General features: G+C 45.3%; 6 protein-coding genes and 1 long non-coding RNA gene across 8 annotated transcripts; 3 read left to right on the top strand and 4 right to left on the bottom strand.

Annotated features, from left to right (window-relative positions):
* Positions 1 to 70,763: 70,763 nt before the first annotated feature.
* On the top strand, positions 70,764 to 77,534 carry LOC125552739 (histone-lysine N-methyltransferase, H3 lysine-9 specific SUVH1-like). Its single transcript, XM_048716410.1, is given in 4 exon segments — positions 70,764 to 71,000; positions 73,794 to 76,333; positions 77,383 to 77,393; positions 77,395 to 77,534. Coding segments are annotated over 3 exon segments (2,553 nt in total). The 5' UTR covers positions 70,764 to 71,000; positions 73,794 to 73,899; the 3' UTR covers positions 77,503 to 77,534.
* Positions 77,535 to 79,890: 2,356 nt separating this feature from the next.
* On the bottom strand, positions 79,891 to 81,210 carry LOC125554178 (annexin D4-like). Its single transcript, XM_048717772.1, has 2 exons — positions 80,960 to 81,210; positions 79,891 to 80,842 (listed from the first exon to the last, which is right to left on the bottom strand). The coding sequence occupies exons 1-2, from the start codon at positions 81,147 to 81,149 to the stop codon at positions 79,929 to 79,931; spliced, it is 1,104 nt and encodes a 367-aa protein (XP_048573729.1). The 5' UTR covers positions 81,150 to 81,210; the 3' UTR covers positions 79,891 to 79,928.
* A 2,509-nt stretch (positions 81,211 to 83,719) lies between these two features.
* LOC125552737 (annexin D3-like) lies at positions 83,720 to 85,636 on the top strand. The gene is made up of 6 exons (XM_048716408.1): positions 83,720 to 83,810; positions 83,909 to 84,054; positions 84,124 to 84,354; positions 84,431 to 84,646; positions 85,055 to 85,144; positions 85,265 to 85,636. Exons 1-6 carry the CDS (start codon positions 83,735 to 83,737, stop codon positions 85,463 to 85,465), a joined length of 960 nt encoding a protein of 319 aa, XP_048572365.1. The 5' UTR covers positions 83,720 to 83,734; the 3' UTR covers positions 85,466 to 85,636.
* A 119-nt stretch (positions 85,637 to 85,755) lies between these two features.
* Positions 85,756 to 89,343, bottom strand: LOC125552738 (mitochondrial fission 1 protein A-like). Its single transcript, XM_048716409.1, has 5 exons — positions 89,102 to 89,343; positions 88,068 to 88,197; positions 87,155 to 87,276; positions 86,624 to 86,687; positions 85,756 to 86,068 (listed from the first exon to the last, which is right to left on the bottom strand). Exons 1-5 carry the CDS (start codon positions 89,192 to 89,194, stop codon positions 85,968 to 85,970), a joined length of 510 nt encoding a protein of 169 aa, XP_048572366.1. The 5' UTR covers positions 89,195 to 89,343; the 3' UTR covers positions 85,756 to 85,967.
* Positions 89,344 to 96,669: 7,326 nt separating this feature from the next.
* On the top strand, positions 96,670 to 106,299 carry LOC125552736. Of its 2 annotated transcripts, none has more exons than XR_007303766.1 (3): positions 96,670 to 97,123; positions 102,609 to 102,692; positions 106,168 to 106,299. It is a non-coding gene; the product is annotated as an uncharacterized LOC125552736 (long non-coding RNA). The 2 variants fall into 2 exon arrangements; XR_007303767.1 differs by lacking the exon at positions 106,168 to 106,299 and adding an exon at positions 103,829 to 103,960.
* LOC125552735 (DNA topoisomerase 3-alpha-like) lies at positions 98,827 to 108,080 on the bottom strand. The gene is made up of 24 exons (XM_048716407.1): positions 107,700 to 108,080; positions 106,205 to 106,383; positions 106,036 to 106,108; positions 105,589 to 105,711; positions 105,384 to 105,505; positions 105,244 to 105,316; positions 105,015 to 105,131; positions 104,808 to 104,891; positions 104,192 to 104,371; positions 103,933 to 104,061; positions 103,136 to 103,210; positions 102,596 to 102,685; positions 102,397 to 102,501; positions 101,664 to 101,698; positions 101,422 to 101,551; positions 101,257 to 101,309; positions 101,083 to 101,179; positions 100,872 to 100,989; positions 100,687 to 100,758; positions 100,494 to 100,577; positions 100,070 to 100,204; positions 99,779 to 99,967; positions 99,589 to 99,709; positions 98,827 to 99,280 (listed from the first exon to the last, which is right to left on the bottom strand). Exons 1-24 carry the CDS (start codon positions 107,991 to 107,993, stop codon positions 99,037 to 99,039), a joined length of 2,922 nt encoding a protein of 973 aa, XP_048572364.1. The 5' UTR covers positions 107,994 to 108,080; the 3' UTR covers positions 98,827 to 99,036.
* Positions 108,081 to 108,427: 347 nt separating this feature from the next.
* Positions 108,428 to 112,075, bottom strand: LOC125552734 (pentatricopeptide repeat-containing protein At5g01110-like). Its single transcript, XM_048716406.1, has 4 exons — positions 109,943 to 112,075; positions 109,462 to 109,655; positions 109,003 to 109,085; positions 108,428 to 108,914 (listed from the first exon to the last, which is right to left on the bottom strand). The coding sequence occupies exon 1, from the start codon at positions 112,019 to 112,021 to the stop codon at positions 110,072 to 110,074; it is 1,950 nt and encodes a 649-aa protein (XP_048572363.1). The 5' UTR covers positions 112,022 to 112,075; the 3' UTR covers positions 108,428 to 108,914; positions 109,003 to 109,085; positions 109,462 to 109,655; positions 109,943 to 110,071.
* Positions 112,076 to 144,179: the final 32,104 nt, after the last annotated feature.

The following is a 144,179-nucleotide window of genomic DNA, read 5'->3' as shown; positions in this document are numbered from 1 at the left end:
ATGAAAGTGACAAAACAAGAGACTCTCTATCATGAAGATTATGGTGCTACTTTGAAGCACAAGTGTGATAAAGGATAGTAACATTGTCCCTTCTCTCTTTTTCTCTCATTTTTTGGGCCTTTTCTTTTTTTATGGCCTTTCTCTTTTTTTGGGCCTTCTCTTTTTTTATGGCCTTTCTCTTTTTTTTGGGCCTTCTCTTTTTTTTATGGCCTTTCTTTATTTTTTTATTCCTCACTTGGGACAATGCTCTAATAATTATGATCATCACACTTCTATTTATTTACAACTCAATGATTACAACTCGATACTAGAACATGGATGACTCTATATGAATGCCTCCGGCAATGTACCGGGATATGCAATGAACCAAGAGTGACATGTATGAAAGAATTATGAACGGTGGCTTTGCCACAAATACTATGTCAACTACATGATCATGCTAAGAAATATGACAATGATGAATGTGTCATGATGGACGGAATGATGGAAAGTTGCATGGCAATATATCTCAGAATGGCTATGGAAATGCCATAATAGGTAGGTATGGTGGCTGTTTTGAGGAAGATATAAGGAGGTTTATGTGTGAAAGAGCGTATCATATCACGGGGTTTGGATGCACTGGCGAAGTTTGCGCCAACTCTCAATGTGAGAAAGGGCAATGCACGGTACCGAAGAGGCTAGCAAGGATGGAAGGGTGAGAGTGCGTATAATCCATGGACTCAACATTAGTCATAAAGAACTCACATACTTATTGCAAAAATCTACAAGTCATCAAAGACCTCGGTACTACGCGCATGCTCCTAGGGGGATAGATTGGTAGGAAAAGACCATCGCTCGTCCCCGACCGCCACTCATAAGGAGGGCAATCAAATAACACCTCATGTTTCAAATTTGTTACACAACGTTTACCATACGTGCATGCTATGGGACTTGCAAACTTCAACACAAGCACTTCTCAAATTCACAACTACTCAACTAGCACGACTTTGATATTATTATCTCCATATCTCAAAACAATCATCAAGCATCAAACTTCTCTTAGTATTCCATACTCTATATGAAAGTTTTATTATTAATCTTGCATACCAAGCATATTAGGATTTAAGCAAATTACCATGATATTAAGACTCTCAAAATAATCTAAGTGAAGCATGAGAGATCAATAGTTTCTATAAGACAAATCCACCACCGTGCTCTAAAAGATATAAGTGAAGCACTAGAGCAATAACACACTACTCCGAAAGATATAAGTGAAGATCAATGAGTAGTTGAATAATTATGCAACCATGTGAAGACTCTCTAACATTTAATAATTTCAGATCTTGGTATTTTATTCAAACAGCAACCAAAGCAAAATAAAATGACATTCTAAGAATGGCAAACATCATGTGAAGAAGCAAAAACTTAGGATCAACCGAAACTAACCGATAGTTGTTGAAGAAGAAAGGTGGGATGCCAACCGGGGCATCCCCAAGCTTAGATGCTTGAGACTTCTTGAAATATTATCTTGGGTTGCCTTGGGCATCCCCAAGCTTGAGATTTTGTGTCTCCTTAATTCCTCTCATATCATGGTCTCCCTAAATCTCAAAAGCTTCATCCACACAAAACTCAACAAGGACTCGTGAGGTAAGTTAGTATAAACCATTGCAAAAACCTTACCATACTCTACTATAGCAAATCACTAAAATTATTATTCAACATTGCATACTAAATGCCTCTGCATATTTAATAGTCCTATCCTCCAATAGAATTATTAAATAAGCAACCATATGCAAACAATGCAAACATAATAGCAATCTGCCTAAACAGGATAGTCTGTAAAGAATGTTGCAACATCCATACTTCCCTAGCTCCAAAAATTATGAAATAAAATTCCCACTGTAGTAAATTTATCAGATCTTAATATTCAAAAGGTTTCAACATTTTATCACATTCTGAATTTTCTAGGGAATTATTGCAACAGCGGTAAACTTTCTGTTTTCAAACAGCAACATGTATACTTGTAACATAGGCATAGTAAAGGCTATCAATGCCACTTTTATTGAAATAAAAGATGCAAAACATTTTTATAAATAACAGCAAGCAAATACTAAAAAAAATTGACGCTCCAAGCAAAACACATATCATGTGGCGAATAAAAATATAGGTCCAAGTATAGTTACCGATGAACGAAGACGAAAGAGGGGATGCCTTCCGGGGCATCCCCAAACTTAGGTTCTTGGTTGTCCTTGAATATTACCTTGGGGTGCCTTTGGAATCCCCAAGATTAGGCTCTTGCCACTCCTTATTCCATAATCCATTGAATCTTTACCCAAAACTTGAAAACTTCACAACACAAAACTTAAAGTAGAAAACTCGTGAGCTCCGTTAGCGAAAGAAAACAAAACACCACTTCAAGGTACTGTAATGAACTCATTCTTTATTTATATTGGTGTTAGCCATACTGTATTCCAACTTCTCTATGGTTTATAAACTCTTTTACTAGCCATAGATTCATCAAAATAAGCAAACAACACACGAAAAACAGAATCTGTCAAAAACAGAACAGTCTGTAGTAATCTGGATCAAATGTATACTTATGGAACCCCAAAAATTCTAAAATAAATTTCTGGACCTGAGTAATTTATCTATTAATCATCTGCAAAAATAATTAACTAAATATCACTCTCCAAATAAAAATGGCAGCAATTCTTGTGAGCGCTAAAGTTTCTGTTTTTTACAGCATGATCAACAAGACTTCTCCCAAGTCTTCCCAAAGGTTCTACTTGGCACAAACACTAATTAAAAAAACTAAAAACACATATAAACAGAGGCTAGATGAATTATTTATTACTAAACATGAGCAAAAAGCAAGGAACAAAAATAAAATTGGGTTGCCTCCCAACAAGCACTATCGTTTAACGCCCCTAGCTAGGCATGATGATTTCAATGATGCTCACATAAAAGATAAGAATTGAAACATAAAAAGAGCATCATGAAGAATATGAATAGCACATTTAAGTCTAACATACTTCCTATGCATATGGATTTTGTGAGAAAACAACTTGTGGGAACAAGGATCAACTTGCATAGGAAGGTAAAACAAGCATAACTTCAAAACTTCAAGAACATAGAGAGGAAACTTGATATTATTGCAATTCCTACAAGCATATATTCCTCCCTCATAATAATTTTCAGTAGCATCATGAATGAATTCAACAATATAACCAGCACCTAAAGCATTCTTTTCATGATCTACAAGCATTGAAATTTTATTACTCTCCACATAAGCAAGATTCTTCTCATTCAGGACAGTGGGAGTATCATAAGAGACTTGGATACTATAAATTGTTTCCACATTAAAAGAGTAATGTTCAGAAAAGGGGTAACCATAATCATGAAAAGTTTTATAAATATAATCCTCACTACTTTTTATAGCATATTTATCATCACAATAATTATCATAAGTAGGAGGCATGTTATTATCATTATAAATTTGCATATCAAAACTTGGGATACTAAAAATATCATCTTCATTAAGTGTAGCATCCCCAAGCTTGGGACAAACATTAATTGTAGAAAATATATTCTCGAAAACATCATCTTCATTAAACATAGCATCCCCAAGCTTGGGCCTTTTCATATCATAAGCATAATCACTCTCATAATTAATAGTATGGATAGCACCAATAGTATAGCAATTATCATATTTGTCCAAGCAAGTGCCAAAAAGATTTTCAAGATCATAAGAAGTATCATTATCTTCAACAATTATATTTTCATGAGGCGCAATAGTAATAGGGGCAGCATTATTTGGGAGAGATATCTTTTTACCTCTCTTCCTTTTTCTTTTCTTCTTCTTCACCACATCATGTGTGGGTTCAATCCTCTTTTTGGAGCTCCTTATTAATGAGATTGGTTGGATAGGAGGCTCCTCCTCGTTACCTGATTCATCATAAGAAATAATAGGAGGATATTGGGAAGTCTCTTCCCTTTCATTAGTATTCTCTTCATCTTCTATTTGTTTTCTTTTCTTTATGTAGTTGGCAATATAAGGATTTTCAATACAATTCACCGCACAATACATATAAATTTCCTCTAGATCAAAATGAAGAACTCTATCAAGGGCAAATTTTGGAATATCCTTAGTTATATGTTTCATTTCTTCATAACCCAAGAGCAAACTAAGTTCATTATGATGTGCAAGGGAAATCAAGTCATCACAATTTTTGGACACAATACGATCATGAAGCAATTTGCATTGGGTATTGAAATGATCATGTTCATTGCAAAGCTCACAAGTACGGCTAAGACAATATAAATTTTCAGCACATTCATCTAGCCTTTCTTGCAACAATTTAGTTCTAAGTACTTATGCCTCTTGCAATATCTATCCTCCCTATTTGGTCTGTTCGTACAAACCCAATGTACTCCACAAAAATTGACATGTTTATAGGAGACATCATCACTAGTGCAATCATCATTAGTATCATGGATATTCAAAGAATTCGTACTAACAACATTGCAATTATGCTCATCATTCAAAGATTTAGTGCCAAATATTTTATAGATTTCTTCTTCTCGCACTTGAGCACAATTATCCTTTCCATCATACTCACGAAAGATATTAAAAAGGTGAAGCGTATAAGACAAACTCAATTCCATTTTTTTGTAATTTTATTTTATAAACTAAACTAGTGATAAAACAAGAAAGTAAAAGACTCAATTGCAAGATCTAAAGATATACCTTCAAGCGCTAACCTCCCCGGCAACAGCGCCATAAAAGAGCTTGATGTCTACTACACAACCTTCTTCTTGTAGACTTTGTTGGGCCTCCAAGTGCGGAGGTTTGTAGGACAGTAGCAAATTTCCCTCAAGTGGATGACCTAAGGTTTATCAATCCGTAGGACGCGTAGGATGAAGATGGTCTCTCTCAAGCAACCCTGCAACCAAATAACAAAGAGTCTCTTGTGTCCCCAACACACCCAATACAATGGTAAATTGTATAGGTGCACTAGTTCGGCGAAGAGATGGTGATACAAGTGCAATATGGATAGTAGATAAAGGTTTTTGTAATCTGAAATTATAAAAACAGCAAGGTAACTAATGATAAAAGTGAGCGTAAACAGTATTGCAATGTGTTGAAACAAGGCCTAGGGTTCATACTTTCACTAGTGCAAGTTCCCTCAATAATAATATCATAATTGGATCACATAACTATCCCACAACATGCAACAAAGAGTCACTCCAAAGTCACTAATAGCGGAGAACAAACAAAGATATTATGGTAGGGTACGAAACCACCTCAAAGTTATTCTTTCCAATCAATCTATTGGGCTATTCCTATAAGTGTCACAAACAGCCCTAGAGTTTGTACTAGAATAACACCTTAAGACACAAATCAACCAAAACCCTAATGTCACCTAGATACTCCGATGTCACCTCAAGTATCCGTGGGTATGATTATACAATATGCATCACACAATCTCAGATTCATCTATTCAACCAACACAAAGGACCTCAAAGAGTGCCCCAAAGTTCTACCGGAGTATCACGACGAAAACGTGTGCCAACCCCTATGCATAGGTTCATGGGCGGAACCCGCAAGTTGATCACAAAAACATACATCAAGTGAATCACGTGGTATCCCATTGTCACCACAGATATGCACGGCAAGACATACATCAAGTGTTCTCAAATCTTTAAAGACTCAATCCGATAAGATTACTTCAAGGGGAAAACTCAATCCATTACAAGAGAGTAGAGGGGGAGGAGAAACATAAGATCCAACTATAATAGCAAAGCTCGCGATACATCAAGATCGTATCACCTCAAGAACACGAGAGAGAGAGAGAGAGATCAAACACATAGCTACTGGTACATACCCTCAGCCTCGAGGGAGAACTACTCCCTCATCATCATGGAGAGCACCGGGATGATTAAGATGGCCACGGAGAGGGATTGCCCCCTCCGACAGGGTGCCGGAACGGGTCTAGATTGGCTTTCGGTGGCTACGGAGGCTTCTGGCGGCGGAACTCCCGATCTATTGTGCTCACGGATGTTTTTAGGGTATATGGAGATATATAGGCGGAAGAAGTACGTCAGGGGGGGCACGAGGGGCTCACGAGGGTGGAGGGCGCGCCCAGGGGGTTAGGCGCGCCCCCCTGCCTCGTGACCTCCTCGTAGGTTCCCCGACGTGCACTCCAAGTCTTCTGGGCTTCTTTCCTTCCAAAAATGAGTTCCGTGAAGTTTCAGGTCAATTGGACTCCGTTTGATTTTCCTTTTCTTCGGAACCCTAAAACAGGGTAAAAACAGAAACTGGCACTGGGCTCTGGGTTAATGGGTTAGTCCCAAAAATGATATAAAACTGTATAATAAAGCCCATAAACATTCAAAACAGTAGATAATATAGCATTGTAACATCCCAAATTTCCAATTTGGAATGTTATACATTAGATCATCATTGCATATCATATTTTATTTTGCATTTTGGTTGATCCTAGAAATCCTAAGCAACTCAAGGACCCACGGAGAGAGTTGGGGGTTTCGTTATTTTCATATTTGAGTTTTCTCAAATTTTGAGAATAGGATCATTTGATTTTATTTATTTTATCATCAATTATTTCTATTACAAAGATATGAGAGAGGGAATAAAATGACTTTCCCAAAATAAAGAAATATTGAGGATTTAATAATAAAATCAAATAAGATTTTATTTCGGAGTTTTTCGGTGTTTTATTTGAATTTAGGAAAAATGCACGTTTTTTCAAAATTGCATTTAGGTCCCAAATAAATGTTCACCTTGTGCGGCTTGATTTTAGAAACCCGTGAAAATTTATTTCGGAATTTTTGAAGTCCGTTTAGTATTTCTTTTTATTTTTCTTCCATGCGTCATAATTTTAAAAAAACGAACCGATCTACGGGTCGTGTCCGGCTAGGACTCCGGCCCGAGGTGGCTTTATAAGCCGGCCCAGCCCCGGGGAACCCTAGCCCCAGCCGCTCGACCCCGCCCCAGCTGCCCGACCCCCCCCCCCTGCCGCCGCCGTCGCCTCGCCGCCGCGCGCCGCCCCGCCGGACGCCGCCGCCGTCGATCCCGCCGCCCGAGGTTCTCCGCGCCTCGAAATCCGTGCTGTCGGTTTTTTTAAAAAACCGATCGGTTTTCGTCGGTTTATTTTTTTATTAGATTCGTGTTTTTTTAAATAGATCAGTTTTTCCAGTTTATTTAAATAGTGAGTTTTCGTCCGTTTGTTCGTTCTAGCGAACGTTCGTCGTTTTTCTTTTTCTCGGATTAAATCCATGATTTTTCTGATCGCGATTCCTGATCCGATTTTCGTTTTAGTATAACTTTTCGCTCATTTATCGGAATCAGGCGATTCAAGCGCCTGGAGTTTCGTCTCGAAACCCTCTATCCGTTTAACCAACTTAAACCAGATTTTGCTACTGTAAAATTTGCCCTAGATCCAGATTAGTAGAACGAAGTTGTTTTCTTTCACCGTTTGACTTTCGTTGCTTCGTTCGATTTGATTCTTTTTGCCAACCAGAGTTCTTAAGTTGAACCTTCTGGTTAGATCTCTTATTTGAGTTTTACCTGTGCATTAGATGAGTACTTATTGTGTGCTTGTTTGTTTGTCTGCGATAGAATACCCGGAGTGCGCCGCTTGTTACTTCGAATCGCTAGGTTTTGCGGATCATCAGCAAGGCAAGTAACACTTTGATCATACCTTTTCTACTACCCAGTTTTATTGCATTAGATCAATCCTCACATGTTGCATGATTAGGATCTAATTAAATTGTGGGATGGGAAGTAGTTGAGGTAGTACCTATTACCTGTTTATTATCAAACCTTTGGGAGTTACTTCTACGTTTGCTTATTATGCCATGCTATGCTAGTAGACGTGGATTGGGTGAGTGATATCCATGACAGATGTGAGTTTTTTAATTAATGGTTTATTTAAGGTGGCAACTTAAACACACATCTGGGTGGATTGAGGCACTTGGGTATTCCAGGACTTGCCTGTTTTCTTTTGGACCGCCACCCAGGCTCAAAGGGATCATGAGACTATTCATACTAGAAACTTCCGTGTGCAGCCACAAGATATTATGGGCTCTAGCATAGTTGACTAAGTCGTGCGAACTCTTACAGTGGTAGACTAGCAGATGTAGGGGATGTAGGTGGTACGGTCTACCCGATCGTAAGGTGCTAGCGCTTCTGAAAGACTATGTCTCGGTCATCCGTCTTCTCAAACACCTTGTAGTGCGCGAAACCAAACGGAGGCGATTGAGTCTTGTGGGGAAAAGTGCGCAAACCTCTGCATAGTGTAATAAACTAATCATGATTAGCCGTGTCCCCGGTTATGGACATCTTGAGTATCTAGTACCTGGATTATCATGTGAATCTCAACATGTTACTCTAAAAATTAATTTTGTTGGGTTATGTTTAATGATGATGCTTAATTGGGATTGAGAATGCTGTCAACCATTCTCAATGTTTAACAATTACCATGATAGTAATAAAATTTATTCCTTTGAAGTAGGGAAAAATTGGCTTTACGCAAAACTGTAACCATAGAGCTTTCCACCAGCCAAATATGCATAAAGTATAGCTGTTTCATTCCATTACTCTCTATGTGTTACATTGCCAGCATATTCCATGTGCTGACCCGTTTTGGGCTGCAACGTTAATGTTTCAGACTTTTCAGACGATGATTAAGGAGTTTTTAGGTCGTGGTTCTATACTCAGTGATGCCGTTGGAGTTGATGGACTCACTTATCTTCCAAGCCTTCCGCTGTTATCGTTATTAGATGGCCTTAAGCCATATTTATTGTAATAAGTTCTCTTTTGAGACACTTGGTGTAATAAGTGTGTGATTGCTACTCTGCTATAAATCCTCCAAGTACTGTGTGGTGTCAGCATTACTGATCCAGGGATGACACCGGAGCACAGAGATCAGACTGTTTGAGGTCTGGTCGCTAAAGAGATGGTATCAGAGCACACACTGACTGTAGGACACGACCACTAAGCTAAAAGACCTAGATCACTTTTCACTCTATTCTCTTCTGACTTCTCATATTTTCTACTCTTTAGGATGGCGGATGCAAGGAACAAGTTCACGCAACCGGATGAAGATACACCCTTTGGACGTCACTTGAAGGAAGTCACTAGATACCTGAACATAGGAGTACCAAGCTTCACAGGAACCTACAACGCCACTTTACCTGAAGAAGAGCGCTGGATGATTCAAGTTCAAGTTCCAGGAAGGACGTTCATGCCAGTCACTGAGCCCATAGAGTTTTCTTTTGATGCACCAACTTGGAGTCTAGGAAAGAGCATGGCAGCTCACATCGCCATGGGACGCATTGGAGAAGTCTACCGCAAGGATCTCAAGGATACTATCTACCAGATTTGTCGGCGCCGAGATGAACACTGGGAGATGATCAGCACCAGGAAGGATAGATCAATTGCAGCTTTTATCCAGGAGTTAAACCAGCACATTCGACGACAGGAGAACCAGATGTGCGCCGACATGATAGATCTAAAGAAGGCTAAGACTAGAATCAAGGAACTGGAGGAAGAACTCAAGGCTACACGTGAAGATTATGAAGAGGAAATTGAAGTATTGGTGGAGAAGAATGACGACCTGATCAAGAAGATTGGAATATTTATGGGAGGCCCTACGCCAGTAGAGGAAGACGAAGAGCCCAAGGAGATTAGCCCGGAAGACTACATCATCATCGACGGCACCGATTCGGATCCAGATAGTAGCGATGATGACTATGTTGATGAAGCTGGAGCAGATATCATGGAGTCTGCAACCGAAGAATATTTCTAGTAGACCACCTCATCAGTAGTAGTAGTAGTCCACCATGTAAATATAGTAGTCCGAGCACTTTTGCGATAGATAGATCGATTGTATGCCCTTGTTTGATTGAATGAAGTGAATTGTTTGCTTTTGCCTCATGTGCATATGGGTAGTGTTTTCTCTTTAGACCCCCTCTATTCTTACATCTCATCTTTTCTAAACCCTCAGATGCCTCCGAGACGTGACCCCGGATTTGCCTTTCCACCGGAGCTCACCCAGTTGATCCAGCAGCAGAACACATTGATGCAGTTGCTAGTCCAGAATCAGAATCAGGGGAACAACAACAACAACCCACCACCACCACCACCACCTGTTGACCACTTAGCCCGTTTTCTTAGGCTGAATCCGCCGGTGTTTTCCAGTAGCACCGAGCCGATAGTAGCAGATGATTGGCTCCGCAAGACAGCTAGGGAATTGACCACAGCAGGATGCACAGATGCGGAGAAGGTGAAGTTTTCCGCACATCAGCTAGAAGGACCCGCAGCATCATGGTGGGAGAATTTCACAACCACTTTCCCTGTCGACACTGTCACATGGGACCAGTTTCAGCAGGCTTTTCGTACTGCCCATGTTTCAGCAGGAGCTATGGCCATGAAGAAGCGTGAGTTTCGCAACTTACGCCAAGGAGGACGGACAGTTGGCCAGTATGTGGAGGACTTTAGTAAGTTAGCACGTTATGCACCAGATGACGTCGCTACGGATGCAGCTAAGCAGGAGAAGTTTCTGGAAGGAATGAATGATGAGTTGAGCATGCAGTTGATGGTAGCAACCTTCAACAACTACCAGGAGTTGGTAGATCGTGCTCTTATGATTGAAGGGAAGCAGCAGCAAATTGAGAATCGCAAGAGGAAGTATGGACAAGGAAAGTACAATTCAGGAGCTCAGCAGAAGCCACATTTTACCCCTAGACCGGGAGGACATTTTCAGCATACCCATGGAGGAGGTAGCTCGCACAATCATAATGGCACCAAGAATGGTAATGGCAATGGAGGAAGCAACGGCTAGAACCACACCAACCCATCAACCCCAGCCAAGAAGGACCTGAGCCAAGTCACTTGCTTTAAGTGTCAGAAGACCGGACATTATGCTAATGAATGTCCTGAAGGCCAAAATGGCAATGGAAGTTCTAGGAAGAAGCCGAACCCTTTCAACAGGGGACAGGTGAACCACGTTAGCGTGGAGGAGGTTGAAGCTCAGCCCGATGCAGTAATAGGTAAGTTTTTGGTTAAGTCATTTACTGCACTCGTTCTTTTTGATACTGGTGCATCGCATTCATACATCTCAAGGGGATTTGTGGATAAGTATAACCTATCAACCCAAGCCCTTAGGTCACCCATGTTAGTAACCTCGCCTGGAGCAGAGTATGTGGCTAGTCTATGGTGTGATCGGTTACCATTAAGGATTGGTAACTATGTTTTTTCCTCAGACCTAATAGTATTGGAATCTCAAGTATTGGATGTGATATTAGGCATGGATTGGTTATCGAAGTATGAAGGGAATATTGAATGTGCTAGTAAGTCAATTTTGCTTACCACCCCAGAAGGGAGAAGGATCAAGTATGTATCCCGGCATGTGCCAAAGAGGACTCAAGTAAATTGCCTAACAGGAGTTGTGCAGGAGGAAGTACCGGTGGTAAGGGATTTTCCTGAAGTATTTCCAAAGGAGTTGCCAGGCATGCCACTGGATAGAGATATTGAGTTTTTGATTGAGCTATTGCCAGGCACAGGGCCAATATCAAAGAGACCATATAGGATGCCAGCAAAGGATTTGGTGGAAATTAAGAAGCAGATTAAGGAGTTACTGGATAAGGGATATATCCATCCAAGTTCTTCACCTTGGGGATCGCCAGTACTTCTAGTGGAGAAAAAGGATGGATCGTTAAGGATGGTTGTTGATTATCGAGGATTGAATGAAGTAACGATCAAGAACAAGTACCCACTACCAATGATCAATGATCTGTTTGATCGATTGCAAGGAGCTAAGGTATTTTCCAAGATCGATCTGCGATCAGGATACCACCAGTTGAAGATTCGAGAACAGGATATACCTAAGACAGGTTTTACCACCAGGTACGGGCTATAAGAGTATACCGTTATGTCATTTGGTCTGACTAACGCACCCGCATATTTTATGAACATGATGAACAAAGTGTTTATGGAGTTCTTGGATAAGTTTGTTGTAGTGTTCATTGATGATATCCTGGTTTACTCAAAGAATGAAGAGGAGCATAAGGAGCATTTGCGTTTGGTACTTGGAAAGCTCAGAGAACATCAATTATATGCCAAGTTCAGCAAATGTGAGTTTTGGTTGAAGGAAGTAGGATTCCTCAGACACGTTATATCTGGAGAAGGTATAGCAGTTGATCCCACTAAAGTTGATACCGTGACCAAGTGGGAAGCCCCAACAACAGTTGGAGAGATCCGGAGTTTTCTTGGACTCGCAGGATACTACCGGAGATTTATTGAGAATTTCTCAAAGATTGCGAAGCCTATGACTGAGTTGTTAAAGAAAGATACCAAGTTCATATGGACAGAGGAATGTGAGGCTAGTTTTCAGGAGTTGAAGAAACGTTTGGTTACCTCACCAGTGTTGATTTTGCCAGACCAGACCAAAGATTATGAGGTGTATTGCGACGCTTCACGTCGAGGACTTGGAGCAGTGCTTATGCAGGAAGGGAGAGTTATTTCATATGCCTCAAGACAACTGAAACCTCATGAGTTGAATTATGCCACGCATGATTTGGAGTTAGCAGCCGTAGTGCATGCATTGAAAACATGGAGACATTTCCTCATTGGAAATCATTATGAGGTGTACACGGATCATAAGAGTTTGAAGTACATTTTCACCCAGAAGGAGTTGAATCTCAGACAAAGGAGATGGTTGGAGCTTATCAAGGATTATGATATGAAATTGCATTATCACCCCGGAAAGGCTAATGTAGTAGCTGACGCATTAAGCCGTAAGAGTCATGTCAATATGTTAATGACGGGAGAAATACCCAAGGAGTTAGCAGAAAATCTTCGTGAACTATGTTTGGAAATAGTTCCGAGAGGCTATGTAGCAGCATTGGAGATTCAGTCAACTTTGCTGGATAGAACCAGGGAAGCTCAGAAAACTGACAAAGAGATTGCCGCTATAAAGGAGAAACTAAGCAAAGGAAAAGCTAAAGGATTTCGTGAGGATGAGCACGACACCCTATGGTTTGAAGATCGTGTTTACGTGCCCAATGACCCAGAGATTAGGAAGTTGATTTTGCAAGAGGCACATGATTCACCATATTCAATTCACCCAGGAAATACTAAGATGTATTTGGATTTGAAGGATATTTTCTGGTGGACCGGAATGAAGAAGGATATTGCGGAGTATGTAGCAATTTGTGATGTATGTCAGAGAGTAAAGGTAGAGCATCAGAAGCCAGCGGGATTGTTACAACCATTGCCGATACCCGAATGGAAGTGGGATAAGCTAGGCATGGATTTTATCACAGGATTACCCAGGACTCGTTCAGGCTATGACTCAATTTGGGTTGTAGTTGATCGATTGGCGAAAGTAGCTCATTTCATCCCAGTAAAGACCACTTACAACAGTGCTAAGTTGGCAAAGATATACATGACCAGGATCGTATGTCTGCATGGAGTTCCAAGGAGTACCGTATCAGATAGAGGAACCCACTTTACCTCAAAGTTCTGGAAGCACTTGCATGAAACTTTGGGTACCAGGCTAGAATTCAGTACAGCTTTTCATCCACAGACAGATGGACAGACCAAGAGAGTAAATCGGATTTTGGAGGATATGCTGAGAGCTTGTGCGCTAGATTATGGATCTAGTTGGGACGATAATTTGCCATATGCAGAGTTCTCTTACAACAACAGTTACCAAGCCAGTTTAAAGATGGCCCCTTTCGAAGCCTTGTATGGAAGGAGGTGCAGGACACCGTTGTCGTGGGACGAAGTTGGAGACCGCCAGTTGTTTGGTCCTGACTTGATTAAAGAGTCTGAACAGAAGGTGAAATTGATTTGTGATAGGCTCAAGGTAGCGCAATCCAGACAGAAAAGTTATGCAGATTCTAAACGCAAGGAGACAGTTTACGAAGTCGGAGATAGAGCTTATCTTCGAGTATCTCCACTTCGGGGAACAAAGCTTTTTGGAGTTAAAGGGAAGTTAGCGCCACGATTTGTAGGACCATATCGAGTTTTGGAGCGTATGGGAGAAGTGGCCTACAAGTTGGAATTGCCCGAAGGATTGTTAGGAGTTCATGATGTGTTCCACGTTTCACAGTTAAAGAAGTGCCACACGGAGATGGCTGACATACCGTTGAGAGACACAGTGCCTTTGGAAACTATTCAGTTGGATAACGATTTGACCTACGAGGAGAAACCAGTTAAGATCCTTGAGTTTGCCAGCCGAGTTACCCGCAGCAAGGTTATCAAGTTTTGCAAAGTTCAGTGGAGCCACCACACAGAGGATGAAGCCACCGGGGAACGAGAGGAAGATTTTCTCAAGGACCACCCTCACCTATTTTCTAGCCAACCCGAATCTCGAGGGCGAGATTCATCTTAAGGGGGGTAGGTTTGTAACATCCCAAATTTCCAATTTGGAATGTTATACATTAGATCATCATTGCATATCATATTTTATTTTGCATTTTGGTTGATCCTAGAAATCCTAAGCAACTCAAGGACCCACGGAGAGAGTTGGGGGTTTCGTTATTTTCATATTTGAGTTTTCTCAAATTTTGAGAATAGGATCATTTGATTTTATTTATTTTATCATCAATTATTTCTATTACAAAGATATGAGAGAGGGAATAAAATGACTTTCCCAAAATAAAGAAATATTTAGGATTTAATAATAAAATCAAATAAGATTTTATTTCGGAGTTTTTCGGTGTTTTATTTGAATTTAGGAAAAATGCGCGTTTTTCAAAATTGCATTTAGGTCCCAAATAAATGTTCACCTTGTGCGGCTTGATTTTAGAAGCCCGTGAAAATTTATTTTAGAATTGTTTAAGTCCGTTTAGTATTTCTTTTTATTTTTCTTCTGCGCGTCATAATTTAAAAAAAAACGAACCGACCTACGGGCCGTGTCCAGCTAGGACTCCGGCCCGAGGTGGCTTTATAAGTCGGCCCAGCCCCGGGGAACCCTAGCCCCAATCGTAAGGTGCTAGCGCTTCTGAAAGACTATGTCTCGGTCATCCATCTTCTGAAACACCTTGTAGTGCAAGAAACCAAACGGAGGCGATTGAGTCTTGTGGGGAAAAGTGCGCAAACCTCTGCAGAGTGTAATAATCTAATCATGATTAGCCATGTCCCCGGTTATGGACATCTTGAGTATCTAGTACCTGGATTATCATGTGAATCTCAACATGTTACTCTAAAAATTAATTTTGTTGGGTTATGTTTAATGATGATGCTTAATTGGGATTGAGAATGCTGTCAACCATTCTCAATGTTTAACAACTACCATGATAGTAATAAAATTTATTCCTTTGAAGTAGGGAAAAATTGGCTTTACGCAAAACTATAACCATAGAGCTTTCCACCAGCCAAATATGCATAAAGTATAGCTGTTTCATTCCATTACTCTCTATGTGTTACATTGCCAGCATATTCCATGTGCTGACCTGTTTCGGGCTGCAACGTTAATGTTGCAGACTTTTCAGACGACGATTAAGGAGTTTTTAGGTCGTGGTTCTATACTCAGTGATGTCGTTGGATTTGATGGACTCACTTATCTTCCAAGCCTTTCGCTGTTATCGTTATTAGATGGCCTTAAGCCATATTTATTGTAATAAGTTCTCTTTTGAGACACTCGGTGTAATAAGTGTGTGATTGCTACTCTGCTATAAATCCTCCGAGTACTGTGTGGTGTCAGCATTACTGATCCAGGGATGACACCAGAGCACAGAGATCAGACTGTTTGAGGTCTGGTCGCTACAAGCATGGAGCAATCAAAAATTATAGATACGTTGGAGACGTATCAATCCGCAAGTTGAGTGACATAACATATATCAAGTGAATCAATAAGATACCCCAATGTCACCTCAAGTATTCATGTGACGCCCCCGATTGGACCATATACTAATCATACACACAAACGTGTACGATCAAGATCAGGGACTCACGGGAAGATATCACAACACAACTCTAAAAATAAAATAAGTCATACAAGCATCATATTACAATCCAGGGGCCTCGAGGGCTCGAATACAAGTGCTCGATCATAGACGAGTCAGCGAAAGCAACAATATCTGAGTACAGACATAAGTTAAACAAGTTTGCCTGAAGAAGGCTAGCACAAACTGGGATACATATCGAAAGAGGCGCAGGCCTCCTGCCTGGGATCCTCCCAAACTACTCCTGGTCGTCGTCAACGGCCTGCACGTAGTAGTAGGCACCTCCAATGTAGTAGGAGTCGTCGTCGACGGTGGTGTCTGGCTCCTGGACTCTGTCATCTGGTCGCAACAATCGGGTATCGAAAGGGGAAAAGGGGGGAGCAAAGCAATTGTGAGTACTCATCCAAAGTACTCGCAAGCAAGGAGCTACACTACATATGCAATGTATCAAATGGAAGTGGTAATATATGTGGACTGAACTGCAGAATGCCAGAATAAGAGGGGGATAGCTAGGCCTATCGAAGACTACGCTTCTGGCAACCTCCATCTTGCAGCAGAAGAAGAGAGTAGATGGTAAGTTCACCAAGTAGCATCGCATAGCATAACCCTACCCGATGATCCTCCCCTCGTCGCCCTGTGAGAGAGCGATCACCGGTTGTGTCTGGCACTTGGAAGGGTGTGTTTTATTAAGTATCCGGTTCTAGTTGTCATAAGGTCAAGGTACAACTCTGGGTCGTCCTTTTACCGAGGGACACGGCTATTCGAATAGATAAACTTCCCTGCAGGGGTGCACCACATTTCCCAACACGCTCGATCCACTTTGGCTGACACACTTTCCTGACTGCCCCCGATCGAAACCTAGCTCTGATACCAACTTGTGACGCCCCCGATTGGACCGTACACTAATCATACACGCAAACGTGTACGATCAAGATCAAGGACTCACGGGAAGATATCACAACACAACTCCAAAAATAAAATAAGTCATACAAGCATCATATTACAATCCAGGGGCCTCGAGGGCTCGAATACAAGAGCTCGATCATAGACAAGTCAGCGAAAGCAACAATATCTGAGTACATACATAAGTTAAACAAGTTTGCCTTAAGAAGGCTAGCATAAACTGGGATACATATCGAAAGAGGCGCAAGCCTCCTGCCTGGGATCCTCCTAAACTACTCCTGGTTGTCGTCAAAGGCCTGCACGTAGTAGTAGGCACCTCCAGTGTAGTAGGAGTCGTCGTCGACGGTGGCGTCTGGCTCCTGGACTCCGTTGTCTGGTCGCAACAATCAGGTATCGAAAGGGGAAAAGGGGGGAGCAAAGCAACCGTGAGTACTCATCCAAAGTACTCGCAAGCAAGGAGCTACACTACATATGCAATGTATCAAATGAAAGTGGTAATATATGTGGACTGAACTGCAGAATGCCAGAATAAGAGGGGGATAGCTAGGCCTATCGAAGACTACGCTTCTGGCAACCTCCATCTTGCAGCAGAAGAAGAGAGTAGATGGTAAGTTCACCAAGTAACATCGCATAGCATAACCCTACCGGTGATCCTCCCCTCGTCGCCCTGTGAGAGAGCGATCACCGGTTGTATCTGGCACTTGGAAGGGTGTGCTTTATTAAGTATCATGTTCTAGTTGTCATAAGGTCAAGGTACAACTCCGGGTCATCCTTTTACCGAGGGGCACGGCTATTCAAATAGATAAACTTCCCTGAAGGGGTGCACCACATTTCCCAACATGCTCAATCCCCTTTGGTCGGACACACTTTCCTGGGTCATGCCCGGCCTCGGAAGATCAACACGTCGCAGCCCTACCTAGGCACAATAGAGAGGTCAGCACGTGGGTCTAAATCCTATGGCGCAGGGGTCTGGGCCCATCGCCCATTGCACACCTGCACCTTGCGAGGGCGGCCGGAAGCAGACCTAGCCCCCTTAATACAAGAGCAGGCTTATGGTCCAATCCGACACGCGCCGCTCAGTCCCTGACGTCACGAAGGCTTCGGCTGATACCGCGATGTCGAGCGCCCATAATTGTTCCCGCGTAGTTGGTTAGTGCATATAGGCCAGTGGCCGGACTCAGATCAAATACCCAGATCTCGTTAAGCGTGTTAATTGAATTAACCACGGACGCCGACTAGGGCCAGGCCCACCTCTCCTAGGTGGTCTCCACCTACCCTGTCACTCCGCCACAAAGGTTCACTCAGAGGGCCGTCAGGACAAACGTCCTTTCGGACCCAATCCGTGAATCACTCGCGGGTACTCTACGAGCCGACCCGACTTTAGTCACCACAGGTATCATATAATATGTATATAAGTATATACCCGTGATCACCTCTCGAGTGATCACGACCCGATAGTATAGCATGGCAGACGGACAAGAATGTAGGGCCACAAATGGAATACTAGCAACCTATACTAAGCATTTAGGATTGCAGGTAAAGGTAACAACAGTAGTAGCAAGGACATGATATGCATCGGAATAGGATTAATGGAAAGCAGTAACATGCTACACTACTCTAATGCAAGCAGTAGAGATAAGAATAGGCGACATCTGGTGATCAGGGGCGCTTGCCTGGTTGCTCTGGCAAGTAGGGGTCGTCAACAACGTAGTCGGTCGGGGCACCAGCAGTGACGTCAGCCTCGTAGTCTACCGGAGAGAAGAGGGGGAAGAAACAATGAATACAATGCAAATAGATGCATATCGATGCATGACATGACAAGTAACGGTGCTAGGTCCGCCCTAATGCAGTAGGTGGTGATACCGGTGAAGGGAAAAAACAACCGGGAAAATATCCCCGGTGTTTTGCGTTTTCGGTCAGAGGAACCGGAGGGGGAAAGTTGCGTGTTTGCTATGCTAGGGATGTGTGGCGGACGAACGGGATGCGTATCCGGATTCGTCTCATCGTTCTGAGCAACTTTCATGTACAAAGGTTTTCCATCCGAGCTATGGTTTATTTTATATTGATTTTAAAAGATTTAAATCATTTTAGCCTTTATTTAATTATTTTAATTCAACATTATCCAGAATAGTGCCTGCTGACGTCATCATGACTTCAGCATGATGTCAGTAGTCAACTGTGACCGTTGACGGGTCAAACTGACGTGTGGGTCCCACTGTCATACACTGTTAACTAATTAACCAAAGTTAGTTTAAATTATAGATTAGCCAGGTTAATTAATTAATTAGGCTAATCTAATCAGGATTAATTAAGTTAATCAATTCTTTAATTAATTAATTAATATTTATTTATTGTTATTATTATTTTTCTTCTTTTTTAAACATTCTGTGGCCGTGGGGCCCATATGTCATAGGCCTAGAGGCCTTAACGGGCGCTGGGCAGAAGCTGGCGGGCGCCACCCGCTCGGGGCCGAGCCCAACCGGGGCGACGGGGCGAGGCCACCGGAGCACGGCGGCACGGCGAGGCGGGGCCGGCGGGGATGTAGGCCACGGCGAGCATGGGGGCTCCAGGGAGGCAGCGGTGAGCGCAAGCGGAGGGGGCTGGTCAAGGCGAGGTGGGCTCGACGGCTGGCCGGAGCGAGCACGGCCAGCAGGGGAGCAGGGGTGTGCACGCGCATCGGCGTGGTCACCGGGCGGCGTGGTGGACGAGGAGCAGGGGGAGAGGCGACGGCGCGAGGCAACAGCAGCGGGTCATGGCGAGCTACAGGGAGGGAGCGGCGCCGCGGGGCTGCGGCAGTGGCTATGGGAGGCCAGCGCCGTGGGGGCGCAGACAGGGCCGTGGACGAGGTCGTGGCCACGACGAGGACAACGGCGAGTGGCGCCGGCAGTGGCCATGGCCAGCAGCCGCAGCTGTTGCAGCGAGGCAAGGCGAGGAGCGGCGCAGCAGAGGGGCGTGCAGCAGGGGAGGTCTGCGAGCGAGCGGCGCAGGAGGGAACGGAGCGCGCAGGTGTGCACGGCGGGGCGGAGGAGCAAGGCGAGGCACGCGCGAGCTCGGGTGCGGGCCGGCGCCAGCGGGCGCGGTGAGCGTGCACCGCGCCGGTGCGGGGCGGGCAAAAAGGCAAAGAGGAGAGGGCGGCGGCTCATGGCAGGTGCAGGGATGTGGCAACAGGGGTTGAGGAGGAGTCGGGGGCAACGGCACCGGCAAGGAGGAAGGCGACGGTGGCCGCGGCGTCGTGGGCGTCGGCGACGGGATCCCGATCTAGATCGGATCGGGGGGAGCGAACGAGTGGGGGAGTGGGAGTCGTGGGTTAGGGTTTTGCGGGGGAGGGGTGGACCGGGGGATATGGAGGAGTGGAGTGGGCCTCCTGGTTGGCCTAGAGGCCAGCTGGGCCGAGGCCCAACGGAGGAGGGGGGTTTCTCTTTTATTCTTGTTTGCTTTCCTTTTGTTTTTTTCTTTCCACTCTTTCTTTTTATTTATTTTATTTTCTGTTTTAACCATTTTAAAATATTTAGGCATTTTCTAAAAAAACATTTTCTCCATAATAATTACCTATGTAATATTTGACACTAACCGAACAATTTTGTTTTAACGTTTGAAAATTTTTATCGTTTGCCATATTTTTGAATATGAGTTTTGAACCAGTTTTTGAACTAAAGAAAGATTAGCGACAGTAACAGAGGTGATGTGGCATCATTAGCATGGGTTTACTGTAGCATAATTATCCGGGCATTACAATTCATACCGCAAGATATACATCATGTGTTCTCAAATCTGAACATTCAATCCGACATGACAAAACTTCAAAGGGTAAAGATTCAATTCATCACAACAAGAGTATAGAGGGGAGAAACATCATATGATCCGACTATATTAACAAAGCCCATGATATAGATCACGAGAGAGAGAGAGAGAGATTAAACACATAGCTACTGGTACAAACGCTCAGCCCTGAGGGTGGACTACTCCCTCCTCATCGTGGTGGCCGTCGGGATGATGGATGGCCACCAGAGATGATTCCCCCTCCGGCAGGGTGCCAGAACGGGTCTAGATTGTTTTCAGTGGCTACGAAGCCCTGCATCGGCGGAACTTCTGATCTAGGTTAAGCCCAAAGGTTTTCAGAATATTTGGGAATTTATAGTGCAAAGAAGGGGTACGGGAGGCCACTGAGGTGGGCACAACCCACCTGGGCGCGCCAGGGGGCCCTGGCGCGCCCAGGTGGGTTGTGCCCCCTCGGGGCACCCCCAGGTGCTGCTTTGGCCCATCGGGAGTCTTCTGGCCCATAAAAATCCACAAAAAGTTTCGCGGTGTTTCGACTCCATTTGATATTGATTTTCTGTGATGTAAAAAACAAGCAAAAAAACAGCAACTGGCACTGGGCACTGGGTCAATAGGTTAGTCCCAGAAATGATATAAAGTTGCTATAAAATGATTGTAAAACATCAAAGAATTATAATATATTGGCATGAATACTTCATAAATTATAGATGCGTTGGAGACGTATCAGCATCCCCAAGCTTAATTCCTACTCGTCCTCGAGTAGGTAAATGATAAAAGAAATAATTTATGAAGTGTGAATGCTAGCAAAGTGCACAAGTTTGATCAATGATAATTTCAATCACTTCTCCTAGCATCATGACATCAATTCTTTCTTATGAAACTTCTCATGTTATAGTGGCAACCAATTCACATGTTAAGATTCAAACAATGAATTCTCTTGAAACCGAACAACCTTGTTCTTAGTCACCAAGCAATTGCAATTCAACTTATTCAATAGAGTTTAAGTAAGAGCTCCACATACTCAACCATCATATAGTCTTCTATTATTGCTAACACCCACCGCGTACACATGAGCAAAACGTTTCAACCGGACACATAGAAAGATAGGGGCTTATTGTTTTTCCTCCCAACGTATTCGCCTCAAGGGTGATGTCAACAATAATAACTCATGCTACCCATATTCAACTGGAAATATGTGCCTAGATCTTTCCTCACCACATGATGCTTACGAAAAGAGAAAATAAAAAGGAATAGAGAGGAATACTTTGACTCTTTGCATAAAAGTAAATACTGAAAAGTAGAAGATAGGCCCTTCGCAGAGGGAAGCAGAGGTTGCCATGTGCTTATTTGTTTGTATGTTCAATCCCTTAGTGCAAAAGAATGTCGCATTATATCGCCCCTTGTGATAGCAACCTTTATTATGCAGTCTGTCGCTTTTATTGCTTTACCATCACAAGTTCGTACAATGCTCAATTTTCTCTTACACTAAATGATCTTACACTTTTAGAAGCAATTTTTATTGCCTTATTGCACCGATGACAACTTACTTGAAGGATCTTTCTCAATCCTTAGGTAGGTATGGTGGACTCTTGAAAATAAGATTTGGGTTTAAGGGTTTTTGGATGCACAAGTAGTATCTCTACTTGGTGCAGAATTTTTGGCTAGCAAAGATGGGGGGCAAGCACCACATGTTGAAGGATCTATGACAATATAACTTCTATGTGAATATGAACAAACATAAATCATTATGTTGTCTTCCTTGTCCGACGTCAACAATTTTGGCATATAATATTTTGATGGGTGCTCACAATCACAAAAGATTTCCATGATAGTGTAGTTACATGTGAAAGTTCTCTTCCTTATACTAATTATTCGTGAATTGCTTGTATGACCAATATTGTGATTGTCAAGCCTCAAAAGATTTCACTTTATAAACCCAATGTGAAGCTACCACTAGGCATGATATGATTTCAACTTCATGACATTCAATTTATTCAACAATTTACTCATAGGATATAAGTGAAGCACAAGAGTAAATGACATAGGAAAGAGCTTCTTTGACGGGATATGAATGCCGCTTACTTAGCCTCCTTGGCAACTATTTGAGGACTCTATTTTGTTTGAAAATTTTCAGATCTAAGTAATTTATTAAAACAGCAAGCAAAATAAAATAAAATGGCATTCCAAGGATAGCACACATCATGTGAAGAAGCAAAAACTTAGGATCAAGCGATACTAACCGATAATTGTTGAAGAAGAAAGGTGGGATGCCTACCGGGGCATCCCCAAGCTTAGATGCTTGAGACTTCTTGAAATATTAACTTGGGATGCCTTGGGCATCCCCAAGCTTGAGCTTTTGTGTCTCCTTAATTCCTTTTATATCACGGTTTTCCTAAATCTCAAAAGCTTCATCCACACAAAACTCAACAAGAACTCGTGAGATAAGTTAGTATAAACCAATGCAAAAACCTTATCATTATATACTGTAGCAAATCACTAAAATTATTATTCAACATTGCATACTAAATGCCTCTGCATATTTAATACTCCTATCCTCAAATAGGATCATTAAACAAGCAAACATATGCAAACAATGCAAACATTACAGCAATCTGCCAAAACAGTACAGTCTGTTAAGAATGCGAGAGTATCAATACTTCCCTAACTCCAAAAGTTATGAAAAATTACCACACTGTAGAAAATGTATCATATCTCATTTTGCAAAATGTTTCAACATTTTATCACATTCTGACTTTTCTAGGGAATTTTTGCAACAACGGTAAACTTTCTGTTTTCAAACAGCAACATGTATACTTACAAAATAAGCATGGCAAAGGCTATAATTGCCACTTTTATTGAAATAAAAGATGCAAAACATTATTCTAAATAACAGAAAGAAAATTGTAACAAAATAAATTGACGCTCCAAGCAAAACACATATCATGTGACGAATGAAAACATAGCTCCAAGTGAGGTTATCGATAATGTTGGAGACGAAAGAGGGGATGCCTTCCAGGGCATCCCCAAGCTTAGTTGCTTGTATATTCCTTGAATATTTCCTTGGGGTTCCTTGGGCATCCCCAAGCTTAGGTTCTTGTCACTCCTTATTATCCTCATATCGATATGTCACCCAAAATTTGAAAACTTCAATCACACAAAACTTAACGGAACTTTGTGAGATAGGTTAGTATGATAAAGAGCAAACCATTCTACTTTTGGTACTGTCAAAGACAAGATTCATAATTGTTCTCACACAATGCCTACTATAGCATATCATTTCTACAATTTATATTGAGCAATATAGGGCATAGAAACTAGAAAACAAGCAAACTATGCATTGAAAACAAAATCTGTCAAAAACAGAACAGTCTGTAGTAATCTGTACTCAAACCATACTTCTGCGACTCCAAAAATTCTGAAAAATTAAGAAAACGTGATAAATTTGTCTATTAATCTTCTGCGAAAAGTATCAGCATTTTATCACGCTTCTGTTAGAAATGAGAATTGTTTTCCTGAGCGCAAAAGTTTCTTTTTTCAGCAAGATCAAATCAACTATCACCGTAAGCCATCCCAAAGGTCTTACTTGGCACTTTATTGAAACAAAAGCAATAAAACATGATTACTACAGTAGCCTAATCATGTGAACACACAAAAACAGTAGGTAAATGTGTCGGGTTGTCTCCCAACAAGCGCTTTTCTTATGCCTTTTAAGCTAGGCATGATGATTTCGATGATGCTCGCATAAAAGATAAGAATTGAAACATGAAGAGAGCATCATGAAGCATATGAATAGCATATTTAGGTCTAACTCACTTCCTATGCATAGGGATTTTGTGAGCAAACAACTTATGGGAACAAGAATCAACTAGCATAGGAAGGCAAAACAAGTGTAACTTCAAAACAATCAACACATAGAGAAGAAACTTGATATTATTGAGATATGTAAGAGCATAAGTTCCTTCCTCATAATAATTTTCAAAAACTTCATGAATGGATTCAACAATATAGCTATCACATACAACACTCTTTTCATGATGCACAAGCATAGAATATTTATTACTCTTTATGGATACATGTCATCATAATAATCATCATAGATAGCAACTTCATTGTCATAGTCAATTGAAACCTCTTCCAAAATAGTGGATGTATCACTAAATAAATTCACGACCTCTCCAAATCCACTTCCATCAATATTCTAATAAGATTCAACACCCTCCAAAATAGTGGGATCACTACTACCTAAAGTTCACACTCTTCCAAACCCACTTTCATCAATGTAATCATCATAAATAGGAGGCATGCTATCATCATAATAAATTTTCTTATCGAAAGTAGAAGGAATCAAAGGATTATATTCATTAAGCAAAGCATCTCCAAGCTTAGGACAAACATTATTTCCAGCAAATAAATCTTCAAACATATCATACTCATCAAACATAGCATCCCCAAGCTTGTGGTTTTCCATCTTATCACAATCATTCTTATCAATAGCATGAATGGCACCAATAGTATAGCAAACATTATTATCCTATTCTTCCAAGCAAGTGCTAAAAAGATTTTCAAGATCATAAGGGATATCATTGTCTTCCCAATCATAATCATCACAACAAGCAATATGCATAACAAAATCATCATCAATATCATCATCCTCCATCAACATATTTGATTCACTTTCATGAGGCACGATGGTGATGGGAGCAACATTATTTGGGGGAGATACCTTTTTACCTTTATTCTTTCTTCTTTTCTTCTTCTAGACCACACCATGTGTGGGTTTAATTAATTCTTTCAAGCTTCTTATTGAAGAGATTGATTGGATAGGAAGCTCCTCCTTGTTACCTGATTCATCATAATAAACACTAGGAGGGTATTGGGAAATATTCTCCCTTTCATTAGTACTCTCTACATATTCTATTTGTTTTCTTGTCTTTAAGTAGTTGGCAATATAAGGATTCTCAATACAATTTACCTCACAAAACATGTAAATTTCCTCTAGATCAAAATCAAGAAATCTCTCAAGATTAAATTTTGGAATACTCTTAGTTATATGTTTCATTTCTTCATACCCCAAAATAAGACTAAGCTCTTTATGATGCTCAAGGGTAATCAAGTTATCATAATTTTTGGACATGATTTGATCATGAAAGAATTTGCATCGGAGATTTAAATGACCACGCTCATTGCAAAGTTCACAAGGATGGCAAAAAAATTACATCTTTCAGCACAATCATCTAGCCTCTCTTGCAACTTTTTCATTTCTAAATATTTATTATTCTTACAAAATCTATCTCCCCTTTTTGGTGTGCAAATGCATTCCCAATTCACTCCGCAAAAAATGACATGCTCATAAGAAACATTTTTTTCATGACTTGTGCAATCATCATTAGTATTTTGGATATTCAAAGAATTCATACTAACAACATTGCAATCATGCTCATCATTCAAATATTTTGTGCCAAGCATTTTATTGACTTCTTCTTCTAACAATTGAGCACAATTTTTCGAACCATCATTTTCAAGAAAGATATTATAAAGATGATCAATAATAGGATGCAACCTAAATTCCATTTTTATGTAGTTTTCTTTTATAAACCAAACTAGTGATAAAACAAGAAACTAAAAGATTTGATTGCAAGATCTAAAGATATACCTTCATGCACTCACCTCCCAGGAAACGACGCCAGAAAAGAGCTTGATGTCTACTATGCAACTTTATTCTAGTGGACGCGTGTTGGGCCTCCAAACGCAGAGTTTTGTAGGACAGTAGCAATTTTCCCTCAAGTGGATGACCTAAGGGTTATCAATCCGTGAGAGGTGCAGGATGAAGATGGTCTCTCTCAGATGACCCTGCAACCAAATCCAAGAAATCTCTTGTGTCCCCAACACACCCAATACAATGGTAAATTGTATAGGTGCACTAGTTTGGCGAAGAGATGGTGATAAATGTGTAATACGGATGGTAGAAATATATTTTTATAATCTGAATAAATAAAAACAGCAAGGTAGCAAATACATTTTTATAATTTGAATATATTTTCATAATCATTTTATCTTTCCCTTCTGTATGTTATGTCTTTTATACTTTAGGATTGCTTCAATATTCAAGATTTGCTTCCGGCCTTCTTTGGATTTAGGTGGATATTTATTCACATGCCTAAATATTTTCCATTTGGTTATGTATTTTTTCCAATCGCACATAAGAAAATAGTAACTATTCTTTTACCCAAGAAGAAACTGGATTTACCCAAATTTTTGCAAGCTTGATGCGCACTTATACAAAAATTGAATTAAAATGATGAGTAGTGTTTGCCACCCCTACTGTAGGTGGTCAACTTATATGGAAGCTCATCTATTTAGCATGCATTTGTTTTAACTGTATAAAAACTGCATGTTTATAAAGACTGTGGAACAATTCTGGTAAGTTCCTCGTGAGTCATTTAAAATCTTATGGTCTTGCATTATATAGATCGATGAACCAAAATACACCATTGTTCCATTAATGAACCAAATAAATACAGGTAGTATGTATGCTTGTACGGGCACCAAAACCGCATTGATCACTGTATCTAAGTACCTCTATGGTTTTGTCTATTCAGTTAGATGGACTTGCTATCACATGAGAATACAATTACCATGTGTATTTTGTTATTTGGGAAGTATGTTTGAGATTTCATTTTTATCCCAGCATGGGATTGAAGTTGCGGATCAGGAAGCATTTTTTATCCCAGCAGTGGATCGAGTACTTCTAAACACAGTTAAAGAGTAAGGTATGTATATATTTGCTAGTTTAATTCCTTCTTCCACATTGTATGATCTCAAGTTTCGGACATACTTATATGATTTATTGATTTATTGTTCTATGTTATAGTGTTGGCATGAAGAATCATTATAGGAATATAATGAATATCGTGCCTTACTGTCAAGATGAATAACATCCGACTCAGATAGTGTTTGATTATGTTTCTCCTAATGCTATCTGCTCCACATATGAACGACTCTGACTGCAGAGTACAAGTCCAGCTATAAGGATCTAAAACACCGTATGGAATTCCGAAAGGTCTTCTCCTATACCGCGAGACCCTGTTTGGAACATGATAATTTCTTGAATCAGCAACTACACTGTTTCCTGTGAATTTCAGCAACTACATTGTTTCCAGTGAAATTCAGCAATGACTACATTTTTTCCTATCATCCAGGCATAGAGAGGCTTTGATTTTTTTCCAGTATAGTTCAGATTTTCAGGGAGCACTTCAACCCAGACATCAACAAAGCAAAGAACTTCATTACAAGGTACAATCGTAACTACCAATGCCTAGCTATTTTTCAAACTTGACTAACACAAAGGGTGCAATATGTAGGTTCAGGTTGCTCCTATGCTTTCTCCGGCCAAAGAAATCTTTCATGCTAGATTTTCTTTCAAGATAACAATAAAGCCCGCGAGCATCCCTGTCCATGGAACAATACTCGAGTGATAGAGTGCAGCGGTCTTGCATTTCTCAATGCCCCTAGCTTTATTTTCATTGTTCTTATAATTCAGTGTGTATTTAGAAATTCAGAATCCTTGTGTGATGATATTGCACATTTTGCAACCTAGCATAATTTTCTGTTAGACTGAATGTGATCGCAATAATTCATTTTTTATCGTTGATTTATATGCTTGTGGATGTGTGGTGTGAAGAAGCAGAGCTTATTTTATGGATGCATTGGTTTATGTTATCAGCCTTATAGATTTGTTCTCGGAATATGGAGTTGATTATGATGAACGACGTGCTCCAATGGGAAAATGTGTTTCATGTTTTTTTGCCAATTTTATCAAAAATATCTTTTTGTCTATGTTGTTTCTCACATATGTTCTGTAATATTAGTCAAGACGTGCAAATTCACGTGCATGTTTACTAGTTCATTTAAGGGCATTTAAATACTTTATAAAATATGGGTTTCAACATGACAATTAACCAGGGATTATTTGCCACACTTTCAACATCTTAGTTTACATGTTTGACAAATTTGAATTTTGACTTTAAATTAGGATTTGAATTATGTATATATATGGTTGCTCGCCGTTGAGGCGGCCGCGGAGCGCTCTGCTCGTGTCCCTTCACGCGGGCTCTGCTACTGGTTGGGGCCGGTGCACGATCACGATGGGGGCCCATATGCATGCGGTTGCGCCGCGCGCGTCGCCACAATGCAGTTACATGCGACACGATGGAGTTATGCATTGAAATTAAAACTGTCATCCGGGTGTGTCGATATTCCAAGTCGTCCGACTTCCCTCATTAATTCTCGCGACCATTATAACCTTAGTCTCTTCAACCTTTCGATCATGCCACACAACACAGCAAACACGCCCACGACGACACATACAGAGAAGATATCTAGCGGCGCTCCAATGGAGTTCGGCGTGCATGAAGTGGAGACCCACGCGTGGGAGACGGATCTCTCGATGGTGTACACCATCGACCCGGCCATGGTGGACGACTATAGTAACATCATGGAGCAGTTGCTTGCTCGAGACAAGTACAAATTGGTCGACATCGACTTCCAGCACACCCGCGATCATCTCGGGATAGATCAGAAGATTGTCGTCACCCAGTTGTGCGTGCACCATAATGTCCTCATCTACCACCACTGCATGGCCACAAAGCCTTGCGACCGTTTCGCTAGGTTTGTCAACAACACCGACTACAAGTTCGCTACGGTGGAAACCTCTGACTATGTAAAAGTGCTCAAGGTTACGTGCTTGGCCTGCAAGAACCTTGTCGAAATCCATGGCCACTACAAGGTCTGGGGCAGCACGAAGAAGGACTCCCTAGTTGAACTCGCCTCGGCCATCATCGACCCCTACTATGAAAAGATGAAGCAGGATGCCAAGAGAATACATCCTGTATCCTGGCATGGGGCCTGAATGCGGCAACTGGATGAAACTCACCTAAAATTCGCGGCCAAGAACGTGTACACCTAGTACGAGATGCACAGACGGATTGTTGACATGAGGGAGTGTCTGCTTGCCGTAATCGATGAGGCCGGATCGAGCCACCAACAGAGCAGTGGTGGCGAGCGTCACAAGAAACAGTAGATGATGATCAGATGATCATTTATCCTAGTTAATTATGCATGTTATAGTTTACTTTTGTGTGTGCAAATGTCGTGTGTGTACTAGCCACCTATGTAATTGGATGATTAATTTGGTTATGCAATCATGTTCTTATAAGTATATATGTTGTTGTTCTGTATGCAATCACATCGCACACGGACAATACTAGGGAAACCGTCAGTGATGAATTCATCAATCGCTGACAATTGTATACCAGGAAGCATTTTCCCACAACACATACGGCTCATTAGCAACAATCGTCTATGTTATTATCGGTCTTCGCACACATGTCTAATTACGGACCTGTTTGCCGCGTATCACACACATCTTGTTAAGTTGAAATATTTATGTTCTCTTGGCTCAACGCAAATAGTTCATTTCGAGTGAACTGTATGCCATCTATCGCACACGCATTGATCTGGCTGACCATTTCTATTGTGTTGCCTAATCACAAACAATTCATCTGAGTGAACTATATACCGTATATTGCACACACCTTCATCTGGCTGCCCATTTCTATTAAGCTCATCGCAAACAGTTCATTCAAGTGAAATGTATGCCACGCATCGCACATGCAACTATAATCTAAATCATGTTTGATATCTCTACCATCACAAACGCTTTGTATCTTTTTTGTCAGTTTTATTACATCACCATTTGTGAACAATGCATCGCACACAGTTTCGTCGAAGGGTCTTTGATTGTACTGTTGTATTTAGACCATCCTGCAGTAGTGGGAGCCCATCGGACCAACATTCCTATGGCCCACAATTCCAATTGGGTTAACAACGATTATGGTCCGTAATCGACATGTAGCCCACAGAAAATATCTGGGCCTAAATCAGTGTAAGATTTCTTAATTTTGATAGGCCCGTGGCCATAGTGGGCCGTTAACGGGCCAAACCTAATCTGGGCCCTTAGTAACAACATGTCGTTAGCATGTGTAAATATCTCGTGGACCTAATATGTCCAATAAATAACAAGGGCCTTTAATAGGCCGAAAGTCAGATTGGGCCTTAATTGGGTGAGAATATACCCAGGGCTTTATGAGGCCGAAAGACGACTGGGCCTGAAATGTGCCAAATAACCCACTAGTCATTAGCAGGCCGAAATGTATCTCAGCTCATGGTGGCCCATTTACAATGTGGATCGTTCACAGGCCAAAATTTAGACGGGCCATATTGTGCAGACCTACTACACGGGCATTTACCATGCTGGAAGTGCGGTCGGGCTTGATTTGTATCAACGAGTATATGGGTTGTTAACAGGCCCGATGTGACATTGGACCACATATGGCCCATGGATTTTGTTTGATGTTAATAGGCTGAAAAGCATAACAGGATGGAAGTGGCCCAAATCTATAGCGAGCTGCTGATAGGCCGAATGTCAGACCTGGCCGAATATGGCCCAATTCGTTCAAAACCGGCGGATCTTGGGTAGGGGGTCCCGAACTGTGTGTCTAAGGATCAAAGGTAACAGGAGGCAGGGGTCACGGTGTTTACCCAAGTTCGGGCCTTCTTGATGGAGGTAAAACCCTACGTCCTGCTTGATTGACTTTTATGAGTATAGGGGTTACAAGAGTTGATCTACCACGAGATCGTAATGGCTAAACCCTAGATGTCTAGCCTGTACGATTATGATTGCCTCTATGGACTAAACCCTACGGTTTATATAGACACCGGAGGGGGCTAGGGTGAACATATTTGGTTTACAGAGAGAGAAATCTTCATATCCGAACACCAAGCTTGCCTTCCACACAAAGGAGAGTCCCATATGGACATGGGGGAAAGCCCTCCGTCTTGTATCTTCATGGCCCACCAGTCCGGCCCATGTCACATAGACCGGACGCCCGAGGACCCCTTAACACAGGACTCCCTTAGTAGCCCCCGAACTAGTCTTCAATGACGATGTGTCCGGCACGCAAATTGTCTTCGACATTGCAAGGCGGGTTCTTCCTCCATAGACTTCAAAGCATATGAACCAAAGGACTGTATTCGGCTTTTACATCTTCGGCCTTGGTAAGATGAGTTCTTCAAACTATTCTGCTTTACATTAAATGTTATATCCTTCGGCTTCTACGCCATCGTCACCCCGGCTCCCACGTGTCAGACGAATATGAAGGGTCCAAGTATTTTTACACATAACACCCGGGCCATGTAGGGAAAGCGTCTATTTAAGGTGATTGAATCTCAGATGCCATTCCACACCAGGCGGAAAATCCTTAGAGCTTGCCACAAGAAACCACGCAAGCATGTCCAGCGCTCCCAGTTCTTCCTCCTGCCCCCACGGTCCTCAAAAAGGTGATTGGGAGAGCTGTTATGTATCCCATGGCTAGCTGACCAAGCTCCAGGTGCAGGGATATCTCCCCCCTGCGGATCTAGTCCGCGTTCGGGCGGGATTAACCTCTTTTACTGGTGAAACCCTGGCAAAAAAATTTCCTAATCCTTCAGAAGGGGAGCGGGTGTGCTTCGTTTCCTTTCTATTAAGAGGCGTTGGATTTCCAATCCACCCCTTCCTCCGAGGCCTCCTGGAGTACTATGGCCTCCAACTGCACAATCTCACGCCGGGCTCCATTCTGCACTCGCGGGCTTCGTCGCTCTTTGCGAGCTATTCCTGGGTTGCGAGGCCCATTTTGAGTTATGGAGGAAGCTTTTCTACCTCGTCCCTCACTCCTGAAAGGGATCCATATTCAAGGTGGACGGTGCCGAAGTATGGCGCATAGCCGGGACAGGATACCTATCCGACACTCCGAAGAATGCATCCGAAGAGTGGCCCTCGGAGTGGTTTTATATTGAATGCGTCGTTCTCCCAGACCCAATCTGACGAGGCCTACCCGAATTTTCCAACACTCTATTAAAAGAGCGCCACAGCTGGCGCCCCCGAAGCCTTGAGGAGGAAGATAGTGCAGAGGTTAAGAAGGTAATAGACAAGATAAAGATACTCGCCCAATCCGGGCAGTCCATAATTGAGGTCATGGCGATTTCCATAACGCGAGGTGTTCAGCCAATCCAGAGAACTCCCCATGTGGAACTACAACGGGGAGTATGACACATCTCGCTACGGGCGCAAGGGTCCGGACAACTTCGCCGCCCTGGCTGCCATGTTGGCTGATCTTTATAAAGGGGAGAAAGAAGAGTTCACTCGCCTTAAATGCCGAGAAGGATTTTCCTTGTACAATCCTCCCATTTGGGTGAGTCTTTGCTTCGTAACTTTATTCAATCTCCTTCTCGAGACGTATTTATTTGAACTTTTAATCCGACTATCTTTAACAGGAATGGAGGAAGGCTATCGCAGGGATTTATAGCCCCGCTCCACAGCTAGAGGATCATATTCAAGACCTGGATCCCGGATTTGAGGAGGATCTGGATATATTTGTAGAGCTCAAGGAGGGGGTCTTCTATCCGGCAAGCTACGATAGCACAGAAGTGGCTATTACAGCCGATTACCCTGGCCTTATCCCTTCCTCTCACGTAAGTACCCCAAAGACGTCTCCTCTGAAAGAGTCCTCTCACTGCGCTTCACCCACTACACTATCTCGTGCTTTAAAGGGACAGCGCTCGTCTCGCCACTCCGCACGAGAGGCATCCCTTAAAAGGGCGGAGCCTGTGAGAGGTGGGTCTTCGAAGAGAAAGGTGGATGGCGACACTACCCAGCCTTCATCAAAGAGGTATGGTTTTCAATATGCCCCATGGCAATCATGCCGAATTGTAACGTTCCTTACTACACCATATTTCAGGAAGAGCGTTCGCCGGACTATAACCGGAGACCTCGCGGAACATGCATCCACCAATCCGACCCCGGACCCTGCCCTCTAGGGCTAGAGTTGATACGGGTGCAATGCCAGATTGTCCTCTCTCCGAAGATTCAGATAATGTACCCGTCACCAACTCCAAAGTGGAGAGTGCAATGAACCATCGGCGCCGGAGGGCCGCTATGCGTGACCCCAACTTTACTGAAGAGGCATTCAATGCCTTCAGCTCGGCAGATGCATACATCCGAGCTGCTCGGGATGGGCTTGTTGGAGCCACTTACCAGCTTTCAAAGGATATGCGGGTAAGATCGTACTTAGCATATTTAATAATCATGTACCAGTAGCCCCCGAGACTTGAAACAGTTGAAGCGACTGATTTTAAGGATCGTTGTATAATCACGTACTCACAGAGAAGAACAACATGCTGTCTCAGGAGCTGGAAAAGTGTCAGACCCAGCTAACTACTGTTAGCGCCGAACTGGAGAATTCCAAGGAGGCACCGACTGGTAATGTCCCCTTCTGTCCGGAAAATATAATCACATGCCAGTAATATTTATTCAAATAAACACTGTTGTATTTACGATGGTAGGATCGTCGGATCAGCTGGAAGAGAAACTGAAGGACGCGTAGGTGGCTAAATAACATGCCGAAAGGCAAGAGGCCGCTGGTCAGCGTGTACTGACACGGACCAGGGATGAGAAGAACAAACTGCAGGACGCCAACACCCAGCTAGGCGAAGAGCTGAAAGACGTGCGAGCCCAACTAGCGGACGCCTTGAAGGAGAACCGAAAACTGAGAGGCGGCATATTCAGTATGCCTTTTAACTTATTTCCATGCAGCTCGCTAATGCAAATCCTAACAGGTTTATTTCTATAGGGGTGCTGACTGGACGGCCCGAAGAAGAGGTGTCTGGATTTCAAGGCGACCAGCTACAAGATCTGTCTAAGATGCATGAGCGAGCTCGGAAGGCAATGAGAAACATCACTAAGGCTTTATGGCCAGTCGATTCTCCTCCAGGAATTATGGAGGAACTCATTAATTTATTCAAGGGAGCTCGGCGCCGTTTTGGGCTATGGAAGATATCAGCCTACCGAGAAGGTGCTCGGGGAGCCTGGGCCATGGTGAGAACATGGTACATCGGACTTGATCCAAATCATATGGCACGGGTAGGACCTCGAGGATCCGATGGACAGGAAATTCCGGTCAGCCTGGTGTATGACCAAGTGAAGATGGCTGCCAAGTTTTCACAACAGGATTGTAAACTAGACAACCTGTTAGAGGGTCTAGAGGAAGAAGTTTTTGAGTTCAAGTAGCAATGTACTTTTATCGACACACTTGTCTCTAGCCGAATTTGTAAAACGATTGTCATGGCAGACTTTCTGCTTCGACCTCCGAAAACCCTGGGTTTGGAGTGTTTCCAAATACTATACCGTAGGTAAACACCAAAGTATGTTCAGAAACCAGGCAGTCCGGTCATGTTGCTTGAACAGACAAGTTGTATTCAGGGAGTTATGTTATATTACATTTCATTGTAAGAAACATCTTCCAGAGAGAATAGTTCCGTTAAGGGTTCCTTTCCCTGGGCCAGCATGCGTTTTTTTTCTTTGCATACCGAAGCTATGATGCTAAAAATCGCAGTACACGTTATAGTCTGGGGGTTTTGTATTGCAACGAGGGCAATTCGTCTTTTGTTCGCCGACCAATTATTCCCTTAAGAACGCTAGCTTTCGTCTTCACCCGTATGAGGTACACGTCCGGATAACCCGGTTGTAACAATCGCAGAGGTGCTCCCTTTATGCCCTAGCCGAACAAGCAGGAACATAGGGCATAAGCACAGGAGCCAGGCAACCCAGCTTGGCAAAAACTTAAGTCATAAAGGTGCATATAATGGCGAAGAAAAGTCATATATGAGTAGACGACACATATATACGGTGAGCTTGATGCTTGAAAAATAATAATAATAAGCTTCTTGTGAAAAGAAGCCCCCAGGTATTGTGGGGTATATAAATTTAAGGATGTATACCCCTCAGATGCACAGTTTAGCCGAACACAAGCTAGAGGTTGTATAAAAATGATAAAAAAGAAAATAGTGGAAAGGGAGAAAAGAAGGAACGCGGAAAAAGGTATATGTGCGGACTTAAGCGTAGAATCTTTGGAGCCTTGCAGCGTTCCATGGGTTTGGCTCCAAGCAATTATCCAAAGCATTGCGAAGGCGATAGGCTCCTCCAGTGAGAACTTCATCTATAATGAAGGGACCCTCCCATTTGGGCTTGAGCTTGTCCTTTTTCTTCTCTGGTAGGCGTAGAACGAGTTCACCGGCATTGTAAGTCTTTGCCCGTACTTCTCTGCTTTGATATCGTCGAGCCTGTTGTTAGTAGAATGTGGAACGGGCCTTCGTGACATTGTGCTCCTCCTCCAGGCCGTCCAAGTCGTCCTACCGATCGAGCTCGGCTTCTCTCTCTTCGTACATGCGCACTCAAGGTGAGTCATGAATAATGTCACAAGGCAAGACCGCCTCCGCGCCGTACACCATTAAAAGGTGTATATCCGATCGTGCGATTGGGCATGGTCCGTAGCCCCCGCAGTACGGAATCGAGTTCCTCAACCCAGTGCTTGTCTGATTCTTGCAGAGATCACACTAGTCTGGGTTTGATGCCACTCATTATCATACCGTTAGCCCGTTCGACCTGACCGTTTGTCTGAGGGTGATATAAGGAGGCGTAATCGAGCTTGATGCCCAAATTGGCGCACCAAGTTTTCACCACATTGACTGTAAAGTTAGAGCCATTGTCAGTAATAATACTGTGTGGGACACCATAACGGTGTACGACACCGGATATAAAGTCTATCACCGGTCCGTCTTCAGCCATTTTAACTGGTTTGGCTTCTATCCACTTAGTGAACTTGTCGACCATAACCAATAAGTATTTATTTGTATGGCTTCCCTCTTTAAGAGGTCTGACCATGTCAAGCCCCCAGACCGCAAAGGGCCAAGTTATGGGGATTGTTCGTAGGGCAGTGGGCGGCATATGGCTTTGATTAGCAAAAAGCTGGCATCCAACGCAGCGCTGTACGAGGTCCTGTGCATCTCCTCGGGGCGTGGGCCAAAAGAAACCTGTACAGAAAGCCTTACTTACAAGGGCCCGAGTTGCGGCATGATGGCCACCAAGACCAGCATGTATTTCAGCCAAAAGTTGGCGTCCCTCTTCTTCGGAGATACATCTTTGAAGGACTCGAGTAGTACTTTTCTTGTACAGTTCTCCTTCGTGAACTTTGTAGGCCTTCGAGCGTCGAACGATGCGATGGGCCTCAGTCTGATCCTCAGGGAGCTCGTTCCTAGTCAGGTAGGCAAGGAAAGGCTCGGTCCATGGGGAAATTACAGCCATGATTTCATGGGCCAATGGTGTTATTTCGGTGCTCGAGCCCCCGATGATACCGGAATTGTGTTCGGAATCTGGGGGTATAATTGGCTCCGGACCAGTGTTGCCGCTCTCGTCCTGCCACACCACGGATGGCTTGAAGAGCCTTTCCACAAAGGTGATAGGTGGGACGGGGTCGCGTTTAACACCCATGCGAGCAAGGATGTCCGCGGCTTGATTACTCTCTCGAGCCACGTGATGAAACTCGAGCCCCTCAAACCGGGTTGATATTTTGAGTAAGGCGTTGCGGTAAGCCGCCATCTTCGGATCTTTTGCATCGAATTCTCCATTTATTTGGGATATTGCGAGGTTTGAATCCCCATGCACCTCAAGGCGTTGTATGCCCATGGAGACAGCCATCCGGAGACCATGCAATAGGGCATCGTATTCCGCTGCATTGTTAGAGTTTGTATACAGTATTTGGAGCACATAACGGACTATGTCACCTGTGGGGGATGTTAAGACGACACCAGCCCCAAGTCCGGCTAGCATTTTAGAGCCATCAAAGTGCATCACCCAGTTGGAATACGTGCCGTACTCTTTAGGGAGTTCGGCCTCTGTCCATTCGGCGACGAAGTCAGCCAACACCTGAGATTTAATGGCTCGGCGTGGTTTGTATGTTATTTCAAATGGTAAGAGCTCAATGGCCCATTTGGCAATCCGGTCGGTGGCGTCTCGGTTGTTTATAATACCATTGAGTGGTACTTCTCAAGCCACAGTGATCGAGCACTCTTGAAAGTAGTGCCGCAGCTTGCGGGATGCCACAAAGACCGCATATGCTATATTCTGATAATGCGGGTATCGAGATTTGCATGGTGTAAGGACCATCGATACATAGTATACTGGTTTTTGGAGTGGGAATTTATGCCCCTCTTCTTCTCGTTCAACGACGAGCACCGCACTCACCACCTGGTGAGTTGCAGATATGTAGAGCAACATTGTTTCGCCGATGTTTGGTGCAGCCAGGATTGGGTTGCTCGCTAGCAAAGTTTTCATTTCCTCCAGTCTGGCTGTTGCAGCGCCCGTCCATGTGAAGTGGTCGGTGCGTCGGAGCAGGCGATACAATGGCAATGCCTTCTCTCCTAATCTGGAGATAAAATGGCTCAAAGCTGCCACGCATCCGGCTAGTTTTTGGACCTGCTTGAGGTCAGTTGGTGTTGCCAATTGTGATAGGGCTCGGATTTTGGCTGGGTTCCTTCAATTCCTCTATTGGAGACAATGAACCCGAGTAGTTTGCCGGCAGGAACTCCGAAAACGCACTTTCCGGATTGAGCCGTTTATCATATGTTTGGAGGTTGTCGAATGTAAGGCGTAAATCGTCCACTAATGATTCAACATGCTTGGTTTTGATGACTACGTCATCTACATATGCCTCCACAGTCTTGCCGATTTGCTTTTCCAAGGACGTTTGAATCATGCGCTGGTAAGTGGAGCCGGTGTTCTTGAGCCCGAAAGGCATAGTGTTGAAGCAGAAAGGCCCATACGGGGTGATGAATGCCGTTGCGGCCTGGTCGGATTCCCTCATCTTAATTTGATGGTATCCGGAGTATGCGTCGAGGAAACACAGTGAATCGTGTCCTACAGTTGCATCAATAATCTGGTCGATGCGAGGTAGTGGGAAGGGGTCCTTAGGGCAGGCCTTATTGAGTTCTTTGAAATCGACACACAGGCGCCAGGATTTATCCTTCTTTGGTACCATGACCAAGTTTGCTAGCCAGTCCGGATGTTTGATCCCTCCGATGAACCCGACTTCGAGTAACTTGGCTAGATCCTCCCCCATAGCCTGTCGTTTGGGTTCAGAAAATCGCCGCAGCGTTTGCTTGACTGGCTTGTATCCCTTTAGTATGTTGAGACTATGTTCGGCTAGTCCACGTGGGATTCCTGGCATATCAGAAGGGTACCAGGCGAAGATGTCATGCGGCATCGACTGTCGGGTCCAGTTGTGCCCCAATGGAGGTTGTCTTCTTGGGGTCTGTCGGGTGAACTTGAAATTTGACTATTTCGTCTGCTGGTTTGAAGGAAGTTGACTTAGGTCTCTTATCGAGTATTACGACATCCCTATCCACTGTGGAACATAAGGTGGTTAATTCTTCGGCCGCAAGTGAGGGAGTCCTGGACTAAGGGGTCCTCGGGCGTCCGACCTATTGGATATGGGCCGGACTGATGGGCTATGAAGATACAAAGACCGAAGACTCTACATGTGTCCGGATAGGACTCTCCTTGGTGTGGAAGGCAAGCTTGGCGACAAAATATGAAGATTCCTTTCTCTGTAACCGACCTTGTGTAACCCTAGATCCCTCCTGTGTATATATAAACTGGAGGGCTAGGTTCGTAGATAGACCCTCATAATCATAGTCAGGCTAGACTTTTAGGGTTTAGCCATTACGATCTTGTGGTAGATCAACTCTTGTAATACTCATATTCATCAAGATCAATCAAGCAGGAAGTAGGGTATTACCTCCATTGAGAGGGCCTGAACCTGGGTAAACATTATGTCCCCCGTCTCTTGTTACCATCGATCCTAGATGCACAGTTTGGGACCCCCTACCCGAGATCCGCCGGTTTTGACACCGACATTGGTGCTTTCATTGAGAGTTCCACTGTGTCGTCAAAAGATAGGATCGATGGCTCGCCTTGTTCTCAAGGATAATGTCACCTATGGAGGAACACTAGCCCCAGGCCAAACCCTCCGGCTGGGCGGCTTCATTATGACCGCTCGTTCGGCCATTAAGCCGACGATCGCTTCTCGGGTCATCAAAAATCCCCTTCATGTTAACTCTAAGTACTCCAAGCAGATGGATCCGGTGGAGTTGTCATCTTTAGACGAGCTCCTAGATCGCATCGCCGCCTTGGGGTCGGCATAGACTATGATTGGATTGGGCTTAAACCCGACCAGAGAGAAATTAAAACTCCACCGATCACCCATCAAATAGCGGTGGTAGAGGAGCAAGACGACAACTCTTCCTCTATATTAAGGACGAACTACATTCGAATCTCCGAACTTGAAGAGCAGGACACCTACCTGCAAAAAGACATGTCATGTCCTCCAAACATAGAATCGGATGGCAAGCCCAAAAAATCAGCTGACATCCCGGAGCCCGAACTACTAAATCCGGAGATTCTTCAAACTCTGGATCCTAATTTGGGTCAGGGTTCGGACTTCAATCCACCCACCCAGACATAAGCGCTCTCAAGGGCATACGGCAGCTGTATAAGGAAACGGCCCACCACTTCTGGGCCAGATTCCTCCTTGTCAAAGATAAGATTGAAGATTGCGACGACGAAGACGCGATCACAGTGTTCCACAGCAATTGCACGGATGAAGGAATCCTCAATGCCATCAACCGCCATTGCATATCACACTTCGCAGACTTGGCAACCATAGTATACAAGTACTGCGCAGTGGAAAGCGCCTGGAAAACTCAGGCGGCCTGCTGGGAACCGCCGGTTTCCACCCAATACCTCGTTCAGGTGAAAAGGACGCACCCTAGTGGCATGCCCGACCCAATGACAAATAAATATAAGCCCATTACGGGACGCGGAACTATTCTGGAGGGATGGCTCGATGGACCATGCAAACTACACACAACACCAGACACTATATCAACTCACGGCCTTAGAGCATGTTGGATACTCCGGCAGGTGGCCAAGAGCGGCGAGGATATCCTCACCAAAAATAACCTAGAGTAATATCCTCCAGAAGACGACGACCTCGGAGTACTGACGGTCTTCGAGACTTTCGCTTCAAACAAAGAGCATAAAAGGGCACTCCACGACCTTGCCGAAGTCTGCCAAATCGCAGCAACAAACCCTTGGAATGACATGGCCATAACTTTCAATGCCGATGAAGAAACCAAAATTTAGGACAATCCGGGCACCAGCCGCCTTGGTCCTCAGTCCGATCGTGGATGGCTTTCAGCTCACCAAGGTTCTCATGGATGGCGGCAGCGGACTAAACCTCATTTACGAAGAAACACTCAGTAAAATGGAAATAGACAGGAGCCGCATCAAGCAAAGTAGCACGACCTTCCGGGGAATTATTCCTAGTCGGGAGGCGCGATGCGCGAAAAAATCACACTCGACGTGGTATTCGGCACACCGGAGAACTATCGGACCAAAGAACTAACCTTCCAAGTGGCCCCTTTCAACAACGGATATCACGCCCTATTGGGGAGAGATGCATTTACACGCTTCCAGGCTATACCTCACTATGGGTATATGAAGCTCAAGATGCCGGGGCCCAATGGCATAACCACTCTCGTTAGTGATCCGGACATAGCACTCCTCGTCGAAAACAAAACCGCATCGCTGGCCCTTGAGGCATTATCTGAAGCCCTCGTGGCCGAAGAATTAACCGCATTACGCTCCATGGTGGATAAGGACGACGTAATCTTGGACAAACGACCCAAATCCACCTCCTTCAAACCAGCAAAAGAAATAGTCAAATTCCAAGTCCATCCAACGGACCCTAAGAAAATAGCATCTATCAGGGCACAACTAGACCCAACGGTCGACACCGCGCTACGAGAATTTCTGCGCAAAAATTGGGATATACTTGCCTGGCACCCTTCTGATATGCCAGGAATCCCACGCAGATTGGCCGAACACAGCCTCAACATATTGAAGGGATATAAACCGGTCAAATGAACACTATGGCGTTTTTTCGAACCCAAACGTCAAGCAATGGGGGAGGAGCTAGCCAAGCTAATCGAGGCCAGATTCATTAGAGAAATAAAACACCCGGACTGGCTAGCAAACTTGGTGATGGTGCCAAAGAAGGATAAATCCTGGCGCCTGTGCGTCGATTTCAAAGACCTCAATAAGGCCTGCCCTAAGGATCCCTTCCCCCTCCCCGCATCGACCAGATTATCGATGCCACCGCAAGACACGATTTTCTATGCTTCCTCGACGCATATTCCGGATACCATCAAATCAAAATGAAGGAGTCCGATCAAGCCGCAGCGGCATTCGTTACCCCATACGGGCCATTCTGCTTCAACACCATGCCCTCTGGGCTCAAAAATGCCGGGGCCACCTACCAACGCATGATTCAAACATGCCCGGAGAAACAGATCGGCAAGACAGTTGAAGCATACGTGGATGACGTCGTCATTAAAACTAGGCATGTCGACTCACTAATAGACGATTTACGTCTTACATTCGACAACCTCCGTGCATATGACATCAAGCTCAATCCGAAAAAGTGTGTTTTCGGCGTTCCTGCTGGAAAGCTGCTGGACTTCATCATTTCCAATAGAGGAATTGAAGCAAATCCAGCCAAAATCTGAGCCTTGTCACAATTGGCCACACCAACGGACCTTAAACAGGTCCAAAAACTCGCTGGGTGTGTGGTAGCTTTAAGCCGCTTTATCTCTAGATTGAGGGAAAAGGCATTGCCATTGTATCGCCTCCTCCGGCGCACCGATCACTTCAACTGGACGGATGCGGCAACAACCGGACTGGAAGAAATAAAAACCCTTCTGGCGAGCAACCCAATCCTGGCCGCACCAAACGTTGGTGAACCCATGTTATTATACATATCGGCAACACACCAGGTGGTGAGCACCGTGCTCGTCGTGGAACGAGACCAAGACGGACACAAATTCCCACTTCAGAAGCCGGTATATTACGTATCCACCGTCCTCACACCATGCAAATCTCGGTACCCTCATTATCAAAAGATAGCATGTGCGGTCTTCATGGCATCAAGGAAGCTACGACACTGCTTCCAAGAATGTTCTATCATGGTGGCTTCCGAAGTACCACTCAATGATACAATAAACAACCACGATGCTACGGGCCGGATAGCCAAATGGGCCATTGAGCTCCTTCCATTCGACATAACATACAAACCGTGCCGAGCCATCAAATCCCAAGTACTAGCGGGTTTCGTCGCCGAATGGACAGAGGCTGAACTCCCTAAAGAGTACGACACATATTCCAACTGGGTTATGTATTTCGATGGTTCCAAAATGCTGGCAGGATTAGGAGCGGGCGTTGTTTTAACATCCCCCACTCGAGACGTAGTCCAGTACATACTCCAAATATTATACACAGACTCCAATAACGCAGCCGAATACGAGGCCTTATTACATGGTCTCCGGATGGTTGTCTCTATGGGCATACAACGCCTGGAAGTGCGCGGGGACTCAAACCTCGCAATATCTCAAATAAACGGAGATTTTGATGCCAAAGATCCAAAGATGGCGGCTTACCGCAACGCTGTCCTAAAAATGTCGGCTCGATTCGAGGGGCTTGAGTTTCATCATGTGGCTCGAGAAAGTAATCAAGCGGTGGACGTCCTCACTCGCATTGGCGCCAAGCGCGACCCCGTCCCACCTAATGTCTTTCTGGAAAGGCTCTTTAAGCCGTCCGTGGTGTGGCATGGGGAGAGTGGTAACACCTGTTCGGATCCGAACACAACCCCAGCCCCCGAACACAACGATATCATTGGGGGCTCAGCCACCGAAATAACACAGCCGGCCCATCTAATCATGGCAGTCATTGCCCCATGGACCGAACCCTTCCTGGCCTACCTTAATAGGAAAGAACTCCCGGAGGATCAGAATGAGGCTCGCCGCATTGTTCGTCGCTCGAAGGCCTACAAGGTTCATGAAGGAGAGCTCTACAAGAAAAGCGCTACCGGAGTTCTTCAAAGATGTATCTCCGAGGAAGAGGGGCGGCAACTCTTGGCTGAAATTCACACTGGACTCGGCGGTCACCACACTGCAGCTCGGGCTCTTGTTATCAAGGCCTTCCGTACAGGTTTTTACTGGCCGACGGCCCGAGCAGATGCACCAGCCCTTGTCCAACGTTGCATCGGATGCCAGCTATTCGCCAACCAAAGCCATATGCCCCCACCGCTCTACAAACGATCCCCATCACTTGGCCTTTCGCGGTCTGGGGGCTCGATATGGTCGGACCCCTTAAAGGAGGAAGCCATAAGAGAAAGTATCTGCTGGTCATGGTGGATAAATTCACTAAGTGGATAGAGGCCAAACCAGTCAAAACGGCTGAGGCGGGGCCAGTAATAGACTTCATATCCGGCGTGGTGCACCATTATGGTGTTCCACACAGCATCATCACCGATAACGGCTCCAATTTCACAGCCAATGAGGTGAAAACTTGGTGTGCTAATCTAGGCATTAAGCTCGATTATGCCTCTATCTATCACCCGCAAACAAACGGTCAAGTCGAATGGGCCAATGGTCTTATTATGAGCGGCATCAAACCTAGACTAGTGCGGTCTTTGAAATAATCAGACAAGCACTTGGTTGAGGAGCTTGACTCCGTACTCTGGGGGCTGCGGACCACGCCCAACCGCACTACTAGATATACACCTTTCTTCATGGTGTACGGTGCGGAAGCTGTGTTGCCCTGCGATATTATCCATGACTCACCTCGAGTGCGCATGTACGAAGAGAGATAGGCCGAGGTTGATCGGCAGGACAGCCTAGATGCCCTGGAGGAGGAGCGCGATGTTGCAAAAGCTCGTTCTGCATTTTACTAACAATAGGCCCGCCGATACCAAAGCAGAGAAGTATGGGCCAAGACTTATAATGTCGGCGAACTCGTCCTACACTTGCTAGAGAAGAAAAAGGACAAACTCAAGCCCAAGTGGGAGGGTCCCTTCATAATTGACGAGGTTCTCATGGGAGGAGCGTACCGCCTGCGTGCTGCATCAGACAATCGCCTAGAGCCGAACCCCTGGAACGCGGCCAGACTCCGAAGATTCTATGCCTAGCGCCGAACTATGTGTTTGTCTCCTTCCCCCTATTATCTCCTTTATTTTTTTCCTCTCTTTTCGTTTTTTCCTTTTCCTAGAACTTAAACTCTTTCGCACGGCTAAATCATGCACCTGTGATGTACACATCCTTGAGCATGTACGTCCACTATACCTGGGGGCTTCCCAGACAGAAGCTTATTTTCAGAGCATCAAGCTCATCACATATGTGTTTTTCTCTCAGATGTACCTTTTCTTTGCCATTATATGCATTGATATGACTTAAGTTTTGGCCAAGCTGGGTTGCCTGACTCCTGTGCTTATGCCCTACGTTCCCGTTAGTTCGGCTAGGGCATAAAGGGAGCACCTCTGTGATTGTTACTGCCGAGTCATCCGGATGTGTACCTCAGACTGGGTGAAGCCGAAAGCTAGCATTCTTAAGAGCATACTCGGTCGGGGGACTAAAGATGATTTATATTCCTTCCATCATGAACCCCCAGATGATTACCTATACTATAATGTTATCAATCACAGTTCGGACATGCATTTTAATGCATGCACACCCAGGGAAAGGAACCCCTAACGGAACTATTCTCCCTGGAAGATGTTTCTTACAACCATAATGTAATATAACATAACTAGCCAGATACATATTGTCTGTTCAAGCAACTATGACCCCTACGCCTGGTTCCCACGCATACCCAGGTCTATTTTGCTGCTAAGGTATTCGGAAACACTCCGCACCTTACGGGTCCAGAGGTCGAAGCGAAAAGGTCTGCCATGACAATTTTTTTATAATTCAGCTAGAGTCACATATGTCAAGGAAAGTACATAGTCACTAGGACTCAAAAATTTCCTCCTCTATGTCGTCCAGCAAGCGGTCTAACTTACAATCCTGCTGGGAATACTTGGCGGCTACTTCTACTTGGTCATATACCAAATTAACGGGAACTTCTTTTCCATCTGACCCTAGAGGTCCAACCCGAGCCATATGATTCGGATCAAGCTTGGTATACCATGTCTTCACCATGGCCCAGGCTTCCCGTGCACCTTCCCGACAGGCCGATATCTTCCATAGTCGAAAGAGCCACCGCGCTCCCTTGAATAGCTATATCAGCTCCTCCATCTTTCCCAGAGGGGAGGCAGATGGCCATAGGGCCTTGGCAACACTTCGCATTGCCTGTCGAGCCTGCTCGTGCACCTGTGACAGCTCTTGTAGCAGATCGCTCGAAGATTCGAACATCTCCTCTTCGAGACGACCGGTCAGCATACCTGCAGACATAACTCTATCAACCCCTTCTGCCTCCGAATTATTCGAAGGTAAGTTCAACCACATACTGAATATGCCGCCTCGTAGCCTTTTATTCTCCTTTACGGAGTCCGCCAGTTGGGCCCATACATCTTTGGGTTCCTCGCCCAGTTGGGTGTTCGAATCCCGAAGCTTGTTTTACTTCACAACGAATTTTGTTAGCACACGCTCGCCCACGGCTAGCAGTTTTTTGGATCCTCGTTCTCTGCTTCGAGCGGCTTCCAGTTGTTCTTGCAGTTGACCTGATGATTCAATTAAGAGGTAAGCAACCGTGTTAGCATTATTGGTATGCCATTATGTTTTCTCGATGGAGGGAAACATTACCAGGAGATGCCTTCTTGGATTTCTCCAGTTCAGCATTGGCAGCAGTTAGCTGGCTCTGACACTTTTATAGTTCCTGAGATAATAGGTTGTTCTTCTCCGTAAGCACCTGGTTATACATTGATCCTTAAATCAGTTGTATCAACTACTTTAAGTCTCGGGGGCTACTGGTGTATGATTATTAAATCTACGCTTACCCGCATATCTTTTAGATGCTGGTCTGTGGCTCTGACAAGCCCATCCCGAGCAGCTCGTATGTATGCATCGACCGAATTGAAGGCATCAAATGCCTCTTTTGAAAAACCGGGGTTACGAAGAACGGCCCTCCGACGACGATGATTCATGGCGCTCTACACTTTAGAGTTCGTGACGGACATGTCGTCTGAATCCCCTATGGAAGGACAGTTCGACGCCACTCCCGTGTCAGCCCCCGTCCTTTGGGCAGGGTCCGGAACCTGACTAGTGGAGGCACGTCCGGCCGGATCCCTGGACATAGTCCGGCGGATAATTTTCCTGATAGAATGCGGCGAATGGCATTACAATTTGATGTGACGATCAGAAAGGGTATTCTTGAATAGAAAGGCCTTACCTCTTTGACGAGGGATCTGCCGTGTTATCATTTGCCTTCCTCTTCGAAGATGTGCCAGGCGTGGGCGCTGCTCTCCTCGGAGATGCTTCTGGTGCATGTTGCGGTGCTGAGTGCCTCCCCTTTGGAACACGTAATAGTGTGGTGGGTGAGGCATAGTAAGGGAACTCTTTTGAAGAAAGTGCCTTTTAAATTACTTACATGCGAAGCAGGAAGGAGGCCGGGGTAATTGGCGATGATAGGTACATACGTACTGTCATAGCTCGTCTGATAAAATATTCCATCCTTGAGCTCCACAAATATGTCCGGATCTTCTTCATATCCGATGTCAAGATCCCGGTTGTGATTCTCCGGCTGAGTGTTAGGGTCATGGATCCCCTCGACAGCCTTTCGTCATTCCTGTTATGAGTGGATAGGATACTGCCCGTCAAAGATAATTCAGGTAGAAGAGTAAAATAGTGGAGTTAGAGCTTACCCAGCTAGGAGGATTATACATGGAAAATCCGTCTCGATATTGGAGACGGGCGAACTCCTCCTTCTCCCCTTTATATAGTTCGGCCAATATTTTGGCCAGAGCGGCGGGGGTCTTTGGGCCCTTCCGACCAAAGCGTGAGGCATCGTCTTCCCCATTGTAGTGACACATGGGTAGCCCTTTGTATTTGAGTGGTTGGACCCCCGCACTATGGAGATCGCCATTACCTAGACTATTGACAATCCGGACTAGGCGAGCATCTTAACCTTGCCCAGCAGCTGACTAACCTCTACGCTATCCTCTTCCTCGAGGCTCTGAGGACGCCAGCTATGGCGTTTCTTCGACGGAGCACTTGAAAATTCGGGGAGGCCCATACGGACTAGGTCAGGAAGAGCGACATTGTTGATATAGAACCATTCGGAAGGCCACTCTTCGGAAGCCTTCTTCGGTGTGCCGGACAAGTATCTGGTTCCGGCGATGCGCCACACTGTCTCCCCCACTTCAAATATCGACCCTCCTTGATTACGAGGGATGAGGCAGAACAGTCTTCTCCATAAATCGAAATGGGCCTCACAGCCCAGGAATAGCTCGCATAAAGCGACATAACCCGCAATATGCAGGATGGAGGCGGGAGTGAGACTGTGCAGTTGGAGGCCATAATACTCCAGCAGACCTTGGAGGAAGGAATGGATCGGAAATCCGACACCTCTTAACAAGAAGGGGACGAAGCATACTCGTTCCCCCCTGACGGATTGGGGAAGTTCTCCGCTTGAGCCCCGCCATTGAAGGACGTCATCCCTGCTCATACGGGGACCAAATCCGCGGGAGGAAGAAAGCCCTGTGTTTGCAGCTTCACCAGCTGACTGTGAGATACAAAACATCTCTCCCAATCACCCTTTTCGGAGTTGTGGGGACGAGAGGAAGAGCTGGGAGCGCTAGCCATGTTGGGGTGGTTCTGCTCCGCAATCTCTAAGGATTTTTCCGTGGGATTTGGAAGGGATCTGAGATCTATTCTCTTTAAATAGGCACCTTTCTGGTACGATCAGGGTGGTATATGTAAAAAATACCCCGACCTCTTGTATTCACTCGACATGTGGAAGCTGAAGTCAGGAAGGCGCGGAAGCCGAAGGGTACGACATTAAATGGAAAGTCGAATACAGCACTTTAAATTCATAGGAGGAGGAACCCGCCTTGAAATGCCGAAGACTATCTGCATGCCGAACACCTCGTCATTGAAGTCTGGTTCGGGGGCTACTGAGGGAGTCCTGGACCAAGGGGTCCTCGGGCGTCTGGCCTATTGGATATGGGCCGGACTGATGGACCGTGAAGATACGAAGACCGAATACTCTACCCGTATACGGATAGGACTCTCCTTGGCATGGAAGGCAAGCTTGGCGACCAAATATGAAGATTCCTTTCTCTGTAGCCGACCTTGTGTAACCCTAGATCCCTCCTGTGTCTATATAAACCAGAGGGCTAGGTCCGTAGATAGACCCTCATAATCATAGTCAGGCTAGACTTTTAGGGTTTAGCCATTACGATCTCGTGGTAGATCAACTCTTGTAATACTCATATTCATCAAGATCAATCAAGAAATAAGTAGGGTATTACCTCCATTGAGAGGGCCCAAACCTGGGTAAACATTGTGTCCCCCGTCTCTTGTTACCATCGATCCTAGACGCACAGTTCGGGACCCCCTACCCGAGATCCGCCGGTTTTGACACCGACGGCAAGGGTCTTCGATAGTGCCTCAAGGGCCAGGGAAGTGGTTGTTTTTGGCGCGGAGTGCTATGTCTGGATCACTGGCGATAGTGATAACTCCGTTGGGCCTGTGCATTTTGAGCTTCATATACCCGTAATGGGGTATATCTTGAAAGCGTGTGAATGCGTCTCACCCCAGCAGGGCGTGATACTCGCTGTTGAAAGGTGCCACATGGAAGAGTAACTCTTCGGACCCATAGTTCTCTGGCGTGCCGAATACCACATCGACTTTGATTTTCCCCAAGCATCTTGCTTCCCGGCTGGGTATAATGCCTCGAAAGGTTGTATTACTCTGCTCAATGCGACTCCTGTCCATTTGCATTTTATTGAGCGTGTCCTCATAGATGAGGTTCAGTTTGCTGCCACCGTCCATTAACACTTTAGTGAGCCGGAAGCCGTCCACGATTGGGTTTAGGACCAAAGCGGCTGGTGCCTGGACTGAGCGGGACCTTGGTTTGTCATCGGCATTGAAAGTAATAGCCGTATCATTCCAAGGGTTTATTGCTGCTATTTGGCAGACTTCGGTGAGGTCGCGGAGCGCCCTTTTGTGCTGATTATTTGATGAGAAGGTCTCGAAGACCGTGAATACTTTGAGATCGTCGTCCTCTGAATAGTACTTCTCTGGGGTAGTGTTGGTGAGGATACCCTCGCCGCTCTTGGCCACTTGCCAGAGTATCCAACATGCCTGTAGGTTGTGCGTTGGTTCGATATTCGGCGTCATGTGTATTTGACAGGGCCTATCGACCCATTCCTCGAAGACGGTTCTATGTCCCGTAAAGGGCTTAATTTTCTTGTCCACGGGATGATGATCAGGTGCCCCGCGAGGGTACATCCTTTTTGCCCGTCCGGGAGATGGCTTAAAGACCTGCGGTTCCCAGCGAGCTGTCTGAGTTTTCCAAGTGCTTTCCATTGCGTAGTACTTCTGCACTAAGTGTGCCAAATCTGCGAAGTGTAGTATGCAACGGCGGTCGAGGGCATTAAGGATTCCCTTATCCGTGCAGTTGTTGCGAAATACTAAGATCATGTCGTCGTCGCAGCAATCTTTAATCTTGTTTTTAACAAGTAGGAATCTAGCCAAAAGTGATGGACTATTTCCCGAGGTTGTTGTCGTATATACATTAAATCGCATATATCTGGGGGACCGGAATTTCTTGGGGAGTATTGCTTTTGGTGGGCGGGTGGGATTAAATCTGACTCGTGGCCCACTATGGAATCCGGGTTTTGAAGAATTTCTGATGTTAATGGCCCAGGATTCGGAGTGTCCTGAGAGTTTTTAGGCTCGAGGCTTGGTTCTATGTTCGGGGGACGGACAGTTTCCCGAAGATGGGTGTCCAGCCCGCTGAGCTCGGAGATTCGAACATAGTTTGTTTTTAGCGTAGGAGGAACGGTATCCTCACCTTGCTCTTCCACGACGGTCACCGGGTGGGTGACCGGTGGGGATATGATTTCGCTCTGGTCGGGTTTAAGCCCAATCAGATCATAATCTGTTGAGACCCCCAGGGCGGCGATGCGATCTAGCAGTTCGTTTAAAGACGAAACATCTGTCAGATCCATCTTATCGACGCTTTCAGGGTTGATGCGGAGATAATTTTTGGAAATCCGGGGGACCGCCTCCGGATTTATGGTCGGGCCGGAGCCTATGGTGAAATTGCCGATCTGGAGGATCTGCTCAGGAACTAGGGCTTTTCCAGAGGTGATTTTGTCATTGATGACGAGGCGAGCCATCGATCCTTCTATCGACAACACGGAGGAACTCTCGATGAAAGCACCAATGTCGGTGTCAAAACCGGCGGATCTTGAGTAGGGGTACCGAACTATGTGTCTAAGGATCGAAGGTAACAGGAGGCAGGGGACACTGTGTTTACCCAGGTTCGGGCCCTCTGGATGCAGGTAAAATCCTATATCCTGCTTGATTGACTTTGATGAGTATAGGGGTTACAAGAGTTGATCTACCACGAGATCGTAATGGCTAAACCCTAGATGTCTAGCATGTACGATTATGATTGCCTCAACGGACTAAACCCTACGGTTTATATAGACACCGGAGGGGGCTAGGGTTATACAGAGTCGGTTTACAGAGAGAGAAATCTTCATATCCGAACGCCAAGCTTGCCTTCCACGCAAAGGAGAGTCCCATCTAGACACGGGGGAAAGCCCTCCGTCTTGTATCTTCATGGCCCACCAGTCCGACCCATGTCACATAGCCCGGACGCCCGAGGACCCCCTAATACAGGACTCCCTCAATGGCCCAATTCCTTCACGGTATTTTATGGGCCGAAAGTTTCATTGGGCAGTAAATTGGCCCAAATGTGGCAGGACCTTTAACAAGCCGGAAACACACTAGGCCGTAATTCGGCCCAAATACTTAGCGGACTATTAATGGGCCAGAAGTAAACATGGGACGCAATGATGAGAAACCTAGAACGGGCTGACCTACAGGTCATAACTGCGAATGGGTTGTATGCAAGCAGACCGTTAATGGGCCAGGCCGCTAATTTTGACTAGGCCAGGCTTTTTAACCTAAACGGGCCGCTGTTGGGCCTTGCCATGTGTCGACATATCATCGGTGCCTCTTGTCCATTGGGCGGTTGCCATCTGTCCCAATGCAGAGCTGACATGTGGTTCCTATGGCCAATGAGAATTTTACACGTGGAAAACTGCCATTGGTCTTGGCTGTTAACGGGTTATCAGATCCAAAACCGGACCCAATAGCTTCGTCGACCCATTATGGTGGATGCCATGTGTCGATTACTGATACGTCTCCATCGTATCTATTTTTCCAAACACTTTTGGCCTTGTTTTGGACTCTAACTTGCATGATTTGAATGGAACTAACCCGGACTGACGCTGTTTTCAGCAGAATTGCCATGGTATTATTTTTGTGCAGAAATAAAAGTTCTCGGAATGACCTGAAACTTCACGGAGAATATTTTTGGAATTTATAAAAAATACTAGCGAAAGAATCAACACCAGGGGCCCCACACCCTGTCCACGAGGGTGGGGGGTGCGCCCCCTGTCTCGTGGGCCCCCTAAGGCTCCACCGACCTCAACTCCAACTCTATATATTCACGTTCGGGGAGAAAAAATCAGGGAGAATGATTCATCGTGTTTTACGATACGGAGCCACCGCCAAGCCCTAATCTCTCTCGGGAGGGCTGATCTGGAGTCTGTTCGTGGCTCCGAAGAGGGGAATCTGTCGACATCGTCATCATCAACCTTCCTCCATCACCAATTTCATGATGCTCACCGTCGTGCGTGAGTAATTCCATCGTAGGCTTGCTGGACGGTGATGGGTTGGATGAAATTTATCATGTAATCGAGTTAGTTTTGTTAGGGTTTGATCCCTAGTATCCATTATGTTCTGAGATTGATGTTTCTATGACTTTGCTATGCTTAATGCTTGTCACTAGGGCCCGAGTGCCATGATTTCAGATCTGAACCTATTATGTTTTCATGAATATATGTGAATTCTTGATCCTATCTTGCAAGTCAATAGTCACCTATTATGTGTTATGATCCGGTAACCCCGAAGTGACAAAATCGGGACCACTCCCGGTGATGACTGATGTCTACTACACAACCTTCTTCTTATAGAAGTTGTTGGGCCTCCAAGTGCAGAGGTTTGTAGGACAGTAGCAAATTTCCCTCAAGTGGATGACCTAACGTTTATCAATCCGTGGGAGGCGTAGGATGAAGATGGTCTCTCTCAAACAACCCTGCAACCAAATAGCAAAGAGTCTCTTGTGTCCCCAAGACACCCAATACAATGATAAATTGTATAGTTGCACTAGTTTGGCGAAGAGATGGTGATACAAGTGCAATATGGATGGTAGATATAGGTTTTTGTAATATGAAAATATAAAAACAGCAAGGTAACTAATGATAAAAGTGAGCGAAAACGGTATTTCAATGCGTTGAAACAAGGCCTAGGGTTCATACTTTCACTAGTGCAAGTTCTCTCAACAGTAATAACATAATCGGATCATATAACTATCCTTCAACATGCAACAAAGAGTCACTCCAAAGTCACTAATAGCGGAGAACAAACAAAGAGATTATTGTAGGGTACGAAACCACCTCAAAGTTATCCTTTCTGATCGATCTATTCAAGAGTCTGTAGTAAAATAACATGAAGCTATTCTTTCCGTTCGATCTATCCTAGAGTTCGTACTAGAATAACACCTTAAGACGCAAATCAACCAAAACCCTAATGTCACCTAGATACTCCAATGTCACCTTAAGTATCCGTGGGTATAATTATACGATATGCATCACAGAATCTCAGATTCATATATTCAACCAACAAAAAGAACTTCAAAGAATGCCCCAAAGTTTCTACCGGAGAGTCAAGACGAAAACGTGTGCCAACCCCTATGCATAAGTTCACAAGGTCACGAAACTCGCAAGTTGATCACCAAAACATACATCAAGTGGATCATGTGAATATCCCATTGTCACCATAGATAAGCACATGCAAGACATACATCAAGTGTTCTCAAATCCTTAAAGACTCAATCGATAAGATAACTTCAAAGGGAAAACTCAATCCATTACAAGAGAGTAGAGGGGGAGAAACATCATAAGATCCAACTATAATAGCAAAGCTCACGATACATCAAGATCGTGCCGAATCAAGAACACGAGAGAGAGAGAGAGAGAGCGAGATCAAACATATAGCTACTGGTGCATACCCTCAGCCCCGAGGGTGAACTACTCCCTCCTCGTCATGGAGAGTGCCGGGATGATGAAGATGGCCACCGGAGAGGGATTCCCCCCTCCGGCAGGGTGCCGGAATGGGTCTTGATTGGTTTTCAGTGCCTACGGAGGCTTGTAGCGGCGAAACTCCCGATCTACGTTTCTTTCTGGAAGTTTGAGTATATATAAGAGGTGTTGGAGTCGGGAACAAGTCAGGGGGGTCCCCGAGGCGGCCACGAGATAGGGGGCGCGCCTAGGGGGTAGGGCGTGCCCCCCACCCTCGTGGTGGCCTCGGGACTCCTCTTGTCCATCTCCGGTACTCCGTGGGCTTCTTCTGGTCCGAAAATAATCTCCGTGAAATTTCAGGTTAATTGGACTCCGTTTGGTTTTCCTTTTCTGTGATACTCAAAAACAAGGAAAAACAGAAACTGGCACTGGGCTCTAGGTTAATAGGTTAGTCCCAAAAATCATATAAAATAGCATATAAATGCATATAAAACATCCTAGATGGATAATATAATAGCATGGAACAATCAAAAATTATAGATACTTTGGAGACGTATCAATGACCGTAGTTTGAGGAGTTCATGTATTCACTAAGTGTTAATGCTTTGTTCCGGTACTCTATTAAAAGGAGGCCTTAATATCCCTTAGTTTCCAATAGGACCCCGCTGCCATGGGAGGGTAGGACAAAAGATGTCATGCAAGTTCTTTTCCATAAGCACGTATGACTATATTCAAAATACATGCCTACATTACATTGATGAACTAGAGCCAGTTCTGTGTCACCCTATGTTATAATTGTTGCATGAGGAATCGCATCTGACATAATTATCCATCACTGATCCATTGCCTATGAGATTTTCACATATTGTTCTTTGCTTAGTTACTTTTCCGTTGCCACTGTTACAATCACTACAAAACCAATACTATTACTTTTGCCACCGTTACCGCTACTTCCATATTACTTTGCTACTAAATACTTTGCTACAGATATTAAGTCTTTCAGGTGTGGTTGAATTGACAACTCAACTGTTAATACTTGATAATATTCTTTGGCTCCCCTTGTGTCGAATCAATAAATTTGGGTTGAATACTCTACCCTCGAAAACTATTGTGATCCCCTATACTTGTGGGTTATCAAGACTATTTTCTGGCGCCATTGCCGGGGAGCATAACTCTATTCTTTGAGTCACTTGGGATTTATATCTGTTGATCACTATGAGGAACTTGAAAGATGAAAGAACCAAGATTTTTCCCTCAACTACGAGGGGAGGTAAGGAACTGACATCTAGCTCTGCACTTGATTCACCTTCTATTTTGAGTAAACTTGCGACACCTACTCCTGCTACTCATTATGATATGTCGCATGTTATTGATGATGCAACTTCTGCTTTGCATGATACTTATGATGAAACCACTTCTATGCTTGATAATACTGTGCCACTAGGTGAATTTCTTGATGAACAACTTGCTAGGGTTAGAGAGAATGAAATTATTGAAACTGATAATATTGATGAAAGTGATGATGAAGATTCCCCCTAGATATGAATTGCCTGACGTACCTGAGGGTTATGTTATGGATGAAGAAACTGCTAGAGACTTTTTAGCTTGCAATAATAGATATGATCTTAAGAAACTGTTAGCTAAGCTGCAAGAAAAATCTTTGAATGCTAGAATGAAATATGACCCTGCTTTTGCTACTTCACCTATCTGTATTTCCGATAAGGATTATGATTTCTCTGTCGATCCTGAGTTAATTACTTTGGTTGAATCTGATCCTTTTTATGGCTATGAATCTGAAACTGTTGTGGCACATCTTACTAAATTAAATGATATAGCCACCCTATTCACTCATGAGGAAAAAATTCGTTACTACTATATCCTTAAGTTATTTCCGTTCTCATTAAAGGGTGATGCTAAAACATGGTTTAATTCTCTTGATCCTGGTTGTGTGCGTAGTCCCCGGATATGATTTATTACTTCTCTGCTAAATATTTCCCCACTCATAAGAAACAAGCTGCCTTAAGGGAAATATATAATTTTGTGCAAATTGAAGAAGAGAGTCTCCCACAAGCTTGGGGGAGGCTTCTCCGATTACTTAATGCTTTGCCTGATCATCCTCTCAAGAAAATGAAATACTTGATATCTTTTATAATGGACTAACTGATGCTTCCAGAGACCACCTAGATAGTTGTGCCGGTTGTGTTTTCAGGGAAAGAACTGTTGATCAAGCTGAATTGCTGTTGAATAATATGTTGAGTAATGATAATAATTGGACACTTCCTGAACCAACTCCTAAACCAACTCCGAAGAAAAGGGGTATTCTATTTCTCAGTCTTGAAGATATGTAAGAGGCAAAGAAATCCATGAAAGAAAAGGGTATTAAAGTTGAAGATGTTAAGAATTTACCACCTATTGAAGAAATACATGGTCTTGATAACCCGACACAGGTAGTAAAGGTAAATTCTCTCTATAGATTTGATGAAGGTGATATTCCTCGTTATAAGTCTGCTAGCCAATGCTTGGATGAGTTTGATAATTTTATTGTTAAACAAGAAAACTTCAATGCTTATGTTGGTAGACAATTGAAACGTAATGCTTATATGATTGAACACTTGAGTGATTATATGTCTAGAGTTAAAGGTGAGCTTAAACTTATTAGTAAACATGCTTCTATGGTTACCACTCAAGTAGAACAAGTGCTTAAAGCTCAGAATGATTTGCTCAGTGAATTAAACAATAAGAAAAATGATAATGTTATTAGAGTTGTGACTAGAGGGGGTAAAATAACTCAGGAACCTTTGTATCTTGAGGGCCACCCTAAGAGAATTGAGCAAGATTCTCAGAGAACTAATGTTGATGCACCTAGTTCTTTTAAGAAGAAGAAGAAAATGATAGGAATTTGCATGCTTCTAGTGAACCTGTTGCTGACACACCTGAGAATCCCAATGATATTTCTATTTTTGATGCTGAAACACAATCTAGTAATGAACATGAACCTAGTGATAATATTAATGATGATGTCCATGTTGATGCTCAACCTAGCAATAACAATGATGTAGAGATTGAACCTGTTGTTGATCTTCATAACCCACAATCAAAGAATCAACGTTATGATAAGAGAGACTTCGTTGCTAGGAAGCACGGTAAAGAAAGAGAACCATGGGTTCAGAAACCCATGCCTTTTCCTCCTAAACCATCCAAGAAAAAGGATGATGAGGACTTTGAGCGCTTTGCTGAAATGATTAGACCTATCTTTTTGCGTATGCGTTTAACTGATATGCTTAAAATGAATCCTTATGCTAAGTATATGAAAGATATTGTTACAAATAAAAGAAAGATACCGGAAGCTGAAATTTCCACCATGCTTGCTAATTATACTTTTAAGGGTGGAATACCAAGGAAACTTGGTGATCCAGGAGTACCAACTATACCATGCTCCATTAAAAGAAACTATGTTAAAACCGCTTTATGTGATCTCGGAGTCGGTGTTAGTGTTAAGCATCTCTCGTTATATCATAGACTTGATTTGAATAAGTTGGCACCTACTGAAATATCTTTGCAAATGGCCGATAAATCAACTGTTATATCTGTCAATATTTGTGAGGATGTGCCTGTTGTGGTTGCAAACGTTACTATTTTAACGGACTTTGTTATTCTTGATATTCCCGAGGACGATAGTATGCCTATTATTCTTGGTGGACCCTTTTTGAATACTGCAGGGGCTGTTATTGATTGCAACAAAGGCAATGTCACTTTTCATGTTAATGGTAATGAGCATACGATACACTTTTCGAGGAAACAACCTCAAGTCCACAGTATAAATTCTATTGGAAAAACTTCAACAATTACTATTGGAGGTTTTGAATTCCCTCTTTCTACTGTAAATAAGAAATATGATATTCTTATTGTTGGGGATGTGCATATCCCCGTTGAGGTAACCTAGTGTTATTCGAAAATTCTCCGGTTTCATGCGACTCGGAAAGAGTTTGTTAACAAGACTTGATCAACCTTGTTAGTGGATTCCTTTTGATGAGCATGAGATGGATGAAGTTAGAAAGCACAACTCTCTGTACCCTCCTTTTACTTTCTGTTATTTAGATTAAATAAAGCAAAATTAGTATTTTATGTCTGTTTTCTGAATTATCCTTGTAATAAAAAAATACCCCGAAAATAAAAGTTCTCCAAATGCCCTGAAAATTTTAGAAGATTTTTTGTAGAATATTTAAGAATTATTGGCACTGAGAACACACCAGGGGGCCACACCACCTGGCCACGAGGGTCCAGGGCGCGCCCACCCCCCTAGGGCGTGCCCCTGCCTCTTGGACCCCACGTGACCCCCCTCCACTTATTCCTGCACCCACACACTTCGTCTTCCTCCAGAAAAAATCATCCCACAGTTCAAACCCGAGTTCTAGCTCATCTTGCTGCCATTTTCGATCTCCTTGCTCAAAGCTCCATTCACAAAACTGCTTTGGGGATTGTTCTTCGGTATGTAACTCCTCCAATGGTCCAATTAGTTTTTGTTCTAGTGCTTTATTTATTGTAAATTTTTGCTGCTTAGGTGACCCTGTTCTTGAACTTGCATGTCAAATTTATGTGGTCAAAAGTAGTTTTAATGCATGATATGGCCTCTAGGCACTTATGGGAGTAGTTGCTATCAATCTTGTTAAGTTTGGTTCACTTTTATTTTGAGTCACTAAAAATTTCAGAAATTTTTCAGAGAAATAAAATGATGAAGAGGTTGTTGAGGGGCTCTTCGAGCCGAAGCTCGAAGGATAAGCAAAGTGAAGAGAATAAGAAGCCCAAATATAATCTCCCTCGCACTGCGGAGGTTCGGCCTTGCGAATGGCCTTGTGATGAGTTCTTGAGAGCAGCCGAGATTTATGAGGACTTCTATTATTTGGCTGAGAATGCATACCTCATCAACTTCCTCCACGACCAGTGCGAACAGTATCTCCTCCTCACTAATATTTCCATGCAAAACTTTTACTTTCATGCTAAGAAATCACCGCCTTCAGTGGAATTTCATTTATATGATGAGGTTAAGGAGATGTCATTATATGATTTTTGTCGGGTCTGTAAGATACCCTTTGCGGGCAGCATAGAGGAACCACATCGTAATGATGTGGAGGAGTTTATTGCTACAATTGTTGTAGGGGAAACGAGGAAAGTTTTCGATGCAAGCATTACTAGCATACATTTTCCTGTTCTACGTTACTTTGCAATATTTGCTAGTAGATGCTTAATTGGTCGTGGGAACAGTGGAAATCTCAGTGCTCCTGATATTGTTATTTTGAGTCATGCCTTGTTTCGTGATACCACTTTCGGTTTAGGCGCTATTGTTGCTAAATGATTAAATCTGAACCATACAAAGGGCCCCATCTTTGGAGGCATCTTTTCTTCGCGCCTTGCTGCACACTTTGGGATACCTATTAGGCACTATGAGAAAGAGGAAAAGTTGTTGCCCCCTATTTTTCTAGATTATAAGAGTATGGTAGCACATGATTTCATTGTTAAAGATAAGAAGAAGATGCTTAAGTATAAATTGATATTTGATAAAAATTACTGTGAGATTATTACCTTGCCTGCGCCCTCTTTGTTTAACATATTTTCAGGCATATACCTCGTTTTGCCGGAGGCGTTCATGCATACTGGAGCCTGACACCAGCTCCAGAGCCTGAGCCTGAGCCATCCCTTGACCCTTATTGACAGTCTGTTTATCAGTGGGATCCAGAGGAGATCGCCAACCAGTGGCACCTAGAGGACACTCCTCCGTACACTGGAGAGGGCGGCTTTAAGCCATGGCCCTAGACCAACTTACGCCAAAAGCCTAAGCTTGGGGGAGTACGTATTTCTTACCGACATTACATTCATGTTCACACACTTATTCCAGTTGTCGGTGCTCATACTTTTTAATTGTACTATTCATGCTAGTTTATTTTCTTTTCCAGCATTCTTCTTGTGTGTTTGAAAAACCTTAAGAAAAAACAAAAAAAATAGTTGTAGCTTTTAGCTAAGTTTACTTTCCATGCCTGTAGTAGTAATAATTAAAAGAAAACCAAAAAAATTTCTCGTTCTTCTTTTGCTTGTTGGGAGCTTTCCCATGTAAATACTTTTGTTTTTCTTCTTTTCTTTGGGGGTCGAGAGGAGAAGACCATGATAAAAATATTGAGTGGCTCTCATATGCATTATAGTTGATCTAATCAAGAGCCCATATTACCTTGTCTTCTCCCTTGTATTGAATGCTTGCAGATTCCAGCTTAGTCCAATGCACGTGCACTATTATTATTATCCACACCGTTCGGTCATGCAAGTGAAAGGCAATAATGACGATATATGATGGATTGATTGAGATGAGAGAAGCTGGTATGAACTCAACCTATCTTGTTTTTGTAAATATGATTAGTTCATCGTTCCTGATTCAGCCTATTATGAATGAAACATGTTTGCAATGACAATTAGAGATTATAGTTGCTCATGCCATGCTTAATTATCTAGGAGTTTATAATGGTTTACCTTGCATGCCAACATGCTATTAAAATAGTTGTGATGTGGTATGATAGGGTGGTATCCTCCTTTGAACGATTCGAGTGGCTTGAATTGGCACATGTTCACGCATGTAGTTGAAACAAAATCAACATAGCCTCCACGATATTTATGTTCATGGTGAATACTCATACTTACACTCGGTGTTGATTAATTTTAATGCATGTTCATGATTGTTGTCGCTCTCTAGCTGGTCGCTTCCCAGTCTCTTTCTAGCCTTCACTTGTACTAAGTGGGAATATTCCTTGTGCATCCACTTCCATAAACCCCAAAAGTTATTCCATATGAGTCCACCATACCTTCCTATATGCGGTATCTACCTGCCGATCCAAGTAAATTTGTATGTGCCAAACTCTAAACCTTCAAATGAAATTATGTTTTGTATGCTCGAATAGCTCATGTATCAACTAGGGCTGTCTATATCTTCCATGCTAGGTGGGTTATTCTCATGAGGAGTGGACTCTGCTCCTCATTCACGAGAAAATGGCTGGTAACCGGGATGCCCAGTCCCATGCTTAAATTAAAATAATTGCAAAAAAACTCCCCCAGGATTGTTGTTAGTTGGAGGCACCCGTTGTTTCGGACAAGCCATGGATTGATGTTTGTTGGTGGTGGGGGGGTATAAACTTTACCATTCTGTTTGGGAACCGCCTATAATGTGTGTAGCATGGAAGATATCAAAATCTCTCGGTTGTTATGTTGACAATAAAAATATGCCACTCAAAAAATTATTTATCTCTATTTCAAAAATCAAGCTCTGGCACCTCTACAAATCCCTGCTTCCCTCCGCGAAGGGCCTATCTATTTACTTTTATGTTGAGTCATCACCCTCTTATTAAAAAGCACCAGTTGGAGAGCACCGCTGTCATGTGCATGCATTACTATTAGTTTACATTGAGCATGACTATGACTGGATCTCTTTTACCATGAATTACAATGTTTAGTCAGTCCTTGAACTTCAGAGGTGTTCTGCATTTATGTTTTGCGGTCTCAGAAAGGGCTAGCAAGATACCATCTTGTTATATCATAGTATGATTGTTTTGAGAAAGTGTTGTCATCCGAGATTTACTATTATTGCTCGCTAGTTGATTATGCCATTGATACGAGTAAACATGAGACCTAAGTGTTATTATGAATATGGTTAGTTCTTAATCTTTGCTGAAAACTTGAATGCTGGCTTTACATATTTACAACAACAAGATCAAACGGAGTTTGTAAAAGTTTTTCTTTATCACTTTCAGTTTGTCAACTGAATTGCTTGAGGACAGGCAAAGGTTTGAGCTTGGGGGAGTTGATACGTCTCCATCATATCTAATTTTCCAAACACTTTTGACCTTGTTTTGGACTCTAACTTGCATGATTTGAATGAAACTAACCCAGACTGACGTTGTTTTCAGCAGAATTGCCATGGTGTTATTTTTGTGCAGAAATAAAAGTTCTCGGAATGACCTGAAACTTCACGGAGATATTTTTGGAATTTATAAAAAATACTGGCAAAAGAATCAACACCAGGGGGGCCCACACCCTGTCCACGAGGGTGGGGGGCGCGCCCCTTGTCTCGTGGGCCCCCTGAGGCTCCACCGACCTCAACTCCAACTCTATATATTCACATTCGGGGAGAAAAAAATCAAGGAGAAGGATTCATCATGTTTTACAATACGGAGCCGCTGCCAAGCCCTAATCTCTCTCGGGAGGGCTGATCCGGAGTCCGTTCGGGGCTCCGGCGAGGGGAATCCGTCGCCATCGTCATCATCAACCTTCCTCCATCACCAATTTCATGATGCTCACCGCCGTGCGTGAGTAATTCCATCGTAGGCTTGCTGGACGGTGATGGTTTGGATGAGATTTATCATGTAATCGAGTTGGTTTTGTTAGGGTTTGATCCCTAGTATCCATTATGTTCCGAGATTGATGTTGCTATGACTTTGCTATGCTTAATGCTTGTCACTAGGGCCCGAGTGCCATGATTTCAGATCTGAACCTTATGTTTTCATGAATATATGTGAGTTCTTGATCCTATCTTGCAAGTCAATAGTCACCTATTACGCGTTATGATCCGGTAACCCCGAAGTGACAATAATCGGGACAACTCCCGGTGATGACTGTAGTTTGAGGAGTTCATGTATTCACTAAGTGTTACTCCCTCCTTTCCGGTTTATAGGGCTCAATTCAAAAATCTCACCAACCAAGGTAGATGGTGAGTGGTGGAATACTTTTTGTAGTTTGCAGAAGCACCCAATTAATGCTCTTGTTTTCCTCAAAAATCTATGTTTATCAATGCATTAATTGCAATGCATACATGCATAAAGTACATGCATTGGTCAATTTTCTCTTAATACTTGCATGCAATGATTTAATGCACCTTGGAATATGAACATTTGATGGGGAACAACCAAATTGAGCCTTATAAAATGGAAAAACTAAAATTTTGAGATAAGCCCTATAAACCGAAAAGAGGGAGTAATGCTTTGTTCCGGTACTCTATTAAAAGAAGGCCTTAATGTCCCTTAGTTTCCAATAGGACCCCGCTGCCACGGGAGGGTAGGACAAAAGATGTCATGCAAGTTCTTTTCCATAAGCCTATATTAAAAGGACTCTGAAATTCTTTGAACTTTTCAAACGTTTCAGACTTATGTTTCATTAAGTAGATATACCCATATCTGCTTAAGTCATCTGTGAAGGTGAGAAAATAACGATATCCGCCACGAGCCTCAATATTCATCGGACCACATACATCTGTATGTATGATTTCCAACAAATCTGTTGCTCTCTCCATAGTACTGGAGAACGGCGTTTTAGTCATCTTGCCCATGAGGCACGGTTCGCAAGTACCAAGTGATTCATAATCAAGTGATTCCAAAAGTCCATCAGTATGAAGTTTCTTCATGCGCTTTACACTGATATGACCTAAACGGCAGTGCCACAAATAAGTTGCACTATCATTATCAACTCCGCATCTTTTGGCTTCAACATTATGAATATGTGTGTCACTACTATCGAGATTCAATAAAAATAGACCATTCTTCAAGGGTGCATGACCATAAAAGATATTACTCATATAAATAGAACAACCATTATTCTCTGATTTAAATGAATAACTGTCTCGCATCAAACAAGATCCAGATATAATGTTCATGCTTAACGCTGGCACCAAATAACAATTACTTAGGTCTAATATTAATCCCGAAGGTAGATGTAGAGGTAGCGCGCCGACTGCGATCACATCGACTTTGGAACCGTTTCCCAGGCGCATCATCACCTCGTCCTTAGCCAATCTTCGCTTAATCCGTAGTCCCTGTTTCGAGTTGCAAATATTAGCAACAGAACCAGTATCAAATACCCAGGTGCTACTGCGAGCATTAGTAAGGTACACATCAATAACATGTATATCACATATACCTTTGTTCACCTTGCCATCCTTCTTATCCGCCAAATACTTGGGGCAGTTCCGCTTCCAGTGACCAGTCTGCTTGCAGTAGAAGCACTCAGTTTCAGGCTTAGGTCCAGACTTGGGTTTCTTCTCTTGAGCAGCAACTTGCTTGCTGTTCTTCTTGAAGTTCCCCTTCTTCTTCCCTTTGCCCTTTTTCTTGAAACTAGTGGTCTTGTTGACCATCAACACTTGATGCTCCTTCTTGATTTCTACCTCCGCAGCTTTCAGCATTGCGAAGAGCTCGGGAATAGTCTTATTCATCCCTTGCATATTATAGTTCATCACGAAGCTCTTGTAGCTTGGTGGAAGTGATTGGAGAATTCTGTCAATGACGCTATCATCCGGAAGATTAACTCCCAGTTGAATCAAGTGATTACAATACCCAGACATCTTGAGTATATGCTCACTGACAGAACTGTTCTCCTCCATCTTGCAGCTATAGAACTTATTGGAGACTTCATATCTCTCAATTCGGGCATTTGCTTGAAATATTAACTTCAACTCCTGGAACATCTCATATGCCCCATGACGTTCAAAACGTCGTTGAAGTCCCGGTTCTAAGCCGTAAAGCATGGCACATTGAACTATCGAGTAGTCATCAGCTTTGCTCTGCCAGACGTTCATAACATCTGGTGTTGCTCCAGCAGCAGGCCTGGCACCCAGCAGTGCTTCCAGGACGTAATTCTTCTGTGCAGCAATGAGGATAATCCTCAAGTTACGGACCCAGTCCATGTAATTGCTACCATCATCTTTCAACTTTGCTTTCTCAAGGAACGCATTAAAATTCAACGGAACAACAGCACGAGCCATCTATCTACAATCAAACATACATAAGCAAGATACTATCAGGTACTAAGTTCATGATAAATTTAGGTTCAATTAATCATATTACTTAAAGAACTTCCACTTAGATAGACATCCCTCTAATCCTCTAAGTGATTACGTGATCCAAGTCAACTAAACCATGTCCGATCATCACGTGAGATGGAGTAGTTTCATTGGTGAACATCACTATGTTGATCATATCTACTATATGATTCACGCTCGACCTTTCGATCTCCGTGTTCCGAGGCCATATATGTATATACTTGGCTCGTCAAGTATAACCTGAGTATTCTGCGTGTGCAACTATTTTGCACCCGTTGTATTTGAACGTAGAGCCTATCACACCCGATCATCACGTGGTGTCTCAGCACAAAGAACTTTCGCAACGGTGCATACTCAGGGAGAACACTTCTTGATAATTAGTGAGAGATCATCTTATAATGCTACCGTCAATCAAAGCAAGATAAGATGCATAAAAGATAAACATCACATGCAATCAATATAAGTGATATGATATGGCCATCATCATCTTGTGCTTGTGATCTCCATCCTCGAAGCACCGTCGTGATCACCATCGTCACCGGCGCGACACCTTGATCTCCATCATAGCATCGTTGTCGTCTCGCCAATCTCATGCTTCCACGACTATCGCTACCGCTTAGTGATAAAGTAAAGCATTACAGCGTGATTGCATTGCATACAATAAAGCGACAACCATATGGCTCCTGCCAGTTGTCAATAACTCGGTTACAAAACATGATCATCTCATACAATAAAATTTAGCATCATGTCTTGACCATATCACATCACAACATGCCCTGCAAAAACAAGTTAGACGTCCTCTACTTTGTTGTTGCAAGTTTTACGTGGCTGCTACGGGCTTAAGAAAGAACCAATCTTACCTACGCATCAAAACCACAACGATAGTTTGTCAAGTTGGCGCTGTTTTAACCTTCGCAAGGACCGGGCATAGCCACACTCGGTTCAACTAAAGTTGGAGAAACTGTCACCCGCTAGCCACCTTTGTGCAAAGCACGTCGGGAGAACCGGTCTCGCGTAAGCGTACGCGTAATGTCGGTCCGGGCCGCTTCGTCCAACAATACCGCCGAACCAAAGTATGACATGCTGGTAAGCAGTATGACTTATATCGCCCACAACTCACTTGTGTTCTACTCGTGCATATAACATCAACACATAAAACCTAGGCTCGGATGCCACTGTTGGATTTCGTAATAATTTTCAAAAAAATTCCTACGCACACGCAAGATCATGGTGATGCATAGCAACGAGAGGGGGAGAGTGTGATCTACGTACCCTTGTAGATCGACAACGGAAGCGTTAACTTGGTTGATGTAGTCGTACGTCTCCACGGCCCGACCGATCAAGCACCGAAACTACGGCACCTCCGAGTTCTAGCACACGTTCAGCTCGATGACGATCCCCGGCCTCCGATCCAGCAAAGTGTCGGGGAAGAGTTCCGTCAGCACGACGGCGTGGTGACGATCTTGATGTACTACCGTCGCAGGGCTTCGCCTAAGCACCGCTACAATATTATCGAGGACTATGGTGGAAGGGGGCACCGCACACGGCTAAGAATATGATCACGTGGATCAACTTGTGTCTCTAGGGGTGCCCCTTGTCTCCGTATATAAAGGCTTAAAGGGGGGGCTGGCCGGTCAAGAGGTGGCGCGCCAGGAGGAGTCCTACTCCTTCCGGGAGTAGGACTCCCCCCCTTTCCTAGTTGGAATAGGATTCGCGGAGGGGGGAAAAGAGGAGAGAGAGGAGGAAGGGGGGCCGGCCCCCTCTCCTTGTCCTATTCGGACCAAAGGGGGGGAGGGGCGCGCGGCCCATCTCTGGCCACCTCTCCTCTCTTCCACTAAGGCCCACTAAGGCCCATATACCTCCCGGGGGGTTCCGGTAACCTCCCGGTAATCCGGTAAAATCCCGATTTCACCCGGAACGCTTCCAATATCCAAATATATGCTTCCAATATATCAATCTTTATGTCTCGACCATTTCGAGACTCCTCGTCATGTCCGTGATCACATCCGGGACTCCGAACAAACTTCGGTACATCAAAATGCATAAACTCATAATATAACTGTCATCGTAACCTTAAGCGTGCGGACCCTACGAGTTCGAGAACAATGTAGACATGACCGAGACACGTCTCCAGTCAATAACCAATAGCGGAACCTGGATGCTCATATTGGCTCCTACATATTCTACGAAGATCTTTTATCGGTCAGACCGCATAACAACATACGTTGTTCCCTTTGTCATCGGTATGTTACTTGCCCGAGATTCGATCGTCGGTATCCAATACCTAGTTCAATCTCGTTACCGGCAAGTCTCTTTACTCGTTCTGTAATACATCATCCCGCAACTAACTCATTAGTTGCAATGCTTGCAAGGCTTCAGTGATGTGCATTACCGAGAGGGCCCAGAGATACCTCTCCGACAATCGGAGTGATAAATCCTAATCTCGAAATACGCCAACCCAACATGTACCTTTGGAGACACCTGTAGAGCTCCTTTATAATCACCCAGTTACGTTGTGACGTTTGGTAGCACACAAAGTGTTCCTCCGGCAAACGGGAGTTGCATAATCTCATAGTCATAGGAACATGTATAAGTCATGAAGAAAGCAATAGCAACATACTAAACGATCGGGTGCTAAGATAATGGAATGGGTCATGTCAATTAGATCATTCAACTAATGATGTGATCCCGTTAATCAAATGACAACTCTTTGTCCATGGTTAGGAAACATAACCATCTTTGATTAACGAGCTAGTCAAGTAGAGGCATACTAGTGACACTCTGTTTGTCTATGTATTCACACATGTATTATGTTTCCGATTAATACAATTCTAGCATGAATAATAAACTTTTATCATGATATAAGGAAATAAATAATAACTTTATTATTGCCTCTAGGGCATATTTCCTTCAAATTTGAGTATTGTGATGGAACACTTCTACAACAACACATGTACGAGTATCTTGATTCTGCCATAAAATCATCATGGATGTACATGCATGACAGAAAACGTGACCTATTGTGACAAACACGTATCATCACATAATTGTTTTTTGGTAGTGAGAGGAGGCTCTAAACAATAGAACTTGCTTGTTGCTTTGGGGCAAATCCTCTAGTATGTATAGGTGTCGGGAGAGGGGAGGGGACACCACCTATGGGAGGACTCCCCTCCTTAGTGTGTTAGCCTAGGGGAGGAGAAGTCCTCCCACTCCAATTTGGGCCCCAAGCTTGTCCAACAAGCTGTGGGGGGAGGGGGCGCTGATACATCTCCAACATATCTATAAAATTTGATTATTTCATGTTATTATATCATCAATCTTGTATGCTTTATATGCAATTTTATATCATTTTTGAGAACTAACTTATTAACCTAGTGCCCAGTGCCAGTTCCTGTTTTGCCCATTTTATTGTTTCACAGAAAAACCACACCAAACAAAGTCCAAACACGATGAAACTTTACAGTGATTTTTTCTGGACCAGAAGGGACCATAGAAGCTTGGGGGAGACCAAACGCTCCACGAGAGAGGCACAAGCTCACACGGCGCGCCCCCCAGGGGGTGTCTCAGTTTGAGGCCCCCTCACAACTCCGTTTGACCTAATTCCAGACCCATAATTTTTCTAAAATCCAGAAACCACCAGAGAGAGAGACCCGAAATAATTTTTCGGCCGCCGCAGGCCTCTATTCTTTCGCGATCCCATCTGGAGGCCTTCGTCGGTACTCTGCCGAAGGGGGGATCGATCACGGAAGGCCCCTACATCAACCTTGCTGCACCTTCAATAATGTGTGAGTAGTTCCTCACCGGACCTATGGGTCCATAGCAGTAACTAGATCTCTCTCTCTCTCTCTCTCTCTCTTTGATCTTGGATACAATGTTCCCTTCGAAGATCGATATGATGTAATACTTTTATGCAGTGTGTTTGTTGGGATCCGATGAATTGTGGGTTTATAATCAGATTAATCATCGAAAGTAATTGAGTTATTTATGAATTTTATTATGTGTGATTGTTATAGCTATGTAATGCTTTCCGATCTATGAGTTATCTTTGGCCAAGTTGATGATTAGATCTTCAGTGCAAGTGGTGCATAGTAGTAGGTTAAATCTTGCCGTGTCCTCACCTCGTGACGGAAGGGGTAGCGAGACACGTATTTGTATTGTTACTACTAAGTATAAAACAATGGAGTTTGTTCATATTAGTTGATCTTATTTCATCTACATTATGTCATCATACTTAATGCATTACTCTGTTTGTTACGAACTTAATACCTAGAGAGGCAAGCATAGAAGCGCCGCTGAAGTGGAGTAATAGTAGTAGACATCACTAAGTTTAACGGTCTACTTGTCACGGATGTAATGCATATGTACCGATCATGCCATGAATAACATCATAACTATGCATTGTTCTACCAATTGCTCAACAGTGATTTGTTCACTCAACGTTTGTTATGTTCTTAAGAGAGATGCCTCTAGTGAAAGCTATGGCCCTTGGGCCCATTTAAATCATATTACTAAAACCCTAAATATCTTCCTGTAATTTATTTAGTTTTGTAATTTATATATCTCCTACTATCAAATTTTATCCTTGCAATTAACGAGTCCAAAGAGATTGACAACCCTCTTGCCCGCGTTGGGTGCAAGTATTTGCTCTTGTGTGTGTACGTACTGCTAAATGTTGTTTGCGTGAATCTCCTATTGATTCGATAAACCTTGGTTCTTTACTGAGTAAAATACTTTCTGCTACTGTACTACTTCACCATTCCTCTTTAGAGAAATCCCAATGCATATCACAAGTAGAAAGAAGAATTTCTGGCGCCGTTGCTTAGACAATTTCATCAAACATCTCATGGTCCCTTCATACACATTATCATTTGCTTGCTCTATTTTTTACTTTCTTTTATTTTGCTTTTATTAGTATCACTATTTTTTCAAAAATACCAAAAATATCCCCGACACACACTTATTTCTCGTGGAGGCACGGATTTGCTTTTGCAAGAGGCATAAAGAAAAAAACGTGCTCCTGGTTCGGTTTTCCCGTCTATCTTTTTTTGTGTGGAAAAAAAGTCTGGCAAAACCTATCAAGAGTGGATCTAGTTTTGAAGATCTCAATGCGAGGAATTCAACGGTGAAAATGATTTGAGATTTGGACGCACAGTTTAAGAAATAAAATGTCTTGAATAAACGAATATATGAAAAAGGAAAAACCCCCAGATTGCGACAAGTAGCGCACATGCAGTGCGCCACTTATCACAACGTGGCGGGTGGGGGTGATCTTTGCAAATAGTAACCTTAATTATTAGGAAAACTATCTAGATTAACCGACTGATCTATCTCGGACATAAGCCTCGTCTAACGCTTGCCACGCGTCCTGGGGGGACCCGCGCATCATAGCTTCCCACCCTTTGTTCTTATCCCAACCGAGGAAGCTCTCGACCACACGACTTTTCCTCCCTATACATTACACTTGACCACAAAACCACTTCGGCCAATCTCTTGAATCTCGTCGGCGCTACATGCCATGGGTGCGCCGCTCGCGGTAGCGTTCATCGGCATTGCAATCGAGGAATCTCGCCGGGGGCGCTGCAACTGGGTTAGTTGATGCTGTAACCGGCGGGCTGCTGCAATCTAGTGCGTGACAGTGGCTGCTGTCGCCGACATTGCAACTGCACGGCTTGCTGGCGCTCCAATGGCGGGAGCGGCCGCATCGTCGGCACCGTCGGCCGTTGGCTGCGGTTGGGGTTGTCGAGCAAGTCGATGCAACGCCGCCGGTGTTGCGGAGGAGGAGCGCGCAATCCCTGGATCTCGTCGGCGGCGAGGGATGTTTCCACGCAGCGTGCGAAATGTCGGTGGAGTGACGGACCTGCAGTGCAACACGCCGGTGGACAGGGTAGAGCTACAATGCCCGACGACGGAGCTGCAGTGCAACGGTCGGTCCGCTGATGAGGGGGGTGCGGCTGCTGCGTTTCAGCTGGCTGCGTTGACCGATCGAAGGGTTCGGGAGCAACAGATCCGACGGCCCAGGTGAAGTAATCAGTTGCTTGATTTGTAGCAATGGCCTAATTATTTCTCCCACCCCGCTAGTGATTTCGCCGAATCGGCCGAACCGACGCGTCCCACTCCCACCCCGCTAACCGTGCTCAGGCGACACGTGACAGCACGTGACGCAAATCTCATCCTGCTCACTCCACTCCAACTCACCCGACAGAGAGAGGGGAACAGAAAGCCCTAAATCTTCCCCGCTCTTCCCCTCCGTCTCTCCCCCCTGCCGTGGCGGCGCGGCGGCGCGATTCCTTGGCTGCCCGGCGGCCGCGGCTCACGGGACCAGCGGCCAGGGGATCAGCGACGGCAGGGCTCGGCTCCCTCCTCTCCTCTCCCTCCTAATCAAGGTAAGAAACGGAGATCTGCTACCCGCGTACTACATGGTCGTAGAATGTTTTCCTAGCTGTGGGTGGATCGATGTCGCCGTCCACATGATTCCGGATTTTTGTTTGTTTTACATCAACATGGTCTTGGAATGTATCTTGCTGCGCATACGATTGTTGATGGGAGTTGTTTCGCTTGTGCGATGTAGAATTTTTTTATAGCGTACGCGCATTGTAGATGCCAAGAGGATGGTTGGGAGGAAAAAGATGACTAGGGGAGCTGCTGTTTTCGGGGCTCTCGCTGCTATGTCTTTAAGCTATGGCTGTAATTGTTCGTTCGGCTATGATAAGGAAGAGGAGACCACACGGTGAATCTGGGATAGAAATGGAGGATAGGTTGAAATCATTAGCCACTGTGCTAAACTGAGATATGATTGTAGTCTGGTACAATTCAAGAAACTACTTGGCTTCATTTTTTGCTCTCCGATTCGGGGGCATTACTTATGTTGCTTAAAAACATAATGATGTCTATCTCTCCATTTGTAAATCACAGCAATAAGAAACTGAAAAACCTGATTAGACCCTTATATATAAGAGTTAAGGGCGTAGTTAGACAATCAGGGATTCTGTTAGCAACTCTCTCCTCAGATGCGCAGCTACGTCCCATCTCTGTTCAATGACCACATTGGCCATGACTAGGGTTTGTTTTCTCCACTCATTTTAGGGAATTTTCTCTCGTGTGTTGTACAGTGCTCTGTGCCAACACGTGAGACTGCAACTGTTGGGTGAGTGATTGGTCTATAGCACTGTCCTCATCTGTTCACATGGCATATTTGATGGACTGAGCTTTATATGCACTGCACTTTTTGGTATGCGTAGCATGTGATGTATGTATCACTTTATATCATGTGTGTACTCTTTGTCTCCCATTGTAGAATTCACAATTCAGAAAAATAAAGAGTGAGGGATTTAAATTAAAATTTGACAAAATGAAGCTAGGTTGCAATTTTTGTACTACCTTGGGCGGGATGGTAGTGCTGCGGTGTGGATTTACAGCTGTCAGTCAGCCAACCATTGGCAGGATGCGCGGGCTGGCGCCTAGCGGTGAGATGTTGCTTGCGGTGGATCTGGGAACATGGCCACACATAGTGGGGACATACGCTGCCTCTTCGAGCCCGCGTGTCATGATCGTCTTGCATGCTCAAGTGTTGCTACAACGTGGTGCGTGAATCCAAAATAGCTTTTTCGTACAAGTTGCAGCCCCCTCCCCTGCCTTTGTGCCTAACACAAGCCTGTCTGAACTCTTCCAGAGTTGCCGGCGACCTCTTCCCTGTCATCCTCCTTCCTAAATTCCTTTTCCTGTGAGCCATCAAATCCAAAGCTTTCTTTCAGGCCGTTTAGGTGTGGAGTACTAGTCTGATCCATCTTGCTCAGTCTGTACTTGTGCACAAGATCAATCTTTGCGGGGTCTTGTACTATGAATGCATATAATAAGACTTGGCTATTACCTTTGATCGTTAATCAACCAATTTTCAATGTGCACATGTGTCCACCCATGTTTAATTGTAGTGGTTGCTGTTACTCTGTAATCCTATGTTGCAATACTTGGTATTTGGCCATGCGGGTGCTTGAGGGATGATAGTTCCTTTATCCCATGGATGACAATTGGCACAAAGTTATACTAATTGTTACCATTTTTAATTCTCAGCAGGGTAAGCATTTTAAAGCATCAATGTATTGCCAGCTATTCTTTTTGAACTTTTGTTTGTTTATCTGCAACTGTTTTCATACCAATATCAAATATTATGTGTAAAATTTGCTCGTTTCGACTTGGTGTTGTACAAATGGGAAGTCATTGTCCAATCTTAGTTCTGTCGTCGTACATATTCAAACAGCAAACAACAAGTCTATCAGTTCCTACTAATAGGTCCTTTTTGCTTAACTCATTCGTCGTCCTATGCTCCTTGAAGTTGTCTTAGCTCAAAGCCATTTGTAGCGTAAAAATGGCTGAACTGTTTGTGTATAAAATTTTCAGTTGGCATAATGTCAGTTATACTAATTGTTACCATTTTTAATTGTCAGTAGGGTAATCATTTTAAAGCATCAATGCATTACCAGCTATTCTGAACTTTTGGTTGTTTACTTGCAACTGTGTTTGTACCACCAATCCACCATCAATTATTATGTATTAAATTTGCCATTTTTCTGACTTGATATTATACAAATGGGAAGTTATTGTCTAATCTTAGTTCTGTTGTCGCACATATTCAAACAGCAAGCAACAAACATATATTTGCTTCCTACTAATAGGTCCTTTTGGCTTAACTCATTCTCCATGCTACGCTCCTTGAAGTTGGCTTAGCTCTGAGCCATTTGTAGCCTAAAAATGGTTGAACTGTTTGTGTATAAAACTTTCAATAGTAAGTATTACTCTATCTGAATCCAGAAAAATGTTGTTTTTGATTTTTCATGCTGTCTAATACACAAGCTTTAAGATACTTTGCTGCCATAGCTTATAATTTTTATTTTTTAGGGTACCATAGCTTATAAATTAGGAAAGAAAATAATACCATGGAAGCATTGTGTCGAATACTAATGCCATTTTTGGATGGGCAATCTCAATATTACAAAAGTAACAATTATTTGTCATGATTATGCTATTAATTTTGCATGTCTTTAATTGTAATCTGATGAACAATCAGACTTAATTTTTTTTCTAGATCTGCCGGTAATACTTCACTATCTGCATTTCACAAATAACAGTTTAAGTTCTTTATGAATTCTACACTCAAGGCACTGAATGATTTTTTTTTTCAGCTTTCTCTGAAGTATGGCTTGTGGACTAGTGTAGACCTGTAGACAAAGACACAAAGGAATTGCTGGCATAAGTCTTCATTTGAGAAAGATCAGTTGGCAGCTTACAATGGCTGGAAATCAGCAGCCGGCTTCAGTTGTGTTGGATTATGCAGCAGTCCTCGACGCCAAACCCTTGCGCACACTGACCCCCATGTTCCCTGCACCGCTTGGGATGCACACTTTCACCCCTAAAAGCTCATCTTCAGTTGTCTGTGTCACCCCATTTGGACCATATGCTGGAGGTACCGAACAGGGAATGCCTGGTGGTGTTCCGCCAATGTTAACATCACTGTCCGCTCCTGCAGATCCCAACCAGGTGCAGCCATATACGGCTCATATGAATGGAACTTCTAATGCTAATGGTACTACAAACAACACAGTGGTTACCCCTGTGTTGCAAACTCCTCCAGCACCCACTATACAGGAATCTGGTAAGAAGAAGAGGGGGAGACCCAGGCGTGTGCAAGATACCACTACTGTTCCTTCGGTTCCTCCAGTTCAACCGGTTCCAACGGTTCCTCCAGTTCAACCGGTTCCAACGGTTCCTACAGTTCATTTGGTTCCTTCAGTTCCTTCAGCTCCTCCAGAAGTTAATAATATTGTTCTCCAGACACCTCCTTCAGCCGTCACACAGGAATCTGGTAAGAGGAAGAGGGGACGACCAAAGCGTGTGCCAGATGTTTCTGTCTTACCAACTCCATTGCCTGCAGCAGATGGTACACCTATTTTACAGACACCTCCTGCATCTAGTGTACATGAATCTGTTACAAAGAAAAGGGGGCGGCGACCCAAGCTTGTGCAGGATAGTCCAGATACTTCAACTCCTCCAGTTCATTCAAAAGAGAGTAAGCCCTTTATGCAGACTCCTTCTGCAGTCACCTTATTGGAGGGTGGTAAGAGGAAGAGAGGGCGGCCGAAGCGTGTGCCTGATAGTTCAGTGACTCCTTCAAGTCATTCTGGCCTTTCAGTAGATGTTGACAGTGGTGACACATCAAAACGTGGACGGCCTAAAAAAATTGACACAAGCCTGTTGCACCTACCGTCTTTGTTTTCAGACGATCCCAGGGAGTCCGCAGATAATGTGCTTATGATGTTTGATGCACTGCGACGACGGCTCATGCAGTTGGATGAGGTGAAGCAAGTAGCAAAGCAGCAGCAAAACTTGAAGGCTGGGAGTATCATGATGAACGCTGAACTTCGCCTCAATAAGAACAAGAGGATTGGAGAGGTTCCAGGTGTCGAGGTTGGTGACATGTTCTACTTCAGAATTGAGATGTGCCTGGTAGGGTTAAATAGTCAGAGCATGGCAGGGATAGATTATATGTCTGCTAAGTTTGGTAACGAGGAGGACCCCGTGGCCATTAGTATTGTGTCAGCTGGTGTGTATGAGGATGCCGAAGATGATGATCCAGATGTTCTGGTTTACAGTGGACATGGCATGTCTGGTAAGGATGACCAAAAGCTTGAGAGAGGTAATCTTGCACTGGAGAGGAGTTTGCATAGGGGTAATCCCATTAGAGTCGTTCGCACTGTGAAAGACTTGACTTGTTCAACTGGTAAGATATACATATATGATGGCCTTTACCAGATCAGAGAAGCCTGGGTGGAGAAAGGGAAATCTGGTTTCAATATGTTTAAACACAAGTTGCTCAGAGAACCTGGACAACCTGATGGCATTGCAGTGTGGAAGAAGACTGAAAAATGGAGGGAAAATCCATCCTCTAGAGATCGTGTTATATTGCACGACATATCATACGGTGTGGAAAGTAAGCCTATCTGCCTTGTAAATGAGGTTGACGATGAGAAAGGTCCTAGCCACTTCACCTATACAACTAAACTTAATTACATGAATTCCCCAAGCTCAATGAGAAAGATGCAAGGCTGCAAATGCACAAGCGTATGTCTACCCGGTGATAACAACTGTTCTTGCACGCATCGAAATGCTGGTGACCTTCCTTACAGTGCTTCAGGCATACTTGTTAGTCGGATGCCTATGTTATACGAGTGCAATGATTCATGCACTTGTTTACATAATTGCCGGAACCGGGTTGTACAAAAAGGTATCCAGATCCACTTTGAAGTGTTTAAGACGGGAGATCGAGGTTGGGGCCTGCGTAGTTGGGATCCAATCCGAGCAGGCACATTTATCTGTGAATATGCAGGTGTAATTGTTGACAAGAATGCTCTTGATGCAGAAGATGATTATATCTTTGAGACCCCTCCTTCGGAGCAGAACTTAAGATGGAACTATGCACCAGAATTACTGGGTGAACCTAGTCTTTCTGACTTAAACGAATCATCTAAGCAGTTGCCAATAATTATTAGTGCAAAACATACTGGTAACATAGCTCGCTTCATGAACCACAGCTGCTCACCTAATGTTTTTTGGCAACCAGTTCTATATGACCATGGTGATGAGGGATATCCACACATCGCCTTCTTTGCAATTAAGCATATTCCTCCAATGACAGAGCTTACATATGATTATGGTCAGAGCCAAGGTAATTCTGGGTGTCGGAGGACTAAAAGTTGCTTATGTTGGTCTCGCAAGTGCAGGGGTTCCTTTGGCTAAATGATCAACCTTTAAGGGATGATTTGCCAGTTGAAGGTTAGTGATTTCTGATTATTTTTTCCTTTCTGTACATTACTTTTCCGAAAGATGTCATATTTTCATTTTATTGGTGTTATCTATTGGAGTTTCAAGGGTGTGATGTTTTCTGAGATGTTGATAGATGCAAATATTCCAGTAGAGCATTGCTCGTTTGCACTCCTTTACAAAGTCAGGAGTCACAGTATATAAACGGGGCATATGCAGTATTAATGTTAACTACATTGGCTTGGAATCTGAAAGGTAGCAAGAAAGATGTGCCAGTGGGATCCCTTCATGTCTAAACACCGCAGTGTCGGTCAGAAATTGTTTAAACACCGTAGTGAGAAAATACTGAACATGTTGAACACCATATACACTCTGGCACACCAGTCTCCATGCCTACCAAGAACCAGGATAAATAGCTCACCTGTGCTCGAGCACCGTTTTGGATATCCGATAATGTTGTTTTATGCCACATGTGGGTTATTTTCAGAACACTTCTCCCTCTCTTGATTTTGAAACACTGAGCTTATTTTAGTTATGATGAAATTTGCATAAGGCTCAACACAGCAACTGCTGAAACTGTTTGTTGCTCATCCGCCTGTAGAAGCTGTTAATTGTACGTGTGGGTCGTTTTCTGATGACCTTATCTTTGATGAACAGAAGCAGCTGATGGTCGTGGCATTATGAGTGAGGTGTTCCAGCCACAACTGGAAGAACTTGCTGCCCCTCTCTATCCGGGGTTGGAATGCGCAGTAGAGTACAAAGGACTAGATGTTGTAATAAAGGGCCATCTATGTTTCTATGGTGTTGTTAGCTGTAGTTGAGTGCTCCGGGGTTTAAAACCAACCAGTGGAATTTTATGCATTGTCGTTGCAAAGATGTTTCGAGCCGCAGTGAATCTATCGTTTTTGATTTGTAATCCTAGCGGATCAAATGCACCCTGTTATTGCCGTGGAGAGCAAATGAACGGCAAAATTCATAATGATCCAGCTGGGATTGCCCATGCTCGTGCGTGAGGTAAAAAAGATGGGGGCAGACGGCAGGGAGAGCGCCGGCCCCCCTATTTTTATTTTATGATTTGGTGAATGGATTTGATGGTTGATTGAGTAGATTTGGCGCTTTCGGTTTTTCAAGTGTTTCTTTTTTCTTCTCTCGTGTTCTTGTTCTTCCCCTATTCTTTCGAAACTTTCCTTTTTTGTTCTTGATCAGATTTCTTGTGGAGGATGGTGCTCCTGCTCCTATGAATAGGCTCGCTTTTCGGCTTTGCTGTGTAATTTGGTGCCTTTTACGTGTTTGTTGGTTTGACTACAAGAACTGAATCTTTTTTTCAAGTTGGTCCATTCGGTATATATAGTGTATTTCAAATGATTTGAAGCTCATTTGCATGTAAATGGTGATCTGTGACATGTTTAAAAAAATGAAGTGTTTGAAATGATTGAGCCCGTAACTCTGGCTCCTTGTAGAGTAGATAGCTTAGAGAGCAAAAGAAAGCATGTATAGAAACTCTTAGCAAAAATACTGTCCTAATTTATTCGGAGGAGCATGGCCTAATTTACGGGCTCAGATGTGTCAGCTTTAGGCCTGAGAGAGAGCGTGAGATTGACTGCATGGACACTTGATTATCTCTCCACCCATAGAAAAGCTAATACTTTTTTTTCCTATGAAATATTAATTCATTTGTATCTTATGAAAAAAATTTATTTTTGAATCTTTTTACATATTTGGATTTCCGATGTTGAGATCTTTGAAACAATATTTGAATATATTTTAAATAATTTTAGAATTCATGAAACATATTTCACTTATTTCTAAAAAACAGGTTTCACTCGTCTCTTTAAAACCGGGTGTTGATTTCACTCGTTTCAAAACGCTGATTTCACTCATTTGGAAACACTTTCACTTATTTCAGAAGACTTGTTTCACCCAATTCAATTTTTTTATCATTTCCAAAAATAATGATTTCACTTGTTTAAAGCAACATATTTCACTCATTTCAAATAACACAATTCAATATTTTTCTAAATCATCGATTTCATTAGTTCAAAAATACTTATTCCACACAACTAAAAAAGTTACTAATTTCAAAGAGGCGATTTCACTCATTTCACACAATTCAGAAAAATGTTCACTCATTTCAAACAACTGATTTCAGTCAAATCGAAAAACAGATTTCACTCATTCCAAAAGACTTATTTCACTCATTTAAAAATATATAAATTTGCTCATACAGAAGAAAAAAAAATCTGATTTCGACAATTTCAGAAAACATATTTCACTTGTTTCAGAAGACTTATTTCACTCATCATTTCAAAACACAAAATTTACTCATTTGAATATCTGGCTTCATCCATTTCAAAAGCACATTCCACTCATTTCAAACAATGATTTAACTTCAGGAAAATAAATTCTCTCATTAAAAAACTTATTTCACTCATTTAATTTTTTTTACAATTTCACTTGCACAGAAAAATCTGTCATGGGTGTGTGGTGCGTTGCATGGTGGAGTGGGTCTATGTTATTTGCTCTAGACCTCTGCCAAAGCCGCCTGCACAAAAAGTGGTCAACATGCATGGGAAAGAATGACTATACAATCATGTATACGTACTATGATAGACGCATACAGCGAAGGCGTTTGCATGCACTCGGATCTTCAAGGGAAACAACCGCGGTAGAGGCACGGACCTCCCGTGCACGTAGGAATCTCTTTTCTTGAGGAAGCGCAAAATCTCCCGTGCCTTCATCTGCCGTAGAATACACAAGCCATTAGTCAGATTCGCATAGGAAGGGTGCTCAGATGTGTCAGCTTTAGGCCCGAGAGAGAGCGTGAGATTGACTGCATGGACACATGATTCTCTCTTCACCCACAGAAAAGCTAGTACTTCATTTTTCCTGTGAGATATTAATTTATTTGTATCTTATGAAAAAAAATCTATTTTTGAATCTTTTTACATATTTGGATTTCTGATGTCGTGATCTTTGAAACAAGAACAAATTTGAATATATTTTAAATAATTTTAAAATTGATGAAACATATTTCACTTATTTCTAAAAAACAGATTTCACTCGTTTCTTTAAAACTGGGTGCTGAATATGTTCCAAACGACGGATGGAGGCACGGGACTCTTTTTTTCATGAGTGGGGTGCTAGTGTGTTCATCGATCATGCTTTTTTTATCAATCATTAAAAGAGTTGTCACGTGTTTCTTTTCCCGAGGAAAGTTGTTTTCGACAAATGAGTTCAGCATAGTTGTGCTGGATTCGTGCATGCAACCTTCCAAGAAACGACTCGATAAAATTTTGTTGAGCCATTACATTGGAAAGAAAATTATTTTTATTCAATCATGCGGGATAGTGGAGATATCCATACATTTGGACGTAAGATAAGCAGTAGATAATAGATAATTAACACGATCTGTCGCTGCAAAAAAGCGATTAATCAATTAAGGTAAAATAGCAAAAAAGGAGAGCAAATTGACCGGCTCCAGCTGACCGAGCCTCAATGGATCACTTCCCGATCATGGCGAGCAGCGCGTCCCTGTAATGTCCGTGGGTGTTCTTGGCGACGGCGTCCACGAGCTTGGCCCCGTGCTGTTTCAGGTAGGCCTCCTTGATCTCCTCCATGTCGGCGTCGGACCGGGACACGACGACGCGGGTCAGCGCCGCCTTGGCCTGCTTGTCCGCCTCCTCCTTGAACGCCCCGTCGATCACCTCGCCGAAGTACCTGGCCGGCGACTCGAGGCACCTCACGGCCTCCCGCAGGCACGGCGCCTCGCCGCCGAACTCCTCCTCCAGCGGCTTGCCGTGGAGCTCCCTGTACAGCCTGAAGGTCGCCCGGAGCTGCGGCTTGCTCCTGGTGGCGAGCACCCGCACCACGAGCTCGCTCTGGGCCGCCTTGGCTACGGCGCCGGAGAGCGCCGCGGCCTCCTCCTTGGCGAGCTCCTCGTCGACGCGCGGGCCCTCGTAGCGGTAGGCGGTGACGAGCCCGAGGAGCAGGCGGTTGGCGGCGGCGTCCTTGACGCGGTACGCGACGTCCTCCTCGAGGGAGCGGTGGTAGAGCGCGTGGTAGGCGCGGCGGGCGCCGAGGAGCTCGTCGGCGGCGCGCGTGCAGGCGAGCTCGACGAGGACGGCCACCGGGTGGTGCTTCTTGTGCAGCGCGCGGTGCGCCCAGCGCGCGTCGCGCTCCCACGGGTGCATCGCCCACAGCACCATGAGGGTCTTGAACCGGGCGAACTCCGTCTTGAGGTGCCGCACGTAGTCGTCGGAGCAGCGCTCGATCGGCCCCGCCCCCGCCCCCGCCGCCGCCGGCGCGAAGAAGCCCGGGAAGCCCCTGCGGAACTGCGCCCGCTTCTCCGGCTGCTTCCTCCACCGCCCCAGCGCCGACACCAGCGCCGTCTCCTCCACGCCCAGACCTCCCATCCCTGCAGCCGACGTTCCATGGAGCATCCGAAACCCAAAGTGAGCGAACGATCAAGAAGAAGAAGAGAACACCTTTCAGTTTCAGTGCAGTGGTTAATAATTTGGTTCGCCGTACGTACCTGAGAAGGCCTTGGTGAGTTCCTGGTGCTCGTCGGCCATGGTGGCCTCCTTGACGATGCTCTGCTGCTGCTGCTGCTCTCTCCTGGGTGGCCTCGAACGCAGGGGCGACGGCGACGACGGTGGAGCTGCTGCTGCTGCTGCTGCAGTGCTGCCGTTACTGCTCGGCTGTGCTGCAAGAAACTGCTGCATCGGGCTGGCCTTTATACCAGAGGACGCACGCAGGCGTCCACCATCCAGGCATGGCCCAAATGCTTGTTAATTTATACTACTAGAGTACTAATACTATACCGCCTTGCCCATCGAATCGATCCTGCAACGTCTCTCGTGCATGCATGCATGTTACTCTACGTACCAACTTGATTACAATTCAATCCAGATAGAGGGTAACGTTGCAGGAGATTACTAGCTGATTGCCGTTCCGCGCCATCTCATTCAGACCCTGACCTGCCGTGTGTCGCTAATAGAAAAACAACCCGAGGAAATCGCATTCATGGTGTGCATGATGGCCACTCGTGCTGCACGTTTCCTTGCACAGTAAGCAAGGAACGACGACAGATGGGCAGATAGGTGTGGGCATGCACGATCGATGAGTTAATCAGTTCAACGTCCCGGCTAAATTTATTGGCAACACATGGGACTGCCGTTCATTAGGAAAGCAATCCAGCGCTGGCATGTGTCCACCTGGCTAATAAAAATGAAGAAGAAGAAGAAATCACAATGTCCGTTTTTCCCTTTCTCTCATCTCCCATTATTTTTTGCGGGTACTCTCATCTCTCATTTAGATCAAGAGTGTGGTTAGATCTCAGTCGACTGAGACTTAACCAAGTCTAAGTCAAGTGACATAACATGTAGAAAAGAAAAAAGAAAAACTAAAAAGAAAATTTTGCATGGATCTCCACGTAAGATTCCATGAATACAGAGTCTCAGTCAACTGAGAATTAGCAATCCCGTTAGACCAAATCAATATCATCTCCCAATCCTCATGGAAAGCACACACATATATTATGTTCCGTCGTGCTCGTGGCTTCCATGTGCAGATTATAAGTAGATTAGAGAACGAGTGATTTGGAAACGCGCTTTGGTCGTGCGTTCCACCATCCACCGGATGCAACCGCTCCATTTTTCTTGACATTTGTTGCAGTGTGTACTAAGGGCAGATGATCTATTTTTGACAAAACAATCGGTTCACCCCATCTTGCATGTGAAGGACTAAGGAGGAGACCAGTGCGATCTGGTTGCTTTGACAACAGCAAAGATATTGGTTGATTGATTGATTAGTAGAGCTGTAGCTGGCCGATAATCTTCTTATTGCTCAAGAGCCTTACCTGAGGGGTCACAATGGAGGACAAGTTGGGTACTGTCCTTTCAAATTTGAGAGGCAGCATTGCTCCCTGCCAGTGTGGCAGTTTATGTGTTGCAACTGGATATAAATGTTATATTAGCCCGTGTTTTACTTGCCCATATCTAATGTGATTGTGTAAATAAACGTTTTCATTGAATCCCATCCATGATTACCAACCTATGTAAATTTAAGAATTTTATTTGGTAAGAATTTATTGGCTTAAGAAAACATAATTTTATTTGATAAGTCACAAAAAGCTGAGGCAATTAGGACGGTTTTCAAGGAAAATCGATGAGAAAAACTGGAGTTAGGAAGGGTTTAATCAAAACGAAGAAGGGAAATGCTAAACGTGAACCAACTGGAAAGACATCCCGCGGCCGCGTCTTCTAACACGTGTCCCTGTGGGCCCATGCACGTCTCCACCTTTCATGATTCTTGAAACAATGCCCAACCGCATCGTCTTCCCCACGACTCTCCTTCCCTTCTCGCATCTCTCATCCCCTGCAGTAGATCTGACAAGGCGCTCACAGTGGTCCGCCGCCGCCGCTCACACCGGGTAGCCGACCGTCCCGCAACACACACTGGTGTCGCACGCCTCTTCCCCATGCATCTGGACCGGGACGCCGACCATGCTAAAATTCCACACGGGCCGGTCGCCGCTCTAGCGGCACACGACCTCTCCATCGGCATTGTTGGCACCCAGGGAGCCCTCCTTGCTGGTGCGGCGACCTATGTGCAGGCACCACCGACTGGTGGCAAGAAGGAAGGGCCCAACCCCGTGCTTGAACTTGTCCATGGCCATGGCGCCCGACATATGATTTTTTGCAACAAGGATCTTGTTGTGGTTTTTTTTTCTTTTTTGCAATAGTAGTGGTGTTGCAAAAATGACGTCGGTGAAAGACGGTGATCAATGGCGGCAACTTATTAGACAAGCTTTTGCAACGTCACCTCTGTTAAAAAAAATCTGCAACAAGACATATGTTGCAAAGAAAAGATGCAACAAGACCCATGTTGCAATGATGGAGGCGCCGCTCGACCGCTCATCCATTAGATCTGACCCGGACGATCTTTTAAAAAGATTAGTCAGCTGGTGCATAGCACGCCCCAACTAAGAAAGGGAAAGGAGAACATACGTAATATTGGACGAAGCGTTTTGCCTAACAGAAAAGGGAACTTTGCCTTGCGAAATTGACAAAGGGAACGTTATTCAAAAAACAAGATCAATGCACACTTTGAAAACATTAGAGACGGTGAAAGAAAAACTGAACCGCGGGGCCCAACCGTTCGATCTAGAGTCCCTATCGCACGCCCTCGGCCCGCACGCTCCCACCTACCAAGAAAAACTTGCAGCTCCTTCCTCTTTCGCTCCCTCCATCCAATCATCATCCTCTGTGCGTGCGTCTGAGAGCAGAGAGCAGCCAGCGCGGGAGAGATGGCGACCATCGCCGTCCCGACGCCCCTGCCATCCCCGGCCGCCGACGCGGAGAGCCTCAGGAATGCCGTGCAAGGTAACGTGCATACGACCCGCCTGCAGGGTGGACGTCTCTTTAATGTCTGCGCGATCTGTGTCAAGCGCTCAAGTTTGCCGGTCGATTTCCGTCTCAAGGCTGGGGCACGGACGAGAAGGCCCTGGTGGAGATCCTCGGCCGGCGCACCGCCGCGCAGCGCGCCGAGATCCGCCGCGCCTACGCCAGCCTCTACAAGGAGTCCCTCCTCACCCGCCTCCACGGCGAGCTCTCCGGCCACTTCCAGGCACGTACTCTCGATGATCTGTGCTTGCTGCAGTACTTATGATGACGATGTGTTCTTGCGCTAATGAAGAAAGCGATGGTGCTGCTGGCGACGGAGCCGGCGGAGAGGGACGCGAAGCTGGCGAGGGAGGCCCTGGGCAGGCGGGGCGACGACAGGGACGCGTGGGTGCTCATCGAGGCCGCCTGCGCCGCCACGCCGGACCACCTCCTCGCCGTCCGCCGCGCGTACCGGTCCCTCCATGGATCCTCCCTGGAGGAGGACGTCGCCGCCTGCCCTGCGTTCCAAGAACCGCTCAGGAAGGTGACTACTCCAGGAGAAGAACCGAGCAATCCATTCCAGAGTAGTATGTGCTGTATAATGTTCTTGGTTGTTGCAGCTGCTGGTGAGCCTGGTGAGGTCGTACCGGTGCGCGGAGGGGAGCGTGGACATGGCCGTGGCGAAGCAGGAGGCCGCGCAGCTGGCGGAGGCCATCCGGAGGAAGAAGCAGCCGCACGGCGGCGAGGTCGTCCGGATCGTGAGCACCAGGAGCAAGCCGCAGCTCGCCGCCACGTTCCGGTGCTACAAGGAACAACATGGCAGCGACATCGAAGAGGTTTATTAATCCTTTTGGTTTATAGGAATGTCATAGGATTTCTATAGGATAGGATTTGCATAGAAAAATTTTCTTTTGAGGCCTTTTGGTTTGTAGGAATGGATTCCTATTCCTATATAGGATAGGAATCAATCCTTCACATTTTGGAGGAAAAAAACATGAGATAAGACTCAATGAAAAAATTCCTATCCTATGCATCAAATGACATCTCTTTCTCTATAGGAATTGAGATGTATGTCATCTCACTTCCTATGATTTTCCTATTCGTACAACATTTCTATCCTATGAACCAAAGGACGCCTAAGCTCTTTTCATATCTACTAATAACTACTCTTCGATGTGAACTGATTGGAACAATTTGGTGAACTGAAGCACTTGTTCTTGTCGTTGTTGCTGCTGTTGTTGCAGGACATGAAGCAGTACAGCAGCAGCCAGTTTGCGAGGATGCTCAAGATTGCTGTCTGGTGCCTCACATCTCCTGAAAAGCACTTCGCAGAGGTACGTCACGGCACGCAGATCAATCAAACACGTGGGAATCTTCACTTATCATGTGGTGGGGGAGATGAGACGAGTCCTCACTGTGAGATGATATGTATACGCTCTGTGTTCGTTGTTCAGGTTATCAGGTACTCCATCTTAGGACTTGGAACAGACGAGGACGCGCTCACCAGGGCGATCGTGTCCAGGGCCGACATCGACATGAAAAGGATCAAGCAAGAGTACAGGGTAAGATTCAAGACGACGGTGACGGACGATGTCGTCGGTGATACCTCGGGGTATTACATGGATATCTTGCTGGCCTTGGTAGGGAAGGAGTGAAGATTGAAATATTTTTTTCATTTCTACTGCGAGACAAGATATTGGTGCTTGCATCAAATAAACGTCTAATAGACAGCTGATCATGTTGTTTGTTTGGGAACATCGTGTCCACAAATCATAAAAGCGTAACTTTATTAGATGTGGAAACACCAAAAATAGTTCTCTTCCTTCCATCTTATGCTCTTCTGAAATTTTCGCGTCAACATCGATCTTACGTTGGCATAAGATACAGCTCCTCTTATGCTTGTAAGATGGATTATCAGAATGATATGAACCAATGCAACAGTCTATGATCTAGCATTAGCTTAACATACATTCTTCGATCCGACAGTTGAAATGTCGTATTTACTAATAGTGCGATTAAGGTTGGTCCAACATGGAAACAGGACAGGACAAGGATAAGTGCGCACATGCATGGTCGCAAGAGTGCCAAGGTAAGATTACGCAACTTCACATCAAGTTCTTGCTCATCTAATCATCTTATTCACCGCATACCGGAGCCTCATTTCTTCCTGGACGATGAAGCAGCAGCTATGATTCCACCAGCAACAAGCCCCACAAGTCCAAAGGCGCCGGTCACAATGGCCATGCCAATCATACCATCTGCATTTAAACATCAGTCAGTCATGTTAATTCTTCCGAAGGAACCACGTGGTACAGATCACAAGTGGTATGTCAAATAATTGGAGGACGGCCCAACATTTAATTTCGTGGCATGTGAGAAAACAGATTCATATAACTCTTAACGTGTCATTTGTCGATCCTTCTCAACTTTACTGGGCACCCACTGCAGGAATGGGTTTCGGGGGATCCTATTCTTGCAGTATACTAGAAGAGCATTTGGTACTAAAGAACATTTGCCTTGATTAGTGTATTTGACATGTGTCCGTAAAGAGAGACCTGAAGGACTGCAATATCACGAAAGAAACAGCAATGGACAGGGGTGCCTTGATTATATTTCGAGATCTTATGGATTTCAACTCTAGCCTACCCCAATATGTTTGGGACTGAAAGGCTTTGTTGTTGCAGTAGTGTATTTGACATGTACAGTAAATAGTACTCCCTCCATTCCCAAACATTTGTCTTTCTAGACATTTCAAATGGACTACACATATAGTCTGAGATGGGACACTGCATGTCCAATGACATGTCCTATACCTCTTTTGGTTTTCTCTTCAAGGAGCCTTTCCAAAGTAAGAGCTTGCCTCCAGTCAGGTTGAACCTGGAGAAAACGTGATAGTGCAAATTGGTTAGCAATTTAGCCTCAAATTCAGGAGCATGCCATATAAAGGACACAAAGTAGAGCTATAGACTAAACATGACGAGTCAAACTATCATTACCAAAACTTTAATAAAGAAAGAAAATTACATTACATTCAGCCAATTCGGTAGCAGTTTATACAAAATGAAGTAATTCCAGATAGTAATTGTCTAATGGCATGTTTTCCAGTGTAATTCCTTCATTTTTCAGAAAATTAGTAAACATGATCATAAGTTCATAACCCATATATGAGTCCTAATTTGAGCTTTCTAATAAGGAAATAAAAACACAATGTTAAGATAACATTTAAACTCTCTCAACTGCCTTGATTAATACCCCGGAAACTTTCTAAATTAAGTAAAACCAAGTGCTGTCCATAATGGTAATGATGGTAGCGAGAAATGAAATGATATGTTGAGTAATCAAACCTCTAAGCATCTTTCCAGAAGCTCACGGCTTCTTGTGTAATCCCCATTTCTGTAGTGTCCAACGGCCAACAAATAGAGCTTCTCCCTTGTTTGTAGCGGACTGTTAGACTTGCCGAAAGAAGCTGAGAAATGCCAACACAAATCATGAGTTCTGCCCCAGGGAAAGCAGAAAGTTCAGATAGGAAAAGTACAAGTGTTAAGTGAGAAACAAAATGCTACAATAAGCAGGATTGGCTTGATTCAAATGAATGTGCAAGACTGGAAGCCTAGCATGAGCACAGCCTACATCTAAGTAGGATGCTTTTTTTTAAGCAATGGAAATCACATATTAGTGACACTACAACTGGGTCTTCCAGATGATGGGGCTGTTAGAAGACTGACAGGACCACTGAAATGGATATCCACATGGCAGGACCCTTTATATCTTTTCAACAACACAAATAAGATTTATGCATTACTGCTTTAAGAAGAGAGAAAAACAGCACAATCAAATACAGTAGATGATGCTCTGATCTATCCATAAAAGAGAAGATCAAAACTCAAAATTCAAGACATCTACAGCATTCCAACATGCCATGACAGTCATGTGGGTGTGGCCCTCCAACTTAACAAATGTTCTCAGGTGATAGATTCTAAGAAAAGGCACTCGCCGTTGAAAATTGAAGAATCAGAATATATCAATATGAAAGAAAATCAAAATGAACATGTGGAACAAACACACAAATAACTCAAGTACTACATGACTCCATTTAGTTCACCAAGGAATATGCATTATTTCAAGGAATATTTCAGAAGATGCGATGAACACTCATATCTTGGAAGTAGTAAAGTACTACTCAAGTCAGTCAATTCCTATTATCATTAACAAATTCGGAATAATAAAACTATTAAGTATACAGAATGGATGCATCACCTTCAAGCATTCCAATGCCACGGTTGACATCCTCGGGCTGCCTAGAGTGAACAAGCGCCCATGACAGCCTCATGAGGCTGTCGTTCTTCTGTTCTTCATTTGCAGCCTCAGCAACCTCTGTCTCACAACCCTGAGACAAAAGCACGTACAATAGTAGATTAGACAAACACAAATGAGTGCATGATCAAGCACAATCCAATTGGATATGGAAGCATACAAAAAAAAAGGTTCATCTACGCTTCACATATATAGTGGCGCGAGGGTGGAAAGGATTCAACAGAAGACAAAGATCTTGTCTCAGAATCCATTGATCAGTTAAGTAACATCAAATGCCTACAGTCAACGAAATACTCCCTCCTGACAGTGTCAAAAAACGTCTTATATTATGTTACAGAGGGAGTAACAAAGACTCGTCTCACGAAAGCACAGCATGAACTGGGGATTCGGCAAACCCCCAAATCCACATGGTGACACCCAAATTCCCCTGCAATCCGCTGAGAATCAAGGAGTGGCATGGTGGCACTGGCACGGGTTGTCCAAATGCTTCTGATTGGATAAACTCAGTCACATCACGGAAATTCGCCCGCAAACGCAAGGCAATTAGACATCAAGCCAGGCTCAATCAGTCAGATAATGGTTGCCCTAGGTTGCGCATGGGAATTGAGTAATCAAGTACAGTAAAAAAAATCACAAAACGTCTGGTTGCTGAACATGAATGATCCCTTAACGCCACCGAAAATAGCTTGACAGACAGCGATTTAGATGAACGAAGAGTAAAGCATGCAGCAGTATCGATTCCGCCCAAACACAAAATCCCCATGATGGGACGCAATTCCCCCTGGCGCTAGAACCTACAAGCCGGCAGGGACTGTCACTCAAAACGCGGCGAATTCGTGAATCCCCGCACGCTCCAGCGGAAATTGGGATCCCCAAACAAACGGGCAGCAACAGAGCTAGCGGAGTAAGAGAAGGTCCGGGCCAGAGCCGTCCGTGGGGATTTCTCGAGGAAGGGGCGGGGGGTAGGGGGTGCTTACGGCGATGATGTCGCGGTCGCAGACGGGTAGGGTGTCGCTCCCGCGGAAGATCGAGCTGACCGACTGGAAGAACTGGCCGACGTGCCCGTCCATGTTCTTCCCTTCTCCCCTTTCCGCCGCCTTTTTTGGGTGTTTTTCCGGGGCCGTTTGATCCTTGGTCGGGCGAGCCGTGTTTTATAGGAGGTTTTTGCTTCGTCACGGGAATGGAGCCTTGGTGGCTAAGGTAGAAAGGAAGGTAGCTTCAAAAAACAAAAAAAAAAAAAGAAAAAGGTAGAAAGGAAGGTATGGGCCAACTAGTCGGAGTTGCCACACGGTTGCCACGAGCAAGCGAAGCGAGGCACGACAACGGAGCTCGAGCACCCGCCTCCCCGGGCATCCGCCTCCGTGCCGTCCGATCCATCCACGCTGCGCCCCGTTGTTAGGGTAGCGGCCTCCACACCGTCCGATCTGTCAGCGACGCACTCGATGCCCGCGTGGTGTCCCTTATGCCGTCCGATCGTGTAATCATACCTCACTTCCCGTTCCCAGTGGCTTGGCGGTCCATGACATGTGGGTCGCAGGCTTTGGTCGTCCGACGTATTTTGCGTTGGTCCATCATTTTGGTTGTCGGGTCGTCTATATACTTCACCCAGCTGGTACGCCTCGTGCGGGCATTTATGTTTTGTGTGCGCTTTCTCGCCTGCCGGGTAATAGCTACGATTTGCCTGGTTCATTTGTGTATCCCATCCGACTGTTGTGCCTTGTTGGCGGTCATCTTTGTTTGTTCAGCGGAGGGGCATGTGCTCATTATCCGTTGTTGGGGTGTTGGTTGACCTTCTCTGTTCGACATTGGATGGTCCAATCGTGGTATGCGCGGTCTAGCCAGCTGGTGAGCCTGCCAAATTAATGAACATTGCTTAGATTTGGCCCTTTGTTGTTTGCTTTCTACTCGACATCGCTGGTTCTATCCGATTGTCTATATCGTCAAGTATGCCTCCTGCGTGCCTTATGAGCTTCTTTCTGCATGTGTTTGATAGTTCCTTTCAAAAGGTCACACGAAAATCAAATTTATTTTGTTCCATTTTGTTCTTTGATTATTTTTATGCCCGTCAAGGAATGTTGATGTTGTCCATAGAAGAACTCAGTTCGTTTTTGTTTTGTTTTGTTCTTTTCTTTACCTTTTGTGTTGGCCAATGAATGGTAATGATGGCTATAAATAAGTTCTTATGTGACTGTTAGACTTCACCGCATGCGCGTGGGTGGGTGGGGGGGGGGGGGTACTTTTTTAACAATTTAGTTTTTTTTTTTTTTTTTTTTGGGGGGGGGGGGGGGGGGGGGGGGGGGGGGGGGGGGTACGTATTTAACAATTTAGTTTGTTTCGTTTTGTTCTGTGCTAGCAGGCTTGGACAACATTCTTTTCATCTTTTACCTTTTTCTGATCCTTTAAAAAAAATAGTGAACTCTTTTTAAATTAGCAAAAAAAACACGTGAAAAATTCAAAATTTTGAACATTTTTAAAATCCATGATTTTTTTCAAAATATATTCAGATCCACAAACATTTTCTGAATTTACAAAATAACAAAATTCAAGATATTTTTTGAAAATTGATGAGATTTTTTAAAATTCACGTTTTTTCAAAATCCACAAAGTTTTTAAATTCATGATTTTTTCAAAATTTTAAAAATAACCATTTGTTTTTTTTTGCAATTCAATAAACTTTTTTAGATCCACGATTTTTTTCAATTTTTGTGATCTTTTTAAAATAATAATAATCAAATTCAAGATTTTTATTTTTATTTTTTCTAGCTTACAAATGTTTCTAGATTCTTTTTCCCTATAAGTCGACCAATCAACAAGGTTGACCTGTCACCCGAGCGAACGAAGCGCGGGGGAGCGATAGAGTGCGTGAACTGCTCGCGCAGTTGGGCCGGCCACCCGACGCTCCAAGCGCTGAATAGGATCTCTCGAAACAATTTGCCGCCTTAAGCGTCAGTTATAGGCCATTTTGGTAATTGGCGCAAACCCATTCTCCTTCGATATATTTTAACAGATTAGCCCAAGTAAGACGAGCGGGATGCTTCCAGACGCGTTTTTGGGCTGGTTTTACGAAGCTTCTGTAAGCTTTCGACCGTTGTTTTTTCTTTTTTCAGTTTTCCGGACCAGCTTTTCTTCGGTTTTTTCATTTCCATATTTTTCTCTTTCATTTTTTTTCAAATACGTGCTTTCTTTCAAATTCGTAAAATTTCATAAATTCGCATTTCCTTCTCATTTTTTTGAACTTTTTTTCTTAAATTCCTGATTTTTCAAGATTTTCTGAACTTTTGCCCTCAAATTCATGAACTTGTTTAAAAATTGTGATATTTTTTCTGAAATTCGTGAAATTTCTTCAAATTCACTAACAATTTTATCAGATTTTTTGAAGTTTTTCCCTCAAATTCTTGATTTGTTTTCTTCTTAAATACGTGATTTTTTTTCTCTAATATTCATGTTTTTTACTTAAATTTGTGATTTTTTCAAATTCAAAAAAATTTCTGTAGTTTTTGGATTTCTTTCAAGTGCGTTAACTTTTTGGGGACTGCTACGCGTCGGTTGATGGATCTTTTTAAAAGATCCGCCGCCTTGCGAGTCGTTGGATTTGACCCAATCTAGCGCTGAACATTTTCCTCTACTTTGCAACTGACACCTTGTTGCAGAAACACTTGCAATAGAGATTGTGTTGTGGATTTTTCGCAACATAGGTTATGTTATAGGATCTTTTTGCAACGAAGTTCTTGTTGCAGAACTTTTTTGCAAGAGAGATCTTGTTGCAAATTTTTGTCAAGAGAGATGTTATAAAAGCTTGTCTAAGTTGTGAACCGTTGTGGTTTGCAACACTACTGCTATTGCAAGATAAGGTAATTAAGGGGCACGTGCTTGGCAGGTGAAATCACGAACATGTGCAAGTGTGTGTAAGGACGCGTGTATAAAGGGCGATCCAACGACTGCTTGGGTGACGGAACTTTCCGCGCGACCAGCCGGCAGAGTGTTGGCGTTTCCCTAACTTTTTTCATATTTTATGAACTTTTTTCCTCAAATCCGTGAACTTTTTTTGGAACCAACAAACTTTTTGTGCAAATTCATGAAGTTTTTCTAAATGTATGAACTTTTCGAGTGTGTAATACTCTTTGCAAAAAGTCAGGTCAAAGGTCAATACATCTAGTCAATGGCAGCCTAGACAAGTCAACCGACAACTAAAAAACATAGTAAATGAAGCGACCCGAGCTATCCACCAGCTCGCGTTGGTGGGTCGGCCCACATAGGCAGCGCGTGAGCGCCAGTTGATCCTATTGGTGCATAAGGCCCTTTTCATTGTTCCATGGTGTACAGGTACTAAGGGTGTCATATAGGAAGAAATATGATGTGGCAAAGCAATTAAAGAGGAGAGAGAGCATTATAATGACCCTAATAAAAATCAATGCTAAACACGTGGACCTAGGCAAAAAGACTACCAACCAATACATGAAGGAGTTTTATTATTAAACAATTAAATAGAGAAGGCTTAGCTACAAAACCTAAGCACCGATGCATTGGGGACATTAGTTGCTAAGCATCTTAATGCATTTAGCACTCCACTTTAGCACTAATGCATTGGGAGAGGTCTAAGGTGCCACATAGGAGCTCTCTTCCGCTGTGTATTTTCATTATTTTGAAGTAAAAATTACAGAAAATGTCCGAAGAAAAAATAGATAACTATACAAGTGTAATTATTGAACTTGGCCCGATAATTCTAATAGTATATTGTGCGTGCAATTGTCCATTAATCAAGAAGAACACTCTACAACCAGACCAACCGAGAGTTTATAGGGTTTTGTTAGCTGCAGCCGGCGCCACCATCACGGGGGAATTTTTGGTCCCCTCGCCTCTGGCTGCCATCTTGACGCTGAGAGGTGGGGGGACCTCACATCTTCAAAAGTTCTATGTTCTTCGTCATCGTCTAATGATTATCGTATTTTGTGAGGGCAAATTTACTTTCGTTAATTTGGCGGTGTCATGAGATTAGAGAGTTTTCTGTCCTGACAAATCCAAATCGGATTTGATGAGTTTATGTTGTGGTGTCAAACTTTTGTTGTTGTTTTGATTTTTTTGTAAAGTTGAAATCTTTCATCGACATCATGGTGAAGATATGATGATCCGACGTCCTGCACTTCTAGGAGATCATCCCCGACACAAGTACGTTCATCGATCAAGGCCTCCCATCTTTTTGGATGGACGACTCAAGGCGCTTTAGGAAACCATTATTGGTAATGTCCGTGCGGGTGTAAGGGTGATAACATCGTTGCTCTAATCCAATTGAGCCTCTTTACCGATGTCTTTGGAGTATTTCTTCCAGCAAAGATTGATACAGTGAAGATGATGTTTCCAAGTGATTTCATTGCAATTCTTAGTCATAGGAGTTGCTTTGTATTTTCTTGGATTTTAGATCCAAATCAGTGTATCTGTAATTGTTATAAGTACGAATAAATTACATGTGTTTCTCAAAAAAGAAGAAGAGAAAAGAACACTCCACACATCACAAGAAGAAGAGGAGCGAAAGCCTGGCATGGTAACCATTCGATTCCCATCGTTCACACGCCCATCTCATCTGCAAAACTAAAAGCTAAAAGCAAGAAAGAACACCACCAACAAGGAAATGGCAGCCTGCAGGGAGGCTGAAAGTAAAAAAGATTAGCACAGATTCCCAACACTCAAGTAAAAATGATCATTACACCTCACACACAAACCCAACACGCAAGTTACTTCTGATTCTTCACCGCCCATTTCACATCGTCCCATGCATGCAGAAAAAGAGTCCCAGCTATGTTGCTGCAGAGGTGCACGCTGGCCGGTTTCTTAAGGGTTAAGCCTGGAATCAGAACAACGCAACAGACTCGCGCGCTAGCTGTGCGTCGACCTGCAAAAGCTAAAGAAGCCAATCCTTTGCTTGGGAATAAAACCATGTACACACGCATGCATGCAACGTCAAAGTGCTAGCTGCGATGTCAGATGCTAATGCTGGCTGAGATTATCAGTAAGCTAAGCCTAAGTACGTAAATCAAATACCCCATCTGTTTTTATTTATGACCCATATTAGCTTTGTCTAAAGTCAAATTTTAAAAACTTTGTAGGAAAAAATATTACTCCATTGAACTAAAACCACGACACTTATTATGGATCGAAGGGAGTAACGTATACACCGCCAAATCAACACCATTAGATTCATCATTGAATATATTTTCATATCATAATTTTTTTTTGTTATTGCAAATGTCCACATTGTTTGCTATAAACTTGATCGAACTTTATAAAGTTTGACTTCAATCAAACTAATATGCAGAGTAAATATGAATGAAGGGAGTACATAAAGTCATGTGAAGCGTGCAGTCAAATTTATTTTTTGTATGTCACTGAATGCTAGTTAGTAATTAATTATATTAATTATCTACCTTCGACCATTGCACCACCAGGTTACTCACATAAGATTACTTCACAACACACCAGAAACCATAGCTTAAATGGTGGAACCAGCCCGCTTGGGTTCTTTCTAGACGGGTGCTCACATATTTTTTAAATTTATTTCAGGTTTTCTGGCGCTATTCTTTCGGCGGTATGATGTGTCTGTCAATTAAAAGGCATCTGTGATGAGTTCATCAATCTCAAGATCTGCCTGCTCAGACTTTCGAAGGTGCTCAGAAGGGTAGAGAGTGTGAAATATCAATTGGCATTGCTTATTGAAGCTTCAAAATCTAGAACTTCATCTGTTTTGGAACGAAAGCACTCCACTAGCCATCATGAAGTTGTGTCATGAACTATGAGAGCTTAGACAAGTTATCGTATAGCCATTTTGACTTGGATTAATTAGACATCATCAAAAGATCAATATATTTTGTGTTTTTATCTGTGTACATCTGCTCGGTTTGTGATGATAGAAAACGGAGGGGCAACACAGAAATCCAACTCGGTGCCTAGGCTCATCTGCTCCCGCTCAGAAAAAAAATCAAAATAAATACTAGAAAAATTCAAAAAAAATCCAATGTTTTTTTGTGTGGTAGATAATTTGATGCGTGAGGTCCGCTCCAAATTTCAACTCATTTGGGCATCTAAGCATTTGTCAGCAAAAAAGACAAATCAGGTCAGAATAGTGCATGAACAGTAAACTTTTCTACAGAACCTGAATTTGTCTTTTTTGCCGAGAGCTGCTCAGATGTCCAATTGAGTTGAAATTTGGAGCGAACCTCACGCATCAAATTATCCAACACACAATTTTTTTTGGAATTTTTGGAATTTTTCTAGTATTTGTTTTGATTTTTTTTCTGAGCGTGGGTGCAGATGAGCCCGGGAGCAGAAACTCCGCGTCCGGGGCAACACTCCTTCAAAAACATATAAAAATAAGAATATATTTCATTTTTACCCTCTAATTTGTCTCGTGATAGCTCTCTTATCTCACTTAAAATTGTTATATTTTACCCTTAGTTGTGACCTTATGATGACTTTTACCCTATTCCATTATGTTTTCCAAATTTACATGTCAAAATGATGATGACAACTGACTAGACGGCTTTTGTCCATCTCCCTAAACTCTAGTGTCTTTTTTTCTAAAAAATTTCTTTTCTTTGTCAGGTTTTCACTCGGTTTTCATGATTAACCGCGACTGTTAGTTTTTGGGCCGATTCTTCCTATAAGCTGAATCATCTCTCTTCTTGATGAAATGCGGGAACCCCCTGCGCTCGCATGAGGTTTCTCAAAAAAAAAAAAACTGACTAGATGGACAATTCTTAACCCGTATTCGATGAGGCCTAGCTATATATACAACGTTTGGCAGTATTGGCGCCACACATCTGTATGACATAATTCAACACAATTTTATAGAATTCAACATATTTTAGTGAAATTTCAAGCAACTGGATATGATTCGTTACTCCCCGACAAATACATGCCTGAGTTGTCCACCGCCATCTGCTTTGTAATCATAACAGTTGAGTATAACTTGTCTGTTTGAAAGATAATAACAAAATGAGGCGAAATCTATTCTAAGTAATGAAGGGTCTGGGTCTGTCCGTGTCTCAATCGAGTGGGATTTTTTTAAGTCTCAATCAGTTTAGAAAAGTGTCATGTCTCAATCAGCTAAGAATTTTTTAAGTCACAATCGGTTTAGAAAAATGCAACTTCGGTTTAGTGAAAGTTGTAACCCGAGACCTTTCACCAAACTGAAGTTGCACTTTTTATGAATCGACCGAGCCTTAAGAAAATCTCAGCCGGCTGATACTTACCAAAAACCCTTTTTAAGTAAGATAAAAGTTGCATTAAACTTAGACACGTTTTACTGTTCTGTACCTTGATAAATCTAAAACAACTAATTTGGGATGGAGGAAGCAGAATGCACTCGGTACCTAGTTTATGTCGATCGACGATTAAGAATAAGTAGGGCTTAATTAATCAGGTTCATTTGTTGTTTATGGGAGATGTGGTGTGTGAAAGCAACAAGCGGCGAATCAAAGAAGCATGCATGTGGCAGCTCGTCTGCCATAAGGGTTGGAAAAGCGGCGTAGCGGCCAGCGTCCTTTCATTTGCCTCGCGCGCTTGCAAGACACAAGCTGTGGCTTATCTTGTAACACCTTCTTCTGATCAATGAATTTGGCAGTTCTCCTGCCAACATTCAAAAAAAAAAAGAAACAAGCTGTGGCTTCATGGCTACATCTCTCCCTCTCTGGCGCCACCAAGCGTGCACATGAGGCCATATATATGATCTCTGTCTCTCTATCTCTCTCTAGATCGCCTACTCCCTCTCTCATATCTCTCTTACCTCCGGTCCGGTGCATGGCAGTTGAGGGGAATGTTGTCTGGTTGGAGACCTGGCTCGCACGACGGCCGGACCCCGGATCGATCGACGGCGTGCGTGCGCGGTTTCGGACCAGGCTTCATTCCCCCCAACTCAACCCTTCTTCTATCGGAGACGACGGCGGCTAGCTGCAGCTTGTTTTGTTGGCCAAGCTGGGAATCGGAGCAGGCGCCGCGTTTTCTTTGAGGTAAACCGTCTGTCCCTCGCATATTGATCACAGATGGACGTCGGCCCAGGCGATCATCGATCGATCCTCCATGATTCTTCTGATAGCTTGGACGGCATGTTTCTTAGCCATCCGACACCCAGTTCTTTGGTCGATCAGTTGCCATCCTACTGTTTTTTTTTCCTTGTCGTGGACTGGACAAGATTTCAGACTTTCAGTGATTCTCTGTGATGATTAATTAAGTAGTACCAAGTACATCTTTCTCTTAGCATATTGTTGTTTTTAGAATCTTGAACTTGAAGCTTGCCTTGTTAATACAACTCTGTCTGCGTGTTAGAGAGAGAGAGAGAGGGAGAGAGAGAGAGAGAGAGATTAGGGCATAATAAGCAGCTTAAAGCCTCCTTTCCTTTAGCAAGCACAAATACGTAATGATAGCAGCTCGTAGTAGCAACACATGCAGAGGAATGTACGTACAGTGGCAACACATGCACGCAGGCTAGCTGCACTGCACTGCACTGCTGCAGCAGCATATATGCTAGCCGGTGGGCGTACGTGGGTAATGATGGGGCCACAAAAGCCAGCAAGCTGAGCTAGGCTAGGTTACTTTGATGGATGGATGGATCGGTTGTGTGTCGTCCTCGTTACGGGTCTTTCCGATCATGGAAACATCGCTTCCAAGGTTTTCCAGGTACGTACATACATACGTATAATAAGCCTCTCTTTACGAATCTTTCCGATCGATCAAGGTGATGCAGTGAAGCATCTCTGCAAAGCTGTAGATATGCCGCCTGCCGACACCGTTCGGTGTGGAGCCTACCTACCTGGGCATACATTTCAAAGCCCCCTCTCGTATATAGATATTCTGGTCTCACTCATCACTAGGTAAAGTAAAAAAAGGTTGGTCAATTTCACATGATTAGAGGGGAAAACTAACCCAAATATAATGTTTTTTTAAGAGGAAAAACTGCTGCGCATTCAAAGTCGTCGAGCAGTCGAGCTGCGGGTGAGATGGGCTACATCGGAGTGCATGATTGACAAGTCACCGAGGGAAACAAACGGTCACACCTAACGACCCGACCCATCATTCATCAGCGGTCCGATCAGCGAAAAGGTTATTAGACTAGTCACAATGAGTAGTAACTTAGACTATTAACATGCATATGTTACTAGTCTATGTTACTACATCCATAGTGGGTAGTAACATATATGTTGTGTCATGCATCATTTTATTTATTACATTGTAGACTAATCTTTTTTTGATATGTGTGATGTTACAGTAACTAGCTATGTTACCACATGCCTCTCTTTCTTCATTAATGACATGCCACATCATTTATTTTTCCTAGATAAGTGTGATGTTACCACCTATGTTACTCCCACTGTGGATAGTCTTGGCGTCCGGTGAATGCTGTGGTCGTGCATCACGAAAGCGACCTGACGAAATAGTGGTTACTGATGGGTGGTTCATTACTGATGGGTGTAGGGCAAGGAAAAAAGCGGTAAACATGATCCATTTTTTCCGCTCCACTTTTTTGACTAGAGACTTTGGGATGGGATGGAATGGATGGAATTCATGGGTTGGAACTGTCGGAAAGAGCTTTACATGGACGGATTGCATGCCATACGTGCACCGCAGCTCACCCCGCACGGGTGCGTCTCCATCATTCCGATCTTCATGCCATGGAAGAACCGTTGGTTTCCCTGTGACATTTGTAAGCGTTAAGTTTGAGCAAGTGTGCCTTTTCGCCTTCGCGTTATCATGATCTTCCCGCCGGCACGTGCGTGTTCGCAGGTTTTGGCGTGTGAGTTGACACGGGCTCACGCATCCAGCTTCGCTTGACAGCTTACGAGCAGCAGCACCGTCAAATCACTAACATGGCCTATGATGGATGCACTAGCATTTGCTTCGTGCGTGCTAAGGCTGCCGATCTGTGCTATCGCCCCCGGTTTGGGCATGCGTTGGCGAAGTGGGAAGGGTCGCCGCAGGTGAAGCAGCAGCCGTGCACGGTGTCCCCAGTCGCCGAGACGAACGTCATGCCCTCGGCGTCGGCGTTCCCCCGGCCCCTCCTGCCTCGCCCGCCGCCTCTACGACCTGCCGATGCGGATGCTTGCCTGCCGCCACCGCGGCTGCCGCGCCCACGGCCCCTGGGCGCCACGTTATCCAGCTCGTCTTCCCATCTGCATTGCATGTACAGAGCGTCAGGCAAGAGAATTCCTGGGCTATTAAACTTGGTGCAAGCTTTCCGTTAACAAAGCAAGCAGGCGAGCATATAACTATTAACAAAAGTTGATGGCAATCATATATGCAAAGAAACTCTACATAAGTAGTGATTGCCCTGATTGAGCTAGTTGCATATGCAGTGTAGTGCTACATGCATCCACGGTCTCAGGTAGTAAGATCAAGCAATTTTATTGTGACTATTAGTTTGTATCAGGTACTCCACAGACAACAAAACATTGTGCAATAAGGGGTTAAGACAGCATACACAAAGAAGCCGCATCCAGGATTTTGACATTTATAGAACTTCCTCCCCCTGTTCGCCTCTGTATTAGCAGTTCGGTTTATGCAGGCCTCTCCACATGTAGTGCAGAGTACTTGGCCTGCACCTGAAAATCACTGAAGATTAAGGCACCAGCTCTGGATAAGAATAGAGAAGTACGTAGCACTTTACATACCTGATGATGATGCATTTCTTGAGTTTTGGGTAAGGCCCGTGTGGGTCGAACGAAAGCCTTGTGGATTCACACCAGGTGTCTGCTGCTCATTAGCAAACTGGCTAGCCGTACGAAAAACGGTATGCAAATCCTGCCTTGGAGTCCCCTGCCTTACTCCGACACCACTCGGAGTCTGGCTTTGACCTCTCCCTGCAAAGTCATGTGATGATAAAAGAAGCCTCAATGAAATGAATGTTTGCCATGTATTTGGAAAAAACAAACCATGGAGACACTTGGGGGGTGAACAGAAACCTTGGGGGTTCACAGCAGGTGTGTGCTGATTAGCAAATTGCCCCGTTGAACGAGAACCAGTAGGTAAATCCTGCCTTGGAGCCCCCTGCCTTACACCACTCGTAGATGTAGTCTGAGTCTGGCTTTGGCTTCTTGCTGTGAAGTAATATAATTTGTCACAAAATAAGCTTGTATGAGTGGCCATTATAGTCATGTGTCCAGAAAAGTAAGACATGGATACAACGGAAGCAACAACGGAAAACAAGCATGCTTAGCATTTTATCTTTATGAGAGAAAACTGGAAGCTCCTATTAAGAAAGTAAGCATAAAACTGTGTTCATTTCAGCCCCACACTGCCACACACTACCTTTATTTAGAACTGTAAATGGATGAGCACAACAGTCGGCCCATGTATGAAACAGACAACGAGGACAAACATCCATACCTGGCATCGTAGTCTGGTTATGATGTTGAAATCTACTCATCTCTGTAAGCTCTTTGAGTACATCGTCACATCCACCAATGCAACCTATCAGAGTAAAGGATAGGTATGTCATGATATGACCTTAAGCACTGGTAAGTTATATCACGTTAACTAAAACAGGTATAAAACTGCAATTTAAGTTAAGATAACATACCTAGGTGATCAACATCGAAACTTGGTGGGATATCCCTTCGGTTGAACTTAAATTGGATCTTATAAACAGGACCTGTAAATGCGGTGGATTATCATTTCACTGAGAGAAACAGCAGAATATTCAGGCCATGCAAACATAAGCCAGACTGGTAGTACAGTAGCAAAAAATGGGGAACTAATGATCACCTGGAATGCAGGTAGGACAAATTTGTTGCGTCACAGCAGCTTCTGCAAGGGACCCGGGCAGCCATACTACATTTCTACACTGAGGAAAGCCCCGACAGCCAACCATAAAACCACCATTCTGGGACAAGAAAAGCAAAGCTCAAGCATGCGCCAAGCATGACACGTCCCAATTCCCTGAAGAAATGAAAAGAAGCACTGGAAGACAATTTACCGGCCTTCGCTTCAGCAACATTTCAGAGTCATTGCATGCACCACAGGGCCTTACAACTTCAATGGTATTTTGTGTCTCGTTGATAGGTCTATTTGACCTAGAAATAAAAAATAGTCAAAGTGAAGCTATAAACGTGCAGCAAGAAAAGAAGAAAATCAAAGGGATCCACCAAACCTAGCAAAGAATGTTCCCATTGCATCAAGGAGCTTCACTTTGTTTGCTCTTGCCTACATGATCACCAAGTGGTCAACTTACAAAACATAAATTTAGAGCAACTGGGTGGGACTGTACTAATTCAATTGGTGACAACCATGGAATGCTCAGTAAACCACAACTTACATCCAGAAAACAAGCCTTCATCTGCTGCAAACAACCCTCAAGTACTTGCGCTTTACTCTTTGTACCGACACTAACTGATTTCATGTCAGCTTCCATCATTGCTCTTAAATAAGGTTTCCAAAGCTCATACCTAAAATTTTGAATTTCTTTGAGGAACTAGGTACATTTCATCCAATATAAGTTGAAAGGTAGAGGTGTTCAATCTTTTTTTTGAGAAGGTATAGATATAAGAATTAGCTTACCCCATTTCATCATAACCCATTACCAACGCCTCCCCCTACATTTACAAACACAAAAAACAATGGAAACATGTCAATGGAAGAACTGTTACTTTCTGCACACTGGAGAAATGCCAATTAAAAAATCTAAATAAAAAAATTTGACTGTAAAAAACATGATGAGTACTAATTGGGAAGGAAATCTAACAGAAGGCGTCACATTTGCATTAATATGAATTGGATTCTGCTATTTACTCAGAAATTAAGCATGTTTTACATAAGCAAAATGTAAAAGCACCTTACTTTCAGATATCAAAAGTATTACATAGATTACTGATGATAAGAGTGGCTTCCGTACGGAAGCGATGGAGTTTCCACAGCAAAGTACTCCCTTCGTTCCATATTAGTTGTCATTGATTTAGTACAAAGTTGTACTAAATCAGCGACAAGCCGACAACTAATATGGAACGGAGGGAGTATTCAAGATGAGAATTATGTGTATTTTCTCTCCTGAGTTTTGAATATATCATTTACAAGAAAAGGTTGCACTTAGTAGTGTGGCTAAGGAGGCGCTTCACAAAGTGCGGGCAAAGACTTCTTAAGCGCACTTCTGGGTTGCTAAACAAGCTAAGGTCCATGAGGTGCTATATTGTAAACACACTATTAACAAACACAATCATAACCATAAAAATCATTTAAACAGCATATATGCTACATGCAATGGTATAATGGAGCTTTCGTATGGCATGAAACACACAAGATTTGTTGGGGAGAAACGTGAATTTGCATCTTTGGTTGCATAACAACGGTCAAGTAGCTTTTTTATGTGTTCATGCATGGTTGCATCGGTGCCGATTCCTGCCTGGAAATAGCACCAAAGGGAGTCAGACATTTGCACAACTCAGCACTTTAGAGTAATAAAGAGTAAACATAGAAGACAAGAAGAATTAATGTACTTTATCCATGCAGCTAAGGAGGTCAGCTTCAGCAAGAAGAGGTGGTGGTCGAGTTACTCCTGAATCAAGTGTTAAAGACGTCGGAACAAACTGCAAGGTTTTGTATTGGCGTTAAAAATTATTGTTGCATTGAAATTAAAAGGAAAAAGATGTTCAAGGTCATAATCATTTTTGAAGGAATTGACAAGCAATTGATCCCTACATATTAAGATATCAGGCAATTAATCCATACCCATTATACTGACTGATATGCTACAATATATATTGCAACCTTCCTATGCGTCACCAATATTTACAACAGCATACAAGTATCAAGATTTCAACTCAAAATATGACGTCTGGAAAATCTTCCCATACTGGGACTTCTTTTTTATCTCAACTTGCATAGGAGGCACGAAGAAACTAACAGGAAATGTTTTAACAAATACTCCCTCCATTCCAAAGGAAGTGTCGTGGTTTTAGTTCAAATTTGAACTAAAACCACGACACTTATTTTGGAACAGAGGGAGTAGAATAGAAGTAGGGTAGAATGTAGCAAACCTGCTGTCCAATGGTGTATGTTGGAAGTAATGAACCACCCCATGAGTCATAACGATAAACGTCCAAATAATTTTTCTACAGAGAAAGTATAAAAAAAAATTATTACAAAGGAACTTTTACACATCCCAGATGTATAAGAGAATGGATGACTCTTACTGGACCAAAAAACCTTGGTGACAGTTTAATAAATCTAGTAATAATAAGATAAATAACTTTTCTTGCACGGGTTCGCTGAGCAGAGCATTTCTCTGTACTAGCATAAGGCCATGTTTACTAATAAGCCACCTAAGTACCAATCAGCGTCAAGGAGAAGCAATTATTTGTCACACATTATTGTTAAACTGCATGTTGTTTATCGGATTCATTTTTGAGAAATATAATTCCCCTTTGTGTCCCTTTTTCAGAAAATATTATATCATATAAACAAAATTGCAATAAGTTATTTTCTATGAGCTTTCCCAGCTCTACGCTCATATGTTAGAAACAACCAAAACATAGCACCACATCAACATTAAGTAAATAAGGGAATCAGCTAAAGCTACATCACCTCTGAATATTAGGTAATTGCAGATAACATACATTATTCTATGCTTGTTTCTCAGCTATATCGATAAAACTGGTATTACAGCTACATTGTCTCTGTACATTGGGTAAAGTTACTTTATTACTGATATCATAACATTTCCATGCCAGAGAATAAGGAGACATGACAAGTTTCATGTCTGTTGAAATATGGGTAGTAGATTATTAGACGTAAGCAACAATAGAAGATGACAGCAACATTTGAGGATGCTCACAGCAAGTACGACACGCCCTGATGCATTGAACTGTTCACCAGCAATGTCAACTTCCACGGTTGTCTCGGCTCCAACTGCAGGTTGGGAGCAACAAGCAAGGAAATGGCGAACAACTAGCTCATACACTTTCTGGACAGCAGAAACAGATACGGAAAACATTATTAGATTTGTGGAGCATAAAAACAACAGATTTGAAAAAATACTATAAACTGATGTGAGACTGATAGATATTTCTCTTCTATTTGGTAGTGCTACGTACCTTGTGGTCTGGAGACCAGTTGTTTTCACCAGTCGAAAACTTTGTTGGATGAATAGGAGGATGTGCCTTGTCATCATGACCACCATTGCTGGGATTTCTCCAGAGCCTTTCTTCAGGATTCAGAAGACGTTGGGCATACGTTCCCCAATCAGGATGATCCACTTGTTCACGTACAATTGCCTAAGTAAAAGGGAGCAACCCATGTCAGGGCAATCATGCCAGGATGAGCAAATGAAAATTAATAACAACTTAAGAGTAAATAAATGTTTATTCATCGCAAGTATGAGTTGGACAGTAGAGATGCCTTTTATATTTTTCTTATGGTTATTCAGCAATGAAGATCATCAGGTGGTAGAAAACAGGAGAACTATGCCTATGAGGCCATGGCTACTTTTTTTCCAAACTAACATTCACTAGAGAAAATTGTTTTATAATATGTTCCTTTTTTTAGGATTACATGTTCTTTAGAATTTGGTTTCCTTCATGGAACAAAATAATATCATGTAAAATATGTTAAAAGTACAACACTGTAGGTATAAATCTAGAAAGAATGTGTAAGCAGAATCAGGACAATGAATAAAAACATGGACAAGGCATGCTAGCATTCATAACTGACATGCAGATCAGTGTTTGGAGAGAAACTATCAGTCTCTGTCCTGGGATAACTAATGAATCCACCTTGGTAAAGTTCTTCAGCCACCTGGTATGAATAGCACAAGAGTTCAGCAAACGAAGCAATTAGGAAATAGAGCTACGCATTTTTTACTAGCAAAACTGTTAAGAAAAAATAAGACACCAAAAGGATTTAGTTTTTCTAATATACCTTCATTGTGTGCTCTGAACTCATTCTGCAGCACCTAGAAGCACGTTTCTGAAGCTCCACGGTACTTAGTGGGTATGGAGGGTATTTTAGTTTCTCCTGATTCCTGACATTCTGTACCTGTAGAAATAAAATAAAACAACTAAAAATAGGTACCTCTGATCTGTCATTAAAGTTGTCCATCATTGTTAATATTGTAACCAGTGGTGAAATAGAAGATGTGAGGACTCACTGTTGCCATTGGTTCATGGACACACATTTCATAGATCACAACAGCGGATGAGTAATCAAACAAATGGCCACGTCTGCCAAACAAGAATATGTCACACAACTTTTCTAATTGAAGTTCAGGACGGCTGAAGTGAATCTTACATCCAAATAAACGACGCGGTGCCTTCATCTGAAGTGTGAGAACAATTTATTGTCCAGAACTCTTCAGGTTCATGAGCTTGTATCTCCCAGAAACGCTCAACTATAAATCCTAGAGTTGGAAACTGGAATGAAATGAAAATCTTAGACAGGGAATAATAATGCGTATGCATTCAATATGTTCAGTTAATATTATATAGTGAGGTACCTGGCAAGGACCATAGCTCAGAACCATATTCCTTTCTTCCCCACTGACATCAAGGACAAATGCATCTTTTAGCAGCATTGTTTGAAACCTAGTGAAGGAGGCACCTATGCGAAGGTCAATTTCCTGTAGAAAAATTCTTATTATTATCTGTGCTTTTGAAGACAGCAATAAGGCGCAAACAAATGTTTATTCGTTTGATGAGAAGAGGAGTGCTGATGCTATTCTTTTGGAGAAAAACGAAGAATATTAGCAGGACAGTTTGTACTAGCATCTTTGTGTGTTTTAGGTTTATTTGTACAAAATTAGTACAGAGGCACAGCGTCAGAATATTCTCATGGCTCTCTGTTTGCTGGCATCGTAGTAATATTTGTTTTGAGTGGATAGTTGGCACACAAGAATATTAAGCATCAATGACAATTTGACAATAAGATGCAAAACTGAAGTAACCTGTCTTGCATCCACAGCATCAGCAAATAGCTTGTTGGGTCTGGCAAGATGTTGCACAGCTTCATGTATTTCCCTGCAGTTCAATTTGTAAGACAATTAAACTGAAATGAATATGCCATCTTTCCATAACAGGAAAACAGACGGTCCAAGAATCTGGAGCAATCAATACCTGGGAATCAAAGCTGAGAAGCGAGCTCTCCAAATGTTTAGATTACGGTTTGCGCCCGCACAAATGTCAACCACTTCATATGCGATATTCTCACCCTCTCTATCACAATCAAGCCATAACACAAGCCATTGACACGTCCTAGCTTCCTCTTCCAATGTTCTCTTTATGTCCTGTTTATCCTGCACTTCATAAAACAAAATTCATGAATAGATCACGAGTTCAGAAAAGCTTAGCTTATACTAATGTCATGATCATGCCACACCCATCATAGTTTTGAACAAAATACAAGGTAATCTCAGTGTGTTCACAATGTGTTGAGCAAATATAGACAACTGAATATTGACACTGAAGCCTGACCATGGTTGTGTATTCCTCGATTAACTCAGAAGTGATAAGAATGTTCCAAGAGCAAACCAAAAGTTTTTTGAAGAAAACAAATAATGCAGCTGATGAACGGAGAGCACCAAACAATACATGCTCTCAGGTCCTCAGCATCCAACTTTCATTAGACATAACACGCTTTCCCTTTTTGTACATGAAGCGATGTCAAACAATATCAGCTAGCAAGCTTAAGCATTGCTATGGCTGTTTCAAGCAACTAGGAGGCAGTATAAATTTGTCTGGTGCTGGAATGGGAGAATAAAGAACAAGCTGGAGCCTGGAGGAGAGGACACCCAGATGACTGGGGTAAACCATTGGGACTCATGTTTCTTGTCAGGTCTGTCAGTACTTTGCTTGGCTTCCGCATTTTGCTGCATGAGCTTCAGAGTTGCAGTTTTTTTACGTTTTAATGTATGAAAATATTGCTCCAAAGCCTATAAGGGCTAGAAACTAAATGAAGCTGTAGATAAACTTTTATTCCCTTGTAACCTGTTTCCTATGAGCACTATTTCTGCCAAAGGGGGTTGATCGCAGTTTCCAGTAACAAGTGTACAAGTACACGAATATGTCCGCAATAACAATTCACAAGTTTAGCCTGCAGTGTTCCCCTCCTAGTACCACAGCTCCTATGGTGCATCGCATACATGTGTGTGACCATAACAGTTTGCGATTGAGCAAATGACAAAAGGTGATCGATACCAAGCCACATCCATTCAACTCCGAAAAAACTGCTCCTGATGTGGGATTTAACAAATTTACTTGCAAAGAGTAGCAATGTGGCATGAACAAAAACAGCATCGTCATCCGTTGACACTACCAATCGGGCACTTAGCAGCATGCCCGGAAAATTCTTGAGGGAATCAAGGTATAGAGTACACCACAACACTCCGCACATCCATTGCTCGACGAAATTCCCGTAAGGCATATATTTCCTATGTGCTGAACGCGACCAACCCCACAGACGCGGGCACATAGATGCCACGAAACACCCCCAACATAATGCCTGAACCAATCAAAGGAAACGCGATAGACCACCGTTCACAGGCCGCGGTACCCGCGCGCACGAACTGTTCGGCGGAATGCACGAGCAGGGGAGGCAGAGAGGGAGGGGCACCTGGGGGACGGCCTTGCGGACGGGGGCGTGGAAGAGCTCGGCGGGGTCGCAGGAGTACCAGCGGCGGTAGCGGTCATCGAAGTCGAGCTCCATGAGGTGGCCCGTGACGGAGGTGACGAGCATGTGGCAGGCCTGGGCGCCGATGGCGTAGTTGAACTCGAAGACGCGGTTGTAGCGGGACCGGCCCGCCCGCGACTGCATCCCCCCGCGCGACAGGATCTCCGCCACGGATTTGGCCACCGACGGCTTCTCCGCCACGTTCAGCACGCGGATCGCGCCGCCGCCGGGAGGCATCGCGGGAGGAGTGAGGGAGGGGGCTCCGCCGCTCGGGGGTGGGGGGAACGGGGAAAGGGCGGGAGGTTTCGGCCCTCTTTGAAAATTTTGGTTCGGAGGGGATCCCACCGCTCGAGAGGGAAGGTGGAGCTATTAGCGGCGGGCGTTTTTCTAAGCGGGCTGGGCTGTAAAGTTGCAGGGCCTATGGAATATATCGCTATGGGGTTTTCATTTGGCCCAGTCGGTATTTTGCGTGCTACAAGAACGCACCGCGCAATCAATCCGAACTTTGTTTTTTGAATTGCAATCAACCTGAGATTTTATTTGCCCTATAAAAACAGTGTTCTCTCTATTTCATTATGTATTGCCAGAAGTGTGTTTTTTGACTTTTCAGAGGCATACATTCCAGAAGAGCATTTTGCTATGCTTCTGATGATGCTTTTGCAACAAGTTCAAAAGATATTTGACATCCATTCACCGAACCTTGGTAACGGCACGAAGCCTGCTGCTGCTTTGGACATACAAAAAACCTCTTTCAATTTTACAAATACAAACTTGGCAAATGCATCATGCAAGGATCTTTGTAAACTCTGCCTAAGACAAATTTTGTTCAACTGTAATCTGCCGTGCCCAGCAGGCAAGAAGCTTGTTCAACTCGTCCGTATGTATCCCTCTTCACACCTCTTTCACTTTTGTGATGGTGGAGAGAAATGATTTGTGTCCAAAGTGCAAAATGTTGACCGGTAATCCATACAACCACGGCCTTGGCAGAGAAACCTACTTCTCATAACTTCATCAAAGCCTGGCATAAAACCTTGTGCTCATAACCTCTGTTTCTCTTTCATTCTTTTCCTTGCTCTTTTGGGGGTAAGGCTTGAAGGGGCACATTTTACACTCTCTAGTCAGTTTAATTTCTTCCTTTGTACACCAATTTTGATTGCCCTGCAGTAAAGTGGGAGTGTAAGTTTCTCATATATACAGCATTCTCTTGAGAACTATTCTACATGCGTCAGATAAAAGATAGTGATACCTTTTTATGTATGCTCAGTTCTCCCCTTTTGATCAGTTTCGCGTGATGTTAATAGTTCATGCTAAAAGTGATTTGCATTCACCCTGAAAAAAGGGAAGAAAAAAGTAGTAGTTTGCAGTTTTACTCAGCAGCATCTGATCAAGAGGATTTGATCTTAACTCATGATATTTTTAGGAGCATATGTTAAATTTTGCAATGTTGTTGTATCAAGTTGTGACTGCTCAGAAAGAAGTGCTGCCTGTATTGATATTTGTGTGCCCTAAAATATAGATTGGTAGGTTGAACTGCTCAAGCAGGGCTATTAGAGGTGATAGGGTCAACTAAGCAACAGGAAACCGGGAATAACCTGGCAATATGTTACTGTATTACGTATTTGCAAAATGCAGTTGTATATCAGGCATTAGTGCATTACACTAATATTTCCTCTAAAAAAGGAATTCTGGGTAAGAAATAAAGCACCTGAGAAATTTAGAGCATGCTATCCTCCGATGCCCAGAAAACAACAGCACACTTCCTGAGCCCTAACAGAATATTTCTGCACATTGGTGAAGAAAGCACATCTAGAGAGGTCACTTGTGTGGAAATTTTGCTACCCTTGGACCACCCAATAATGAAAACTTCCACGGAATTTACTCCAAAATTTAATCAGATGCCTACAGAAAATTACAACGGTCAGTGTGATGGTACCAAATCACAAACCACCTACAGTGATAGAATGCAAAAGTAAAAGAATGTCAGTCAAGCAGCATTCTACTATCAGAATTCAGAAGAACAGATACTTGTACAGAACAATATAGAATCTTACGAAGTCGTACTCAATTAGTAAAGTAGGAAATATATATGATATATCATTGCTGATTCCACTACGGTAATGTAGAAGGGCAGTGCACACAACCTAGCCAATATTTTAATGCTGAACTTCAAAATTTCTCATTCTCACCTTCAAGTCTATAAATACTTGTTGGAGCAAAAATCCTGACAATCTAAACAAACTGCAAAATGCCTTCATTTCTCATTGTTGAATTAACCATAGCATCAATTAGATTCCAGTATGAGGAAAATAATACCCTCAGAATTTATCATCAGGAGCAAACCCTTTCTGAAGCATCTCATCATGAAGTTGAAATGACTCCTTGGAGTTCCCAGCTGCAACATGACCATTTATCATGGACATGTATGTATATCTATCTGGTTCAATTCCTCTAGCACCCATTTTCTTGTAAACCCAATCAGCTTCTTGCATATTACCATGTACAGAAAATCCATTTATAATCATATTATACGTCACAATGTCTGGTTGAACCTTTTCATTCTCCATCATGTTAAGCAAATTAAAAGCTTCATGCATCTTCTCTTCTTTAACATAACCATGGATTAGGGTGTTGTAAGTAATTAAATCAGGCAACACCTTGGCATCTTTCATCTTCTGCAAAAATTGTTGCCCCTTCAATACATTTCCAGACCGGCAGTAACCCTTAATGATGGAATTATAGGTCATGATGTTTGGCACAACCCCCTTGTTTATCATTTCATCCAAAAACCCAAATGCATCATCCACTTGTCCCTTCTCACAGTGGCTGTCTATAAGGATGCTGTAGGTAATGTGGTTGGGGAAGATTTCTCGAGAATGCATATCATCCCATAGCTCATTAGCTTTGCCCAGATCACCTTGTCTGCACATTCCATCAATCAAAGTGTTGTATGTCACAATGTCTGGCGTCAAACGCTCGTGCAGCATCGTTTCAAATAGTTGCAATGCCTTCTCTATGTTACCCTCCCTACAGTACCCATGAATTAAAGTTGTGAAGGTGCATAAATCTGGTGGAACCCCTCTCTCCCTCATCTCAGTCAAAAGCTCCTCTGCTTCAGACAACCTACGCTCTTTACAAAGCCCATTCAGCAAGGTATTGTAAGTTACCACATCTGGCAAACATCCACGGCCAATCATCTCATCCCTAACTCTCAGCGCCTCCAGCATTGACCCAGCCCTGCAATATCCACCAATGACCATTGTGTAAATCACACCATCAGGCATCAATCCAAACTCTCTCATCTCCCTCAAGTAGGCTGCCGCACGGTCCATCTTCCCCCTCCTTGCAAACAACCCAATCAGGCAACTAAAGCTCACAATATCTGGCGTGACTCCACGCCGTCGCATCTCCTTGTAAAATTTCATCGCCTCATCAGGCTCCTTAACTCTACAGAATCCCCCAATCAACATGTTGAAGCTCCGAACATCGGGAGCCACCCCACACTCGTCCATTGCCCTGAACACCTCCCTCGCTTTATCCCACCTTCCATTCCTACATAACCCCTTCAACACCGCATTATACGTCAAGATTCCTGGCTTTATCCCCTGACTAACCATCGAATCGACCAGTGCCATCGCCGCCTCAACATCCCCAGCACGAAATCTAGCATCAATCATCACATTATGGGTTACCACATCCGGAAACACGCATCTCTTCTCCATCTCGGAGATTACGGTATCGACCTTATCGAACTGTAGGGCTTTACAGTGGCTGTGGACCATGATGTTAAGCGTGTAGGTGTTTACCTCGGAGTCGGAGGACAGGACGAGGCGGTAGGCGTCCGCGGTGAGGTGGGGCCAGCCGGCGCGGGAGAGCGCGGCCAGGAGCGCGTTGGAGGCGGCGGCGGGGATGGGGACGCGGCGGTCGAGCAGGAGGCGGAAGGCCTCGAATGCCTCCCGGGGCTTCCGGGACTGGGTGTAGGTGCGGATGAGCAGGTCGAACACCTGCGGCTGCGGGGTCGGGGAGGAGGCGAGGAGGGAGGACACGATGTCGAGGCGGGAGGCGCCGCGGCGGCGCGACATGCGGAGGAGGAGCGACTGGCACTCGGAGGCGCGGCCCGCCGCCGCGGCTGCCGTCGCGGCGGCGGCCAGGACGGCCGTCGAGGGCCTCGCGCCGGTCCCACCATGGGAGACGGCGAGGCTCGCGGTCCAGCGTCTGGTGGCTACGGCGACAGCGGGGAGGCAGGGCAGGCGGCGCGGAATCGCCATTACCGACGGCAAGCGGGTGGATTCGAGTGTGTTGGAGGCTTGGAGTTGGAGCTACCGGCCTTCAAGCTGGAATTACGAAACTAACAAACCCACCTTCTGTCAAGCGTTACGTAAAATCGTTGGACCCGCTTTCTAGCCATTTTCTTTGTTCGTGAGAAATACGTCTTCGGTTTTAGACGCGGTTTTCCCGGCTCCGGCTCCAGCACTCCACGCTGGAATCCGACTCCGGCCCCGACAGGCGACAGCACGACGCGTGCTGTGTAGGAGCAGCCATGGCGAAACCGACCCGGCCTCTCGCTTGGCCTGCGGCATCTATTTAAGCAGCAGCTGACCAACGCAGCTCTGCCAACTCGTCCGAGCACCGACCCAGATCTTCACAGCCGCTCGCTCCCGCCGTACGTCGACCACTGCCGCTGCGCACACCCACACGCTTCGACAGCATGACGCCGTGCTCTAACCCCGGCGCCGGCGCCCCGACTCCGAGGCCTCCCGCAGCAACTCCACGCGCGCAGGGGGGCGCGATGCCGCGGCCGGTGATGAGCACCTATGTTAACCTCGGCACTGCCGTGAGAGCAGCCCCGACGCCGCAGATGAAGATGCAGGCCGCGGCGGCGGCAGGAGCGCCCGGCATTCAGGCGTGCCCTCGTGCGGTCGGTGCCGCCGTCCCGACCGCGAGGCCTTGCATGCCATTGCCACACACGCAGGGAGCGCCGGCCGCCGCCGTGCTGCCACGTCCGATGAGCCGCGGTAACCTCGGCGGTGCCCCCATTCCAGCAGCTCCCTCGCCGATGCCACGTGTGCAGGCAGCGAGACCGGGCGTTCCGGCGAACACTCGTCCAGTCGGCGCCGCCGTCCCGTCGGTGAAGCCTCGAATGCCAATGCCGCCCACGCAGCCAGCGCTGGCGGTGGCGAACCCCGCCGCGCCTTCCCCACGCAAACGACCACCAACGACCACGGGGACGGCCATTCCGCCAGCCAAGCGTCACGCGCCGACGATGGGAGCGCCTAACGGTGGCACGCCACTGCCAACGAACCACGCAGCTCTCGCGGTCGCCGCCCCTGCTCCCACGCCGCCCCGGCACGCGCAGGGCGCGCCCGGGAACGCCACGCCGCAACCGGCACCGGCGCCGAGGTTTAGGTACTTAGGGGTGCACCACGACCCAGGCAAGGGGTGGATGGCCCGCGTCATGGACCCGAAGCGAGGCGGCCGCGAGATCGGCCCCTTCGACGACGAGCACCAGGCCGCGCTCGCGCACGACCGCGTGGCCATAGCGTGCGCCGGCCGCGGCGGCGGCCAGGCGCGCCTCAACTTCATGACAGCCTTCTACCGCGTCGAGGCCGCGTTCCTGGGCCGGTGGGAGGGCGACGTCTGCGACGCCGTCGAGAAGGGCGGGTACGAGGAGCCCTACGCCAAGTACCTCAAGGCCGGGTACAAGGTCGCGCTAAGCATAGAGGCGGGGGACGAGGGTGACGAGCCGCAGATCGCCAACTGTGTCGAAGCGGAGCTGTTCTGGGAAGTCATTTTGGAGTTCTTCATCGAGCGGGCGAGAGAGATTGGGCACAAGGCCCTCCGGGAAGGCGGCGACGTGCTCATGGACAGGTTCGTGGAGATGTACAGGAACATGGCCCTGTGCCCGTCGTGGCGAGGCAGGTACCAGCAGCAGCTGCAGCTGCGGCACGCGATGATGATTCAGCACCAGCAACAGCAGATTCAGATGCAGCAGCAACAAGAACAACAACAAATTCAGATGCAGCAGCAACAACAACAGCTCCATATTCAGAAGCAGCAGCAGATTCCGACGCAGCAGCAGCAGATGATGATGATGGTTCAGAAGCAACAACAGCAACAACAATATATCCAGATGCAGCAGCAACAGATGATGATTCCGAAGCAGGAACAAATGAAGATTCAGCATCAACAACAACAACAGCAGCAGCAGCAACACTTGGATGGAGATGCCGTACTGCAAGTGAAACATGAATTAATCTAGCTCCTCATATGCTTGAGCAATTTCTTTTGCGTGATAAAATGTGCAAAAGATGACTTGATCGAATGGTGAAATAGAAGCATAATTTATCTCAAAAACTGTTGCTCGGCGACGACAGCTATAGTATTCTTACCATGTTTATGCTTTCCGTTTTCAGCTTAATTAGTGTCGACGTGGTGTAGCAGGGTATTGTTGTCAGTGTATGTAGGTCACCCATTTCGGTGGTATGTGAAGCAAGCAACGAGGTGTACTGAACTTTTTGATCCCTAATCCGGTCAATTTGTTTAATTAACACCGTTTTGCACTGAGTGCACCTGTAAGTGCAACGCGTTTATTCAGAAACCCAGATTATAAATTTCTGATATAAAACATGTGAACCTTATGCATCTCCTGAACACGGCCTTTTGTTGTTACGGTGGCTTACATATCACTAGTGAATTTATTGCAAAAGCTATGGTCCTCGTTTGGTCGTACCTTCACGGCTAGGAGCTCAAAAGCTAGTACCACCAGTTGTATGTGTATATACACACCCCGCAAAAAAAAGCTATGTGTATATACACAACTTGTTGCAGATAGTGTAACCACCTGTAAGCTCGCACATTATTCCACTAGACGGCAAAAATATCGGAAGTCATGTATGTCAACCTTGTTGATGATTCCGGCAAAAAAAAAAAACTTTCATGATTGCAGTGCTCGGATTGCATCAATGTTGTCAACAGTAGTCCCTGGGTTTTCGTTTGTTGTTCCTTGGATTGTTTTGACGAAACTAGTAGGACCTCTGCTTATGTGTACCCCGTATTGGGATGTTTGGATTTGGCTGAGTTTTTTATTTCTGACGGTGTGTTATCTTTTGAAGGAAAAGTTTTGTTCAGTTCCATCAAGGCATGCGGCGGCAAGGGTATCTCCATTGTTGGTGCAACATGCATTGTCATTCTGGATGTCTATTTGACGAGCATTCAGGATTTCAGACCAGGGCAGTCCAAAATGGTGTACTGTTACCATCTCGTCGCCGCCGACTCGCCGGAGGAGGAGTATCACAGCACAACCTTCCAGAAAGAGCGGGTGTGAAGCTGTGGTTCGAATGGAACGAGCTCTCCAACAGTGATGATTTTGAGCTCGCTGCCGTGGATGTTGCAGAGAGCGGGGACGGGTTTCTCGAAAGCCCTACGCTGCAACAAGATATCAAATCCATATACAAAATGTATGTATGTTTCAGTGACGGATACGAACCCTTTTTGTTTTTCTACTACGTAGTTGGTTGAATGCGTTAATGAATAATCTATAATTCGTTTGTTTGCAGTTGAACACCATGGTTGAGCACCAACCAGTGAGGAAGTAACTGAATCAAACATCTTACTTCTCTGTCGTATTTTTCTGATCGTCTGAAGCGTGCTAGTATGAAGAGGGTGCGAGTACCTACTAGTACAAATTGCACTTTGAGAGTTAAAAACTTGATGATAAATTTCTGGACACCACTGTATGCACTATTCGAATTTAAGTATTGCTAATGATTATGAAATTACATACCCTCGGTTTCAGTCCTGTGGAACCAAGGTAATATATAGGGGCTGCAAGAAAAGCTCGAGGCTCGTGAGCCGTTCGAGATCGACTCATTTTCTGACGCGACTCGAGATCGACTCGAAAAGAAACAAGCTGAGTTTGAACACTTTATGTAGCTTGACCGAGAAACGAGCCGATTTTGAGCCAATGTTGGCTCACTCGATTTTAACTCAATAGCTCGACAGAATATCAAATGATCATGCCATATATTAAATGGAAATAAGATAATTTATTACCATATATGTTGTCCATAATTTTTCTTCATTTTATTTACCAACCAACATGGAAACTTAATTAAGTGCAGAGAAGATTTAGGCCTAATTATGGCATGTGGTCGACTATATGTTAAATATCCTATATTTTTAGCAAAGATTCCCAACATATTCACCTTAATTTTTTTGCTTTTCATCCATAGATTTATAAAAAAAAATTCCATCTCATTTAGCTCGAAACTAGCTCGAGATCGACTCGAGATCGTTACAAGCTGAGCACGAGTCATGTTCTACAACTTGATTATGAGCTTCACTCACTTTGAGCGAGCTCGAATTTTCATATGAGTTGAGTTGAGGCAACTCCAACTCGCTCAAGCTCGACTCGTTTGCAGCCCAATATAATCTTCACTGTCTAAGAGTTGTTATTGTTTACGTCACGAGCCACTATCCATGTTACAGGCTGTCTGAATCTGATGATTCTACGCATGTACATGGTATCAATGTACAGTGATAGAACTCTAAATAGTCACGCAATATCATCTTACGTTTGTCAATATTGTTGTAGACGAAAATCGCAAACCGCGTTCGACCTTATGGCTTTATACTAGCCATGTCCGCGCGGCGGCACGCCACGCCCCGTTGAGTCATATGACGGAATGTGTTGCATGATCGTAATGCTTGGTTGCCATTTTATTTTCTTCTTTGACTAATTTGGATTTAAGACAAAAATGGTATGTGTGCAATCTGGGGCTTACAACAATTTTGCTGCGCCCACACCAACCTGTTTCTCATATTCAAGCTTGTAGAGGTTTTTATAGTGTACATTTCTATGTAAAAATATAAAGCTACAAAATATAAAATGTGACCTAATATGTTTTACCATTGTATCAGGAATAACCAGATGGATCAAGGATCACGCTTTAGATCACTGATTACAATTCTACATCAGTAGCAGGTTTAGCAGGTCACTGATTACAATGCTACGTCAGTAGCAGGCTTAGCATGAACGTCCAAGAAATGGAGAAAACGTTCACAATGGTACGTCAGTAGCAGGTTTAGCATGGAGGACCAAGAAACGGATAAAAGGTTCACAAGATTAAAGCAGGCTTATTGTAAGGTGAACCTGACATCCCATCTCGCTCTGAATCAACTAAGCCTGCATATTCTAAAAAAGCTTCATCTGAATCAGAGAATCAGGTAAGCCTACATATTATAGAAGAGCTTCTGTATGAAGTATGATCTTGCGTTTGTGAACAACAGTGAAAAACAAACACCAAGAAGCAAATCAGTGTTGAACCACTGCCACATCTGATGCCCTACAGTTGGCCTTAAGCCCTTAATGGTCAACTTCTACTGCATCTCCTTAACTTACACTAATTTCTTCACCAAGGCACCAGCTTGTGGATTATTTTCCAATGGATCTTTTTGATTCCTACTGTTATTAACGTGTCTCTACCTAGCTTATGCACTTGCCTGTTCCCCTCTTGGAAGACACCATTACCTTAATTAAGAGCACTTCTTTTCTCTCGAACCAGAACCAAACTTGGCCATATAAGATCTGCAACATATAAGGGCTCAGCCGTGGCGACCACACCAAAGGTGTTTGGCCATATAAATTTGCAATATGGAGAGGCTCAGCAGTTGCGACTGCACGGAAGGCCTTGTATAGACAGTAAGGTGAGTGGTGTCCGGGGCATGGTCTAGAAGATGAACTGCGAATGAATCACCACAAATTGCCGCTGTTGCAGCTGCATCTATTGCTACACCTCGAGCAGAAGCTGGGCATGAACCACCCTACACATTGAGGAGATGGAAATCAGATTTAGGTTATGATGGGCAAAAGTGTGGTTATCTTTGAACATGAGTTTACTATGGATGGCAGAATGGAAGATTATTCAGTACATGTGAACAAAGTGTCCATGTCGAGCCAGATAAGTTTTAAATTCGTATATGAACAATTACAATCATAATGAAAGGAAAATAGTACCTCCTTTTGCTGAAGTCCTTTATTTAGATCTTGCAGCTCCATATCCAATTTTTCCTGTATGGATGAGTCTTCTCTTTTCATTTCTTCATCAACTACAGCTGGAAAAGAAGGGTGCTTATTAGAGAAAGTGCCAAACACATGGTATTGTTTCAGTAACTTACTTAGCACTTTGAATGCTCTTGCTTCACAACCTGAATCTAGATCGTCTATAAGCATGCTCTTATCCAGTGAAAGTTGATCATGCAAACACTACAAAAAAAGACACATCCGTGACATTTTGGGCCGAACGAATTTTTTTTCTGTCAAACTTATAACACTTCTATGACAATAATTGTGACAAAACACGGTATCATCATAGATGTGGTGGGGTCCTACTTCTATGACAGAAAATGGGTTTTTCGTCCTGGGCGGGCGAGAGACGCAGCTGCATGACATTTTTTGGGCCGTCCATAACGGAAAAAATCATGGTAGAAGCAAGAGCGAGGAAAATATCGGGGTGTTCCCGGTTACGGTGGGTGGTCGGGACCGAGCGATGCACGTTTCTCTCGTACACGCACGCGCGTGGGTGCGAGGCATTGGGCTCTAACTGAACCCGAGCGAGGCGTTGGGCTCTAACTGAACCCAAGCGATTGCACTGCAGGCTACGCGTTACTGAACCCGAGCGATCGATCGATGACTGTTAACTGAACCTGATCGAGCGATTCCTTCACTATTGCTGCTAACTGAAGCCGATCGATGCTGCCTCTGGATGAACAGTGAGCGTTGATGGGGAGGTTTGGATGAACAGTTCCCGGTGGGGGTGGATGAATAGGACCCCGTGGTGTTGCCTCTAGATGAACAGTGAGCGTTGCTGGGGGGTTTGGATGAACAGTTCCGGTGGGGGTGGATGAACAGGACCCCGTGGTGTTGCCTCTAGATGAACAGGACCCCGATCGATCGAGCCGGTTGGGGCTGGATGAACAGGACCCCGATCGATCAAGCCGGTTGGGGCTGGATGAACAGGACCCCGTGGAGGGCTGGATGAACAGGACCACCCCGTGGAGGGCAGGATGAACAGTAGATGGTGGAGGGCTGGATGAACAGTAGCCCGTGGAGGGGTGGTTGAACAGGAGCCCGTGGAGAGGGCTCGTTGAACAGTAGCCGGTGAAGTAGCGCGCGGTGGAGGCTGGATGAACAGGAGCCCGTGGATGAACAGTCGCAGGTGAAGGCTGGAGGAGGTCAACGGTGGATGAACAGTAGCCCGTGGAGGCTAGAGGGGGTCGACGATGGAGATGAACAGTATCCCGTGGAGTCCCGTTTTGCGGTATGCCACACCCCTCCTGACGAACAGGACCCCCGTTTCGACCATAGCGCTCCAACACAAATCCGTTTCCTCCGTTTTGCGGTACGCCACACCCCTCCCGATCAACAGGACCCCTGTTTCGACCGTAGGAGGTCTGTTTCCTCCATTTTGCGGTACGCCAGACCCCTCCCGATGAACATGATCCCGTTTCGAACGTGGCCAATCGAACACAAGGCCGATTTCTTCGTTCTACGGTACGCCAGGCCTCATTTCCATCGGATGTTCCGTCCAAGCCGGTTGGCTCCCATGCGTTCCGTTGCCTCCCGATGAACACGACGCATTCCGTTGCCGCCCCATGAACACGACGACGACACAGTTTCTCCGTCCTGACCCAGCCATGTACACGAGCCCTGGCCGTACGTCCGCGCGAGTAGGCGTTCGAGACCCCGCCCGTATGTACGTACGCGACCGTATTTACTTTCTTGCACCCTGGCCGCTGTACGTACGTGTACATGCTACGTGCGCGCCTTGATGTCTACTACACAACCTTCTTCTTGTAGACGTTGTTGGGCCTCCAAGTGCAGAGGTTTGTAGGACAGTAGCAAATTTCCCTCAAGTGGATGACCTAAGGTTTATCAATCCGTAGGAGGCGTAGGATGAAGATGGTCTCTCTCAAGCAACCCTGCAACCAAATAACAAAGAGTATCTTGTGTCCCCAACACACCCAATACAATGGTAAATTGTATAGGTGCACTAGTTCGGCGAAGAGATGGTGATACAAGTGCAATATGGATGGTAGATAAAGGTATTTGTAATCTGAAATTATAAAAACAGCAAGGTAATGAAGGATAAAAGAGAGCGTAAACGGTATTGCAATGCGTCGAAACAAGGCCTAGGGTTCATACTTTCGCTAGTGCAAGTTCCCTCAACAATAATAACATAATTGGATCACATAACTATTCCTCAACATGCAACAAAGAGTCACTCCAAAGTTACTAATAGTGGAGAACGACCGAAGAGATTATGGTAGGGTACGAAACCACCTCAAAGTTATTCTTTCCAATCAATCCGTTGGGCTATTCCTATAAGTGTCACAAACAACCCTAGAGTTCGTACTAGAATAACACCTTAAGACACAAATCAACCAAAACCCTAATGTCACCTAGATACTCCAATGTCACCTCAAGTATCCGTGGGTATGATTATACGATATGCATCACACAATCTCAGATTCATCTATTCAACCAACACATAGAACCTCAAAGAGTGCCCCAAAGTTTCTACCGAAGAATCACGACGAAAACGTGTGCCAACCCCTATGCATAGGTTCATGGGCGGAACCCGCAAGTTGATCACCAAAACATACATCAAGTGAATCACGTGATATCCCATTGTCACCACAGATATCCATGGCAAGACATACATCAAGTGTTCTCAAATCTTTAAAGACTCAATCCGATAAGATAACTTCAAAGGGGAAACTCAATCCATTACAAGAGAGTAGAGGGGGAAAGAAACATCATAGGATCCAAATATAATAGCAAAGCTCGCGATACATCAAGATCGTATCACCTCAATGAAGGAAATATGCCCTAGAGGCAATAATAAAGTTATTATTTATTTCCTTATATCATGATAAATCTTTATTATTCATGCTAGAATTGTATTAACCGGAAACATAATACATATGTGAATACATAGACAAACAAAGTGTCACTAGTATGCCTCTACTTGACTAGCTCGTTAATCAAAGATGGTTATGTTTCCTAACCATGAACAATGAGTTGTTATTTGATTAACGGGATCACATCATTAAGTGAATGATCTGATTGACATGACCCATTCCATTAGCTTAGCACCCGATCGTTTAGTATGTTGCTATTGCTTTCTTCATGACTTATACATGTTCCTATAACTATGAGATTATGCAACTCCCGTTTGCCGGAGGAACACTTTGGGTGCTACCAAACGTCACAACATAACTGGGTGATTATAAAGGAGCATTACAGGTGTCTCCAAAGGTAGATGTTGGGTTGGCGTATTTCGAGATTAGGTTTTGTCACTCCGATTGTCGGAGAGGTATCTCTGGGCCCTCTCGGTAATGCACATCACTTAAGCCTTGCAAGCATTGCAACTAAATGAGTTAGTTGCGGGATGATGTATTACAGAACGAGTAAAGAGACTTGTCGGTAATGAGATTGAACTAGGTACTGGAATACCGACGATCGAATCTCGGGCAAGTAACATACCGATGACAAAGGGAACAACGTATGTTGTTATGCGGTCTGACCGATAAAGATCTTCGTAGAATATGTAGGAGCCAATATGGGCATCCAGGTCCCGCTATTGGTTATTGACCGGAGACGTGTCTCGGCCATGTCTACATTGTTCTCGAACCCGTAGGGTCCGCACGCTTAAGGTTACGATGACAGTTATATTATGAGTTTATGCATTTTGATGTACCGAAGGTTGTTCGGAGTCCCGGATGTGATCACGGACATGACGAGGAGTCTCGAAATGGTCGAGACATAAAGATTGATATATTGGAAGCCTATGTTTGGATATCGGAAGTGTTCCGGGTGAAACCGGAATTTTACCGGAGTACCGGGAAGGTTACCGGAACCCCCCGGGAGCTAAATGGGCCATGATGGGCCTTAGTGGAAAAGAGAAGAGGCAGCCCTACATGGGCTGTGCGCCTCCCCCTTCCCCTAGTCCTATTAGGACTAGGAGAGGTGGCCGGCCCCCTCTCTCTCTTTTCCCCCTCCGCGAATCCTATTCCAACTAGGATTGGGGGGGGGGGAATCCTACTCCCAGAGGGAGTAGGACTCTCCTGGCGCGCCACACCTTGGCCGTCCAGCCTCCCCCCTCTAGTCCTTTATATATACTGAGGCAGAGGCACCCTAGAACACACAAGTTGATCCACGTGATCTATTCCTTAGCCGTGTGCGGTGCCCCCTGCCACCATAGTCCTCGATAATACTGTAGCGGAGTTTAGGCGAAGCCCTGCTGCTGTAGTGCATCAAGATCGTCACCACGCCGTCATGCTGACGGAACTCTTCCTTGACACTTTGCTGGATCGGAGTCCAGGGATCGTCATCGAGCTGAACGTGTGCTCGAACTCGGAGGTGCCGTAGTTTCGGTGCTTGATCGGTTGGATCGTGAAGACGTACGACTACTTCCTCTACGTTGTGTCAGCGCTTCCGCAGTCAGTCTGCGTTGGGTACGTAGACAACACTCTCCCCTCTCGTTGCTATGCATCACATGATCTTGCGTGTGCGTAGGAAATTTTTTGAAATTACTACGAAACCCAACACTCAAGAACACGAGAGAGAGAGAGATCAAACACATAGCTACTGGTACATACCCTCAGCCTCGAGGGAGAACTACTCCCTTCTTGTCATGGAGAGCACCGGGATGATGAAGATGGCCACCGGGGAAGGATTGCCCCCTCCGGCAGGGTGCCAGAACGGGTCTAGATTGGTTTTCTATGGCTACGGAGGCTTCTGGCGGCGGAACTCCCGATCTAATGTGCTCCTCGATGTTTTTAGGGTACGTGGGTATATATGGGTGAAAGGAGTACGTCGGTGGACCGAAGGGAGGCCACGAGGCAGGGGGGCGCGCCCCAGGGGGGTGGGCGCGCCCCCTACCCTCGTGAGCTCCTCCTTCATCTTCTGACGTAGGGTCCAAGTCTATCCGGTAGGTTTCCTTCCAAAAATAACTTCTCTAGTTGATTTCATTCCGTTTCGACTCCGTTTGATATTCCTTTTCTTCGAAACACTGAAATAGGCATAAAACAACATATCTGGGCTGGGCCTCCGTTTAATAGGTTAGTCCCAAAAATAATATAAAAGTGGAAAATAAAGCCCAATATTGCCCAAAACAGTAGATAATATAGCATGGAGCAATCAAAAATTATAGATACGTTGGAGACGTATCACGCCTCTACTACGACACGTGCGCGCCTCTACATTGACCAGTATGTACGTACACGTTCGCGACCAGAATGACAACGCTACATACGCTTCGACCAGGTGGGTCCCAACTGTCAGGCACTTCCTTGCGTGCGAAGATGTAGCTGGTGGGTCCCAGCAGTCAGGGGGACGAATCTTTTTTTTGCCCGGACGCACTTTCTTGCGTGCGAAGATGTCGCTGGTAGGTCCCACCAGTCAGGGGGAAACATTTTTTTTTCATGAAATACGGTTGCCCGTCCAGTGGGTCCCTGCTGTCAGGTGGAGGAATCATTATTTTCCGTGTAATAAGGAGGCACTTCCTTGCTGCGGCTGTGGACCCAGCCGTCAGCCTCTCCACATACAGTCCACGTACGATGGAAGCCGTTCTTTGACCACATTGACCACGCCGCGCCGAGAGCACCGGGGCGGTGGACGACGGCGAGGCCTGGGAAGGGGACGACACGGAGCCGGGGAAGACGCGGCAGTGGATGCCCACGCGTAGAGGAGTATGAGGGTTCGCTGGTTCGCTGCGGTGTGAGGCTGCCGTCGCCGCAGAATAACAGGGGGTGTGGGTGAGTAGAGGGATGGCCTGACCAGCAGTGGGAGTAGTAGGGGGCGGTGAGGCCTCCGCGACATCGCAGCCGGCCACGGGAGGCAGGAGCACGAGGCACGACCGGCGCTGCTTTGGGCGGCTGGAGCAAGAAGACCAGAGGTTGAAGAAGCACTACGGCCGTTGGATGAACATCGTACGGTCACTGGAACTAGAATCGTTCATATTGACTAAGTTGACACAGTCTTCCGTCCCTGTCAACTTAGTTGGCCCACAAGTCAGCCTCCCACTATTGTGGGTCCCAGCTAGCAGGGAGTATTCATTTTTTGTGCGTAATAAGGAGACACTTCCTTGCATGTGAAGATATAGCTGGTGGGTCCGACCTGTCAACGGTGGGAACGTTTTTCGCGAAATACAGAGGCCCTTCCGGTGGGCCCCAGCCGTCGGGTGGAGGAATCATTATTTTGCGCGTAATAAGGAGGCATTTTCTTGCGTGCGACCGTGGATCTAGCTGTCGGCCTCTCCACACACAGTCTACTTCCGATGGTGTCGTTCGTTGACCACTCCGCGCCGAGCGCATTCAAGGTGGTGGACGACAGCGAGTCCCCGGACAGCAACGAGCCGGAGATGGGAAGACACGGGAGTAGAGTCGCAGACGGAGAGGTGTACGAGGGTTAACTGGTTCTGGTGCGGTGTGGTTCGACAATCGGTGGAGAAGAACATGAGGTGTGGAGGGGTGGAGGGATGGCCAAGCCAACGATGGAGTAGCGCTTCACAGTGAAGCGTGCTAAGCAGAGCTGCTAGCAGCAGGAGGCGGGAGCAGGTGGTTCCGGTGGCGTTGGAGGAAGAAGACGAGAGATTGAAGATGGATGCCGGTCGTTGGATGTAAATCCAACGGCTAACGATGTCAGAATCATTTGTTGACTAAGTTGACAATGACTTGCGTTGGCTTCGACCTATTGGCCCACATTTCAGCCTCCAAAAATGTGGCACGTATTCAACCTATTTTTCAGAATATACAGTCTTTTTTTCGCGGATAGAATTTACAGTTCATTTGATCTTTTTTTTGAATTACAGTCTATTAGCTGGGCTGGGTAAACAAATAATGTAACGTCCATGCGACCCATTTATGTTTTTCCTAAAAAATTACAGGCCATTTGCTCTTTCTTAAAATACACGATTTTGCGGGGCTTATTCTAATTATAATGTTAGGGTGGGCACAGCAATGCTATCAATACATAAACAGGGCCTGAGCATTTTGTTATATATATATAGGGTGGGTCTATTATGATAACACCCTTAAGAGTCTTATTCTGCACACCGAATCGCTTATTCTGCTAACACCTCTCTCCGTACCGCACCGCGAACCGAACCACCCCACTGCCACTAACAAAGCCCACCCCCAGCTCCCGCACGACACCCACCTCCCTCTTCCCCCGATCCAAACACCCACCTCCCTCCACCTTCTACCGGCGCCGCCGCCGCCAGAGCACCACCTCACCTTCTCCCACCTTTCCCCCGCCTCGCCCCCACCTTCCTCCACCGCGCCCACCCCGGCGAGCCCCGCCGCGCCACGGCTCCACCACCCCCGACCTTCTCCCCTTCCAACCCCGCGCCGTCGGATCCCCACCCCACCACCCCGCCGCGCCGGATCCATGCCCCGCCGGACCCCCGCGACGCCCCGCCGCCGGATCCAGCCCCTCCGGTCCGCCCCCTCCGGCCAGCACCACTGCCTCCTCCCCATCCATGACGATCGCCCCGCCACAGCAACCTCTCCCTGTGCTGGATCTGGTGGGATCCGCCTCCATCGCGTCCCGCTTGGACCCCCGCCGCTGCGGCCAGGGCAGCTCCCCCGTCCGGCCTCCTCCCCATCCTGGACTTGACGGCTGATGGGTCCAGGTCGCTCATGCCTCCGGTGGCTCCTGGGCGAGAGGACTCTCTGCAGTTCGGTGGCGCTCGTGGTGCAGCTCGGTGGCAGTGCAGCTCGGTGGCGCTCGTGCGTGCAGTGCGTTCGGTGAGTGCATGCGTTTCAGTGCATCTCGTGTTGACCCCGACCACCATCCTCCATCGTCGTCCGTCTCATGCTGCCCCTCCTGACCGCGCGCCCCTGGATCCGAGCAACTAGGCCTGCGCGCCATGCCACGCGCGGCCCGCTGGACTTCGACCGCTGGGGATGTGGTGGTGGTGGGCTGCAACTTCATCTCTCTTATGCCCGCAGGTGCCGCCATGGGCATCTCAATCTTGTCTCCCATCACCGGCATTCAGTTGAGGATAGGGCGCCGCCGGCTTGCAGTTCGCTTGGTTCCCCACGCTGTGGTGCGGTGCGTCACCGTCGTTCTATTGCACTTTGGGACCTTCTTTTTCTTCAGATTTTGCTTGTCTGCAGTTCGCCTATGATCTTGGTGTGGTGCCGTGGATGTGCCAGCGGCCGCTCTCTGTGTGGTTGGCCACGCTGTCCTTTGCAGATCGCTGGAGTGAGAGAGGAGGTGCTCTACATGGTGTGTTGCAGTTCCTGGTGCCACTCCAGTGCAGCTCGGTTTGTGCAAAAAAGTGGAGTTCTTTTTTTGTTGTTGTAGTAGTTCCTCGTCATTGTAATTTGTGTGTGTTTGTACTATGGATTAAAAAGAGGATCACTGTAGTTCGTTCGCCCCGGCTCAGTCCAGATATGTACAGATCGCAACTATCTCGGAAACATTCATTGAAGAAAACAACAAAAAAATTGTTTAGGTGCAGCTCACTTGTTTCATTGCCGCAGTGATCTTCTCTCTCCCAGTGGTTCACTATGTTGCCGAGTGCAAAAACAAATTGGAAAAGTTGATTTTTTTAATGCAGCTCACTCTGTTGTTGTGTGCAGTAGAAAGAATATTGGAAAAAGAAAAATTGATGCAGTGCACTCACCTCGTCCCTGCAGTACCAACGCTCGACACGAAGTGCACTCCACCATGTTTGGAAAAATTTACGTCCCACAAAAAAAACCATGCAGTGCACTTGCCCATCTAATGACGTGCGGTATTCCGTCTGAAGCAGTGCGTTCTTCTTTCCCCGTCCGAGAAAAAATACGTCTAAACAAAAAGAAACCATGCAGTGCCCTTGACCATCTAATGAAGTGTAGTATTTCATCTGAAGCAGTGCGTTCTTCTGTCCGATGCAGTAAATATGACGATTTTGGTCTCGCTAAGAACAGAGTGTCCGCTTTTCGATAAAATGGAAACTGCTCTTAAACCGTAAGGTATTAGAGAGAGTGTTTTACATGAAAAAGTTGCGTCTTGTCGATATCTTTCCAACAGCGTATGATTTGAATTATTCTGACCAGCCGTTCATAAAAATTTCGCAAAAAAACAGTCGCTGCCTCTCGAAGTCAGCCGCACGATTTTCAAAATTAACTAAAATCCGTAAGGAATCTCAAAACCATTTCAACATATGAAAGTTGTGCCTTGTCCGTAGCTTTCCAACGGCGTATCATATGTCTCGTTTCGACAAACGGTTAGAAAACTGGAGCAAAAATAGTACCGAAAATTTCAAATAATTTGAAAAACAGAGTTCCGCGATTTAGTAAATTTGAAACTGCTCTTAAACCGTAATGAATTAGAGAAATATTTATATATGAAAAAGATGCGCCTCGACGATATCTATCCAACGGCGTATCATTTGCTTCATTCCAACAAGCGGTTTAGAAAAAAACACGAAAAAACGCTCGCTGCCACTCGTCATCCGCCGCACTATTTTCAAAACTGCTCTTAAACCATGTGGAATCTCGAAAAGTGTTCAACATGTCGAAGTTGCGCCTAATCCATAGCTTTTCAATGGTATATTACACGCCTTATTCCGATAAACGGTTAAAAAATTAGAGCGAAAACAATACCGAAAAAATAACACGTGCACTTTTTTCCGACGAGAAGTTCACTAGTCTCTATTGCAGTGCTCGTCGTCAAAATGATGCAGTGCGCTTCTGTTGAGCGTGCAGTGCCAAAGTGGTGTGCAGAATAGTTATTCTGTATATATATATTCTGATCACAACCTGACCTGCCCCGCTAGTGGTACGTTGAACTTCCCTGTGAACTAGGTTGAACTTCCGCCAACATTGCCCAAATGGGGCTTGCCATATACCGTTGGAAAGCTATGGACATCAGTATCATGACCCAACTTAAATTTTTGGCAAAATATAAGCGGTTTAAGAGCAGTTTGGAAAACCGTTTTTTCTTCACACAAAAAACGTGAATCGTATTTTTGATCGCATTTCTAAATCATTTATCAGAATGAGGCATATAATATGGCGTTGGAAAGCTGCTGCAAAACCGCTCCTTCCACATGTTGAAAGTTTTCTCTAATTCCCTATGGTTAAAGAGTAATTTAAAAAAAACGTAAAATTTCGTAAACCGAACAGCTGAGTTAGTTTTTTCGATGTCATTTCTAAACGGCTAATCCAATGGAGGCATATGATATGGCGTTGGAAAGCTTATGAAAATGCGCTACTTTTTCATCTTGAAAGTTTTTTCCTATTTTTGAATGGTTTAAGAGTAATTTAGAAAATGGTCCAAGTCCTATCGAGTTCGTATTTTCGAGCTAATTTTTTAACCGTGCGTCCGAATGCAGCAAATGATATGGCGTTGGAAAGCTTGAACAGATGCGAAACTTTTTGGTATGTATTGTTTCTCCCAGTTCTTTACGGTTTTAAGTCAGTTTCGAAAATAGCGAAAAACGTATTTTCGCCATAATTTCTACAAATTTTATCGGAATGGGGCAAATCATATACCGCTGAAAAGCTACGGAAAATGCGAAACTTTTTCATGTTGATGGTTTTCTCTGATTCCTAGCCGTTTTCAAGTAATTTCGAAAACGAGGGATCATGCGTTCTGCCTCTATCGCGAAACAGATTCTTCAAAAATGCACCGCGTGAAGAACCTGAACTTCTCGGCACGTGTACCTGAACTTCACTCTGTTTTTCACGTGATTTTTTTACTCGTAGATCTTCATCCACTGCTCGTAGCTCTCCATCCCACTCACAGGAATTGAGCGGGTGATATACCGATGGAAAGCTGCTGTAAACACGCAACTTTCCCGTATTGATCATTTTTTCATACTCGCGACGATTTTGAAAGTTTTCATCTGAAATTCATTCCGTGTAGTAGGTGAACTTCCTGCTGTTTTCACGTTGAACTTCTGTGACGTATTTTCGTTTGTAATTTTCTCATCCATTTCGTCAGTGTTACACAAATGATATTCTTTTTGTACAAACCTCTCTCACAATATTTTTTTAACTTTGTCCGACCGAGGACTTGAATTTAGACAAATAATATTCCTGCCGTTTTAAGGTAAATTAGAAAATTGCGAGATCATGATTTCTGCGTTCATCGCGAACGGAAATGCACTGCGTGAAGTAGTAGAACTTCTGGGCATATCTATTTGAACTTCACTTTGTTTTTGACGTGCTGTTTTTTGCACTGCATGAAGTAGCTGAACTTCTGGGGCATGTCTGTTTGAACTTCACTCTATTTCACTTTATTGTACTTTTTCTTATATGAAACACACACCATGTAGTACGTGAACTTCCGGTTGTTATCACGTTGAACTTCTCTCTGCTTTGAGAGAGTTATTTTAAAACACAAAAAACAACATATTTTTTATGTATTTTGGACATCTAAATACACGGTGAACCTCTCTCACAAGAATTTTTTGAACTTTTCCTCGTCGAGCACTTGAACTTCTAGCAACCATTTTTTCGTTTATGAGGTTGTTTTTAAAAGTGCAAAAAATGGCGTTGTGTTGTTATTTTTTGAATGGGTAAATCCTAGGTTTTAATAAACTCCGAACTTCTATGTTATTTCAATTTGAACTTCACCTTTTTATATTTTTATTAAATAATTGTATTCGATTTTTATACAACAAAAATCGGACATGGAAATACAAGATGAATCTCTCTCGTAAGAATTTTTTAACTTCCCCGGACAAAGCACTTGAACTTCTTTCAACAGACCTTTTAAGCTTTTAATTTTCTATACTTTTATTCTCATTCGAAATGCATTTGTTGCAGTAGTTGAACTTCTCGTTATTTTCACCTTGAACTTCATAAAAAATAAAATAAAATTCCTCGGTCTGTTAACTTGATCCTTTTGACCATATATGTGAACTTGTATTGAGTGCCAAGAGAGCTCTAAAAGAGTCATATTTATTTCTTTTTTATTTTACAAACGTGATGTACAGTACAAACTATGTAGGTGCCTAGCAACAATTTCTCACCTTTTGTCCTTCTGTCCTCGGTGAAATGGCCTAGGCGGCCCCTTCTTTCTTCCGATGTAATTATCCTTTTAACATACTTGTATACATCTTTAGGTCGTAATTCTGAACTTAGAAACTTCTAAAACATGAAACTTCAGGTATAAACATGCAGCGTACACCAAACTATTACACACAATAATACAGAGTACAGAAACACAAAAATACGTAGTACAACACACTAGTACATAGTATAGGCATCTAAAAAATAGAGAGTACATGCCCCAAGCACCACTGCACGCACACTCCAGCCAGCATATGCACGGCTTGTACATGTACAGTATAGCTAGCAGCTCGTTCAACTAAAGAACATCAAATACCTGATGCTTCTCCGTGCTTGTTTCAAAGAAACAAAAGAGGTCAGATTGGACCTTGCGTCCTTGCATCCGACCCAGCTGGACATGGAGCTCGGGTGGACGTGCAATCCGACGGGGTTTGGCGACACTGCCTCAAGTCTGTGCGCAGCATCAAAGGCGACCCGCAGTCCTCTGTGAGGCTGACCCTCACCGTCTCCGGCTCTCCTCTTCATAGTCAAACTTTAGCTGCGCACACGCATACTTGGATAGGATTAAATATGAAGTTGAAGAGAGGAGCAGGAGGTCAGAGTTGGCTGACGGTTTGTGCACACATGCGGCAGGTGGAGTGGTAGACACATTTGGACCCCTAAAAATCAACACATTGGACTCAACCATACTAACTACTACAGAAAATGGTGGTTTTGCAGAGTCTACAAGGCAAGTCAACCTTTTGTGAAGAAGAATAGTAACAGAAAGAGCACGCCTCCTGCCGGGCTTCATAGAGGAATATCAGGTTGGCGAGGTGGAGGTTGGAGAAGAAGTTCAAGCAGAGGAGGGGAAGCCGTCCAGGTGAGTGGGAGGTGCGCCGATGAGGGGCAGCGTGCTGGCCAGACGCGGGGCGATGTGAGATCATGGGATCAGGGGCGTGCGGCCTTGCCGACGACGGGGACCTGGGGGCGTGGGCCCTTTGCGGCAGCGCACGGGACTGCTCGCATCGACGACTGGTGCCTATTTGTTGGGAAGTTGGTTGGCAGCGGCTGCTCGGGGTTGTTGGGGGAGATGGCGAGTGGGGAGGATGGCGGCGTGGCGACTAGTGTGGTGGATGGTGGCGGCGGCTGGCGGGGTTGATGGCGGCGGCGACCCTTGGGGTTGATGGTGGCGGCACTGGATCGGGTGGATCCAGCGGGACGCGCGTCGGCGTGGTGGGCGGCGGGGATGTGGTAGGAGGCAGGTGGAGGGGACGCGGGAGGAGGCCTGCGGTGGCGGAGGGTCAGCGGAAGGAGGCTTGCGGCGGTCGAGATCCGGTGACGAAAGGATTACGGTGCAGGTTGAAGACGGAGAAGGCAGTTTGTGGGTGGGGTATAGGGCCGGTCGGGAAAGTGGTAATGGGCCGGTCCGTTGCTCTTCTTTTTTTGGATCGGGATCTCAGGAACATCTCATTCGGGCCCTATAGGGCTGCTGTGATTCAAATAACTATTATGATCCCAGGATCAGAATAGTGTTGTCCTATATATATATAATAAGTGATTTATTATTACATTGGTCATTAAATCGTATCAAGCTTTTGTACACAATCACTAGGATTTTCGTTTCAAAAAAATCCAGGATTTTATTGTTAAGAAATTATTTTTATAAGTTAATAAGATATGGGATATTGTTTTCTTACATATATAAGTATCTGTTAAATATATGATGACAATAACAATAATATATAATAACATATAAAATAATTTAAATATATATAATATAGTTAGAAGGGAAACATAAGTTAGACTAGGCGTTCCTATTCTTATATAGAAAAATAGAACCGACCTCTACGTTTTCTTCAAAAAAATACATAAATTGGGATGCCGATGTTTCAAGAAAAATAAAACCTCGGATGGGAGGTCCATAGGCCGGTCGATACATGACGAGGGAGTATCCTGTGATACGGGAGCATAGGTGCTCCCATGATACGGACTTCTGGGCCCTCGGATCTCAGATCCAACGGCATACGAGGAGCTGTTGTAGCTGCTGTACTTGCACGCATTTTTTAGATTCTACGAGGGCTTTTTTGCAAAAATGTTCACCATTTCACAGGAGCTCTTGGATCTGAGATCCAACGGCCGAGCTCGCATGGGAGCACCTAAGCTTAGGTGCTCCCGGAGCACCAGATATTTTCTCGATACATGACGGCCCTCTAAAAAATACAAACAGACCTATGGACCTCCCATCCGATGTCGTGGGCTGCACATGTTAAAAAAGAAAGCCTAGATGGGGCAGCCCAAAACCCAGCTGATACTTGCTGCCCCAGTGATAATAAATGATACCTGTCAGTTCCCCAGCTTCGTTGTGAATTTATCTCCTATAGTAACTACGTTGAAGCACCTAAAAATGTAACTATGTTGACAAACCCGTGGGCCCCAACGTCAGTATAGCATTAGCAGGAAGTATTTTTCGATGAGGCACTTGCTTGCGTACGGCCATAGACCTGGTGGGTCCTGACTGTCCGCCTCTCCATGTACAGTCCTTTTCAGATTCCTCTTGTTTGTTCAGCATGTTCATAACGGCAGACAGCGGCGTCGCGGCGAACGCACAAAGGCGCAGGAGAAGATCCGACCACATGAGGAAGTGCCTTATTAGTAACGAAACAACTGAACTAGCCTAGTGGCCGAGTGACACTACCCGACAGCTGTTCCGCCCGGGTTCGATTCCACCTGTGCAGAGAAAATATCTTCAAATTTTTTGCCTCTGCCTTTATTGACATGTGGGTCCCAGTTGTCATCTACGCACACCACGTCCAACACTTGCCAAAACTTCGTCCCTCGTTTTCTCATTTTTTCGCACACTCGACATTGTGTGGGCATCTTGAAAATAGCATATCTTTTTGACTGTGCATCATATGAAGATGTGCTATGCATGAATGTTGATCAGCATGACGTTAACTGGCTGATAGTTTCAGTTTTGACCATGAATAAAACTTCCAACATGATGTTAACACTGTTTGAAAAGGCCGTGTTAATATAAATGCTCTGTCTCTGAAAGTTGCAGTTTCTTATCTGAAACTGAACTTGGAGTTTCTTATCTGAAACTGAAACTTGCTGTTTCTTATCTCAGAATCACCTGTCGGCGACCGAAAGGTAGGGGAACCTCTCCTCTCCACCATCTCCATTCCAAAACCACCGTCTCGCCTCTCCCTCTTCTTCATTTCAAAACCACCCCCTCTCCTCTCCACCATCTCCATTCCAAAACCACCGTCTCGCCTCTCCCTCTTCTCTATTGCAAGACCACCGTCTCTCCTCCCATCTTCCAAAGCTAGCACCGGATCACTCAGAAGGACATCTATGGAGGGGATGCAGCAGTGAATCAGGCAGATCGCCGGTGGTGACCAGGCAAAGTTAGCCAGGTTGAAAGAGATCCTTACTTGGTTTGACAATGAGTGGGAGATTTCGAGGACAGTGAGGGCCATGTGGCAATGTATGCGAAAGAGCGAGACGACGGCGATGAGGGCGACGATGTACTCCTCGGCGGCAGTCACGCCGTAGTCCTTCGAGTTCATCGAGTATCTCCTCTGGACGATGGAGCAGACAGATTCGCCCGAGGCGAAAGTCAGGCGGAGGTGATGGGCGTACAGGTCGAAGGTCGAGCACCCAGAGGATAACGAATCGATCGAGTATGGTGTGCCGTTCGTGAGGGTGCAGAGCCAGCCGGAGCCACAGGAGTATTCGTTCTCCCACCGCAAGAGGAGGTCGGATGGCGTGACGTCACTTCCCCGCCGTTCTCCACGGTTTCCTCGATGCTCGCCTCGTTTCAACGGCGTCGGTAGGGTTTAAGGTAAGCTTCACACTAACCTAATCTTCCATCTGCTCATGCTTACAATCAGTGTGACAACTAATAAAAATCATGCTTACAACCAGTCTCCGAGTACTATGCCAATCACCCTAAAATAGCTCTGGACCTTTGGGTCAAAGTTGTGACACTATGTACAAATAAAGAAAAATAGATTGGTGCTTCTTTCAGAAAAGAGTACACCCCTAGAAAACTGCCAATATAAGCTACTAGTATTTTTAAGTCTAAGCTACTAGTATTTTGTTAGAGGATTTGCTTCCGAGAAAGATCCGTCCACAATGAGTGCCACACATCCCACTGATGGTGGTGGATGCCAATGCTTACATGGAGCAGGGTTGGTGTCGGTAATTTTTACTTGGCACCTCGCACTCTGCATATATGCCGGTTCCATCCATACATTTGTGCAGTTCCACCAAAATGCAGCTGAATAACCCTGTTTGCACAGATAATGAAAAGGCATGATTACATTATAGTGGCACTAGTTGATGAAACATACACTAATAAACAGAAGAAAATATTACATCATACTGGAAATCGACCCAAGTCTCCCCGATACACCTTCTGCCAGTGATGAACATCAGTGTACATCGGTAGTACAAGGAGAGGCCTTGAGACATTCAAATCTCTATTTTTGTGTAGATCAACTGAAATTAAGCACCCCAGTTTACAGAAACGCTTAAACATTAACAATGGGACTAGTTTATGAAACATACATTAACAAAGAGAAGCACTTTCTTTATCTACATTGGAAATGAAATGATAGAGAGGACACTCGCTCTATTTTAACTGTATTATTACTTCATTTTATCAGTGACACTAGGGTCGAGCAGGTGGCAAACAAGGTGTACCATGCGTCGCAAGGATGAAGGCCGGGGGTGCTTAGACTGGGATGCTGAAGCTGGCTATTTCAGTCCCTATCTTCCCCCTGATGTTTCTGTGGTAGCATTTGGGTTGTAATCCAAACTTGGTCGAGCTGGTGCTGCGTCCCCCTACCTGCCTAGCTTATGTGGCGAACTTGTCTCCTGCTAGTACTCAACCCGTTCTAGTAGTAATTGCATAAACTGCCCGTTTACACTAAGATGTTGTCGGATAATGGTTCTCAATGGTTGGGTTTCTTTAATGAAATCGGAGGGAACCCCCTCTTTCGATATATAAAAAAATAGTGGCACTAGTGGTGCGAAAACATTGCCTCAAATTAATAGTGTCACTAGATTAAGGTGCAAAATAATAACATTACTACTTTATCATGGCAGTGCCAAAACAGTAGCACAAGAGCAGGATCAACATGCAGGATCTTTGGCAAACGGTCAGACCAAAAAGGAACATACCTCGTGATGGGAACCATATCTGCAGTCAACGCCATCGTCGAAGGGATGACACTAGTCACCAACATGGATGATTCAATTCATGGGACCTTTTGGTGTAGTTCACCTAAAATGAAGCAATGTCCCATGAGCTAGCAGCTTCTTCTTCTTCTTATTTTAAGAAAAGGGCTCCAGCCCCGGTTCCATTTCCATCAGAAAACAAAACCCACAGAGCTTCTTCTTCATTAGTTGTGTCGGCATTCTGGGAACGGGGGTCCCTAGACTTGCCTGCCTGCGGCCTGCGGCGTGGCTCGAGTGGGGGCCCAGTGCGGCACAGCTTCATCAGCTCAAGCTCAAGACCCTCGCAAGGGGCCAAGCCTTACGGGGCGGACGACAGGAGGCTTCCTCAGGAGCAGCCTCATCAGGCAGGCTCGCGAGGAGGCGGAGAGATCAAGGTAGGGGTGCCTCGCGAGGAGCCCATGACGCAAGCCATGACGATCGAGATTAGGCGGGCGCCAGGCGGGCGCCGGCCTGCGCAGTGTCCTTGTTTCCCCTTCGGTGCAAAGGGAGCAAGCATAGGCCAAGGCATCGGGCAAAGGTTACCATTCCGGTGCAACGAGACCAAGACTAGCAGAGCGGGAGGACGGAGGTCACCGTGGAGCCCAAGACGGCGTCATCACCAGTGCTTTTGGCAGCCGAAGACCACCTTTGGTCAGGATAACTTGTACTAGATGTTCCCCTTCAAAATGGCCAATTGTTGGCGCCCTTCCCGCTCATTTTTTGGGAAGAGGACCAGGGCCTCTATAAATAGGACTAGCCCCCGGAAGAAGAGAGAGGTCCAAGGGGGAAAAAGAAGAAGAGAGAGGTATAGAGAGAAAGAAAGAGAGAAGAGAAAGAAAGAGAGAAGAGAAAGAAAGAGAGAAGAGAAAGAAAGAGAGAAAGGTTCGGACCAAGTAGAACACACTGCACCAGCTCAAGAACACCTCTCGCGAGGCCGTTCTTCCCCTGTATTGTTCATCATCAGCCCCTGAGGCAATCCACTACACCACACACTGGAGTAGGGTATTACACCACATCGGTGGCCCGAACCAGTATAAACCTCGTATCCCTTGTGTGTTCTTCTTTCTAGCCTAGATTTCTTGCGAGCCATAGAAGCGCGAGTCGGTAGGGGAAAGATCTCCGCGCACCCCAGAGTTCGAACCTTAAGGGTCTGCCGGAACCCGAAATCCGACATTTGGCACGCCAGATAGGGGTGCGCCAGAATCTTTCTTCCGCTGTTCGCGTGTGATCTTCCGTCATGTCCATGGCTGACGCTCGTCGGGCTCGCGCCCAGCGCCGGGCTGCTCTCGCCACCCGCGTCGCCCAGACGGCGCCCGTCGGCGGACGCCCTCGTCGTTCCCCGTCGCTTGCCGCTAACGCCGCCACCGGCCCGACGGGGAACGAGCAGCAGGCCTTGTCCCAGCATCCTTCGGTGCGGCGGGAGGGCCGCACCGCAACCCCGTCACTGACTCTAGCCGGTTCATCGTCCCACGCCCGTCGCGCCCCCACGGACGCGCACGCCGCGCTGCTCCTGGCAAGAGAGCTCCTGCACTACTGCCCCGTCGACGACCTCTACGAGGACTGGCTCGCCCGCATCACCGAGCTTGTCAGCGCCGCAGGGGGCTCTCCTTTGCCGTCCCTCTCGCTGCCTCGCCCTCCATTCCGCGCAGGGGGTGAGGATCATGAGGCGCCTCCGCCACCTCCTCCCCAAGAAGGCGCCCTGGCTCCAAGGCGCGCAGCCCCAGGGCGAGACCCTCCATGTCCGGCGCCTGTGCGGCAAGAAGGGAGCTGCCAAGAGATCCCTCGTCCCCAAGAAGGTGCTCGCACGCTCCCAGCACCAGCGCGCCAAGATCGCGTCCCTGCGCCTCCACGCCGAGACCCCGCGCTGCTCCAAGCGGCGGCGCGTGGTAATCACCAGGAGCAGGCCCAGCACCAGCAAAGGGCGCCGGTGGCCATAGCAGGCTGTCGCGCCTTCACCCCCGAGCTACGCGGCGTCACATGGCCAGGCAAGTTCAAGCCTGATCTGCCCCCTCGCTATGATGGCATGGCGGACCCCGTGGAATTCCTGCAGCTCTACGAGTTGGGCATCGAAGCCGCCAACGGAGACGAAAAGGTCATGGCGAACTGGTTTCCCATGGCGCTCAAGGACGGCGCCCGCACCTGGCTCCTGAACCTGGCTCCCAGCACGATCTCCTCCTGGGACGAGATGCGCACTCGCTTCATCGCCAACTTCCAGGGCACTCGCGACCGGCCCCCGGCCATAAGCGACCTACGCCACATCAAGCAACAGCCAAGGGAAACCCTGCAGAAATACATCCAACGCTTCAACAACGCTCGCGTCAGGATCCCCAGGGTGACTGAGGAAGCCATTATCTCAGCCTTCTCCGACGGTGTGCGTGACATCAAGATGAAGGAGGAGCTGGCAATCCATGAAGACATGTGCACATCCCTGGAGCTGTTCAACTTGGCGACCAAGTGCGCCAGGGCTGAGGAAGGACGCCTCTCCCTCCTCGAGCTCCTGGCTGCCGACCCAGAAGAGAAAAAGCCCAAGGCCAAGGATGCGAAGCGTAAGGGAGCTGCCGTGCTCGTAGCGGAGCCAGACACCAAGCGAGGCAGGGATCAGCCTGAGTCATCCAAGGGCAGCCGATACTGCGTGTACCACGACCTCCACACCCACAACACCAACGAATGCCAAGAGCTCAGGGCCGTGCGAGATGGGCGTATCGGCCGAGGCCCCGAGCGCAACGACAGGGGCTATGGCCGAGGAGGAGGACGAGGTGGAGGACGATGGGAAGACCATGACCCTCGCCAAGGGTGGCATGACCGACCTCGCGAGGATCGTTCACAGGACCAGCCTCGCGAGGGAGGCTGGAGGGATCAGCCTCGTGAGGATCGCCCGCACGGCAACGCACGCCTCCCTCCTCTACCGCCACCACCAAGAAGGAACGAGGACCAACATCAAGACGAGGGGGCTGGGGGCTTCCAGGAGCCGTGCGCAATCGCTTGCATCTTGGGTGGCGCCCAGGCCCCAGCATCACAGTGCATCTTCAAGCAGTTTTCTCGCGAGGAGAATGCAGTCCTCCCCAAGCTTGAGGCCACGCGCCCTCTCAGGTGGTCTGCGTGCGCCATCATGTTTAGCTCAGCGGATCAGCTCAAGTGCGCGGCAACGGCCGGAGTTCTCCCGATGCTTTGCTCCCCAGTCATCAGCAATGTGCAGGTCACCAGGACCCTCGTGGATGGCGGAGCAGGAGTCAACGTCCTGTCCGTCGAGACGTTCGACAATCTCCAAGTGCCGTATGATCAGCTCCAGCCGACCAGGCCTTTCTCAGGAGTCACTGATGGTTCCACCGTTCCGTTAGGGCAAGTTCGCCTGCCAGTCACCTTCGGGCAGCGCAACAACTACTGCACCGAGCTCATTGACTTCGACGTCGCCCACATTCGCCTGCCATACAACGCCATCCTCGGGTACCCAGCCCTAGCCAAGTTCATGGCAGTGACTCACCATGGCTACAATGTCCTCAAGATGCCAGGAAGCGGTGGAGTCATCACCGTACCCTGTGAGGAAATGGACGCGGTGTGTTCACTTGAGTGTGCGTTCCAAGCCGCAGCAATCGAAGACCCAGATCATAGGAGCGGAAGACTTCCCGAGGTGACCCTTAGGAAGAAGAAGGCTTCGCCTGACCCAAGCCATAAGGAGGCAGGCGCCTCCGGAGGCGTTGCGTCAGGATTCGCGCCAGTTCAGGGAGCGCCACCCTTTGTCGCATAGGAAAGCGCGCCCGGCGCCCTCCTCAGGCAGGGCTCGGGGGCTCTTTCTTGGAGAGCCACCGACTTTGCCAAGGTCACGAGGGAGGCGCTCGGGCACCACTTGGAGGGGTGCTTCCAGGCACGTTTCCCTCAGGAAGGTACGAGGCAAGGAAGACCAAACCCTCAGGAGTTCATCGTAGGAAACACCCAGGAGCTACAGGAGTCGAGAGTCATGCGCGGCAGCCGCCGCTTGCCCTCCGTGGACCCACATCCAGGCGAGGATGGTGGGCTGCACGTCTGCATTGACGTGCCAGGGCTCAACCGAGCCGCGTCTCAGGAGCGCCTCACAGCTACATTCGCATGCCTTTCGGCCTGCCGAACGCGGCCGCCGCTCATCAGCGCCTGCTAAGGAGCATTCTAGAGGCTCAGGAGTTCAGGCATTGTGCGGTCCTGTCGGAGGCGGAGATGGCCCTCGAAGACCTACCCGTGCCCCCGGAGCCTCCCGGGCCTGGGGCTCGTGAGGGTCGACGTCTTCACCGCGCGTCGCCCACTTTTGCGGCATCTCTTCATCTTCAACGGCATCAGGTGACATCTTTCAAGTTCCATTTTTAGCTAGGAGAGCCCACAGGGCCGCGTCGTTCCCAGGTCGCGTGGGTCCGTCCCTGCGGCACGTATCCGTTTTACTTACGCACTTTACTTACCTTGTTGGGGGTGCCCCTCGGGCTGCACCATCCCCAAACTGCTCGGGCCTGGCCTAGCGGCGTTTGCTTTTCCCGCATCTACCTGAAATGAATCTACTCCTTCGTACTTAACATACCTGACCTAATCGCCTGCTCGATTGACACCTACCCATGGAGCCGCTCGCACTGACACGACGTCTGCGTACAGGTCCGCCCCTGCAACGCCGATAAATCTAAGTGGCCGAGCTCTGGCCGCGGCAGCCCCGCAAGGCGCCACCTCATCAGGCCCTCAGTGCCCCAATCACTCCCTCGGAGCGACCAATGGTTGGCTGGCGACCGTAGCGACAGGTCTTGTCTCTCCTTGTGATTGGTATGCAGGACCCACTCTAGGAGCAACATTGGGGACGTCGCGAGCTATCTCTCCCTCTCTCCAGCACGGACCGCTTGCACGTTAAAAGGGGGGCGCCTGAGCATCGTGACTCATGGGCTCCTACTGGCTCTCCAGCTCTCACCCCCTGGCCTCGACCCACGGCATCGCGACCTGTCATACCAGTGGCGGCTGAGCTCGCTCGAGGGCCGGGACCTGAGGATGTAGAGAATTAAGGAAAATGTGGGGAAGTGGGAAGAAGCTCGCAAGGACCTAACCCAGCAGCACCTCAACCACCGCCACTCGGGCCGGGCGCCCCGTCGATGAGCTACCCCAAACTCAAAAGATAAGTCACGCCCTTACAGGAGTTGGACCAACGCAGCACCAAACCCTCGCCTAGTGCAGCTCTGTCACGGCGACGTTGCCTTCCTTTCTCGCCCAACGAGGGCTGCTCAAGCGCTAAAGGGGACCTCCCGAGCATCGCGACTCGGGGGCTCTTACCGGACCTCGGGCCGCTCACCTCCTGGCCTTGACCACGACATCGTGACCTGGCATACCAGCGATGGCTGAAGCCTTCCTGGGGACTGGGACCTGTCAGGGTAGAGCGCTAAGTCCTCGCAAGGATAGAAAGGGGGAGCCGAGCCGGGACAGGACAAGCATCTCGCATCGATTCATATTAGGGATATAATGTTCGCAAAAGACATGGTAGGCGCCTTACATACCCCCGCGGGGTGTTGCTTCGATTCCTTGCGGGGAACAAGAGGTGCTAATCCTAAGGAATGCTAATTGCCCGCGCCTCCTCAAGCGATGCCATCATCAACAGTGGACTGCCCGGCACCGGCGCCAACCCCACCCAGATCAGTGGTGTCGGCGGCCCGATGCAGTTGCCCTACTCCGAGCACGGCGCGAGCTCGGAGGCTCGTAACTGTCGTCGCTCGTCTCCGGAGTCACGAGAAGCTCGGGGGAGCCGCTGGATTCCCCAGCTCCTCCGTTGCCGCCTGAAGAGCTACTGGAGGGCCGATGGGCAGGCCAGGTCCTCGCCAGTCCGATGCCCCTGCCGCTTTCCTTGGGGCAGCACTCCAACCGGCGTCCTTCAGCATCGAAGACCTTGAAGAACATCAGGGAGGCGCCATCATATTCAAGATGAATTACGAGGGCACCCTCCGTGCGGCAGACCCGGGCGATCTCACCCCAGCCCCGGGTCATATAGACCTTGCCCGGAGTGACGACCGCGACCTCCGCTCCGGTCGCGAGGGTGCTGCAGTTGGCGTGCTGCAGAAAGAGCTCCAGAGACCCGCTCGGCGGCATCTCGAAGGCGAAGGAGGGAGGAAGGCGGATCCAAGAGCTTGGGGGCATGGCGGCGTGAAGCACGAGCTCACAGGAGGAGCCCTCGGCGTGGACTCAAGGAATAACTACGTGCACCGCCATGACTCGCCGGCGTCGGCGGCGGCACCGTCGGTGTCGCTCGACGCCCTCTTCCCCAGGGCCCTTGATTCGGGCATACAAGGGTAGTGGAAACCCAGGCGGCGACCGCTCGTACCAGGGCCTCGGCGCCTCCTGCCAAGCACCCTCATCTCGGCGGCAGGGGACTAGCCGTTTCTTTGGCGAAAGAGGGTCATGACCTTCTCGAGGGGCCTTTCCTTTCTGTTCTGCAGAAAACCGGCGGATTGGTGCCATTGGAGTAAGGAGAAGCAAGGACGAGGAAGGATAAGGAAAGGAGTAGCAGGAAGGGATAAACTAACGAGGCTCACGCGGCCCCGTACTTATAGCCGGAGAAGGCCAACCGCTGGCCACCATGATCGCAGGTAATCATGACCCATTTTCATGCAGGGACTTGACAAGTCGAGCGGTTGCCAAGGCGTCGTGGGGAAGCGCGGACGCCCACGTCCAATCAATCGCCACGCGGCGCCCAAGGCCGCATGCTATTGGGGCCCGCGGCGCTTCACGCTTGCCCCTTAGCTTCTCTGCTAAGACAAGCCCGGGCGCGCCTTGGGACCGGGGGCTACTGTCGGCGTTCTGGGAACGGGGGTCCACAGACTTGCCTGCCTGCGGCCTACGGCGTGGCTCGAGTGGGGGCCCAGTGCGGCACAGCTTCATCAGCTCAAGCTCAAGACCCTCGCAAGGGGCCAAGCCTTGCGGGGCGGACGACAGGAGGCTTCCTCAGGAGCAGCCTCATCAGGCAGGCTCATGAGGAGGCGGAGAGATCAAGGCAGGGGTGCCTCACGAGGAGCCCGTGACGCAAGCCATGACGATCGAGATTAGGCGGGCGCCGGCCTGCGCAGTGTCCTTGTTTCCCCTTCAGTGCAAAGGGAGCAAGCACAGGCCAAGGCATTGGGCAAAGGTTACCATTCCGATGCAACGAGACCAAGACCAGCAGAGCGGCAGGACGGAGGTCACCGTGGAGCCCAAGACGGCCTCATCACTAGTGCTTTTGGCAGCCGAAGACCACCTTTGGTCAGGATAACTTGTACTAGATGTTCCCCTTCAAAATGGCCAATTGTTGGCGCCCTTCCCGCTCATTTTTTGGGAAGAGGACCAGGGCCTCTATAAATAGGACTAGCCCCCGGAAGAAGAGAGAGGTCCAAGGGGGGGGGAGAAGAAGAGAGAGGTCCAGAGAGAAAGAAAGAGAGAAGAGAAAGAAAGAGAGAAAGGTCCAGACCAAGTAGAACACACTGCACCAGCTCAAGAACACCTCTCGCGAGGCAGTCCTTCCCCTCTATTGTTCATCATCAGCCCCTGAGGCAATCCACTACACCACACATTGGAGTAGGGTATTACACCACATTGGTGGCCCGAACCAGTATAAACCTCGTGTCCCTTGTGTGTTCTTTCTAGCCTAGATTTCTTGCGAGCCATAGAAGCGTGAGTCGGTAGGGGAAAGATCTCTGTGTGCACCCTAGAGTTCGAACCTGAAGGGTCTGCCGGAACCCGAAATCTGACAAGTTGCAATAAAATTGAGCAACATCAAGGTTGGTCGTGAAGCTCCTGGAGAGTAGGCGGACCAGGACAGTTGCATCTCTAACGAAAAGAAGCAACTTATCTTAATGGGACATTTAGCATGACATGAAAAAGAGTGCCATTGATTCATATTACTGGAGGCATTACATTGAAAACAACATTGGTTTAATGTGTCCTTACTTTTAATAGTGCGACTGCTACATTTTACCAGTGGCATTACATAAGAGCGGCTTGGGGCAACAAACATCAGAAGAGGATATCTGGATTGGTCCCATTTTTGTTCGGTATATATCCACCTTATACTGTGTGAGGCTAGCAAATCTAGTGCTGGACTTACTCTGTTGAGTTGTCCCCCAGTCCCCACTTTCTTTCCTTTTTCAACCAATAGATCAGGTTTATATTGAGGTTGTACTGTGTTCCTTTTATTTCCCTATTAGACCTAGAGACCAGTTGGATAGCCAGTCTCTGCTACTTTTCGCCCCCATTATTTCCTCTTTTGACCAAGTCCTAGATCCAGGTAACAAATCTTCCCCCACCCCACCCCTTTTCTTTCTTGTTTGAACCAAGTACTACTAGATTCGAGTGCATGAACTAGTTTTACCTCTTAACAGTAAAAAATTAGGTAGTTCTCGAACAGCCGATCGATCCTATCTACATGAGGGGGGCTGAGAAATAGTAAAAGATACAAATGCAGCGACGTCAGGAGCTCGAGAAGTAGAGCAAGGCCAGTTTTGAAGGAAGTTATACCTGATGGTCGCCGGGATGTCGCTGGGTGGGCGGCGGGAGGCCGGATCTGCCCACACTACGGTAGCGAGGAAGAAGGGGTGGGAGGCCCTCCCTCGCCAGTGATGCTTGGGAGAGAACGGCAAGTCACGCTGATCGGGGTGCGTCGGCAGTGGGTAAGAGCCGTCGCCGAGGACGACCGCGTGAACGTTGCACCTTCTCACCTTCCCCGGCGGAGAGGATCCGGCTGGATCTGTGACCAGCAATGAGTAGAGAGAGAGTGTGTGGCCACCGTTGTCGTGTTTAGATCTGGAGAGGACGAGACAGTGTGAAGAGAACAACACTAGCAAGCAAGCGCGGAGGCTCCTGCCTATATAGTGGAGTACTAGTTTTCTTTTATCCACCGGCCGGAGCCGGCTTGACCTCGGCAATGACTGTCGAGAAGTCTTCATGCACGTGCCCCGGAGGCATAGTTGTCGTCATTTAGATCTGAAGCACCGAATTATAACATATAACACGAAAAAAATGTCACATGACAAGAAATCATAACCTCATTGCCCAAAGGAGACAAGATGAATCCCGACGGACAAACTAGACGAGGATCAAAACTCAAATTAAAGATAAACTCATAGAAAAGGGGTCCGTCGATAGATGTCCTAATTAACATAGCCAGCTTGACCTAGATGGCAGCCGAGT

This window comes from Triticum urartu, chromosome 4 (genome assembly GCF_003073215.2).
Source record: "Triticum urartu cultivar G1812 chromosome 4, Tu2.1, whole genome shotgun sequence".
Classification (NCBI taxonomy): Eukaryota; Viridiplantae; Streptophyta; class Magnoliopsida; order Poales; family Poaceae; genus Triticum; species Triticum urartu.
The sequence above is the reverse complement of the archived record's forward strand: the minus strand, read 5'-3'. Positions and strand labels throughout refer to the sequence as shown.

Coding starts and splice junctions, on each gene's coding strand:
- LOC125552738 (XM_048716409.1), bottom strand. CDS start 89,194: ATGGACGGGCACGTCGGCCAGTTCTTCCAGTCGGTCAGCTCGATCTTC. Junction 88,198..89,101: donor GCGACCGCGACATCATCGCC/GTAAGCACCCCC, acceptor CTTTTGTCTCAG/GGTTGTGAGACAGAGGTTGC. Junction 86,069..86,623: donor TGAAGAGAAAACCAAAAGAG/GTATAGGACATG, acceptor GTTTAAATGCAG/ATGGTATGATTGGCATGGCC.
- LOC125554178 (XM_048717772.1), bottom strand. CDS start 81,149: ATGCAGCAGTTTCTTGCAGCACAGCCGAGCAGTAACGGCAGCACTGCA. Junction 80,843..80,959: donor ACTCACCAAGGCCTTCTCAG/GTACGTACGGCG, acceptor CGTCGGCTGCAG/GGATGGGAGGTCTGGGCGTG.
- LOC125552734 (XM_048716406.1), bottom strand. CDS start 112,021: ATGGCGATTCCGCGCCGCCTGCCCTGCCTCCCCGCTGTCGCCGTAGCC.
- LOC125552737 (XM_048716408.1), top strand. CDS start 83,735: ATGGCGACCATCGCCGTCCCGACGCCCCTGCCATCCCCGGCCGCCGAC. Junction 83,811..83,908: donor CCTCAGGAATGCCGTGCAAG/GTAACGTGCATA, acceptor TTCCGTCTCAAG/GCTGGGGCACGGACGAGAAG. Junction 85,145..85,264: donor CTGAAAAGCACTTCGCAGAG/GTACGTCACGGC, acceptor TTCGTTGTTCAG/GTTATCAGGTACTCCATCTT.
- LOC125552735 (XM_048716407.1), bottom strand. CDS start 107,993: ATGCCTCCCGGCGGCGGCGCGATCCGCGTGCTGAACGTGGCGGAGAAG. Junction 101,699..102,396: donor GTTTCTCCCCAACAAATCTT/GTGTGTTTCATG, acceptor TTGTAAATGTAG/GGGGAGGCGTTGGTAATGGG. Junction 101,310..101,421: donor TGAAGGCTTGTTTTCTGGAT/GTAAGTTGTGGT, acceptor GTGATCATGTAG/GCAAGAGCAAACAAAGTGAA.